Raw genomic sequence first — 144,179 nt, forward strand, 5'->3', positions numbered from 1 at the left:
CTTCTCTTTCCTTCTTCCGTTTCTACTTCTGATTCCCCCTCTTCCCCTGCCCTTGGGCTAAATGGAGTGTGTCTTTCTTTGTGGCATCCTTCCAGAAGGGAAATGCACTAAAATGGGAGGCAGGAAGGAATTTCCTCAAGGAGGAAGGGAGAGAGGAATATTTCCCCCCAAATGAGGGAAGGTGTAGAAATACCCCAAATGTTGGGGAAAGAGAAAACACAGTCGCTCTAAGTTGTGGGAGGCACTAGTTACAGGAATATGTGTTGTGTGGGTGGGGTGGGAGGGGAAAGGGAATGCATGGAGGGTGTTGTATAAATGCATTTACTTCTAAGGAGGAGTGAAACAGCATCCTGTCCCAAAGGAAGCAGGAGTGTCAGGGCTTCTGCTGCCTGGAGCTGGTGAGGTGTGTGTAACATTAAATGGGTGAATTGGCGTGGCTAAGACAGTGCATTTTTCACGATGGAGTCTGGGCTCAGGTATTTAGCGTCAATTTGTATTTATGCTTCAGTTGTTTTAGGACCTAAATGTCCAGAACATTGTCCACTGGCTGTAAGAGCAAACCAATCACTTTTCCTCTTCCTGTGGTGAGAACTGAAAGTAGAAGTGGAAAATAAAAGCAACTGATTTTGCTAATGACAAGCTAATGATGAGAATGTATTACCTCAGCTGCACATACAAATGAAGGGCTTACATGGCTTGCATAAAATAGCCAGCTTTCTGGACCTTTAGCCTGAAGAGGGGTTGTGACAGCACGACAATGTCCCAGGGCATGCTGAGGCAGTGTGAAAATCACAAAATCCATGTACTGCAAAGATCTGGGGGACCACAGACTGTATGGAGGACAGAGGGCTGTGAAGAGCAGGGGTCCAGGGTCCAGTCTGTGTCTCTATCTGGTTATATTCACAGCCACTGCCCTTTAGAGGCTGCCTCCAAGGGAAACCTTGCTTTTGGAAAGGCAGTTTGCCTGCCTAAGACAAGGAACTATTTCTGGTGCACTGATGTAGTGGTAGACGCTGGAGAAGGAATGGAGTCTTAGTCATAGATAGGAAGTTGTTGTTGCTGCTTAGTCACTAGAGGCCTAAGCTTCATCTGCTGCAAGGCCAATCAGAACTCAAGAGCAATGACACCCATTAAAACCGCATGACTAGGGTGCCCGTATTTAAGGTGACTAGATGTCCCAATTTTATAGGGACCGTCCTGATATTCAGGGCCTTTTCTTATATAGGTGCCTATTACCTCCTCACCCCCATCCCGATTTTTCACACTTGCTGTCTGGTCACCTTAACTGTATTTCCCTATGCTGAATACGGGACACCTGGTAAAATTGCTCATATTCAAGTGAGTTCAATGGCAATCATAGGATCATAGAATATCAGGGTTGGAAGGGACCTCAGAAGGTCATCTAGTCCAACCCCCTGCTCAAAGCAGGACCTATCCCCAACTAAATCATCCCAGCCAGGGCTTTGTCAAGCCTGACCTTAAAAACTTCTAAGGAAGGAGAGTCCATCACCTCCCTAGGTAATGCATTCCAGTGTTTCACCACCCTCCTAGTGAAAAAGTTTTTCCTAATATCCAACCTAAACCTCCCCCCTGCAACTTGAGACCATTACTCCTTGTTCTGTCATCTGCTACCACTGAGAACAGTCTAGACCCTCTCTCCCACCCTCTCCCACTGTGGCTCAAAGCAGCTTGTCCCTTCCTGCCTGCACAGTGTCAAAAGGCAGCTAAAACTTCCAGGCTGCTGCTGACCACCAACATAACCCAGCCACCTCCTGTTTCCCGGTTCCAGCGCAGAGAGGAAGGAGTTAAGTCTTAAGGATGTCTTATGCATCATGGCGCAGGGAACCTGACTGCAGGGGCTTCAGCGAACCTGGCTAGAGAGGTGGCTTAGCCGACCTGCGCTCCCTGGGGGAAGGTCCCAGGGCACAGAGGGGGAAGACAGGTGAAGAGGGTGCGAAGCCCCTGTCTGGGGGTGGAGGGGCATTTGTGGGGCCTGAAGGTTTGGGGTGGGAACAGGTTGGAAATCGCTTCTCCCCACCCCCAACCCCTCCACTCCAAAGCTTAGCTGAGGGGCAAAGAGGCTTCCCCGTTCCAGTGCTGTGTGGGGTTTTGGCACATGCAGGGCTCGCTCCAGAAGGTCTTGGGCTTTCCAGAGGCAGTGGGGGAAGGAAGGAGCCTGCTGGCCAGGCTGCTGGTGAGCTGAGCTCGCTGATCAGAGGCTGGGTCTCCGCACAGCACTGGGAGTGGGACACGCCCTGCCAAGGAGAATATGGAGGAGCAGCTGGGCTGGCAGGTGGGTGGGTGAAGGGGCAGAGCAGAGAGAGGACAACGAGCGGGGGCACAGGTAAAGGGCCAATAGGTGGGCAGCAGAGGCAACAAGTAACTGGCTGCTGCCTGGCGTCTGCCGGCACATACCAACCTCCACAACTAGCCGTGCACACCCAGGGCCGGCTGGAAGTGGGATGCGGGGGCAGGGCCCTGCTGATCGAGAGCTGGCACGCAGTGGGGGCTGGGCTGATGGACACCCCACACTGCAACTTCGCTCTGCCACCAGCCTTGCACACCCATCCCCATTGTTGGTCACTGGACTCCCCCACTCACCACTGGTGGGCGGGCAGCTGGGGAGCAGGGATCCAGCCAGAGTCAGGACCTGCCACTCATGATGCAGGGTGGGGGGACACAGAAAATACAGGACAATTTGCCCGGTTTTAAGAAAAAGTTGGGACAACTGCAGAGGGCTTAAATACAAGACTGTCCCTTTAAAAAGGGGACAGCTGGTCACCCTACACATGACAGGACTATTGCACTATGGCTAGTGCCAAACTATCACAGTTGCAACTGGGTAACTAATTTGACTCTGGCTGCATAATCACATATGTTTATCACGTTTAGAGATGTGTAAATAATTCTGATTACAACTGACACGTGCTCGCTTCCCATATGCTCAGCTCATGGAATGAAAATGGAGTGTTAGCAGAACACCAGGAATGGGTGCCAGATAGCTGGTCTGGAAAGTGACCACTTGCTTGAGCCTGTACAACATGTAATGGAGGAAAGCGTTGCTTGCACTGGACGTATACAACTATATGGCCCATTACGTGTCCAGTGCTAATGGAAAGGCAAAGGAAGCTGGGCTGCAAAGACAACAGGAGATGGAAGTGGTGAGAGGCGAAATAGCATTTCCCAGAGTGGGAAGGGGAGCGAGCAAGCAAAAGAGTTAAAGAACTTCTGGTGTCGTTTTGTGCTGGCTTGGAAGCACTTTGCGGCTGGGACTTGTTTGTTTGGCTCATTTCACCTCTGTACATTGCGGCATGTGCTGAGGGTGCTACCCAGATAATAAGAGAACATAAAGTAGAAAGAAGACTAAAGGTATGAGAGATGAAAAAAAACATGAGCGTAGTAGCATTTTGGTAACTAGTAGTGGCATTATCACCTGCATGACTAGCCAGCAGGCAAAATATTAAAATCATTCCCTTACCAAAGTGCACGTTCTTCAATAACCGGCCAAGCTGGAATTATATATGATTTTTCTTCATTATATGGGCGGGGGGGCCACAAAGTCTTCTATAGAAAGGTTCAGCAATGCCCTAGGTTATGCCAAGGGACTCGTCCTTTCACAGTGGCAGAAGTTATTGCAGAGGGCATCTTATTTACAGCATTAATGACCACACTGGAAAATGTAGTGTGATGTGGGAGGCGTTTATCACGTACATGAATGACACGAGCTCTGCAGGTGAGAGGTACATGAGCTCATTGGGAGGTGGCAAAGCAGGCCCAGACTTTACTTTGGGTGTGGGTGTTGTGTGGCCGGAGTTTGTTACTTTTATGTAAAGTGTGTGTTTTAGTATCAATAAGGAACGTCTAAGAAATTGGGTCAAAAAAATCTCTGCTGGTGTAATCACAGTGGAGGGAAATTGGTAGATTGGCTTTGCTAGTGTTTACCTCCTAATACTGTAGTGTTGGTTCAGGGTGGATTTTTTCAGTTGCTTTCTGTTACTATCCTTTGCTGGTATTTTTCAGGGACGTTATGTACATGTAGCTGCATGTGATACAAACAGCTACAGGCTTGTTCTCTTCAGTAATATGCACAAGACTGTACCTGATTTACTTCTGTTGTCAATTATTTGCAATTACAGGATGTCTGTCTTCTGTCAGTGCAGTAACTGGGTGCCATCTAGTGGTGTTAAGTCACTATGCACTTATTGCAAATATTTGCTCCTCACTTCAGGAGATGACTTGAGTTTAAATTTTGATTTCCATAAGTAGGGGTGATGTAAATCAGAATCTGAAAATACAGACTCTCCAGTGGGCAGGGCTGGTTCTAACAGATCTAGGGCCATCTGCAAAGCCATTCAATGGGGGCACTCAGTTACAGTGCCCAAGATTCAGTGATGAGCCATCTGCCCCAAACTGCTCTGCCATGCTTGCTGAGGGGAGTGTATTCCTGTGGGGAGCAGAGAGCCATGTGGCCTAGGCAGGGTTGAGACAGAAGATGAGACGTCCTGATTTCCACAGATGACTCAGATTACTAAAACCCCAAAGCTCTCATTCAGCGCAAAGAAGTCTGTATGCCACACTATGTACCCCTAGAGCATGAGTAGGACACAATGTGAACATTTCAAACTGCTGCCTGTGTCAGACAGGTATCCCTATGGTCAGGGGGCTGCAGATTTGGCAGCATTCCTTGAACCAGTCCAAGCAAAGGTTGACAATTTGCTCATGTTACAAAACCAGCACGGCAGGATTCTGCTTTTGAGATGTTCTGGCTTAAACCAGCAGGCGTATAGGTGGCCTGCTCCCATTGAAATCAATAGCAAAACTTCCATTGGCTACCATGGTGCAGGACTGAGATGAGTATCAGTCAAGCTTTATTTTTCTTACGTCAGCCTTTACCACTGGTTACACTACTGAGATACTGCAGGTATTGTAAAGAGAGGAATTGGATCATCATGGCACTGGATAGTGCTTCATTTGTGATAAGGCCTAATTCCATTTTCATAAACTGAACTGGCAGTGCTGGGAACCTTCCCAGCAGCTGGGTTTTCCACATTAATTACAAAATAAAACTATAGAAACTCAGGCAAAGAGGGACATTCAGCACATACACCAGTGGAAACAACTTTTTGCAAACTCCACTTCATTTGGCCATGTCATCTCAAATCATAATATTTTGCCCTATCTTGCCTGCCAGAAAACTCTGCTAGAGCACTGAGCTTTCTCAAAGGAATATAAAATAATAATGTTTAAAAGCGAAACTTTCAAAGGAAACCATCTAGTTAATAAAAAAATCCCAATTGCGTGAGGCCCTAATCCTATGCTCCAGCAGTTTTCTGCTAGGGACGTCACAATGGAGCAGAGTTGGCCAGTGAGATTTTCAGGCTAGAAATAGTGTTAAAAGGGCAAGCTTTTTGATGGTTTATGCGTTGAAGGCCTGTCTTAACCTGGTTTATCTGTGGCATTTAGCACATCATAATGCTTCAGTCAGCAGAACTTCCATGTTTGTATGGTGGCCCGCTCATTTGAAAGATCGTCCTAATCTCTGAATAGCTATGCACTTCTCTACTGACCTGGGCTAGCTTGAGTGGATTATTTTCCTGACATTGTTCTCTCAACTGATAGAACTATGGGTGGTATGTTGCCCCTCTTCTAGCTATGCATGCAATAAGAGTACATTTCCTTTACCTTCTTTTCGACCGGTCTTCAGAGGGCTCTAGGAACGCTCCCTTAGCGTTCTTACAGGACCCCAAGAAAAGGCACTACAGGCAGCAGATAAGCACATGTCACGCTCCTATGGTCTTGGCAGGATCTGTCAGGGATACTGTCTTAAGGAGGCGGTTGAGAGGCCATTTGCGGATCTGGGGCAAAAATTGGGGGTTGGCCCTGCTTTGAGCACAGGTGGTTGGACTAGATGACCTCCTGAGGTCCCTTCCAACCCTGGTATTCTATGATTCTATGAGATACTTTTTGACCTTTTGCATCAATATTTCGGTGCATCTTTCTTTTAGGAGAACGTTAAGCTTCTTGGCTGCAGGACAAAACGTTGAGTGTTTCTCTGGTGATAAATGGCAACACTAGGAAAACTATTGAGCAGACCCCTTCTGAGTGCCAGGGCACACAGAGAAAAACTCTCCCACATGCCAATAGTCATTGCAATCCACAAGTTTAAAGGTAGAAAACTTTCCTTTCAAATTTCAGTCTGACATAAAGTGTTATCTGGGAGGCATAATTTGGCTTCGTCTGAAAGATAAAGCCCTGACAATGTAGCTCTGTATGGTTTGTAGATCTAATTTTACTTTTCATTAAAACTTTGGCTTAAATGATTAAAATTTAGTTGGCAATACTTGCTGAGCAGTACCAATGTAAAATATTGGTCAATGGGGGTTAATAATACTTTCCTACTTCAAACGAGGGGAGTAAGGATGAATTCATTTAATGTTGGTGAGGTGCTCAGGTGATAAGGGCCCTTTAAGTAGATATAGATACTGTCCTCTAACATTCCATTACTCCCAGAGAGTTTAAACTTCATCTGTGGTCCAAACACCTTCTATGAATAATTAACCAAGGAATCAGTTATTTCAATTGCTTCACAACCAGGATATTTCATAGCTTCACTTTGGGCTTTGTTTACTCAAGATAATAGATTCTTAAAAAAATAAAAAATAAAGAGAGGTACTGATTAAATACTATGTCACAGGTAAATTATGGGGATTATAAAAGGCCAAGAGAGCACACTGCACAAGAATATATCTATTTCTCAGCTACTTTTTCAAAATCATACACTGTCTATTGTCATCCTATCAGTTGTATGAATAAGCTGTCTCTTGTAAGTTTCAAGCAACATATATATTTTAAAATGAGATCATTGATTTTAAGGGTAATAAAATTATACTACCAATTTGTTCCAATAATTAAAGGAAAAATGCTAAAACAACTAGGACTATATGTATACACAAAGCAAAATGCCATCTTGCTGAGCTTCACTAACTGGACTGTAGATCAAGAGATAACCGTTCAAAAATCCTGCATGACATATATTGAACACCAACACAGTTAGCAAATATGTATACTTATACACCCCCTCACCCTCTGCCATCACTAGAGTACCTTACTCTCAAGATGTGTGTAGCACTTTAATGGTGAGGACAAGGGATCAAATCCCAGCCGTATTCAAGGCAATGGCAGTTTTGCCATTGACTTCAGTGGGGCCCAGATTTCACTGAAGGAGTCCAAATTTAATGAGGGTAACACAGTCAGAGAAGGTACTTGAAGAGGCGCAGAATATGATGATCTTCCAGTCATAGAAGCAGGTGAAGCAGCTGATTTTTGCAGCTGTATTTTGAATGGCTTGAAGAAGGAAGGCAATAAGGTCAGAGTGAGTAGGTTGTAGTAGCCAACAAGAGAAATAAACAGGGCCTGGATCTGGGTTTTTGCAATGGAAACAGAAAGAGGGATAGATTGTGGAGATGTTGGACAGGGATAACCAGCAGGATTTAGTGACACTGTCAGTACTGTGGAAGAAAAAGACAGCAGCATGGATAAGAGAGCTATTGAGGATTACACCAAAGTTGTGAATCTAAAAAACGAGGAGAATAGACATCCCCCTATTGATAAATAAAGGACAATTGAGGAGGAAAGATGTCAGTTCCTGACATGTTAAGTGTGAGCTCTCTTCGAACATGTGGTAGTAAATACACAAAGTATTTACTTAAAGATGTCTGCCAGCTGAACACAGTGTATTCAAGCTTCTTGTGTTGCTAAGCACACACTGCTAATTTGCAGTATTAGAGTAGATTTCCTGTTACATTTGTGAAATAATATGTGCTTGGGCAATACTGGCCAGAAAACTAAATCATTGAACAGTAATTTGGATTATAGCTCCTGCCACTGATATTTCATCAACATAAATGTGTTCTGAATACTATCTGGTTAGTTTTAGATAACGAAACTAGACATCTTGTATTATCTTTTAAAGACAGAATGCGGCATCTTGAATGAAGATACGTGTATATGTGGTCCCAGATACAGAGTTAACAAGTGGCTGAACACTGACCATATGTTTCTATTAATCTAGACCTGTAAATTCTTCCCATAGTATAATCAGATACACAAAGATCTATCAAAATCAAAATATCAAATCTAGATGTTCTGCTTGCTTTAGTTTGCAGAAATTATATAAAACATTGGTTAAAATGTCTCTTTCAAAGAGTAGCAGAAGTGGTAGGCTGTACCGAAGGTAATTACTGGAAAAACTCATTGAACTTATTTGTGAATGAGAGATCCTTGGATGAAATGCAATATAGAAGTGGCAAATATCTTAATTATTTGATTATACAGAACTTTGATTTAATTTGTGAGCCACCAGTCTTTTAATACTGATTAGCTCTGAATATCTGCTTTTCTGCACTTCAGACATGTGTGTATTTGTTATGTAAGGTCAATAAACTTTAATAGAAAATGGAGTAAGTTAATAATTACCCATAGAACTCTGGGGAAAAAAAAACAACTAAAGATAGAATTTTGGCTAGATGTTGTGATTGTGAACTGGAAACTAGCTATATAAGCAGTCCTTTTTAAATCCCTAATTTCTGATTGCCTAAACCAATGTGAGAAACAAGTTAATTTTGAAATTAAAAGTAAACGAGCTATTCATAGCATTTGTCACAAGATCCTGTACAATTATTGATGACAAACTGATGACTAGCTGCAATTCAGAATAATATATGTATATACTGGGTATCAGGATCTTCTGTTATCATCCTGTTATGTCAAGTCTTTGTGCCTTAATTTCCCTAGCTGTAAAGTGGGAGATAATGCCTAGTTCAGCAGGTGTTGTGATGAAAAGTTAATGTTTGTAAAGTGTGCTAAAGATGTAAAACTGCTATATGGCTATGAGACAAAGCCCATGAAAGTCAATATGCAGCATTCTGGTGCCGTCAGCAGGCTCTGGATCAATGCTAAGTAATATTAACAACAACTAGGTAGAGAGAGATTTTTCAAAAGCATTTAAGTGAGTAGGACACACAGCTCCTATTGAGTTTCACTGAGACTTGGGCACTGGCTACCCTTCACCTCCCTTGAAAAGCCCACCACTCATTACTACAAATGGAAGGAATGAAAAAAAAACAGGTTAATAAAAAGTCACTATTTTTGTTCTAAATGGCTGTATTTTAAACTAAATAAATAATGAAAAAGACAATATCAGTATTTTCCTTTATTTGAAGTTCCATAAAAATATAGAAATCACGGCAAAAAAGGTCATGTATAAAATCAGCATAAATCCATTTCCTCTACATGCAGGAAAAAAGAGCAGTTATCCATTCAAAATTCATGCTTGGGAATGAAATACAAGTCTATGCCATATACATTAAAAATTAAAACCAGAGATATAGACCCCAGTTCAGCAAGGTACTCAAGCATGTGCCAAATTTAAGCACATGAGTATTTTCACTGACTTACCTGGAACTACTCATGTACTTAAATTAGGCACATGCTTACATACCCTGTGCTGAACAAAGACCATAGTTCTCATTTTCATATTTTTCCCTATTTAAATATAATACAAGTTTCTCTTGAAATTGCTTTCTACACACTTCTTGGTACTTTCCCCCCCTGTTTCAAATATATCTTTATTTAAAAAATTTTCAGGTAGAAAATAACATGGTAACACACACCAATGCAATTGGATGAAAATATTGATTAGAAATGGAGTGAAACTGAAAGTAATAATCAGAACCCCCACTGAAGTCCTGTCTCTGCAATCAAAGGCCCCAGTCCTTCACATACTTATTCATGTGCTTCACTTAACCACTGTGAGCAGTCCCATATCTGTCACGTGCATAAGTGTATGCAAGCTCGGGGCCTTAATACATAGGCACTAAATGGTAATTAACAACACTCGTAATATTTTTACTGTGTCATAACTGTTCCAAAAAGCATTAAGGTGACTTCTCCTATTCATAACACCTTCCAGCTTTGATTTTGAACAAAATTTACTTGGGTTTTCCCAAATTTCATAAAAATAAATATTTACATTCAGATATACATTACTTTCCCCTCCTTCTGAGTAAATGTGTTTCCCTTTTGCCAACATTTAAATATCAAGAAAAAAATGAACTGACTAATGGACAATTCTGTAAAAAAGTGAGCTCCCTCATTTCTCACCAAATAGTGTATAAGCAAGGCCCCAGTCAGCAGCAGTAAAGTCAGCAGAAATTTTAGCATCAACTTCAGTGGAAGTGGGATCTGGCTCTTGATGTCAAATTTTAACCTGCACCTCCAGTTTTGAGTCTGCAATTTTACAACATGATTTAGGTCATTTACCTGATAGACATCTATAGGACCTGATTTGCAGGTGCTAAGTGATCTCAATTATGCCTGAATCTCTGGCCCTACATTTCTGCTCACAGTGGTGGAAAGAAGAGGGAGAGCTATGTTTGCTTCATGTGTTATTTCATGACCAATAAAAGTAAGTAAAAATATGGACAATTAAAATGCTTGTGTGCATTACATCAAAGCTGGTGCAATATGTCAAAAAGTAACTGACTTCAGTATTCAGTGGTCTGCAGACAGCTCAGCTGTCTTGCTACTTACACTCCAAACTATGTGCCAAGGTGCAAGCATTGCTTTGAATGACAGGAAATGCTGATTTCACAGCTTCTGGCTATCACTCTTGTGAATTCCATAAGCAGCATTTCTGGGAACATAACAGGTTTGGCTGCTTGGCTTCTCAGCAGGACTGTGCCCCTCTATTTTACTTTTATTTTGGCTTACATTGTGGCACATTTATTTTGGCACAGTGTGAAAAGAAAATCTTTACAGACAAGATCTGCAAATTATTTAGGAGTCTTGAGGAAATATTGCAACAGAAATTCTCATATTTTTCTCGGTGCCTGGACTGGAATCAGTACAGGGAAAATTTCCTTTTAATTTTATTATGTAAGCATTAAACCATAACTATAACCAAAATTCACAAAGAAGAGAGAAGAATGGCCATATTGGGTCAGACAAAAGGTCCATCTAGCTCAGTATCCTGTCTTCCAATAGTGGCCAATTCCAGGTGCTTCAGAGGGAATGAACAGAACAGGTAATCATCAAGTGATCCATCCCCTGTTGCCCATTCCCAGCTTCTGGCAAACAGAGGCTATGGACACCATCCCTGCCCAATTGAAATTACTTTTTCAAGGTAACATGTTAAATAGTTTTATCTTTTTCAAGTTTATTTTCAAGGCTACGGTATTAAAATGTTTCTTAAAAAGGTAAATATGTAACAGAAAGATGGGGAAGAAATCAAAATTCAGATTAGATGTTGAAAGATCTCGTCTCCTATGTGACGTCAACATATGCCAAACACTGATAAACCTACTATTCTTTGGGGTGCATTCACAGGAACAGGTTTTCCTAGCTCTGAGGTAGTGTGCACCTCACAGCTAGAGATCATTATCTGACTCAAATTATTTCTGAAATTCTGACAAATTCTTCCATTTGTAAATCTGCTAGAGCCTGGGATATTGCATATACAGCCCCCATCTCTGTGGAGAAAAGTTGTTTCTGGTCCTTTTAGATGAGAGGGAATGAAACTGATGAGTAAGGTCCAGAGCTCCTGCAAGACACTTTAGAACAAAGGAGACAAACGGGTCATAGAAATTTAGTTTAACAACATTTTTGGTTGGTCATTACAGTGTTTTTCAAGACTTTTCTGGCTTTCTAATTATATCATCTCTGCATGTGGGTGATGGGTTTCGCCTTCATCAGCAATATCTTATTTATGATGAATTATACAGTAGGAGAAGGAAAAAACAAGGAAACATTATTTCTATTAATTGTCCACCATGAAAGCATTGCTATAAAACACTCTAAAGTCAGCTGCTTTTTTTCCCTTGGTCATATTTCTTATTTACAGAAACGACTAAGAAAATTCATGCCATTTTTACAAGCACAAGAAAATTGAGATCTTGAGATATTAAAAAGTTGCCAGTGTTGCTGGTAGAGATATAAATGATGCCTAGCAGAGCTGTCTGAGGGATATGTATTTTATGACCGAGTATACTGTACAGTGCTGTATTTTGTGACCTTTGAAGACTTACTCAGGGTAGAAGAATCCTCCAAACCTAAGCCTGTTTGGTTAAATGGCGGGTCTGTGATTAGTATACGCTCCTGCCTTCCAGGTCCAGAAATGGTGGTCTGCCCTCTTACGCTTTGCATCCCTGAAACCTCAGCTGGAGTTGTGTAACTAGCCTGCAGCCCTGAGGTGGGTGTAACCACTCTTTCAGTTATCACCACATTCTGCCCCTCTGATAAATCGGAAATGCTTAGCGAGGCCTTTAGATCTGAACTAGGTACAAGCAGCCTCTCCCTCTCCCTCACAACAATGTACTGTGAATCAGGGAAGTCGTGAACTTTTAAGAGTTCAGGCATAGTGTCATCTGACCTAATCAGCCTTTCTGTTACCCGAACATTATGTCCATTTGGCAAGTCAGGAATTTCTAACATGTCCTGCAAACCAGAAGCCGGGGCGAGCACTCTTTCTGTTACAAGAATGCTCTCCTTAAACTGAGGATCAAGAACACCTGTGGTGGGTCGCTCCGTGGGGTCAGCAGCATAGGATGTTTCTGTCACTATAACATTGCTATTAGCCAAGGGATCAACAATAGGCCTAGCTTGTTGCAGGCCAGGCCTAGAGGCATAGGATGTTTCAGTGACCACCTCCCGTGTCACAGTTTCTGAACCTATGCTATTTACTCTACGCACAGGCTCAGGTGGTTGGAAGCTGGTGCCTAAAGAATAGGTATGTTCTGAACTGAAAGCATTTTGCTGATCTAAGAACAGTGGCAATGCATCATTAAGACACAAACCTGACTCATTCATGGCTGGACTAGCATTCTTGTCTTTCAACACATGTGAACTACGCTGGCTGACTTCCAGTTCTGCATGTTTGCCCAGACAGATATCTGCTAGGGTCTTAAATTTATCTCCTAAATCATCCAGAAAACGGTCATCCAAGTCATCTTCAATAAAGCTGCAGCAGCCAATGGAACCATGTGAGGAGTCTGCTTCTTCCTGACAGTAAAGCAAGAGACAGTCTTTCGCTAGTTGAGCTTCATCTTCACTAGCAAAAGCATCAGCTTTCTAAAATAAAGGAAACAAAAGCAAACAAAAACTGTTTAACAAATGTTGTTTCAAAACTTTAAAGGGACATTACCAACTTTTAAAAAACAACTGCATTTTTGTTGGAATATTTTTTACTTAATATTGTTATAACAACATCTAAGGCCACATCTAAACTATGAGCTAGGGATGTGATTGCCCTGCTAACATACACATATTTGCACTAGCTCTCATTGTTCTAGGATGAGTATAATTCACAGTGTAGCCACGGTAACACAGGTAGCGACAGCAGAGTCACAAGCTGTACTGATTACAAACCCACCTGAAACTGGTGGGTTTGTACTTGGCACAGCTAAACCATGCCTCCATTGCTGCTACCCATGCAACCCTGTCTACACTGCTATTTATTTTCATCCTACCTCAGGGAGAGCTAGTACAAGTATGTATGCACGAGCAGGGGAATCATAGCCCTATCTTGTAGTACAGACTTACCCTCAACATACTATAACTAAAAGCCAACAGAAGAAAAGAAGATTTCGGTCTTTTTGCGTAGATGGCAGCAGTTGGTGTCAGTCAGTTTGCGGATTCCTCTTTGTAAGTGGATATTTCACAAAGCAATTGATGGTGCGGAGAAAAAAATGTAAACCAAATAGGAAAATTTGACTAAATCCCCCAAAATTATCAGCAGGATTCAGAGACAGTAGCTAAAACCAGTTTGTACTCACTAGAGAGTGATTTAAAATTGATAGGGACCTTAAAAATATTTCACTTTTTTGGAGCAAATCAACTATTATTACACTGGTGTCCATTTATGCTCTTCCTTCCCTCACCTCCCCAAAAATGTATCCCTTCATTCTTTTGGAGATGCACTAGAAAATTTAATTGGTGCTTTTCATCACTAATTTCTATGATGTATTCAAATCATTCAGTTCATACAAGGTGTAATAGCTGGAAGTGGAAAACAGTGCATTCTGGTTTAAATGTGCAGCATTTGTGTAACACTAAAACCCTGATCCTGCAAAGACTTAATGTGTGTAACTTTACTCGTGGCAATCATCCTATTGAAGCCAAAATAAAGGCACATGGTTATGTCTTTTGCCAGATTGGGCCTAAGGAAAACATGGCAGATTGTGATGACAACATTTATTTTAAAACAAAATTTATATCATATAAACAATCCTGATAATTCTATTTCAAACCTAAAAATATTTTAATGGCCTTTAACAACTTGTTTCCACAAGATTTACTTATTTTAAAAAAATAACATCAATATATTGATGTTCTCAAGCAGGACTCTTACCTCACTGAAGTATTCTCTGAAAAATGCTTCATTTATGCCCACTTCAGGTCCTGTCATCATGGCCCCGCCAGCTCCCATTGCCATGGCCCCGCCAGCTCCCATTGCCATGGCCCCGGCCCCGCCAGCTGCCATGGCTCCATATTTTGCACCAGAAAGAAGTTGTCTTTGCTCTTCCCATCTCCCACTGCTCATGTTAGCATTACCATAGCGTCCATCAATATGAGATCGAGAACTGCCTTCTCCTGTAGCAGCTGCCTCTGCACCCATCACTGCTGCTGCTCCACTGCGCACATTTGCTGCTGAGTTGTCCAACGCAGTGGGAGCAATGAGGGTTAGCATTGCCTAAAAGAATAATTAAAATACAACATGAAACATGCTCTGTGCTGCTCATGGAATTCTCTAAGCAGTTTGGCTGAGGATCCAGGAGTGAGGTGGTTGGCATGATTGTTTGGTTTGGCATTAGACACTTTGTTACAACGGGCAAAGTGCCCCCTGAAAAAGGGTGCAGCCTTTATGACGGTGTAGTCAAGGAAGCTCACAAAACCCATTTTAGGGCTACATTATATCATTCCCTACTAAAACCAATAAGGGGTAAGTAAGAAAATCAGGTTTCAGAGTGGTAGCCCATGTTAGTCTGTATCAGCAAAAACGAGGAATCCTTATGGCACCTTAGAGACAAACACATTTATTTGGCATAAGCTTTTGTGGGCTAAAACCCACTTCATCAGATGCATGGAGTGGAAAATACAGCATATATATACACACACACACACACGCCGAACATGAAAAGATGGGGGTTGCCATACCAACTCTAACGAGAAAAATCGATTAAGGTGGGCTATTATCAGCAGGAAAAAAAAACTTTTGTAGTGATAATAAGGATGGCCCATTTCAACCAGTTGACAAGAAGGTGAGAGTAACAGTAGGGGGAAAAATTAAAGCATGTGGAAATAGTTTTTTGTTTGTGTAATGACCCATCCACTCCCTATTCAAGCCTAATTTGATGGTGTCCAGTTTGCAATTCCAGTTCTGCAGTTTCACATAGGAGTCTGTTTTAGAAGTTTTCTTTGTTGAAGAACTGCCACTTTTAGGTCTGTTATTGAGTGATCAGAGAGAATCAGGAAACTCCAGCGAGCTTACTTGGCGAAATTTTTCAAAATGCTCCTTTCAGTGAAAAAGGCATGTGATCTCATGCCGCACCCTAAACCCTCAGATCCTAGAGCCTCTGCAGGTTCTGCCGGCCCTTCTATGATGCTGCCTGGCCTTCTTCTCTCTCATGGCAGCTTGGCCATATTGCCACTTTCTCTTTCACCAGCAACTTTTCCAAGGGGGATGCAGGCTCGAAGGAAAAGCTAACGCCCCACAAATTCCACCTGGATATTTACCAGAGTCAGGAGGGATGATGCCAATGTTAGTAATTACTCATCGGTTCTGCACAGACCCCACCTGAGCCTCAGCCTTATGCAGTTGACACACTGGGGCTTTGTGGGGCAGCCAGCATGCCAAGTATTCACTTTTTCCCTCAGTTTCTCCTCCATGCAGCCATTTCTGATCCAGTTAAATCATATTTTCTCTCCTCCATACCTCACTGAAAGGGAACACTGGGCACTTAAGTTTGGATACCGCCCACAGACTTTAAATTAAGAGGCTATGAAGCTTCCCATTCCACCATTTTTCTGGTGCATTAATACACCCACCGACTGGAATTGACACTTCTTCCCTTGTGAATGGAAATACTTCTCTCTTTTGTGGTTCAGGTACTGGACGCACCCCAGTATTTCTCCCACACTCCCACTCCTCACTTTCCACTCAGAAAAACAGTATCATCATGGCAGATGTGACAATTTCCTGCAATACATAAATTTAAATTGCCCAAAGGTGTTATTGTGGGCTCGGGATTGTATGTAATTCCATGGGGTAGGATGACCAGAGTTCTTCCAGGAATTAAGAACAGTGAGGAATGATTAGGCAAATTCACCCAGGTTGTAACACCTCCCTAGAAGTACCAACATCTGCAAAGGCTCACATATACTGATTCAAACTGGATTCTCCAAAGGCCAACAAAGAAAGGGCTTTTGAATAAATACCCTGAGTTTACACTGACTCTCAGGGCCTTCTTTCTGATCCAGAAAACAGACAGGATCTTTTATCCAAGGTGGTCAGGTAGGAGGGAGAGGGTGCCCAGTCATTGTGGAAGGGTTTGAAGGAGTGACTTTTACCAGAGCTACTACTGGAGCTGTTGGGGATAGGGGGTGGTGAACTCTGGTAGACTTATTAGTAAAAACAATAAAAACCTATACATGTGCTATGTTTTCTCTGGAATGCTTTCACCTTAAGAATATACGTGTATACTTTGGAAAAGCTTGTGGTAACTTGTAACTGTGAGCAACTGCAACTGTCATAGCCTTTGGGAAGAAAGCAAAGGATAGACGCAATCCTGTTAGGCAGTCTGGCTTGCTGGAGAACTCACGGTGTAGATAGAACTATGCAGCTTGGAAAAAACCCTGTTCGGTCTCCACCCAGGAGAGGTGATGGATGGGGAGCCAGAAGGCAAAAGCAAGTGCCATTGATGGACCACGAGGAGGAAATACAGGTGCAGTTGTCATGAACTGTGAGAATCACTATTTGCTTGATTATTTCACTCTTCTTTTCCTTTGCAATTTAAACACTTTGGTTGATATATCTAGAGTGACGTATGGAATTTAGCCACACATTTTTTAATTAATTAATGTTAACATGTGGCTAAATCTCCTGCACTGCTTTGAAATCTCAACCCACAATCTAAAACTGACACCAAGTGAGAAATTGAAATACTTAGGTTAAAAGAAAACAAAGATGATATTGGGCTAAGGTATACTTGCCTTGTCTTCAGGTGCTGCCCCTTCACTGTTCCATTTACGTAACATCTCTTCACTACTGTCAGGTATTGCTGTGAATCCTTTAGCACCTGATCCACAATGGCAAAACAGCAGTAAGAGTGGCACAACTGTAGGGGAACACAATGTATCATTAAATGTCCAATAACTAGAGCTCAAATCATGTTTAGGTAACTGTCTGTAGTTAGGTAATAAACATCTGGTCTGTCTGCGCATGCACACAGGGTAGATGCAAGTTTTCCAGAAATTTAGCGATTTAATGCAGAGTTTATTTAGTTATGGTCAATAGATAACGAATGTGTACTATGGCTCCGATTCTGCAAATACTCATGCATGTGCTTAACTATGTACATATAAAGTAGTCCCACTAAAGTCACCACCTTGCCGAACCGAGCCCTAAATACCATTAAGTCCACCTCCTCCAGTTTTTGGTTTTTTTTTTTTTTTTTGCTATAAATAGCTGACTCAATATACACAACATCTTGCCACTGCCTAAGTAGAGGATTCCACCCCAGTCTGCTTGTGTTTTCAGCTGGGTTACTGGAGTAAGGAAACAGAGTTGACACTTTGAAGAGGGGCCTTTGAAGAGGGGAGGCGGCAGCCATGGTGACATTATTTGAAGGGAATGGGAAGGCTCTGGTGGTGATTTAGTGGACCATAAGAGGAGCCCTAAGAAAAACCAAAAGGATTTCTCAATGCTTTATTGTCTGTCCTTTAGCATATCATAAGCAAATGTTAATTGTTTGTTTAAAAGCCACTGGAAAGACTGAAACAGTTTCCTATTGCCGCATCCTAGTTCTAATACTTCCAGGGTGAAATCCTGGCGCTACTGAAAGTCAATGGGAACGGTGCCATTGACTCCAGTGGGCTCATGATTTCACCCACAGAGTATACTTAGATTATAAACCCCTTGGGGTAGGGACCATTGCTTCTTTGGTGTCTTGTATTCATTAGAACATGCAGTCAGTGCTTAAGAAATAATATAAAACAGTTACTTACGTAGCAATAATAAAATTGCCAAGATAATTAGTGCAATTGCTCCAGCTCCCAGCCCAACTGAAGAGTTGATTAGTCTGTCTTGACAGGAACCCCCATTCACACAGGTACAAACTGTCAGTGTAAGGATCTGCTTTTCAGCACAGCTTAAACCTTGCATATCTTTCACTAAAATTTGAACTTTATTTGTGCTGGGCTTTACATCTTGTGGTAGTAACAGCTGCATGGTTGTTGCTTTGTGGGGACAGGACCGGGGTAAAGGAAAAACATAAATCAGTGAAACAAGAACCGGGTGGAGAGAAAGTTAGTAATCACTCTCTAACTAAAGAAAAACAAAAAATTCTACCAGTGCAATAGAATTGACTTTAATTCACAACCAATTGCTATTTTCATCATATAATTCACACTCTGGCAAAAAAGAACCAATGTTTATTTCTAATTTCTATTGACTGTGGAAAAGCCTTGTTAAAATTTGAATTGTCCGTATGAACCCCCCCAAAATACTATTTGTCTTTGTAACAAGTTAGTTGTCTAGTCCTCTCCCACTTTCAGAAGGTAAGAAGGGCCCTGACATAATGGAAACACTGCAATTGTGCTGAGAAGGTGGGAGCAGGTTCCTAGGAGTATCCCTATAGGTATAATGAAGAACAGCTCTGCAACATGTCTGTGTGCATTGATTTTTTGGGGTGGGTATGGGAATCAAAGTATTCTCCCTCATTCCCTGATTAGATGTGAGCACAAGTGCTTGGGAGGATTTCTCCCCAGCCATGCCCTCATGGAGATTGTGTATTATTTGGGTTGGGCACTGCGGGACTGATTCTGGATAATACGGACATGTTTAACTTACCATCCAAAACAATGTAGCTGCAACTATGTGGGCTGCAGCAAATGTGAAGGCTGTAAATGCTAGTTAGGCAGCAAGCAAGCTAATCTGTTCTGGAGAGGTGTTACTCTGCTGTGGCAGCCCTCTGGCAAAGCTCTGCAGTGGTGAATTGTAGAGCTGCCTAGGAAGTGGAGGATCAGCAGTTGAGCAAAAGAGCTCTTTGATTTACCTGGAGCACTTCTTCTAAAGTACCTGCACAGGTATTTGGGTGTGGCAGTGTGCAATGGGAGGCTGCGGGAAGTGGCGCAGGCCGAGGGACTTACTGGCTGCCACTTCCCGCAGCCCCCATTGGCCAGGCACCGCGAACCGCGGCCAGTGGGAGCCGCGATCGGCCGAACCTGCGGACGCGGCAGGTAAACAAACTGGCCAGGCCCGCCAGGGGCTTTCCCTGCACAAGCGGCATCCCAAGTTTAGGAAACACTGATCTAGCTCATGTGCAGGGTGCATGGCAGTTTCCTATTTCTCCATAGCTCAACTGTTGAACTGAACTGCCATTCAGGAATGTGAGCCCTGCAGCTGACTGCAGTTATATGGCTGCAAACTCAGTCACGCAGAGAGGAACATCTGTCACCTAAATGCTGTGGGGACACGGGGAGGGAAGGGGTCTTAGTTCCAACATCATTCTCAAGAGCCCAATTATAATACACAAGTGATCAGGTTACACAGAACCACTTCAACTCCAAAACACATAATTCTGTATTCCATGGCCATTAGAAATGAACAAGGGAGGAGACAAACTTCAAACTCTTGATGCGTCTCCTAGTGTGGCACAGCAGATGTGCATGTCCTTTTTGGCTGGATCAAGCCCTAAGTTTCTGATCTGACCAGAGTTAACAAAATGTGATATAAATGCAGAACTACAAAGAACTGAAAATTATTTTACTAAAATGTTTATTATAAATCAAATTGATACTTTCTTACCATTTATGTCTCCAATTACCCATTTATTTGCCATCCCTTCAGGCTCATCAATGACAGTAAAAGAGAAGGGAGCACTATTTGGATAAGCATCTCGATCCTCAGCTGTAAAACTGAAGAATTTTGCATCTGAACACACAGTCTGTGCTGGAGTCACAATGGTTGGACAATTATCATTGGCATCCACAACCTGAATTACAATGGTACCCGTGGCTGTTTTCTTAGAATAATCTGAAAATATAAACGTGAAAGCTTAAATTCTTGTGTGTGTGCAAAAAATTTTGCTTTTAAAAATATTTCATACCTTTTCCAGGATTATAAAAAGCAGTAATAGGAATTTAGGATCTAATCCTGCTTCCATTGAAGTCAATGGTAGTTTTACCTTTGATTTTAATGGGGTCAGGATTTAACTCTTAATATTTACAGAAATATCTGCAAGGTTATACTAAATCTACATCTATTTCTAAATCTAATACATTTTAAAAACTAAGTAAAACAGAACTATAGTTCAAAAGTACCATTACAAACAACAAATGAGATACAAAAAAGAGAACACGAACCACATACTTCAAAAGACAAAGACCATGTATTTGAGAGTTCTTTTTGCATTGTATTCAAACAGCATAGGACTGCTGAGACTTTTCAAATTTTCTACTCATAATACTGAGAGATTTCAACACTTCCACTTTGACAAGCGGTATTTCAATTAAGCCTGTTCTGGACACAAACATTTCTTGCAATGTAGTCCTATCAATAAATAGGTAATAGCCCCTAAGCAAAAAGGGTTTAGGATCAAATGACAGATTTAAAAAAAAGCAACCAACCAACCAACCAAATTCAAAACCAAATTTTACACTGTCAACAAAGCCTTTAGGTCAGATTCTGAGATGCATCTCTTTGGATATATCTATATTGCAAATGAAGGTGGGAATGCAGCCCGGTAGAATCATAGAATCAAAGAATATCAGGGTTGGAAGGGACCTCAGGAGGTCATCTAGTCCAACCCCCTGCTCAAAGCAGGACCAATCCCCAGCTAAATCATCCCAGCCAAGGCTTTGTCAAGCCTGACCTTAAAAACCTCTAAGGAAGGAGATTCCACCATCTCCCTAGGTAACCCATTCCAGTGCTTCACCACCTTCCTAGTGAAAAAGTTTTTCCTAATATCCAACCTAAACCTCCCCCACTGCAACTTGAGACCATTACTCCTTGTTTGGTCATCTGCTACCACTGAGAACAGTCTAGATCCATCCTCTTTGGAACCCCCTTTCAGTTAGTTGAAAGCAGCTATCAAATCCGCCCTCATTCTTCTCTTCTGCAGACTAAACAATCCCAGTTCCCTCAGCCGCTCCTTATAAGTCATGTGCTCCATCCTTCTCGTACTGTGGGGCCCAAAACTGGACACAGTACTCCAGATGAGGCCTCACCAGTGTTGAATAGAGGAGAATTATATTCCACTACCCTCATTAACTTACACCTAGCAAAATTAATTATACAGCAGACAAACAATTAGAGAACCAGACGGATTAACAATAGAAAAGTAGGGGCCATAAAGATAAAATGTACAGAAATGAGGGTTTCACAACCACAACTATTGAGAAGTGATTTCTTGCCAGACAGGATGCTATCAAACTAAGTTTTCTTTAATAACTTTCTCTGGAGGTGATGAGCATTATCAGGACAGGATGGTATTCCGAACAGCCCAGTAGCACCTTATTTCAATCTGACCGTTCGCTTCCCAGCTTATGGCTGCCTCTGCTGCTTAGCCAAAGGCCTTAGCTGAAGAACAGGGCCTCAGACTGTCACAGTGAGAGAAGGCCCTTACACTGGCAGACAGTGATTTTGATTCTTTCTTTTGTACCTCTATAACTAGCTAAAGGATAAACATATACCTAAATTCTTAAAGTATCGGCCTTTACAGACAGGCCTGAAAAGCCCCAGCTCCTGGAAGCGTGTGATGAGGTGAGACTCTCGGCTTTCATTTTCTATGCAGTGGAAAATTCTAGCCCTCTCGGCTGCAGAGAAAATCTAGAAAAAGTGACCCAAGTGCCACCTACAGGTCTGAGCAACCAAAACCCAAATAGAAACAATCTAATATTTATTATTATTACATTTCATAGAGTCATAGAAGATTAGAAAAAGACTTCAGGAGGGTCATCCAGTCCAATCCCCTGCTCAAAGCAGGACCAACACTAACTTCATGATTTTGAGGAGCCTGACTTGTGCTTTGTAAATGCAGGGGGTTGGCAATACTGTGCCACACTTCTAGTTTCCCCTGGAGGTGCTCCACTCCTTTGCCCCCTAGGGCACATCACAGAATATCAGGGTTGGAAGGGACCTCAGGAGGTCATCTAGTCCAACCCCCAACATCACTTAGGGCAGGCCAGGGGGTGGTCACTTAAGGAGAGGAGGAAGAGCAGGGGTGTGGCCACTGAGAGGGATCGGGCGGGTGCAGGTAACAGTGATAGAGAGGATGCGGTGGCATGAGCTAGTCTCCCAAAAAGAAGCCTGCCTGGTTATGTGCTTGTGTTGCTGGCCTGAGCCAGGGTGCATACTGCCATATCTTCACTGCTGTTGTTATCTGTGCTAGCTAGATTAAAAACTGGTGCAGGTATGGCTACCTGTGCGACAATCATGCTATCATTTGCGGTTAGCCACACCTTTCAGAGGCACAGCACATAATTTGCAGACCAGTGGGAGGAAGTGCTATTTGGCTTTAAGCCACTTCTATACTTCCTGGATTCTGGACTGCTCTGGGGGGCCAGAACAGCCCCCAGCATAATTTAGACAGTCTTGGGGAACTGTCCATGTTATGGCAACCTGTCCCTGGCTTTCTACAGGTGTAGAATCTTCACAGTGGTATGTGCTGTGGCCCCACCCCCACTTCAGGCCAGTACTTGCAAGGTCTCCCACAGTTTTTGTGCCAGGAAAATTCTCCCCAGTTGGAACTGTGGCTTTCAGAACCCCTTTTTGCTGCTCCTACCCTTTTACCTAGCATACAGGGGTCAGAGTGGGGTGGGAATCTCACACTTTAATCATCTTGCAAAACAGCTACAAAAAGGAAACAAATCAAAATGTTGAAATAAAACAATGTACAGAATTTAGAAACCTTTTTATATTTATATGTGGTGTTAAAAATGACAGCAAAAACTTCTTCCAGACACATTTCCAGAATGCATAAGGACTTCAGACTGAACAAGGAAGTGACCATAATATACATAAACATTGCAGCCAAAGGAGCCCTGCCTGCTTATGCCAGAGAACCTGACCTTTACACTATTAAGGATTAGACTATACAGCCCTTGCATGTTGGTGAGCATTTGCTTTCATTTTCATGGGAGTGCTCATCAAGAGAAGGCTGTAATATTTAGCCCAGGGATCGGCAACCTTTGGCATGCGGCCCTTAGGGTAAGCCCCCTGGCGGGTTGGGCTGGTTTGTTTACCTGCAGGTTCGGCTGATCGCAGCTCCCACTGGCCATGGTTCGCCACTCCAGGCCAATGGGGGCTGCGGGACGCGGCAGCCAGCACATCCCTGGGCCTGCGCCACTTCCTGTGGCCCCCATTGGCCTGGGGCGGCGAACCGAGACCAGTGGGAGCTGCGATCGGCCAAACCTGCAGACGTGGCAGGTAAACAAACTGGCCCGGCCCAGCAGAGGGCTTACCCTGGCGGGCCGCATGCCAAAAAATTGCCGATCACTGATTTAGCCCGAAATGGGTACTGATCAGATGGTAAGACTACTCTCTTGCTGTGCAACAACAACTATTAGGGTCAGGCCTCAGCAATACAAAAAGTTTGTAAAGAAAGGTTTATGAATACACAGGACATGACATCTAATGCCTCACAACTTACCATTAGGTATGGCCAGAATGTTGACGGTGTAGGTACCATTAATTAAATAAGATGACTCATAATCAGGTATTTTTATTAGCTTGATTTCAGCTGTAGTAGAATCTATCATGATCCAATTATCTTCATCATTTCTTTTGACATATCTGTTAGAATTTTTTTTTAAAAAAAAATCAAATTATAATGAGCAAGACAACCATGGGGGCTGAAGCTGCTTTGCACGCACACACACACACACATCAAATATTTGCTTTACACCACTGTATCTGCATGTTCATGGGATTTCTATAGGTTTCATCCTAAATTTAAGTCCACAGTCTGAAACCAAAAGTGTCATTGGTATACTTGTAGATTTACTAAATGGATACATCAATACAGACTGTTTCTGTAGGGAGATGCACTTCTCATCATATGAACTAACACAAAACCAAATTATTTAAAAATTAAAAAGTCCATACTTTTATATTACAGTATAAATGAGATGGGTATTCTACATAAAACCCTGTAGAATACCCATCTCATTTATACTGTAATAATTATTAGACACATCTATCAAACAGCATGACTATGAAATAATTTCAGCCTAGTGATTGTTTGATACAAAGATTTAATATTACATTCTATAAATGGCAACGTTTCTAATTAATAAAAATATGATGCTTACGTGATATGTTCTGCTACTTTTGAAGTGTCTTCATCATAGGCTTGATATTTCCCAATAATCTGGTTTATAGTCATAGTCTCATGTGTCTCAATCACCATTGCGTGGGGTTTGAATACAAGGCCCTCTGGAACATTTTTTACCTTAATCGTTACTGGAATTGGTTTTACTTTGTAGCTACTACTAATTGATTTGTGAAATGCTGCTTTATTTGTAACGACAACGCTCAAGTTCATGCTTTGCATTTCCTCATAATTGATCTCCTGCAACAAGCGCACACACACACAGACACAAAAACAAACTTCACTCAAAAAGTAAACACAGAATTTGACATTGAAATAATGTTTAAAAGTTCAATCTTTAAAAACATTTTCTTTGTCAAAAAAAATGAATGGATTAAGGCTAGCTAAAGGTGCCCGATTGACGGCACCCGAAAAAATAAGTATTATTTAAACTTGTCAAGTCTCTTTTCAATATATGTCAGGTATATCAAATAGTATACAGAATAAGGATACAATATCTTGTTATTTGTATGGATAAACTAAAAGTAATAGCTTCAGGTTGCTGACTTTGGAGAGAACACTATCTTCTGGCCTTGGGGATGGATTCTCGCTCCGTGCGTCACAATTGGAAAAAGGAAGTAGAATGCACCAGTTTCAGACTAGCTGTCATATATTCTAGCTTTTGCCCTCTAATCATTATCATATTTAGCACTCAAAGTGCTTTTCATCTGTAGGTCTTAAATCACTTTATAAAAACATAGTTAAGCATTGTTACCCACAAATTAAAGAAAGGGAAACCAACCACAGAGATATAAGACCTGATATTCTGAGAGTTGCTGAGCATCCTCAACTCGTGTGGACTTTTGGGGAAACTGAGGATGCTCAACAGCCATAAAATCAGGCTCTAAAATGATTTACCTGATGTCACACAGAGAATCAATGACAGAGTTAAGAATGGGACCCAGGTCTCCTAAACTGAAGGGAAACATGCTTTCCTTTGTTTTTATACTCTGTACATACAATTACTCAGTACATCAACATAAAATATAGAAATGGAGGAGTGTTCCACCAGTACATTATTTGCCATTCACATGCTGGTAGAATGTAAATCATTTTCGTTAAAATTAATATCCAGTGTAATTTATTCTAATATTTAAAAAATTCTCGTTATGATTTAAAAAAAGAAAGAAAGAAAAAAAAGACACTTTACAGTATACACTTACCTTCACAAGAGTCAAAACTCCTTCATTTGTTTGAGCATCTGTCTCTATATGGAAATAATCTCCTTCATTCCCAGAGGCAATTGTGAAGTTTGCCAGCCAATTATCAGAGAATTTTTCATCTTTGTCAAATACTTTCAGTCGCATAATTTCCACATTTGCTCTGTTTTCCTCGACACTGCCTTCATACTGCAATCATACAACATGGCTTTTAAAAAATGTTAAATCTACTCTAGTTCACTGTGGCAAAATGAGTCCTTTGTGTGCCATGTGATAGTAAATTACCTGTTACTATCAGACATAGGAACATACAGAAGCTGTTAAACAAACATATACTTACTGTCTGCCTTTCAAGAACAGGAATATTGTCATTGACATCCAAAATCTTGATTTTTACAGTACAGTTTGTAGCTAGCCCAATTTGTTCTCCATCTCTGTCTCTTGCTTCTACAGTCAAAGTGTAGCTACTTTGTTCCTGTGTCACATTCAAAAATAAGTGTTTAAATCTATACAGAAACCAATTACAAAATATTTTTTGCTCCAGTACATTATCTCTATTATTTCATTGATACGGAATGGCTGACTATGGCAGTATGTTTAATTAATATTAAATTTCATTCATCATAACCATCCTGATAACTGAATTGTTCCACCAGAGTCCTGAGCTCAGGAATGCACTTAGCATTTTCCCAAATAATTGAGTAAATGGAGGGTGGAAAGAATTTGAGAAAGATAAAAGAAACAAGAACAACCACCCCAGCACAAAGGGCTTTGGGAATTTTATGATTGTCCTTTAATTGGGATTAGGAAATGGTCACTCCATAACTGGAGGAAAGGGAAAGTTAATGAATATTATATATGATAAAATAATTATTGTTAAATTATTACACACAGATTACAGAAATTAGTAAAGGTTTAGACTAATAGTTTAGTTATTTCCCTTCAGTTTTTAGTGAACTTCATGATTATGGTACCCATGAAAATGTCAGACTGATAGTACTGGCTAGAGCTAGGCCTGCTATAAAGGTAGAATGTACAAAGGGGCTTAGGTGCCTACATCCCCTTTTTAGGTGCCACCGTAAGCCACAAAACTCCTGCTCAGCTGCTGCCTAATGCTATAGGCACCTTAAGTCTATTGGCATTTAAGTTTTTGGTGCAAAAGTTCCCTACGTGCCTACGTTTCCGCCTCTGGGCATGTACACTGCTGCCTCACTCTAGGCACCCAGGCGCCTGTTTCCCCACTATGCCCCAGAGTGATCCACAGATGAGGGAAAATACATATGTTCTTCCACCTAAATTGTATGAGGGGCCCAATCCAGTAAGCGTGCCGAAAGCCCACTTAACTCCACACAAAACAGATGGGGGAAGGAAAAGAGGAGGACCTCCTTTATAACCGTTAGCCCAGTGGTTAGGGTACTCATCCAGGATGTGGGAGGCCCTCCATTCAAGCCCCTTTCTGCCTGATGAGGTGAAGGGAATTGAACAGGGGACACTGGGCCAATACTCCCCTCCCCTGTGCAGTTGAGGACAACTGGGTAAGCAGAGCCTTAACTCTTAACCCCCCAAAATGCACCAGCCAGCACAGCTGAGCAGACACAAAGGGAGAAAGCTGATGTAGGAAAAGGGCTAGACCTTCAGTTCCAGGAGGGCCATGGAGATGGAGGTTGGGGGTCAGAAGATCTATGTATCCAATCCTCACCTAGTGGGCAGGATGAAGCAGCAATGAGGGAAGAGAGTTGAAAGAGTGTTGTTAAAACTCTGGGAAAGAGCCAATATAAGACAGTAGTTTACCTCTCTGTCAAGGTATAACATTGCTGTTACAACCTCACCGGTGGTTTTCTTAATACTGAATGCAGGTGGCAGAGAAGAATCTTGAAGAATCTTGAAAGCAATTTTGGAATTTAGATTATTCGGCTCATCTGCATCGGTTGCTTTTATCCTCATCACAAGTGTACCTGAGAATTAAAAAAATTATATATAGAGAGAGATTTATATTGCCCTTGTTCATGTATTGGCAAGTATCATTTATAGAATACAAAATGGAGAGTTTTCAGACCCATTTAACTGTTTTGTGTTGTACTTCTAATTACTGTTTTTATTAAGAGATGGAGAAATGTCTTCTTTTTATTTTTTAACACTTTATGTCATTAGATAGTATGTACAACCAAACAAATGCACATCATGGATATACATACTACAACCTCAGTATGACAAATGGCCTAATATGGGTGGTCTTTACCTAAAAGTTTTTAAAAAATGATAGAAACTTCATGGGTATAATTTAATACGAACAGAAAACAGACAAAAAAGTCCTTTTAAATTATCTGCCCTACCTCCCATGCCTGACTCTCTAAAACTGGTTGCTTGATGAAAACAGTCCTTTGACCATCATGTACGTTTGCCACTACCCTCTGTTGGCTACGGTCAGAACTACTCATTTATATATCATAGGATTTATAGTGCTAGCATATAATGGAAAGTCTCTTAGCTCAAGTGACAGGAGTCTGTCCTTTTGAAGAAGGCGGATCTTAGTTCAAACTGGGGTCTCTAGTTAGACACTTAAATCTATATTTAATTTTGCCTGAATCCTACCTGATTTTCAAAGCTGATCACTAAAGAGCTCCCATTTGAATTGAGGGAGCTCAGCACCTCACAAGAGCAGACCCTCAATAACCTCTTCCGTATGATCACCATCAGGCTGAAATGGATACAGTATAAAAGATTTATCAAGCTGTTTTCCCAAAACACTCCTTTCTTAACTACTGACAACAGACGTTTTCACCTCCCAGAGGCCTGATTTGAAACCACTGAAGTCAACAGACAGACTGTAATTGACTTCAATGGGCTTTGGATGAGGCCAGCATTTGGTAGGGGTGAAATATTCCTCTCTAAACCACAGTTAAACATGCAAGTGAATATGCTTTGCTTGATGAACTGAAATGGGAATGAGGGTATGTGATCCACTCCTGAAAGCTGAACCGGAATGGGGCTGCAATCCCACACACTCCTTATAGGGTTTTGTGGTCACTGGATACGGGTAATCTCAGACGCAGTGACCATTTACCTACTTGCCTAGCTGTATATGCTGGGCTAGGCAATGCTCATGAGGAGTCCAGCTGCAGCATCACAGGGGTGCGTGGAGTTCCCCTGCCTACTTGCTCTTCAGCCACCCTCCCAAATCGCCACTTGAATGTCCTGACGCCTTTCCACAGCCCACATTATCATGTGTCAGTTTGATTTACTATAGGATCAGCTACAAGCATTGTCTTTGGGGTGAGATCTGAGGTACAAATTGATCTGGAGTAAGTGACTGGTCTCTTAGGACTGGAAGCAACCTGAATCTTTTGTGATCTTTGGTGTACAGCAACGAACTATCACCAGTCTATCTTGCCACCCAGGCAAGCTGGATGGAAAGATAGACTGGAGTGTCTGTAACTCTATGGTAAGACTGTTACAGTGTTTCAGGAGCTCACATTTGTTATGGAGTTGTGAAATCTAATTTCAATCCAATCCGTTTGCGGTGTCTGCCCTGCTTTTTGACAGTCTGCTCTGAGGTTGGCACTCACAGTTGTGAACCACTCCAGACAGAATGACAGTGCTATCTGCTGATACAAAAGTGTCTGTGGTCACGGGAAAGGTTTTGTGCTACACTGCAGGCTTAATGAAGCAAGAGTCCCTATTGCTTTTCAGTATCTGTTGGACATGGACATGAAAGCCTTATGTAGTGTTAAGAGTGCTATGGGCTATATGAAGTGATAAGGAATGCAGGAGACTTTTCCTTTAAATTATTTCCATGCTTTTCAGGTTTTGAGTTGGTAGGGTGTGTCCCGATGCAACCTTAACTGTCACTAAAAAAGTTTGTGTCTGTTTACTTTCAAGAGTCTTTTTCCTGAGAGAATAAGTAAAATCAAATATACTGCTCTAGGTAGGAAGTGATGAAAAGCATACCATACAGGACTGTTATAAAAAAGTAACGACAGGAGAGGTTAAGTGACCACATAGCACCATTATTTAATATGTTAATACAATTAGAAAAATAGTATTTTACCTGATTCACTTAACTCTTCAACAGAGCCAATAAAAACTTCCTCTGAAAACACTGGGTAATTGTCATTTATATCCTTAACTTTAATTCTCAGGTCTATTGGCTCTTCCGCTTCTTTCCCATTCTGATCATGTGCATGACCTTTAAGCTGAAATAGACAAATAAATAACGGGAAAATAGGAATATCCATGTTGATAGAAATTGTTAATTATCACTTTGCATTGGAGAAAAAGTCAAGAGACATTAAAACAAAAAGATGGTAATTAATTTGAAAAGTTAAAGAGAGAGCACATATAGAAAAAAGAAAGTTATAGCCCACTAATTCAACTTACACTGAACATTGGAGTTTTTTCTCGGTCAACTCTTCTTGTTATGTTCAGTTCTCCAGTTTTTCCATTGATAACAAACAAACCATCGGTCACTCCTTGGCCAGAAATTGAGTAAGTAATTACCACTCCTGGATCGTCTGCATGATCAGAACTTATCTAACAGGAACACAACAGAGTTAATTGCACTCAGTAAATGGAAGTTCTTTAAAAAAACATATAGAAACATACTATGGACAACAAGCAAGATATATATTTGTATGTAGTAGTACATGCCCTTACTATGTAGAGGAAGCTACGCTGCATTCGCTTTAATTTTCAGGAAAAATGTTTAAAAAAGGACAAGAAAAGATGTTACTCATATTTTTACAATAACTAACTAACTACAAAATTAAGGGCTAGCTTTTGCCTGTCCCTTCTTTAGGTGCAAAGAGGTAGTGAAGGATGCAAGGAGCTCAAACCTCACATGTCTTGTGCAAAGACAGAGTGCAGATACTATTCCTTCCTACCATACCTGAGAAGCACAAACCACACCAAAGGGGGTGTGGAAGAGGAAAATCACGGCGTCCCCCACCACTCTGTAGTGATTCTCAGTACCAATTGGGTATGCCACAGTGAACGTACTGTACCATCATTAGGATTGTAGCAATTTTGTGCACTTTGCTGTGTATCTGGGAGCCTCCTGAGGGCATGTCTACCCTTACCTCTGGAGCGATCGATCCAGCAGGGGTCGATTTATCACATGTAGTGAAGACGCGATAAATCGACCGCCGAGCGCTCTTCCGTCTACTCTGGTACTCCACCGGAGCAAGACGCGCAGGCGGAGTCGATGGGGAAGCGTCAGCAGTCAAGACACCATGGTAAGCAGCTCTAAGTACGTTGACTTCAGCTATGCTATTTTCATAGCTGAAGCTGCGTAACTCAGACCGACTTAGCTCGCTCGCCCCCCCACTGTAGACCAGGCCTGAGACATAATTCCTCTCAGAGCTGCACCTACAATGCAAATTATACAATCTGGTCCTAAAACATTTGCTTTATGTCATTATAGGCAGGGCTGACAGCACCGTCTATTATTAAGATTGCCCAACACTTCCTATTATAAGATCCTCTTTTCAATTGCTATAGCTTTGCCAAAACTTAAACCATTTGGCTAAAATTCTTCATGCTGGGTGTTTTCATCAGGCTGAATTTTTTTTGAAAGTTTCCGCCAAAACAGTTCAGCCATTTCTGAGAACATGGTTGGGAAAAGTATTTTGCAATATTTAAAATGTTCTAAGGATGCATTTTTGAATAGATCTAGTGCCCTCATGGTATGGACCAGGGGCATAAAATTTGATATGAAGGGTTGTTTTTATGTCAAGAATATGCCTTTTGCAGTTCTTATGAAAATCTGTCTAAATTTGGCCAAGTGAAAAGCCTTTGAAAAACATCAGTTCATGCCTATGCTCAGTAGACACTTCTTAGAGTTTAGTAGCTGAATCTTCTGAAGATTCCAGACTTAATGTGCATGTTTCATCCTCTCATGGTTCCTATGTATGGTGGAGTATTACCATGTGCCATCACCACAGAATGACTGAGCATGTTCTGATAGCCCAGCGCTAAAAGAGCAAAGTCAGACTTCCCTTGTAATTTATACTCCGGGCTGGGATCATGCTGGGCACTGTAACAGAGAAGAGAGCCTGGCTTTCCTGTGCTTTCAATGACCATTCCCTGCTGGCACTGGCAAGGCAGGGAGCCTGGGTGTGGGGGGAGGAGGCAGGAAGATTGGGACTTCTTGGTCAAGAAGACTCAGAGCTGGTGAGGGGATGACTGGAAGCCAGTTGGTGGGCGTGGGAAAACACTAAGATCAGATGAAAAAACTGGGAAACAGGGGAAGATCTGGAACTGGCTGGGCAAGAAGACAGACTGGGAGGAGAGGTGGAGACTGGGACTCGGATGGGGAGCCTGGAGTGGGAGACAATAGTGACTGAGCAAAGGGCTTGGGATGCGAAACCTGATAAGTGGAGACTGGGATAAGGACATGGTTGGGGTGGGAAAGAGAAAAGTTTGACTAGACAGGACACCAGTGGGGAGGGAAGGAAACAAGAAGAAGGGTCTACATTTACCACAGCACACCTCCCTCCAGAGACCGAAATGGAATCCAAGATTGATGAATCTTACCAGTCCTCTGCTGTTAGCAGATATCTGTGAATGCCACTGTCAAATGTGCATTTCATTCCCTTGTTGTTCTGATCCACACACAGGATGAAAAACTATTATTGCTATCAGTTACTCCTTTAGCTCAAGTGCCTGAGAACTGTGCAAGTGGATCTAAAGATTCCAATCCTGCTGTTGCCATTATACCACATGATGGAATTTCTGTTTTGGATGTTTGCTTTTTTAAAAACCTAAGAAATTACATGCTAAGGCTGCAAAGTCAAGCACTCAGAAGTCAGAAAATGCTCCCCGAGTGTACGCATTATGACAGTATTTAATTACATTATCATATTTTTTCCATAGGACCACTGCCTCATTCAATGAATAAGACAGACCTGCTCTAAGGATGACTCAGGGTAGAGAAGTAGGCTGTAGAACTGCTTCCTCATTTGTTGTGGAAGTTGAAAAGTGCGTAGTGAATGAGGCAGGGAACTGCAGGAAAAGAATTGAGGATCTCATGGATAAGGCAGTTGGATGTTGCCCTGGAGAACTGGATTCTGCTCTTCCTTCTGCCACAGACTTCCTATGTGATGCTAAGCAAGTCACCTAAAACAAGTTTTTCACTCGTGGCCACTAACTGTGCATTCCTCATTTTCTGGAGTGCCCAACTTGACACTGTGAATTCTGATTTGCAGCAGTGCTGAGCACTGACAGCTGTAACTGAAGTCAGTATTATATAGCAATCAACTCCTATTAAGTACTTTGAAAAATTAGGTCTTACGCATCTTAAGTGGAGCACCCAAAACATGAATACTTTTGATTTTAATCTCTCTGTGCCTCTGCAGCCCATCTGTAAAATGGGGATATCACCCCTCCACACAAACACCTCACAGAGGGTTATGAAGATAGATTAATCAATCTGTTTGTGAAGCACTCAGATACTCCAGTGATGAGCACCATATAAAAGTCCAAAGGAAAATTAAAAATTCCTTCTTCAGATCAGAGTTTGAACAGTGTGCAGTAAATAAGACCTGAGGCCACATATTTAATAATGAGTAGGGACACACACACACACAGTTCATTAATAAAGCACCAACCTTCCTATGCACTGAATGAGGCTGGGTCATGTGCAAAAAATACTATTTGATCAGATAATTAAACACTGTATCATAATGCATACACAGAAGGCAGGAGGGGCAAATTAAGGTTGCACAAGCAACCTTACTTCTGGCATTTCCTAACTTGCAGTGATTGACTTTGTAATGTTAACATTCTTTTAACAGAGTTTTTTTTTACAGGTAATGTGAGTATAAACCTTGTGAACTAAGAAGAAAAAAAATTAGGTAAAAATTGAGGCCAACCAACATTAAACAGTGTCCACAGACACCATTTTTTTTTTAAAAGAAAAAAAACACTCTTAAAGAAACACTGTAAAATAAAGGAACTTGATACATATATTAAGTACTGCACAGATAAAGTTGTTCAGATGTTGTGTAGAACCTACAGCAACGGTTACATTTGTTTGATTTTTAGTTATTTATTACGTATTATTCATTGTTGAACAGATACATTGGTGAAGAAAACCCCAATTTTGTAAGGCATAAGAGTAACAGTTACTGTTGGCCTAATCCTGCAAAGCATTCATGCTCAAAATTCCATTTTGGGGATCATTGCCAAGGTAACATTTTCTTTAAATTGCTGGATTAAAGAATTGGAGGGTGGTTTTAACAGTGTGTGTGTGTTTAGAGTAGGCCCCAGCTATATTTTACATGCAACAATGTACTTTCAATAATGTTTCCCCATCTTACTGTGTTTCAGCTGTTCTCTGACTTACTTTAGCAATTGGATTAATCTTCAAATTGTCATCCTCTTCTGAAATCATAGCAGGTGGAACAACCCATTCCCGCTTTTCTCTGATTTTACTATTCTGATTAGACAGATTATCATTTTTGGCAGCTTGATTAAAAACCTAAGAAAAAAGCAGGTTTAAATTCCAACATTACATTTTAGCCATTAAACACTAACACTCTTCTCAATTGACCACTGCTGTGCCTAGAACTTCTGGATGCCATTTTTCACATGTAATTTTAATTAAACGAGCTGATTGTTTAAATTTACACTCTGATTTTACTGTAGATTTTTTTTCCTAATAAGTATGCTTTATTTTAATGGTAAGGGTCAGACTCTTCCCTGAAAACCCACGTAAGAAGGAAATGTGTCTGTTTCTTTTAAACACTCACTTAAAAAGGCCAGGTTTAAAATAAACAAACATAAATTATGTGACAACTGGGAATTAGTCAAATCTCTCAGAATGGGTGTGAATTAAAGTGGTAGCTATCAGATCAGAGGAGAAAGTTATCTATGCAGTCCATTTTAAAGAGCTGAGGCCTCTCACATTTCCTTGTTTGCCTTCCCCTCAAACCTCCCTCACCCCCATCAAATGACCTCCATCTTCTCTCTTTACTGCTCCTTCCACCCTGTCCATAGAGCCTCACATCCATCCTCCCACTGGCTCTTTGTCATCCACCCTTATGTTATAACCTTGTCAACCCCAGAGACTTGCGAACTACTTGCTTCCACTACCTTATCCTCTTTCCCATGGAAACCCACCTGTTCTCTCCAACTGCCTGGCTTACTCAGTGCAGCGGCTCTCAGTATCCAGATTCAGATTTGGGATGGGATTCATGACAGAGTCTTAGGTGCCTAAAATGGCAGCTAGATGCCTAAATCCAACATACAGGCACCACTGGCATTCACAAAACCACTGCTTAGCTGCTGCCTATTCCTGGAGGTGCTTAAACTCCTTAGGTACCTACGTTTCCTCCATTAAAGTCCCAGAGGTTCCTAAATTTTGGTTGCTGAGCATGAAGACAGCTCCCTAACTCGACACTGCTGAGAAGTTTGGTTCCTTACTCGTGCCTAAGCCCCACTGGGACTCTCAGACTAGGTGTTCCTCCACTGTCTTGCTTTCAGGGCCTGGTGCAGTAGGAATGCTCTGTGCATACCTAAAACTGCATAAAAGATGGTGGTGGTGCAGTGCCTAAGTCCCCCTTGTGACTCTTACCTTGATACCAGCCAGAAACTAACAGTCACTACCATTAACTCAGAGAATCTCAAAGTTGATTCATCACAATCATAATATTCTAGGGAACTTTTCTCCCAATGGAAAATAGCATTAATGTTGATGGGTTTAGGACTAGGCCTATTCAATTATATTTCTGCAGTAAGCAGTAGATATGACTTTTGTGTTGTGTCTACATCAAAGCAACTCAAGCTATTTACCAGTTATAAGTAAAGTGGTCTTTTCTTGTTTACTGTTTGCTCAGAAAACCTTTTCTGCACATGGACATTGTAGTTATTTCTCAACCATTGCCTACCTCTAGGTGAAGTCCATTTCCAAAGTTCAAACAGATCTGTCAAATAAATGATATAGTTAATATTATTCATTCTGCATCTGTTTAGTAGCATTAAGGTACAGTTTATACAACCACACCCAAAACAAACTTCAAAATATAAAAAACAAGTAACAGTCTGATATTGCAAGGCAGGGTGGATTTGATCTAAATCACTAGTCAGGAAGACTCAATTTAATCATATATTTTTACATAAAAGTGCATTCTTTTTGGTTGTTATAACCTTAATACATATTCTTCAGAACTCAGAGATAGATGTAGACTTCATTTTTAGAAGGTACACACTACAAATTTTTTAAGTGATTTATTTTGAAAACTTTTCAGATTAGTTTTACAGCTATATCAGAAAATGGTAAATGAAATAACCAAACAATCATTCAAAGGTAATTGAAGCAGATATTTATGAAGTCATTGGGTGAACTACTTCCAATTCAACAGGTTAATCATTACTATTTGGAGGATTTTCTTGCCATGATGTATGAGGAGGAGAACATCATCAGACAGACATTTAAATAGTTTTATTTAACAAACAAACAAACAAACACACACACACACACACACACACGTTATGTTTTCTGGCTTTTTTCTTCAACAGCAAACATATAATATTTTAACAAAACAAGCATATGAATTTTTGAATTTAGTTAAACATTCAAGGTTTTTTTAAATCAGGTTTGTTTTTATTAAAATTGTTTTTAACTAAAATAGTTAAATGAATTTAAAAAATAACAAAACAAAAATTAAATCGACTGTGTCAGCCAAATCAACATGAAAAACTTAAAATATTGGCTTCTGCAGCTAACTCAGTCGTCTTCACCTTCATTTTCCTGTTTGTTCATAATCTGCAAAAGGAAAAACAAGTTTTTCTGCTTTTTCAGGTCCCAAACCATTTCTTGATTTGGAATGAATTAGTCCAAAGGAAGAAAATAGTCTTTCTACAATGACTGAAGAAGCTACTGCTGTTAAAAGTGAGATTATCACTTCAACAGTCTCTGAATCCAAGTGCTTAAGTGACTTCCACCAGTTCACAGGTGTGACTTTCTTTAAAACATCATCAGCAAACATATATTTCTTGAATGGTTCACCCTTAGCTCTGAAGTTTATTAGAGTTGACATTATGGAGGGATGATTGCTGGATGTCCATGTCATAACCAACTCCTCTTCTTCAGCAGTTAAGGTTTGACCCTGGTACCAAGTACTGAGAATATCTGCAAGAAAATGAGCTGCAGATAGGGCTTGTCCCATTTGTTTTTTTAATGCTTGTAATTTAACTCTGTCATTGCAGATTTCTCTTTTTAAGATCTCACCCAGTTCCTTCCAAATTTCAACAGCATAAGCAATAAAACAGCTATTTCCCTGCATTTTGTTCAAGGCTACAGAAATAGGCTTCAGGGTACTCAGCATGTGTTCAACACTTCTCTTCAGCCCAACGTTGAGAACTTTGGTTGTGAAAGTGTCATCTATTTTTTCATGATTTTGTTCACAAACTGCCATCAGATTAGGCCAGTTCTTGATATAGTGCTCAAAACATTCCACTACTGAGTTCCATCGCATGTCTTGTGGGAGAGTTAGCTTGGTTCCTCCCACTTTTTTAAGAGCAGCTGATGCAAAGTGGTTGTTATGGAAGTATTTTGCAATTTCAACAACATTAGCCTTTATTTCTGGAACACTGAAGTCTTTGGCTAGGAGGTGTATCAAATGAACACTGCAACTGTAGGTTATTAGCTTTGGACTCTCTTCTAAATAATTTCTTCTCATCTTGGATACATTTGGAGCATTGTCTGTGACCAAGCTGCATACTACACATTTGAATTTTTTTCCATAGTTTGTTATAGTTTTTACTGCAACTTCTTGTAAGTATTCTGCTGTGTGAGCATTTCCTGATGTATCAATTGTTTCTGTAAGGAAGACATTCCCTTCTTCTGTCGTCACACAAGCACATAAAACAGGATCATTGTGGACATTGCTCCACCCATCAAGACTCAGGTTAATAATTTCACTCTCTAGACATTTTGCACACTGCTCAATTTCTCTTTCATACACTTTATCCAGCAATTTGGCCTATGACATCTGCTCTCTTGGGTGGACTGTATCCTGGTCTTAATGACTGAACCATGTTAATGAAGTGTGGGTTCTCCATCATATGGAAAGGAAAATTTGTTGCATAAACAAACCGGGCAATTTTTTCATCAATTGCCTCTTTTTGTAATCTGCTGGTTCTTATCACAAACTTATCTATGGTTGTTTCTAGATAATGGAGATCTTTTCTTTTTGCTACAGGTGATATGCTGTGGCTATGTGACATACATGATGTGACTGAAACACTATCATTGGCATATAACTCTGAAACTATAGAAAATGATGCTGATCTTGAAGGTTTATAGTCTTCAGAATCCTGTTTGTTGAGGATGGATTCTCCTAAACAAAATAAGTCAATGCAGTTATTTAATTATTATTACCATACTGCTCATTTAGTATTACTCATTGTAATCACTGACACTCAGTACTACTTTAAAGGTGAAATTGTAAAAGGAAGATCTGCCTATTTCAGCTATTTATTTTTTATCACAACTGCATCTAAAATGATAGTACCATAGAGTAACAACTACATTTTTTACTCAAACATGAGAATTCAAGAATAGTCCAGAAGGAAGACAGGCAGTCCTTAAGAAAGAGGTATGAAATAAAAAAGTTTACCAACCTGAAGATCCTGCATGTTCAGACATGTTCCTTTCATCTTCAGCGCAGCTTCCTCCTGAGACGGAACGCTTCTCACGATGTTGTTTCATTTGGGCAAGCAGGCCTTGCATTTCTTTGTTGCACTGTTTGCATTTTGCACGCATGCCTGTCTTACCCACAGGTAGAGGAACTTCATTAAAATATTCCCAAACTGGGTCTCTTTTACGGACTGCTGCCATTATAGCTTTTCCCTTCTAGTGAGAGAATGGTATGGTAGATCACAGATCAGTGAAGGCTACACTCAGAAAGACCTCAAGACTTCTGGAATATGCTGCTCAAACACTTTCACTTTTGTTTCTACTGCCTGTTCCTCTCTTCTCACATTTATCTCCAGACTTCTCCTTGTCCAGATCTATTCCACCCCCAACAATCTTCTATTCATTGAACTTTTTGAAACTTTTCATTTTTAGAGAGAGGTAAGGGATTTACTCTGTGTACACAAATTTGCATAGAGATAATAGGGTTGAGGTCTATTATTTCTCACCTCTATACATTATTTATTTATTTAAAAACATTTTTGCTGTTAACTAGCATGTTATCTCTGGAGACAAAAACCCACAGTTTGAGAACTGCAAAACTAAGCATCTGTGATGGTATCTTCTAGACGGAGTACTGAGTCCCGCTGGGTAGATAGAAAGATTAACCTAACTAATCTATACAGAAGCCCCCAGAGCCCCATAAGATTGGGTCCCTAATCCATAAACTATTGGAACTCATTTACAAAACTTTTCTTAAACATTACATGAATATATTGTCTCATACTATAGAATTAGAATTTATAATTCCTACTCCATGATGAGATATCTTTGAGCTATAGTGTATCTTAATTAAAACTATCTTTAGATAAGTTTTTTCCTCAAAAAGCATTTTATCAAAAAAATCACTTTTTATCCACCCTCATTGCAAGTCATTTAGGTGCTTTTGAAAATTTTACCCACAGTCTATAAGGTATACAAATATTTTATAATTAGAAAATTAAATAAGGTTAGGATCTTTGCAAACCTTTATTTTAAGAAAGCAAGGAAGCAAGCAAGAATTCTCTTTTTCTTATGCATAAGTGATCACCTCTTGGTTCAACAATAAGTCAATGGGAGCCTTCTATTGACTCAGACGGGTATAGGATCAGGCCAATAATGCTGAAACCAGCAGTATTAGGGTGAAACTTTGTCTCTCCTGGAGTACCTCTGCTCTGTTAGGCCTCAGATCATGTAGGAGCATCAAAAAGGTTTCAGGTAATGTCTTAAAGCAAGGATATATCAAAATAACGCCATTTATATTTATAAAGTGAAAGAGGTAATTCTGTGCCTAGAAACCTTTACAGTAATAGCCTTCAGCTCCATGTCCTATACTCTAAAATGTATTAGATATCTTTTCCAAACACACATGTCTACAGTGTGTGCACAGTTCAGTGGAACTGCACCTGTATTCCCCCTCTGTGATCCCTTAAGCGCACCACTGTAGACTCCCAGCGCCTCTCTTGGGCTAAGGCCTTAGGAGAAGCTTAGCTCCCCTAGAACAAACCATGATATTTCCAGGGCCTCAGACAGATCAGTCGAGATTCACAACATTGGTGAGGCTGCTCACCTGGTATATTTGTTATACCTCACCTGGAGCTGGACTCCATCTTGGGATGTCAATATTTTAAAGAATCCTTATTGAGGTTACAGGGACAAACCATCCCGATGTGTAGAAAGAATATTAAATATGGCAGGCGACCAGCTTGGCTTAACAGTGAAATCCTTGCTGATCTTAAACACAAAAAAGAAGCTTACAAGAAGTGGAAGACTGGACAAATGACTAGGGAAGAGTATAAAAATATTGCTCAGGCATTCAGGAGTGAAATCAGGAAGGCCAAAACACACGTGGAGTTGCAGCTAGCAAGAGATGTTAAGAACAAGAAGGATTTCTTCAGGTATGTTAGCAACAAGACAAGAGTCAAGGAAAGTGTGGGCCCCTTGCTGAATGAGGGAGGCAACCTAGTGACAGAGGATGTGGAAAAAGCTAATGTACTCAATGCTTTTTTTGCCTCTGTCTTCACAAACAAGGTCAGCTCCCAGACTACTGCACTGGGCAGCACAGCATGGGGAGGAGGTGACCAGCCCTCTGTGGCGAAAGAAGTGGTTCGGGACTATTTAGAAAAGCTGGACGAGCACAAGTCCATGGATCTGGATGCTTTGCATCTGAGAGTGCTAAAGGAGATGGCGGATATGATTGCAGAGCCATTGGCCATTATCTTTGAAAACTCATGGTGATTGGGAGAGGTCCCGGACGACTGGAAAAAAGCTAATGTAGTGCCCATCTTTAAAAAAGGGAAGGAGGAGGCTCCACGGAACTACAAGCCAGTCAGCCTGACCTCAGTCCCTGGAAAAATCATGGAGCAGGTCCTCAAGAAATCAAGTTTGAAGCACTTGGAGAGGAAAGTGATCAGGAACAGTCAGCATGGATTCACCAAGGGCAAGTCATGCCTGACTAATCTAATTGACTTCTATGAAGAGAAAACTCTGTGGATGACGGGAAAGCAGTGAACATGTTATTCCTTGACTTTAGCAAGGCTTTTGACACGGTCTCCCACAGTATTCTTGCCAGCAAGTTAAAGAAGTATGGGCTGGATGAATGGACTATAAGGTGGACAGAAAGCTGGCTAGATAGTCGGGCTCAATCGCTCCATGTCTAGTTGGCAGCTGGTATCAAGCGGAGTGTCCCAAGGATCAGTCCTGGGGGCGGTTTTGTTCAATATTTTCATTAATGATCTGGAGGGTGGCGTGGATTGCACCCTCAGCAAGTTTGCAGATGACACTAAACTGGGAGGAGAGGTAGATATGCTGGAGGATAAGGATAGGATACAGAGGGACCTAGACAAATTAGACGATTGGGCCAAAAGAAATCTGATGAGGTTAAACAAGGACAAGTGCAGAGTCCTGCACTTAGGACGGAAGAACCCCATGCACTGCTACAGACTAGGGACCGAACGGCTAGGCAGCAGTTCTGCAGAAAAGGACCTAGGGGTTATAGTGGATGAGAAGCTGCATATGAGTCAACAGTGTGCCCTTGTTGCCAAGAAGGCCAATGGCATTTTGGGATGTATAAGTAGGGGCACTGCCAGCAGATCGAGGGACATGATTGTTCCCCTCTATTCTGCATTGGTGAGGCCTCATCTGGTGTACTGTGTCCAGTTTTGGGCCCCATACTACGAGGAGAACGTGGAAAAATTGGAAAGCATCCAGCGGAGGGCAACAAAAATGATTAGGGGACTGGAACACATGACTTATGAGGAGAGGCTGAGGGAACTGGGATTGTTTAGTCTGAGGAAGAGAAGAATGAGGGGGGATTTGATAGTTGCTTTTAACTACCTGAAAGGGGGTTCCAAAGAGGATGGATCTAGACTGTTCTCAGTGGTAGCAGATGACAGAACAAGGAGTAATGGTCTCAAGTTGCAGTGGGAAAGGTTTAGGTTGGATATTAGGAAAAACTTTTTCACTAGGAGGGTGGTGAAGAACTGGAATGCGTTACCCAGGGAGGTGGTGGAATCTCCTTCCTTAGAAGTTTTTAAGGTCAGGTTTGACAAAGCCTTGGCTGGGATGATTTAGTTGGGGATTGGTCCTGCTTTGAGCAGGGGGTTGGACTAGATGAACTCCTGAGGTCCCTTCCAACCTTGATATTCTATGATTCCCCGGGGAGGGGAGACCCAGTGTGTGGGGGCAGAACTCCAAAGGCACTGGAGCCCAGGAGGGATATGGGAGCCATGAGGCAGGCGAGCCACCAACCAGCAGAGGGTGCTCTGGAGGCTGGAGAGCTAATTCCCAAGACGACCAGCAGGAGGCGCCACAGTGGTGAGTCTTCATTTCACTACAAGGTGCAACAATATTAGATATTTAGAAATTAAAAGGAGTTAAATTGTTGGAGACAGTGAGATTGTTTTGATTTTGGAACCTGAAAATTTGAGTTTTTTAGAAGGAGATTAGAGTAGTTTAACTCTCTTTTCCTCTAGCCCCCTAGATTTTGCACCCTGGAATAATTTTTGGCTTTGTTAGTACGCATCACATGACAATCTCTGGTGTGATTTCAGATTCAAGTCATTCAGTGAGTAATTCTTTATCTTCTCTTCAACTGGGATCTAGACTGTGACTAAGCTCTGCAAGTTAATTTCTCCTCTGATTCAGAATTAGTTGCTCTCAGTTTCTCTACAACTATTCTTTCAACTTCTGCAGGAGGCTTTATTTCTTTTCGCACACTATTTCGTGGGTGCTGTTGGGAGATTAGACTGAATGTTGTCTCAGCCTGAGAACCAAAAAACTGTTCCTGAAGAGGTCTTTCCTAGCATATGTATCCTGAAGGATAATTCTGCCAAGTAAAATCTGGTTTAATTTGTGCTAACTGGAACTGGATGCAGAAACATAAATTGGGTATAAATTCAGGGTGGCCACCCCGAGAAAGAACCTGAAGTCTGATATCGGGAGAGGCGTAACAACCAATGCATTTACTAAAGGGTAACACAAGATGCAATCGCAATAGCTGAACAGTGACAAAAATGCTGGCAGGAGCTACAGAGAGAGCTGAACATCTCCCTACACTTTAAAATGCCACAAAAACTTTAAATACAAGGAACAAAAGACTGAAAGTGAATAAAAGTTGGGAACTATGCATGTGTTGAGCTGAGTCAGGAAATGGCATTCTCCCCCAGGATTGGGAGGCAGTGCCCATAGCGCTGAAGTAGCCTACAAAGGCCTGCTGTAACTCACCCTACATATTGTCTAGCATATCCAACCCTCTGGTGGACACACTGGCCATATTACTACCATCCCAACTAATCCCCTACTGCAACAGAGAGATTGGTGTGGACCCTCAGCTCTGTGAGAGGGACGGAGATGCAGAGTTCCCCTTTCTGAAACTTCTTTGCTCCCTGGTAACTACACACAGCATTCTGGTTATGTAGAGGGCTGCTGATTGGAGTCAGAAGGCCCTGATCTGGTTATTCTTAAGTCTTTCCAATGTGTTCAATGGGAGCTGGATTAGTGACCACGTGATCGTTCCCCTCTATTCGACATTGGTGAGGCCTCATCTGGAGTACTGTGTCCAGTTTTGGGCCCCACACTACAAGAAGGATGTGGATAAATTGGAGAGAGTCCAGCGAAGGGCAACAAAAATGATTAGGGGTCTAGAACACATGACTTATGAGGAGAGGCTGAGGGAGCTGGGATTGTTTAGCCTGCAGAAGAGAAGAATGAGGGGGGATTTGATAGCTGCTTTCAACTACCTGAAAGGGGGTTCCAAAGAGGATGGCTCTAGACTGTTCTCAATGGTAGCAGATGACAGAACGAGGAGTAATGGTCTCAAGTTGCAGTGGGGGAGGTTTAGATTGGATATTAGGAAAAACTTTTTCACTAAGAGGGTGGTGAAACACTGGAATGCGTTACCTAGGGAGGTGGTAGAATCTCCTTCCTTAGAGGTTTTTAAGGTCAGGCTTGACAAAGCCCTGGCTGGGATGATTTATTTATTTATGGGAATTGGTCCTGCTTCGAGCAGGGGGTTGGACTAGATGACCTTCTGGGGTCCCTTCCAACCCTGATATTCTATGATTCTATGACCCAAGACAATGGTTAGTAGAGCAGAATGTTTTACTAATGCTAATTTCAGTTTAGTTTGCAAACAAAAAGAATCTGCTGCAGCACACGAGAATGCAGCCCACAGAAATCACACTTCACTGACAGAATATGAAACATACATACAAACTTGATAGATGAAATCCTAGCCTCAGTGAAATCAATGAGAGTTTTTCCATGGGTTTCAGTAAGCTCACAATTTCACCCAATGAGTAGAAAATGTACACGTGCAAGGATTCATGGGTAGGCTGTTACAAAGTAAAATTAAATATGCCTCAGTCGTGACTGTATTTTCTTTTATTAAAAAGGCATACAAAGCTTCCGAAAATCCGTCTCATATGTTTAGATTGTAAAATTTTTGAGTTAGAAACTGTATTCTTACTTTATGTATGTAGAGTGCCTAGCACCGTGGGATCTTGATCCTCAACTGGAGCCTTTAGACACTACCCCCAGTATAAATAGCTTCCATTATCAAAAGCCATATCACTGGCTTTTTGTCAAGGAAGCAGTTTGAAGGGAAGAATATGACTGCTTTATGGGGGAGAACCTGGTCCCATTGATGTCAATGGCAAAAATTCTTATTGAGTTTTATCAAACTAAGATTTAGTCCTATATGCTTTCCTAAAATAATTAAATCTAGAAATCCAGCATTTCTAAAACTTAGATGATATTTCATATTTGCTTTGTGTTACAAGTATCACTGAGAAAAAATTAAGCTTGTGACATAATGAAATAGTCTTATTGTGATTACAGAACTTTCCAAACACACAAAGTGTCTTTCACAGGTGCGTCAAAATTTTTGACTATAATGCTAAAAACACATACATGTTCTTAACTTTCTGCATGGAGGGCTTGATTTCGCTGGGCTTTGGCTCAGGATCAGCATCAGAGGGACTACTTAGCTGTGTAAAGATAGTCATATGCATAAGCGTTTATAGGATTTTACATAGTGCTGTGAAATCTGTGTTCCACGTGTCAGCGTATTAGATGGTGCCAAGAGGGGGCTGATAAAGAGATTATCCAAGAACTAAAATGAGAAATTTAATCTTCTTGTCCATTGCATAATAAACAGTCTTTTGGATCCACTTTTTATTAGGAGGCTCGAGGTCCATGTATAAGATTTTGCAGGCATTTCCTACAACCAGCTGCCTAGCTAGCCATTTGCTGATGCTTTCATCCTATCACAACAATAGTGAAATTGACAAATACAACTTATGGCAAGTGGCAGGCCTTCTAAAATCTAACCCCCCTCTTAAGGGCTGAATGAGAACTCCTCAGGTTGAGGGCATCTCCTACACCCTGTTGCCAGAGTCTCTGCATTAGCTATAATGGGGATGAACAAGGGAGGTGAGCTTGCAGTGTTCCAGTAGCCCCAGTACCCTGCAAAACTGATACAGAGGAATAGCTGCCACATCAGCAGCAGATCATCCACACTGTGCTCTTCATGTGTTTTTTTTTTTTTCCCTCCCTAACTGCTTTATATTCTATTTCCATAGAGCCTGAACGCTTGGGCTTTGTGCAAGTAAAATGAAACTCAACCTAAGTATATAACCATAGGTTTGCCTCAGACATCTTATTTTTTTAAGTTTGGCCTTTATGTTTTTGGAATGGGGGAAGGGTTGACAATATCCCCACCACAGGATGTTTTTGATCAATACATTTTAAATTTTAAAAAAATAAATGCAATGTGCTTAACTTCTCATACCAATGAGCACTGATTGTTTTAAAACTGCATTTAAGTCAATGTGAAGTTTATATCTACCCACATGTGTGAAAGGATGGATTCTGAGAATTGTTGAATACTCAATTTTCACTGAAACCAGTAGAAGAGTTGAAGCCACTAGGTGAATCAAGCCAATAATGATTAAGAATCTTAACTCATTTATGTATTTCTTCATTACTAAACCTTTTAAAGCATACACCTTTTCATTTTTGTTACTATTTTAAATGTTTCTGGGATGTTTTCTGAGTGTAGAGAGGTTCAGTTCTCCCTATGAATCTGATGGTTTACACAAGCCCTTTTTTGGTACTATTGGGTGACAGAGATCACAACCTGTTACCTTTGAGTAAGTGCATACATTGTTATGCTACTCCTGACCCAGGGCTGATCTACACTAAAAAATTAGACCGACCCAACTACATTGCTCAGAGATGTGAAAAATCCACAACCCTGAGCGATATAGTAAAGCTGACCTATGCCCCCATATAGATACGCTAGGTCAACAGAAGAACTCTTTTATCAACCTAGCTACTGCCTCTCAGGGAGATGGATTATCTATGCCGGTGGGAGAACCCCTCCTATTGGCATAGGTAACGTTCATATTGTAGATATATAGACTACAATATAGACATTTGGCACTTCAAATGTAGACAAGCCTTCAGCCTCCCTGGTAGTCAGACTTCACGTTCTATCTCTGAGGTGCTCCACCTGGCACGGTCTTGAATTTGTCACCACACCCAATTCCAGTCATTACAAATTAGATCAGGTTTTATTGATAGCATAGGGAAAAAAAGACACAAGAAAATCAAAGCTAGTTAAATAAACATTTTTATTAAATTAGAAATAAAATAAAATCTGGCAGGCCACTACAAAAAAGGCTCCTATGGGTAGGTCTACCCTGTATTTGGGAGTGAGCCTCCCAGCCCACGTCCACAGACTTGTTCTAGCAGGGCTTCAGCTAACATGCTAAAAGTAGGTGTGTAGACATTGCAGATTGGGCTCTGAAGACTGGGTGGGGGAGGCCTTGCCAATGCCAAAGGGTCATCTACTCAGCTATTTCTAGCACACTAGTGAGAGCTTCACTAGCATGAGTCTGCGGACATGCAGGGTATATATACCCTAAGTGGCCAAGACTTAGTTACAGGCAGTTGTTTAAGGAAACTGACACATTATCTAAAAGTACTTTCCGTTGTTGTCTCCCTGCGCTTAGCGCCATGGTCAGTGTGTCCATAGACCCATTGACTCTCTCAAGCCCCAGCATGCTTGAAGAAAGATGAATATCCACCCCAAGGTACGTGTCCGTTCCAGGATGGATCTTTGTTTTACAAGAAACAATCCTCCACAGACACCATTTGCCTATTTCACAATCACAAACAACGTTTCAAGTAACACTAATATTAAGAACAACAAGGAGTCTGGTGGCACCTTTAAAGACTAACAGATTTATTTGAGCATAAGCTTTTGTGGGTAAAAACCCCACTTCTTCAGATGCATGGAGTGAAAATGCATCTGAAGAAGTGGGGTTTTTACCCACAAAAGCTTATGCTCAAATAAATCTATTAGTCTTTAAAGGTGCCACCGGACTCCTTGCTGTTTTTGTGGATACCGACTAACCCGGCCACCCCCGATACTAATATTAAGCCAACTTTTATCAAAAATAATGAAACCAGATTCCACATTTGAAATTCATCTCCAGAACTCTCAATATTCTTGTATTGCTACAATTACAATTTGTAATCAACATACTGACCATTCTAAGTCCCAATCCTGAAGTTTGTTCTATACAAATGGAGTCCTATGCCTGTGGACATCCCTTTGAAATTAATTGGAATCTGCATAGGTTCAGGAGGTCTGCCTGACATTATCTCTCATATCAGATTAAAATACCTGTGTTATTATTTCCATTGAGTTAGTGATACAACAATATTTTAGTGTAGGACTCCCACAAAATTTCCCTGTGATTAACCCTATTTCCCAGAGGTGCAGGACTGAAGATACTATTAATTTCCATGTAAACAGTATCACTTTCTCAGAACCACACCTAAGTAAGAGGGCAACATCTATGGCAGGAGTAATTTTGCCATAAAATCACCACTAAAGACAAGGTGAATGAACTTCATTAAAGGTAGGGAACTCACCCAAAGAATCTCTTCCATTTGGTGGCAAACTTTTAACAAAGACCCCCAGTGGCTCCTCCAGAGAATCACTGCTTTGAGTTCACAAATTAACTAAAAAGAAAAGGAGTACTTGTGGCACCTTAGAGACTAACCAATTTATTTGAGCATGAGCTTTCGTGAGCTACAGCTCACTTCATCGGATGCATACCGTGGAAACTGCAGCAGACTTTATAATACACACAGAGAATATGAAACAATACCTCCTCCCACCCCACTGTCCTGCTGGTAATAGCTTATCTAAAGTGATCATCAAGTTGGGCCATTTCCAGCACAAATCCAGGTTTTCTCACCCTCCACCTGCAGGAGAGTGAATTTGTGTGGGGGGGTGGAGGGTGAGAAAACCTGGATTTGTGCTGGAAATGGCCCAACTTGATGATCACTTTAGATAAGCTATTACCAGCAGGACAGTGGGGTGGGAGGAGGTATTGTTTCATATTCTCTGTGTGTATATAAAGTCTGCTGCAGTTTCCACGGTATGCATCCGATGAAGTGAGCTGTAGCTCACGAAAGCTCATGCTCAAATAAATTGGTTAGTCTCTAAGGTGCCACAAGGACTCCTTTTCTTTTTGCGAATACAGACTAACACGGCTGTTACTCTGAAACCTGTCACAAATGAACTAGTCAATCTGATTTCAGGTGCATTGTCATGGTTCATGTATATTAACATATATTAAAAGAGTATATTCTGAAATTTGACAAGCCAGCGTAACTACCATTCATGCCAATGGCGTTAGGCACAGTGAGAGAACAAGTTCTATAAAGGATGCATATTATGGAAGCTACGGAATCTTAAAAACTGTATGACAATTTGCTTCCTTAAACTTTTTGCATCTTCGCTGAACAAGTTTATTTATAAATCAGTGACACTGAATGGATGTCACTGAGAACAGAATCTGGCCATTGGTCCCCCCCCGGAGGTTGCAACTTACCAGGGAAATCACAAATAGGTGTCAAGAGGGAAATTAACCTGCTCTTACCCATACTTTTAAGTGGGAGGTGAGATGAGTCCTGTGTAGATTTTGACTAGATTGGAGTGCTCAGGACAGGCTGTGCCCCGATAGGGAACCTTTGCAAATGATTGTATTATATAAAATCTCTGAAGTGCATGAATAACCATGTGCCCTCTCTTGATACTTTTAAAGCAATGGATAGCAAGTAAAATAGAAACAAAACATTAGACAGTTAAATATGGTAAGTGGGATTGACATCTTTTCATTTAAAGAGCCCAAACCACAGATTTGATCTGATTGACTGATACTTCGGTTTTTGTGTTTGTTTTTTTATTAGTAGAAAATTTTAAAGGGCTGTTGGTTTAATATTGGCACTTCCTTTGTCTACAACTCTTCCAAGTGTTAGTGAAGAGTGATGTTTCCAAATAGGTATTGACTTCTGACTTTTTGTTTTCACATCAAAGTATTGCTTTGCATTAAAGGCTTTCAGAGGATTAGGAAAACTGTATACATCACAAGGTCGAGAGTAAAGATTTCTCAGTAGTAAAAAATGTAACGTACTGCTCTGATTTCACATAAATATCTAAAATTAAAATCAAAGTACACAGGCCTCTTCAGTGTTAATTTAAGATTTCTTTAACAGAAGCATATTTTCTAGGGAAATCCCTGAAGGCCTTTCACTTAACCACCTGCCATTGGTGGTTCTCAAGCTTCATTGGTGGACTCAGAAGCTCAGAATTATTTGCTGGGGAATTGCTAACAGAAAAATTATCTATTCAGGAGGATGAGAATGAGTATACTCCAGCCTTGTAACAAAGCCCTCTATTTAAACACCATGAGTCAGAGTCTGATCTCATTTAAGGTATGTCTGGAGCTGGAAGTGCGATTTCTAGCTTGGGTGGAAGTACGCACACTAGCTTTGATCCAGCTAGTACACTTAAAGCAGAAGTGTGGCCACAGCAGCGCAGGTGATAGGATGGACTAGCTGCCCTGAGTACAATCCTGCATGGAACCCTAGGTACTTACTTGTGTGGCTAGCCCATCTCTTTGCCCACACCTCTGCATCTACACTTCTAGTTTTAGCATGCTAGTACAATCAAAGCTAGCGTGCATATATCTACCTGAGCTGGAAATTACACCTCTAGCTCAAGTGTAGAGGTACACTTACACTGGTGTTAATACAGACTTACTCCTCCAAAGTTACTTGGGTGGCAGAGCCAATATACTTAACTGTGGTGAAGTTACTCCCCATTCACACTGATGTTTCTGAGATCAGAATCTAGCCCCAACTTTAACATACAAAGGGCCATCTAGGTGCATCCCTTTATTGGGGATAAGATGATGCACAGCAAACTGGAACAAGCTCTATGCCGTATAAGGGGAATGTTCTCTCTGCTATATTCTTACGTGGGTTTAGAGAACTCATCTGTCTGCTGCATGGCTAGCACGCTCTGCTGACTGGTGTGTGAAGCTTTGGTTCTGTTTACATGCCACTTCTCCCCATCCTTTGGGGCACTGCATAGCCAGGGAAACTGAATCATAGAAACATAGGGCTGGAAGGGATGGTCATCTCCACCCCACTGTGCTGAGGCAGAATTAAGTACACCTAGACCATACCTGACAGATGTTTATCTAACCTGTTCAAGATAGTTATTGCAGGGACTGCTGGTAAGAAGAGACAGGGCTGTTCAAGGGCACAGAGGAGGACTGATGCACATCATCTTCCATCCAGCCCTACAGAAGATGCCCAAAAAGTTAATATAGCTCCAATCACTTATAGTAGCCAAATTCTGAAATCTTTATTTGGGGCCAAATTTTACTATTGTTAACACCTTGTTGACTGACATGGGGTATGCAGGACTGTATTAACTTTTCTGCAGGCTGCCAGGGACCAGAGATCCTGAAGAGGTTCAGGGCCTCCAAGCAGACAGTCCTGGCCCCCCACGTCGCCCTACAACTGTGAAAAACTTGGGGAAATCCATCAGGCTGCATGATACTTTTCTATGGGTTTGGGGAGAAAACACTGCTCCTGACAGGATGCTGTGGGAAAAATCTCCACAAGGATTTCTTTGCAAATAGTTTCTTCCCATGGCTTTCATCACAGAAGGGGACAACCTAATCACCACGTTTTATTTCCACTACAAGTCAGTGTGACAAAAACTAATATTATTTAAGAGACAGCATGAGACCAAACTTAAAATTTGTAAAAACTATCTTTTACAAAACTAACTTTGCCCTGCAAAGTTAAAAACAAAACAAAAGGCAGGGAAGGAAAGAGCCCATATTTGCTTCCTTGGGATGTATAAAGAAGGCCTGAAAGTTTGCCCCAACAAATGTTTTTCACATTGGAGAGTCACATCTTGTCATTCTGCTTTTTGTAAACAAACAAAACCCTCTGTGGATACCTGGCCTTCTCTCACTTCCTTGATACCTGTGATGTCATGATTGTGAAACTTGAACAAATGTTTTGGGAACATAATTTAGCCACTCCTTAAACTCTTGTTTTTGTTTAGTCCTCACTGACTCAGATGAGACACAAAATGTTGAAAGAAAAGATTTCTTTGTTACAGATTCAACACACCAGCCCCTTTAACTAAGAGCTAAGAAATCTCCCATTATTTCCAGTTCTCCAAAGATACCTTCAGCAAACCAGGGAAGAGAAGAGAGAACATTCCTGATATTTCTAAGGTAGAGGACATGTAGAATTTAAACCTTTCAATACCTTCTTTATACATAATAAATTTAAAATATTATAAAATGACCCTGATCTTCCAATCGGATTTGCTCAGATGGACCACTAGGAAAAAAGGTGCTTTTTTCAATTGAACTAGCTTTATCTGATGGAATATCCCATCTGACACTAATGTAGACACAATTTAGCACCATTAGCTTGATTTCTAACAAGTTGGGTTATAGCCTATGGTCCTGCCTAGGCTTGAGCTAACTCAACTGAGAAAAAGCACCCTTTTCCTAGTTTAGCAAAGGCCAATGGTCTGTGCATCAGAGCACGGGGCCACACATGTGTATCCCCTGCACAATCGGGAATACTGGTACAACTAGTGAAAACTTCAAACCAGTTAAAATTTGTAAGTTCACCCATTGTAACTCTTACAACAGCGAATAAAATATTTTCCAACAAAGGTGACTGTTTAAAGTTGACTGTGTCCCTATAGTTGTCTGAAGCTTAGGAAACTATAAATGGCATGGGTCAAAAACATTTCAGCTGAACAGTTTTCCATTTGAAAATGGAGATTTCAGTGGAAGCAAAATCTTTCATAGGAATGTACCAATTGCATCAAAACTTTTAATGGAAGGCTGGCAGGGAGGCCAGTTGACCCAGTTCCTAACCTGATGGGCTGCGCAGTCCCATGGCTGTTCCATGACATTTTTTGAAATTTTGACTTTTCATCCCAACGCAGGATTATTTTCCCTCCTCACACCACAACCCCAAAAGTTTCCATAGGATGGCAATTATGTTTCCAACCAGCTGGACTATAAACAGCCAGCAAAACCACTGAAAAGTACATTATCTTATTAAGAGAATTTTTTAAAAAATCTAAGATATTAATAATGTCAGTAAAAGGAGTTCTTTATTTGGAAAGTTTTGTTTAACTTAGCAGTATCCATTCAAGACAGGTGAAAACAAAACCAATAGAACTGGCAAGGTTATGGAAGCCTCACTGGGTTAAAACAAGGAGTAGTCCTTGTGGCACCTTAGAAACTAACAAATTTATCTGGCCATAAGCTTTGACGGGCTAACACCCACCTCATCAGATGCATGGAGTGAAAAATAAACCAACAAATAAATCGGTTAGTCTCCAAGGTGCCACAAGGACTCCTTGTTTTCGCTCATACAGACTAACAGGGCTACCCCCTCTGAGACCTGGCACTGAGTTAAGAGTCCTGTCAAGCACTCAAGGCAGACCCGCCAGGGTGAGGGGTGGGAATGGTCACATTTAACAGCTGGAAGACGGAGTAAAAGAACCGCGCCCGCCGCCAGGCACATTCCTAGACGCACCCCAGGCTACTCAGCAACTATTTAAAAAAAAAAAAACACCACACCCCAAACATCTCGGTACAGGTGCAAAACCCGACAGTAACGAAGCGCTGAGAATGCCCCCCCCCCCCAGCAGGGCTCCCGCCTGGGGGCTCCCCGCCCGCCATTACCGCCGCTGCTGTCTGAAGGCAAGAACAGCCCGGCGGGGCGAGGCGCGGCTGCGGGGCGAGGCGCGGCTGCGGGCCGGGCCGGGCCGGGCCGGGCGTGGCGGGAGGGAAAAGGTGCAAGTCGCCCTCGGCCCCGTGCAACCCTGTGAGGCGCTTCTCGCGCGGCAGCTACGCCCCGCTCGCCCCCCACCGCCCCTCCGGCCGGGCTGCGTGGCCGCCCAGCCGCCTCCCGGCCCACGCCGCCCCGCGGGGCTAGGGACTCACCGTGACGAGAAGCAGCAGCAGCGCCTCCAGCCCTCCGGCTCCCGGGACCCGCGCCATGGCCGAGTCAGTCGCCCGCCCGCCCGCTTTCCCCCGGCGCCCGCTGCCCTGTGCCCAAAGCGGCGGCCGCCCGGGACGGGACTCAGTCCGGGGCGGGATTCCTTCCCCCGCCCGCTGAGGCAGCCGGCACGCGGGAGCCGCGGAGGGGTGGAGTGCGGCGCGCGGGGCGGCTGGCCTGACATTTGTACACCTGGGGGGAGGGGGCAGGTGAATCCCGCCTTCCTCCGAGGCAGGGCTGGGAGGGGGGAGCGGGGAGGTGACGTCTCCCAGGCCCCTTCGGGACAGGGGGAGGGGCAGCGGCCGCCCTGCTTCCCTCCGGGCTGCGGACTAACCGGAGCCGGGGGCTGGAAGCTGCCGGGCCCCTCAGCCGCCGCCGCCTCTGCTTGCAGAGACCGCAGCGTCCCGGTGGGAACGAGTTTCCCTTCGCCGCGCGGCGCGGCCGAGCCCGCTGGGAACCGCTCCTCGGGCTTCTGTCCGGGGAAGACACAATAAGGCCGGGAGGAGACAACGTCCAAGCGGCCGGCGATACGCCTGTGAACTCAAGCGCTGGCTGCGCCACAGCCGCCCCTTGCGCCCGACGGCGAGCGCCGGGGCGGGGTGGGGACGCGGAGCGGGGAACGAACGGGGGTGTTTTGTGGAAGCGCCAGCCACAGACGACGCAGCTGCTTACCTGGGAAAGGCCCCGCTGTCCCAGCGAGCCCTGGCCCGTTTCCCGGGGCGCTCCTCGGGTTCTTGCCACGCACACCGCAGCGCTCCTGGAAGGGAACAGCATGGGCCAGCCCTGGACGCTGACCGGCTCTGTTCCTTCACTCATCAGCTACAGCCTTGGCAGGCGCAATACTTCCCTCCCGTCCTGGAGGGACCACTGACCGGGATCGGGGGGTTGTTTATCCTCTAGGCCTGGTCGCTCCTTGGATTTTTTCTAGGGCGAGAACTTTTATTAAAACTTTTGTTTTGTTTTTATGTTGCAGCTACTCTTTTTCCGATGGGGATCTGGGCATATCTATCTATCTATCTATCTCCCCACCCTTGTCAGTACCGAGTTTCTCTAATAAACAGACTTGTTTTCTATGTTGATCTTTGATTGTTACGTGCCTCTGCTTCTCACGCCACAAGGCTTATCCCCACTCGCTGCGGGGTAGCTTTCCCAAAGGATTCTTCACACATAGCATGCTTTTGTCTCTGGGCAGGTTTGGGCTGAACAGGTGTTTGTATGAGGGTTTCAAATATAGGGAAGGCTCTTTCCATTCCACCCCGCCCGCAAGAACACCACAAGTCATAGCAAGCGGAGTATGCTTCACAGCCAATCCTTTCACAAAGAGGCAGCCTTCATTAATGAGGAATGCGGCTTCCCAGGGAAAACATGGACTCATGGAAAAGTGGTAAGAAGAATTGCTCCAACACAGCCTGCCAATGTTGATGATGCTCCTAATCTGTGTTCCATACCCTGCAAGCCGTTTCCTTTGTATCCCTTTCTGATACTGCTCTCTGCTCAACACCACCTGATTAATTAGCACCGAGCAGTCCAGAATCTAATGATTTCCAAGGGGGGAGGGACGGGACAATTAAGGTAAGCATGCTTCTTACTTTTACAAGGATTGGACGCCTTTATGCGAATAGATGCTGATTAATTAGCATTGATTAGGTCAGATTCAACTGTGGTAAATACCTTTTCACATCATTTCTGAATTAACCAATTCTAATATCATGAACAGAATTCGGACTCTTTCAGAGGAATAGCCACCCAGGAGCATTTTGCATCATACATGCAGCATCTCCATAAATAACTCCATCTGAAACAACTGCAATAGTTAGACACAAAATGGTAAGTTGAGGCCAGAGAACCAGCATTACCTCAGAATGTATTCACTTTTGTTGATTTAGGAAATAGTGATATAGAAATTGCTGCTGCCTTTCTATGCACATCATATTGCTGCTTAGAAAAAAATCAGTGATACCGCATGTCCAAGTGCAGTGGCTGCAGTGTTATATTCCTAGCTCTGCCCCGCGTTACAGTCTCACTGGTCAAGGAACATAACTTCTCTATGCCGAAGTGTAGCTACTTGTGAATGGGTGCATTAATGGTTTTGTTCCTCACAAACATGCTTTGAGGCTTACCTAATGTTAGTAGAAGTGCTGCGATCCTATTTTAAAGTTTTGTAATTCTTGAATGAAAGAAGCAATATAAGTGGAAATTATTATAATTTTAAGGTGTGCAGTGGAGAATAGGACTGAAGCCCTTAATATGATCTATATACAGTATTTTTAATTGGGTGAGCTATACCAAGGTTCAAAGCTCTGGGTATATTATGACTGATGGCCTAAGAGTTCCAGAATCATTATAATGTAAATGAACGTGTCTCATGTCAAAGATCTGTAAGGAAAGCTCATTCATTTGCAGATTAATAGACTACTACAAAATTTTTTGGTAATTTTTTGTGCTCTCCAATGTAGCCAAGTGGAACCTTGATGCAAGTGCTAATTATTTGTTAGGGCCATTTGTTAGTGGAATACATTTCTACAACTAATCAAAATAATTTCTGCGTTAAAATAAAGTGAAACCTTCTTATTTCCATTTAAAATCAATTAAAAATAATAGACCCATGTCAAGTATTGAGGCCCCAGTCCTGCAAACACTTAGTCAAGTGTGCAACTTTATTCGTTTGTGTAATCTCACTGATTTCACATGCATAAGCCTTTGTAGGAGTAGTGCCAGATGCAGGAATAGTGAGCTGCCAGGAAGCAGCAGTAACTCTTGTCCCCCAGAGTCCAGCCAGAGAAAGATCAGCCACGAGAGCCAGGGAGTATGTGGAAGCTGTGCTCCCAGAAACTTCCTTCTGCCAGACCTGCTCTTGTGATGCTGATAACATTCACATAAGTCAGTCAAAGCTCCTGCAAATACTTTCAATTACCACTAATGCTGAGCTTCCTGATTTCTTGTTTATCATTTTTATAGCACTCATTATTGACATACCTAAACATTTTTATGAATTTATCTGTATATCAGCTTCCTTTTAAGATAGGAAAATATTATTCCTATTGTATGGAGGTAACTTTCCCAAGTTCACATTTGACATCTGGCAGATCCAGGAGCTAAATTCACATCTATCTGTTTCCAGCCTAGTCCCTTCACCACATGACCATCCATTCAATTTCACGGATATATGCTATAAACTAGCCTCCCAGCTTTCCTTACGGATCTTTGATATAATGAGACACTTTCATTTACATTGTAATGATGCTGGTGCTCTTAGGCTGTCAATCATAATATACCCAGAGCTTTGAATCTATCTTTAACTCACACAATTAAAAATATAGATAATATTAAGGGCTTCAGTCCTGTTCTCCAAGACATGGTATACACCTTAAAAATTACAATAATTTGCACTTATTTTGCTTCTTTCATTCAAGAATTACAAATGTTTAAAATAGAATCTCAGTACTTTTACTAACGTTAGCTCTAAAACTGGTCTGCAATTATGGCCCAGGAAATCAGTTTATACATGATACAGGTAAACAATACAAGGATACAGGTGCTTGTATCCTTCTGCTAGCTGGTATAGGTTCAAAGTTCAAACATGCTGAAAAACAATACGGAAGTGCTCCAAAGCTGAGCTCAGCTCAGGCTGAGTTTCTTTGCATAACACCCTGTTCGTTATTGAAATCTACAAATGACCAAGCCCCATCCACAGTCCATGGAAGACAGTGTAAGTCTTTCCAATTACAGGAGAAGTGCGGAGTAACAAACACACCAGTCAATCACATACCTCATTTGGAACCGTAAGTACACAATCAGGCAGCAGCTGAGACAAAAAAAAAAAATAAAATAAGGAAATACCATACAGTACTGTGTTAAACATAAACTACTAAAAAGATAAAGGGAAAGTTGAAAAAAAAAGATTTGCAGGATAAGGAAATTATTTCTGTGCTTGTTCCATTTAAATTAAGATGGTTAAAAGCAGCATTTTTCATCTGCATAGTAGAGTTTCAAAGCTGTATTAAGTCAGTGTTCAGTTGTAAACTTTTGAAAAAACAACCATAATTTTGTTCAGGGTTATGAACATTTCAAAGTTACGAACAGCCTCCATTTCCAAGGTGTTCGTAACTCTGAGGTTCTACTGTACTTTGATGAGTATTGGAGCAGGCCCTAAATTGCTATTCCTTTCTAAAAGTTTAAACATCCATATAATTTTCTTCATATAGATTGAACAACAAATACACAATTTCATAAAAATATTATTTTTGTAATAAGTCACAGTATTACAGTATTTATTATGAGCACATCCAGCGCCATCTTCTGAGTGACAGTAATGAGACCTGTGTACTTCCAGTGAAACATTCTCATGTGATCACTCATGAGTGCCAGTCTCATTTCATGCTGAGTAAAGCTAGAGTAACAATTTTAGCATATGATTAATTTCTTTTTTTGGGGTGGGGAAGAAGGGAGTGGGTGGGAGGTTAGATTAAAACATCCAGGGTCCAACCTACTTCCTTATGAAATCAATGAAAATCTGATATAATGCCTTTAAAAGTGTTGAAACCAAAGACTTGACAATCATCTATAATTTTTAAAATCAAGTTGTTGAATTAAATGGAACAGGTACAGTATTTAACAAGTTTCAGAGTAGCAGCCGTGTTAGTCTGTATTTGCAAAAAGAAAAGGAGGACTTGTGGCACCTTAGAGACTAACCAATTTATTTGAGTATAAGCTTTCGTCAGCTACAGCTCACTTCATCTACAGCAGGAAATCCAGAGTCTAGCTGTGATGAAATGCTCCGAGCTCATTGTATGTCATATTAAGGTAATATGAGAATATTTTTCATTGTCTTAAAAATCACACTCCACCCTGGTCCATTGTTTTAAAATTCTTACCACACAGTTCTTGTGACTATTGTCAATGATCTGTTCAAGTATTTGCAATTAAAGGGCGTTGCCCAGATTTCACAGAGTTGCACAAGAATTCGCTTCTAACTACTATTAATTTTAACACCTATTGAGTTTAAATATTACACCTCTGTGTCTCAGATTCCCCAGCTGTAAAATGGGATAATGATACTGATTTCCTTTGTAAAGTGATTTGTGAGTTACTGATAGAAAATGGTATCATAAGTAAAAATTTTAAGTAAAAAATTTATTATTATTTATTTATTTATAAATTTATTATTATTATTAATAGGATTAAGAAAAAAACTTTTTGTATTAAGGCCCTGATCCATTAAGCATGTTTAACTTTAAGCAGGCGTAACCCCATTAATTACAAAGTTATGCCTGTGCTTAAGAGCTTACGGGGTTTGGGCCTATGTGAGAATATTGGTTGAAAAGTATAAAGTACAGACAGGGAAGAGTGGTTCAGTGTCATTACTTTCTACTAAACAGATTATAGTTGGACACATACAAAAATGCTTCTGATTCTTCTGTGTTCATAAACTGTATTTGGTTGATCCTTTCTGTGTCTCCTCTATTCAGATCTTTTTAATAAATTCAGGGTGTTTATTTCCCTTTCACTGGCTGGAATAATTTCCCTCCTCCTTCTGTTCTACCTCTTCTCAAACTCAATCTCTGTCTCCTTTCTTTCCCACTTAACTTTCTTCCCGTCCCTATTCTGTGTTCTCTCTGTCATAATTACTGTCCGTTTCCTCCTCCTTTTCTTTGTCAACCTTGTATTTTGTGGTACCAATGGATAGTAGCTAGATGTCAGCAGCTGTGCCATACTCTGATCCTTTGGGCTCCGTGATTATGGCAGGCTGCAAAGGGAATGCTGTTGATAATTCTAGAAAATTTTACCTGTAATTCAGGGAGACGCTGTAGGGAGATACTACAGAACAGGGTGCCAAATGCAGAACTTGGCTTTCATGGCATGATCCAAAGCCCACTGAAACCACTGGAAAGATTCCCATTGATTTCAATGAATTTTGAATCAGGCTTTTGCTTGGGCAGCATGGATATAGGAAAGGAAGTGTGCAGTCCCTGTGCAGGAGTGTTACTAGAAAACTGATTGTTCCCTTGTATAGCAAAGTTGCTTAACTATAATTCATTTAAATTATGTGAGTTCTAATTACACATTTCAGTTGGCATGTTGAACAAGTGACCTGTTTGCTTGGCAAAGCTGTTACAACCTGACAAAATTCTTTTCTTTAACACAGGTTTCTGACATTGTACCAAAGTCCGAAAAAGAAAGGCCCTTCCACTGCACAGAAAAGAGAGTGGCAGAACAATTCATTTGTTGTTTCAATCCACTCTACAACACAGCTCATTTGATATGGATTTGTATGTTATCTAAAACGTCTTTCATTAAAATACACAGTGATGCTCTTTATGGGTAAGCTCAGGTAGGGTAGCCAGACATTGGAGGGAGTAAGCTAAATTAAAGCTATTGATAGACATATATGTTGTGAATCAATCCCTTTTTTCTGTTTGTGAATCATTCACAAACAGACTTTGATATTTACAGATCATCTTTGTAGTTATTCAATAAACAGCTTCTGCAAACAAATTGCAGCCTGAATAGGGGAGGAAATTACTACTGCTCGCATTGAAGACAATAAGAATTTTGCTGTTGACTCCAGTTGAAGCAGGATTTCCCCCTTAGTGTTAAAGGCCATGTCTATGCTAGAAACTTTTTCCAGTATAGCAATGTTGGTTGGAGGAGGGGTGATTATTTTGTGACATTTCTACACTGGCTAACACCCTAGTTTAGGCACAATTATACTGATACAAAAATCTTTTTGCTGGTATACCTTATTACAGGTTTGGTGACCGTATAAGATATACTACCTACCTCACTTTTTACCAGTATAAACTGCTTTAGCCTAAGAGTGTTCGCTGGTATAGTTATACCAGTATAGATTTATCAGAAATCCTTTTCTAGTATGTACCTGGCCAAAGGCACGGGACTTGAAAAAAATGTACCTAGAGATCAGGAAAAAATGCCTAAGGCTTGGAAACAAGCAATAATATTTTCATTGTATAGTAAGTATGGAAAAGGGGACGAGAGACCGACAAAAGTATTAGTAATCAAGAGGTTAGAGAGTTGGTGTTCTTGCAATAGAGCTGAGGAAAAAGGGAAAGACAGCTGAGTGAAAGACTACATGAAAATCAAGTCTACTTCTGAATGAGACATAGAAGTGCTGATCACTTCTTCACTCTGAGACAACTCTCTTTGGAACTATCAAATGCAAATTGAATGCAACAGAATGCTTTGTTCAAGGAGGAGATCTGTGCAAGTGTTGTATAGATTTTGAGAGGGCATATCACATAGTGTCAAGTGAATTAGCCTGGGAATTGCTTGAACTCTTAGGATATGTCTTCACTGCAGTTAGCCTGGGTTCTTACACTGGTGTTGCTCTTATTTCCCCTCTGTTCCACACACAAAAATGTCTCACTCAAGGTAAGTGGTGCTTTCAACACCGGCTAACTTACGTGGCTGAGGATGAAGGCAAGAACTTGGGTTCCACTTTCAGTTGGGCTGGTAACCTGTCCATTTGGCAGTAAAGATGCACACTAAACCACTCAGGTGCTGATAGTCTTCTAGTACTTTCTCAAAATTCCTTCCTGTGTGCCCCAAAAGTCAGATAAGTTCTCCCACAATTCACTGGGAAAAAATGATAGAGTGACTCAGCTTACTGCAGCACAAAAGAAACACAGGATATGCCCCCCAAAATCCTAGTGACACACATGGTTGAATGCAGCACCAGTGAGGACACAGTAACTCAGGTAGGACTTTGCAGTGTGGCTGCTCACACCTGGGCTAAGCTAACTCAGGTGCTCAGACCTGAGTGGCAATTACCTGAGTTAACTACAGGGAAGCTATTCCTTAGGGAACACAGCTATCTATAGGAAATGAAGGTGGTCTGAAGGGAAGACAGGAGCACAGTGTTGATCATCCTTTTCCTCTGCAGTACATAATAGCTGGCATTTAGTTGAAGCAAAAATCCCTGTAATGTCCCATGCCAAAGCAATTAAATACTGATACTTGCATGGCAAGCTTTTCATTCACATAACTTCACATATCCCAGTAGCTCCACATCAGAACGGACTACAGAAACCAACCTGTCCATTCCAAAAGGCATATTTGAATAGTAGGCAAAGAACAGTGTCTGAAGGCAGATAGCATTGGAAGTTGTGCAGTTAGTCTGAAATTCTTTCTCCTAACTCCTATCTCCTTTTAAGGATTGGAGAGTACAAATTGGAGGACAGAGAGATCCATTATAGTAATGGTCTCAAGTTGCACTGGGGGAGGTTTAGGTTGGATATTAGGCAAAACTTTTTCACTAGGAGGCTGGTGAAGCACTGGAATGTGTTACCTAGGGAGGTGGTGGAATCTCCTTCCCTTGAAGTTTTTAAGGTCAGGCTTGACAAAGCCCTGACTGGGATGATTTAGTTGGGGATTGGTCCTGCTTTGAGCAGGGGGTTGGACTAGATGACCTCCTGAGGTCGCTTCCAACCCTGATATTCTATGATTCTATGATTATCTTTCAATCAGGTAGAATGTAGTCATATCAAGATTTTTCTAGAGACTATTGTGAGCTGCAAAATCACCCCAAATTATCCTCTTGCCTAGATTCTGTGGTGAAAATTTTAGGGTAGAATTTGGACCTTTATCTGAATATTTTCTGGGAGAACAGGAAATTTGTACTCCTTGTGGTAATCTGAATTTATGATTTTTTCTTACCCAAATCCCTCATAATGGCCTGGATTGCCCCCATACGTGGTCTATTTTTTTTCCAAGCAAAAGGAGGAATTAATCTATCTCCAGGGCAACTTTCCACCCACTCTTTGGATCATACAGAATGTCCTCTGTGGGTCTGAGTCCACTCTCGGGGAAAGGGAGGGAGAACAGAGGGGCTGGAGGACCACACACATTGTCCTCTCTTCAAACCTGTAGAGATTTATAGGGAAAGTAAATACAGCTCAGGTTTGTTTTATCTTTTCTATATACCCCACCCCAATGGGGCAGCTGTGGCTGGAAGGGGTCCCTGATAGTGTGGTTTCAATGAGAGCCACGGGGAGGCCAGAATCCTTGCAGATCTTTGGGGATCAGCCAGGTTTGCCAGCAGACTCCATGGCTTTTTCTAGTGGGATCTCTTCCCAGTGCCCTGACAGAGTGACATGGTGGATCTTCATGATGTGATCCAGTAAGAGATTTCCTTCTGCACTTTTAACCATGGGATGATTTGCCCCATTAGTTCATCTGAAAGAACTTGATTACACTGCAATTTGAATAAGAAATACAATTTGACCAATTTGTTTGCTTAAACTCCTAGGAAATACCAGATACAATGAAAACTGAATATATGAAGGCACAACAGGGGCTTCAAGTTTTGGAGTCCTACTAGAGAATGAAGGGAAAAGATACTGTCATTATCTAGAAAGGAGAGAGAAAAACTGTTATTGCAGGGAGGTTCTTATTCCTGTACTTATCAAAGGGTATTTGCCATCAGACAGATTTTCTGTACAGGAGATGCTCTCTAATAAAAATCTTCATAAACCTCAGCATTTCATTCTATCAGTTGTTAAAGTTGGAATTTTACTTTTAAACATTGTTGTTTTTCACATTTTACATAAGTTCAGCCTTTGAAATTAAATGTTAACTTACATCCGGTGATGTCTGAAACCACAGAGTCCACCATTATTCCTTTGTTGTCATCTGTCCAACATACTTTTCTTTCTTTCCTTATTTATAACACAAACTGATCTGTTTTCTCTATTTGGGCAAATACTGAATGGAAATGAACTAGAAAAGATATAACATCAAGGATAAAATATGTTAAGAAGAAAAAACTGTAAGAGTGGTATAGAATAGCCAAGACTTCCTAGGTAAATGATTCACTGAATACCCAGTTACACTGTCTTTTTCAGTAATCTTTCTCACCCTCGGTATTCCTGTGAATTTTGATGGGATTACGCATGTGAGTAACACCCTACTCAGTGGTTGGGCTTTTCAAGAGTCTAAGTTACTTTGGAGCACATGTTCCATTAATTTTCAATGGGAGTTATGCTCCTAAATCACTTAAGTGCTTTTGAAAAATCTTACCCAGTGCGAGTAAGGGTGGCATTTTGGATTCTGATGAACATTAGAATAATGAAAGGAAAAGGAGTACTTGTGGCACTTTAGAGACTAACAAATTTATTTGCGCATAAGCTTTCATGAGCTACAGCTCACTTCATCAGATGCATCCAGCATCCGATGAAGTGGGCTGTAGCTCACGAAAGCTTATGCGCAAATAAATTTGTTAGTCTCTAAGGTGCCACAAGTACTCCTTTTCCTTTTGCAAATACAGACTAACACGGCTGCTACTCTGAAACCTGTCATTAGAATAATGAGTTCATGACTACCGGTAGATTTCAAAGAAATTGTAAAGACAGCATGATGTTTGGCTCTGTAATGTCTAATGGTCAGTTAAAAATAAATATAAAATATCCAGACTCCTTACTTGCTAAGTTTTTCTGTTTTTTCTACAAAATAACTTTAAACTACAGGTATTGGTAAACCACAATATTGTTGTTACGCTAGGGTCAAATTTCTTTACTCTTGTTAAGTAGCATCTTTCTCCTTAAGAAAACTCATTTACTTCACTGGGGCTACCCATACAGTAAGGTGCTACTCATTCTGTCCCCTAGAAAGTATTACTTTATGTGCAGTGAAATTTTGCTTGAGCCTACCCATACAAGATGCTGGGCTGCAGTCGAGAGGACCGCAGGGTGCTCCGCACTTCTTAGGATCAGGCCCCAGGTTTCTCTCTCTCTCCGTGGAGTTAAAACCTAAAACAAAAGACAGACAGTTGCAGAAAGAATAGTCACCTACATCTTTGTGCTTCCCTGTTAGTTCTTTACCACATTGTTGATGGGTTTCAGAATGATTTGGTGATTGGTGGATTTCAGCTTTATTGCACATTCCTCATGCTGGCAGTAGTTGGGAGCTTCATGTAGCTGACTCTGCACTCCAGAAACAGGGATTTAGATCAGAGAAATAGTAGACTGAGGAGGAGGAAAATAGCACTCTGAAAAGAGCCTTAACTCTTATTGTGTAGAATGAGAATACCATGATGCTACAGAAGCCTTTAAGGGTATTGGAGAGAGGGGTCAGTGTTGTGCCCTTTGTAGCAGAACTTATTCTTAGTTGAATTGGATTAAATACAAGAACAAATAAATCCTTTTAAGGATACATAAGGGTAAACCTAAATCACTCTGTATAGGGCCTGAAATCCATTATGTCTGGTTCATCTACACTTCAATCTCACCAAAAAGGCCCAGTTGTTGAGAAGGAAAACTGGTGAGACGCTCAACAGCAGCTGTATGGTTTGGAGATGCCATGCATTGGGGGAAAAGAGCCTTGCCCCATAAATAATCAACATTGCTACAGATTACAACATTATGCAACAAAATTTTGTTTTATTATGTAATGCATGACAGGAAAGCGAGAGGCCTGTCACACCCATGCATTTTGCTGAACCTGTTGACGGTGGTGCAATCCTTCGTGAATAGAATGCCTAATGAAGTCAAGGGGACTTTCAAGCTTGAAGGATTTACTGGGTCTTTACCATGATACTGCTAGTCTGTGGTATGGCATAGCCTGTGTCATATCACAGCTGAAAAGCATGTGTGTAGAAGACAATATGCCATAAAATGCTGCAACCCCCATCTCACACTGAGCCTGCTATTTTTGGTTACACATGGCTTTATCAAACTAGTAAAAAAAACCAACCTCATCCCAGTTACTTTTCTCAGAGGTATGACATTTTAAAAGTTGATGCCAAATTGATTGTATGTATGTGTATAAATTCATATGTATACTTAGAAGTGTCATTTCCTTTTGAAATGTCACATTACCGTACTGATGAAAATGGTTAGTTTTCTTTTACATACCATGAACAGTTTGAAGCAAGATAGTATCTGTCGCAAGATGACAGTTCTGCCAGACATAACATGCCATGTATTTTTATGCCAGATTCCCTGTGTGGAATGATTACAGGATACATACTCTCACAATCTATTTATTGGTTTATGTAAATGCACAATAAATTCTGGTTTAAATGGCAAATATAAAGAAAATAACACAACCCAAAACCAAACAAACCAAAATGGCTCCCACTCTGTTCCCACTGAAGTTAGTGGCAAAGCTTTCAGTGTCTTCAGTGGGAACAGGATCAGAACCATGGATCCATAGTCACTAGACTCTCAGGATTTCACAGCTTTGTATGCTGTAGAGTGCAAGCTATTCTGGTTAATATCAGTGATAACATATACTTTGTTGCATATTTGATGTTTTATGATGTTTAAATATTTTTGACAGTTTAGGTCCATAACTTCACTGGGAATTTTATCTAATTAAAGATGTTGGGGCTGGACTTTTTGTTCATATTTCAAGTTTCAATAAGTCATATTAGCAATGATAGTAACACATGTGGAGTAATATATTAAATGAGTAAAATAAATGTACTAAAATATATACCCCAAATAATGATATTGGCAGAACATTAATATCCAGTAATTTCTGGCACCATTATATATCAATTAGTTCTGATTTTGCTTCATAAAAATACCGAGGGTTCTTTTGTCTTACATCAGAACTGTAGTATTGGAATGTTAACTGAACAATATGAGGCAAACTTTCAACTCCACAGAAATAATTTAGAAGCTAGCTCAATACTGTATTTCTGAGCTTGAAGTAGTGGAACTATCAAATACAAATTGAATGCAACAGAATTATTACAAAATGTGCTGGCAGCCCTCAACTTCCACTGGTTTTAATGGGCGCTGAAGGTAGATTCTCAGCATTGAAGGTTGCAGCAGGTGTTCAGTAGCCTACAGTATCAGATGGTGAAAGATACATGGTTGGAAAATCTATCTAGGTACTTATATGATGCCCAGCACCATAGTACCTGAATACCATACAAACATTAATACATTTATCCTCACAACACCTTAAGGGTATGTCTATACTGCAAAGAAAATCCATAGTGCTGAGTCTCAGAGCCCAGGTCAATTGACTCAGGCTTTCGGGGCTCAGGCTGCTGGGCTATAAATAGCAACATAGACATTTGGGCTTGGGCTTCAGCCCAGGCTTTGAGACCTTCCCTCCTTGCCGGGCTTCAGCCTGAGCCCAAATGTCTACACTGCTATTTTTTAGCCTTGCAGCCTGAGCACCACAAGCCTGAGTCAAGTGCTCTGGGCCTCAGTGCCACAGGTCTTTTATTGCAGTGTAGACATAACCTAAGAGGCAGGGAATTAATTATCATCCCCATTTTACAGACGAGGTACTGAGAGTTCTGACAAATTTAGTGATTTGCCAAGGTCCCACAAGAAGTCTATTGCATAGCCAAGTCTCTTGAGTCCCAGTCCAGGGTCACAAGACCTCCCTTTCTTCCTAAAGCACTGATCTAGCCATGAACTCCACGCAGACAGATCCATGCACCTGTGCGGAGCGCCACTGAAACCAAGAGGGCTCCATACACAAGGACTCATTGTGGGATTGTGAACTATGGGAGTAAAATTACCATCTGTTACGCCTAGAGTTTGAATGACTTTAAATAAACCTTTAATGAACAAGCTGAAAAGAACTCTGCAACAAAAACAGTGTATTTAATATCACTTTATTAGGGCTTTTGAGAAAGTATAAAAATATAGCCAATCAATAGACAATACATATAAAATCAGCGAAACAAACTTATTTGCAAATAAATCTGCTAATGCATAATCAATATCAAAAGTCAGTCTACATGGTAAATGTCAGTTAAACAGCTTCAGAGTACTTATCGCTTTTTAGATAAAATACTTCATTTTATACTTTATTTAACTACATCTTGATTTACATGTTCCTTTTCAAAGAATACCTCTGATGGCCTTTTAAATATCAACGGCAACAAGAAAGTGACTTTTTTATGGTCAGATGATTGTTTTTTGAAAATATCACAAGTATATTTTTGTCATTGTTTCCTTTAACATAAGTTTTCAGTGCAATTGGAATATGGTGTTATTATTTAGGGCTATAGGCTATCTATAACTCCCATAGATTTCCATGGGGGTTGCTTGTGCAGAGAAGGGGCATAGCTGATCCTTTATTATGCCTTTGTTTTGCTTCCACACTGAAAAGTAATGGGAGCTTCTCAGTACACTGAAAATGAAGGGGAAATGTTGCCAGTTCCAGTACCTCTCTTTGTATTATATTGCAGTCTTCCCAGGGAAGTCACTATATTATCAATATATATTTGAAAATGATCAGTGACTAATAAAAGATAGAACTTGTTGCTCAGATATTTAAATCAATTGTTTGCAATGTTGTATAAAATACTGAAGGAAAGACTGTCGAGATTTAACAACAAAATATAGTGCTAAATTAGATTTTTAAAAATTAAGAAATGTACTTTTCTAAAAAAAAAACCCTATACTACTTTCAGATAGAACATTTTAAAAGTAGTGCTAGTTGAAATTCAGAATTTGTGTCCCATGGGAAATTCCAATGTTTCAAAATTTGTTTTTGTCACAAATTGAGTAGAAAAGTTGAAATATAAACATTTTTCATAGAATGGAAATTTCAGAAAATGATTGATTCAGAAATGTCAGAATGTTTTGTTTCCATTTGTCGAACTGAATTGTTTTATTTTATTTTGACTTGATTCAACACTAAACTGTGTCTTTCTGAGTTGCTGCAGTGTCTCATGGGAGTTGTAGTGTAGGTGCCTCATGCCCCTATTCTTTTGTATGGGCTGGCCTACGTGGCTGGCCTATATTTCCCAAGATGCACTCCAATAGTTCCCCTAGAAGGGAGACTGTGGGGTATCATAGGAAATATCATCCAGAAAGGGAGCTTGGCTCATAAAGGCAAATGAGGGCATGTGAGGCACTGTATCAACACAGACATACACAGATTAATGTTGAACTGACACAAACCAAAATGTTTTGATTCAGGTTGATCTGACCGCAAATAAAATATGTCATTTCAATTTTTCCGACTGAAAATCCAAACATTTTGGCATAATTGAAATTTTCTTGCAGAAAATTTTGCAGATACTGTGTTTTTTGTCAAAAGACATTTTGGCCAAAAATTCCTGACCAGCACGTCTTAAAAAAGCATGACATATTGTAAATAGATATTTGTCTCTATCTTATTATTTCTGTGCCATTAACTGACTATTAACAAGTAAAATTTAGTTTAAACATATAAAAGAAATTATGCTGTTTGGGAATTCATTAGCAGAAAGTATTTCAAGGGTATGGTTATACTATCTCAGACAAAACAGGAAGACTCTCTAATGATATGCTTCATTTTTAAACTGTAAGCATGAGTCTTCTTGAGTTACAAATAATGGGCCCGATTCTACTCCCAATATTAAAAATTCTATTTATTCCAAAAGAAGCAGGAATGAGACCAAAGAGTTAAATCCTGCAGTTCCAAGGCAGGTAGTGCTCCAATCGAAGTAACCAGGCCAGATCCTCTGGTGTAAATTTGCATACCTCCAGTGACTTTAATGGCATTATATTGTTTATACCAGTTGAGGATTTAGCTCATCCTGTGTAAAATTGCAGGATCAGGCTCAAATATAAAAGCTGTGGACCTGCTTCTCCAAGCCCTTCACACTTTAGCAGGAATACTTTGTGGGAAAGGCTTGCAGCAGGATTGAAATCTACATATTCGCATTCAGTTTCGCCCTTCTAACTTGAACAGCCCTTACCTTGCATTATAAAACAACATTATTAAACAACCGAGGCAGAAACCACACTTTTATACAATAATTGAAGGAAAGCAAAATTAAACTAAATATCTCTTAATGAGGATTAAACTATATGCCATTTCCAGCAATAACAAGTCTAGCAAAAGTGTTTGTACAGAATTTTTAATAAACTGAATAATTTCTCACATTTCCAAATACATTTTTGTTCAACAATTTGTAGTAAGCTAAAAACTTCCGTATCTTACTAACAAAACTTTTTTTAAAAGCTGAAATTACACAGCAAGAGAAATTAATATTCAGAAATGCATTGGTAGTGCAGTTTGAAAGGGAATAATGTTGTTGCTGCTTGATCCATGGGAAATCAAGTGTTAAAAAACTACACTAGCATATTCTTTCATGACACTTCACTAAACATCAAACTACTGTTCTTTAAAAAGAGTTGGCAGAAATTATTACTAACAAAGAAAGGCAACTACTGTATAATCAAACAGATCCAGGTTTTTTAACATTTTTTCCTTTTTTTAAAACCATTTCTATTCCTAGACATGCAAGAGACTATAGCTAGTTCAAACACTGATACATCATACAACATTCCTGTTCAACAGGGTAAAGAAAGAATGCAGCAAGTGTTTCTGAAGCCTAATTTTACAACTAGTGAATATCATGGGGGGAAGAATATTTTTGATTTGCATAACATGATTAGAGAAATACTTAGACAACACTGATATTTTGGAAAAAATCCTTTTTTACATCAAAGTCATTTTTGTTAATAATAGCTTTTTGGTTAGTGAAAAAGGCAACATTTGATTTTTGTACTGAACTTTATAGTTTGCAATACTCAGTCATGAAACCATAAGCCTGTGTACAGTAGCAACCTGTTTTCCTTCTTCAATGAACAATCCTGCAATCCTTACTCACACTACATAGGACTTACTGGGGAGAAAATTTTCATTTAAGTCAATAAAACCAAAGTGATACCCAACTTGAGTGAGGATTGCAGAATCAGGTCCTAAGAGACTTACACCAGCATTAATGTGTAGAATATGTAGCACAACAAGTGGCTTTATAAGAGGTTTGAAGCTGGATACAATACCATGGGAGAACCCTTTTGTGAGGCAGCCTTGGGCTTTATGATAAACTTCAGGAAGCCACTGGAATCTGTGGCTGTAATGTCACTGCAGAAGGCACTTCACACTGTCTTTGACAGTGGGCCAATTTGCATTTCAGCAAGCATAATTTAGAAAAGCCTTTAAACGACATCAGGCTCAGAAACTCTTTGTCCAGATCTTATGAGATAAATCAATCTAGGTAGGTGACTAAGTCTCCTTCTCCCTTTTAACCCATGGGAAGTGATGTCAGAGAGCAAGTGATTATCCTAATACAACTCTCGTAAACTCCTCAATAACTTACCCATCAGCATTGAAGGAGCAAAGCAAGAGGGAAAAGAAATACAGATTTTATAGTTTAGTGACAAAACAAGCCCCATGAATAATTTTATTGTATTTACACTAAAGTATTGTTGTGTACACTAGTTACTATACTTTACATATGGTACAGAATTGAAACAAGGTAGTTACTATATTTCAGTATTTTGTTCATTCAGCTTCATGTATTCTATGATGTATATATGCAATTAGTAAGCTATCCACAGAGGCACTAAGGAATGGATAAAAGATTTCCAACTTTTTGTTAGTATCAGCTGAAATCTGAGGCCAGATTTTTACTGTTTGTATTTATTTAGTTTCAAGCAAATTGAGATTTTGGCTGAGCTGGCGTCTTGTGGAAAAATAGGAACTAAACACCCAATTTAATTTAGATGATAAAATCCATAAGGACTTCCATGTAGTTTTCCCATTTAACATATTCAAATTCACTTTCGAAATACAATGCAAAGTACAGACATGATATGAAATATCTAGTCTCTGTACTGTGCGCTAGCAAAGCTATGTTTTCTCAAGTAGTTTTTTCTTCTCCTGAAAGACTTCTACTGCCAAAATCAGAATTATAACACTTTGACTAAACTGCAGTTGTACCCACAGAACATGAAGCTAAGATGATATTTCCTTGTGATTTGTTAGTGCAGAGAACTAGTAAGATATAATATAATACTCAGAATATACCCAGAAATTGGAGATTATCTTCTGGTTAGTAGATGGCAGCAAGCCTGACTAAGAACCTCTGAGTCACTGAGGATAGCAGTCATGGCTGATTAGCCTATGGAAGTAAGTTTAGTGGAGACACAGACATGACTAATAGTTTCATACCCTTACCAGATCAGATGGACTAGTTGTGGTGTGTTTTGCGTCAAACCCTTCAGGATGGAAGTCCTGGTATTTACTGAGAGGAGTGGTGAGTAATGAGAATATACTGTATTTATATGCTTGTAACTATTTCTATACATTCTATTAGGTTAGTGGCAAGGGAATAACTTAGGATAAGTAACTTTCTGTAAAACGTATAGTGACAACATGCAATGTAAACCCCAAGCAAATGGAAGTGATTAGTTAAACACTGTGTTGAAAAGTCACAACGATGACCCTTTCCCGAGACAGCACTGCACTACTGCCACACCACATCTGGGAGGGGGCAGTTAATCAGTCACAGGGCCATTAATCCTAATTTAAATAAAGGCCAAAGATATCATGACAGGCCATAAATATGATAAAATATCTCAGCATGGGCGCCATATGAAATTCATGCGTGTCAGTACGATACACATACAGTGATTCCGTCTCACTGACACATTCTGATACTAAGCTCTTTCTCCTGGACCAATTTTAAGCTCATTTTAAGCTTAGCTGAGTAAGTATTGGAAATGGATATCCAATATGAAATTTTTGCTCTGGATAGACTCTGCATAAATCGGTTGCTCCTGAACCAAATTAACTGTTCAAATTGGTCCTAAATATTTCAGCACAGCTCCAGTGCTGTTCCATTTTCATATTGCCTGAGAAATATGGCAGGGAAATAGAGAGCACGCTGACTAATGTATATTAGGAGGGTGATGTTTTGAATGAATGATATTCTCACTCTTAACACTGACAATATGCAAAAGCCATGCTATGGAAGAGGAAGCACCATCTGTTTTTAGCACTGCATTTGTAATAATAAAAGAAAATATTTAAAGTTGCTTACCTGAACTTTCCCCCATTGACAATGTTTCTGTGTTTCCCTTTGAAACTGGATAGCTTAACGAGATTCTTACTCAGACAAGAATCACAGGAATTTTAGTACTATTTGCTAGTTATAAATAATAAAAATATACTTAGGTATATTTAGTAAGTGTTAAAAATTTCAATGTAAATCATGATCTCTGCAGAAAAATATACTAATAGAAGCCTTACTGATTAGCATACTGTACCGTGCTGTATTTTGTTACCCTTCTTCGAGATGTACCAGGGGAAACGGATCCAACTGTCTGGCTAAGATGAGTGTCAGCACTAAGCATTTGACCAGTCATGCTGCTCATGCCCCCCGTTCCACTGATGCCCACCATACCGCTCACGCCCCCCATGCTGCCCATGCCAGGGCCAGATACTACTCTCTCTGTAACAACCACATTATGTGCATTTGATAGCTCAGAAGGAATAGTTAAACTGCCTGGCAGACCAGAGGCAGGTCTAATCACCCGTTCTGTCACCACTACATTTGATGCATCTGCTAAATCAGGGATACTCAAAGAAGGGGGTAACCTTGAGCCAGGTGCAATTACCCTTTCTGTGACTACAACATTTGCCCCATCTGTTAGATCAGGAATATCTAGAATGCCGCGCAAATCAGAGGCGGCGGCAGGAGCAAGCACCCTTTCTGTTACAACAACATTTGATGCACGGACAGGATCGACACTAAGTGTGGGTGGTTGAAAAGTTGAGCCGGATGTGTAGGTCTCAGTCACCATTACATTACCATGGAGCGAAGGATCAGGTATAGGCCTTGCAGGCTGTAGCGTAGAACCAGATGTGTAAGTGTTTTCGGTAACAATTGTTGTACTACCAACTGTGGGAGGCATAGATGAAGATTCATTAACGATGATCGTAGTTCCAGGTGGTGGCAGCTTTAGATCACTTTCAATATTCGGAAAGGTAGCACTAACACCTGGAATGGGTTCGATGACTTTGCCTAAACAGATTTCTGCCAAGGTCTTAAATTTTGGTCCTAATGTATCTAAATAGGTGTCATCGATATCTTCTCCAATAAAACTGCAGCAGCCAATGGAACCAACAGGAGTACCTATTCCTTCATGATCATATATTAGTAGACAATCATTTGCTGGTCGGCCTTCATCTTCATCTGCATAGGCAAATGCTTTCTGAAGGAGAAAAAGGGAAAACAGAATTAGACTGACTTTTTTCTGTAGATCAGATGAGATCAAATATTAGCAATCTTTATACTGGTGCCTTTCACAAAGAATTTAATGGCTTAGGGCTTGTCTACCCTGCCAATTGAACGACAAAACTTTTGTCATTCACAGCCCCTCCCCCCCCCCAAAAGACAAAAGTTTTGCAGTGGCAAGTGGCAGTGTAAACGGCTCGTCAGCAGCAGCACTCTCCTGTCAACAATGTGAACTCCGCTGGTAGGGGGTGGAAGTATTTGTCTGCAAAAGTGCCAACTTTTAGCATCATGGCCATGTGGACACGGCCATGTTGCTAAAAGCTGTGTAGTGTAGACGAAGCCTTAGTGTCAAAAACAGGAGGAAGAGATGTTGAATATCTGAGGCATAATGGGAGGGATCATTGTGATTTGCCTGTTAACAAGTAGGCCCTTGAACCTTTGTTCATGGTGCATTATCTTCCAGATATTGTGCCTCTTGCAGAAGAGCTGCAGAGCTATGCCTCTGTAATGTTTCAAGTGGGACCAGAACTGAAGCAGCTGATTTGTGCCCTGTAGGTCATCTACCAATTGTAGATTTCTGGCATGCATGAACTCCCAGGCAGAATGTGACCTACTGTAATAATACCGCAGAACACAGATGACTACAACTACAAGTGGATAAAAGCAGTGAGAAAATTTAGCCATTAATATTTGTGTGAATTTTTAATAAAATGTCTACTTCTCAGTATTTGTCACCCTTTTATGCTTGCTTTCTGACCTTTAACATTTAACCTCTCAAGCTTTTGCTAGGGCAAGTACTTATGAAGAATGAAATTTGAGTTCAAATATCCACCAGAAACAAATTTTGATAGTATATTTAGTTATAACATTTGAGACGCAAGGGTCATGTTGTTAGCTAACAACATAGTCCCATGATATTGTTTCTGTTCCACATTTAAATGACTCGTGTAACTAATCAACATTGTGCAAATTGAATTTTACATTTGCATATACAATTTGCATTTCACACCATGTTGGTTAGTTACCTTAGTCATCCATTCTGGGAACAGAGATAATAAGAAAAGAACAAGCCAGTGGGAAGTGATAATATTTACAGTTAATGAACTATGCCCTAACCAAGCATTATTTGATGAAGAAATTCATGAACAATTTTGAATAAAAAATATATTCAAGAATTTCATGATCTAGTCATAGATAATTCACAAACAGAAAAAAGATGACATTCATCAAATACATGAGTTGCTACGAATTATCTGCCAGCTCTAATCCTAACCAAGGCAATGATAAATCACATTAATAACCAGTTTGACAATTAATGAAAATGTTCACTGTATCCCTCAACTGGGGATGCTATTGAGCATTCAGATTATTATATCAACAACACATAAAGCAATTTCATTTATCATTACCTTTTTTTCTTATCAATGTACACAATGGGCTTGATTGTCCTCTCAGTTACGCCATTTACACTATGTAACTCTTTTGATTTCATTGAAGTTACTTGTCAGTTACACAGGTGTAAATCCAATTAGAATCTGACATTACCTAGACAAATATATTAAAAATCAGGTAGATAAATTACCTCCGAGAAGTAGCTGTCTAAGAAAGCCATATTCACTCCTCCTTCTCTATACTCTCTTAATGTCCCTCCAATTGACTCTTTTTTCCCCATTGTTCCATAGGCAGTTGCTGCCCCATAGCTGTTAGTTGTTCCATAAGCTACAGCTGTTCCGAGCCCTGTAGTTTCTTCAAGTCCTGAAGTTACCACTGCTCCTCCTCCATATGTATTTGTATAAATGTCTGAAAATAGAAAAAAATATTATCCTAGAATACACTGTGAGGAAAACTTTCACTGAAATTACTTGCTCACCATTTGATTACTACAAACATTAAAAAAAACCTAGTAAGCCATCAATTAAGGGCAGTTTGGGCTAGTGTCAATTACAGATTCGGACAGGCATGTGCTATAGTGCTAAATAGTGGAATTGCAATAAAAATTAAATGCATGCAAATATACACTTACAATCTTCCTGATTTTCTGTAAGATTCTGGGCCTATATTTGCATACACAATACAGAATGTGCTTGAAAAAATCCTTAATTTGCATATGCACATGATAGGTGCCTACGTAGTCGTGTGTGCATATATCAGGGACTTGCATGAGTATGTCTGATTTTGTACTTTAATATATGGAATGCATAAGTGTGCACCTATAATCTTACTGAAAATCAGTCCCTATGTTTACTGGATGTTAAGAACAGAAAGACCCGTCTGCCTTTGCTGTGCATAATTGTTCAAAAGTAGTGTTTCTGGGGGGAAAATAAAAGGCAATAGCTAAAGTATATAAATATAGTATTCCTAATACAGAATGAAAAATTCCTTTTTTAAAGTTCTGTATGTTGTGTGGAATTTTCTTTTCTCCAGAAGTCTTTATATGAGATCAATCAATGAATTGATTGATCGGGGGGGGGGGGGGGGAGGGATAGCTCAGTGGTTTGAGCATTGGCCTGCTAAACCCAGGGTTGTGAGTTCAATCCTTGAGGGGGCCATTTGGGATCTGGGGCAAAAACTGGGGGGATTGGTCCTGCTTTGAGCAGGGGGTTGGACAAGATGACCTCCTGAGGTCCCTTCCAACCCTGGTATTCTATGATTCTATGAATTGGTCTCAAATGTCAGCTTGTACTAAAACAATTAGTTGTTCAGTCACTATTGTCTTGACTATGCCGGTGGTAAGTTATACCCATAAACCAAATTTTGCTTTCATTTATACCCAGTCACCTTTGTTGATTTTAACTGATGTTAGAGTTTGGCCCATAGGCTCTTGCAAGAGGACTGAAGAGAAGGATGGGAAAGAAGTTGCAAAAGTCTTAATCCTGTAGTCATTATTCCGGCAAAGCTCCCCATGACATCAATGAATAAAAGTTCCCATTCTCAGAACCATAAGATTTCATCTTTTGATTTATCTCGAGGGTAACACATTTTTTGTCTATAAATGGCCATCACAGAATATGATTTGTGGAAGGGAATTCCTTGCTGGCATCAACCTAGTGGAGGTGGCTGCTGTGTCCACCATCCTCACCTCATGCTTTGGCATAGGGGGCGTACTGGGGGAAGGAAGAGCCATGGTTAAACTGATTCTCCACTGGCATAAGATCTCTAAGGGACCTTATAGCAGGGGTATAAATTAGAGCATCACAAAGGCTGCTCTAGCGGATGTTGTGTCTGGGCTGACAAAGGATCAGGGAGCAGAAACTAGCTCCCTGGCAGTCCCCGCCCTCCTCAGTGCCAAACTTTGCTTAAAGTCAGGGAAGAACTGAACTCTCTAGCTATTACTGAGAATTACATTATTCCAATACTGAAAATGATTTTTGCTTATATTTCTTACACTGTATCTGAAATAGTTAATTTTGATAAGAAAAAATAATTTGCTAACTGGAATGTTAAAGCAAGATGTATTTTGGCTTGAAAGAACCGGCAAATATTTCAAAACAATTTCTTAAACACATAGCTAAGGCCCAAATCTACCTGTACCTAAGGCTCAAACCTTACTCACATGAGTTGCCCTTTACTCACATGACAAATCCCACTGACTTCAATGAGACTATTTGTATGAGTAAATGTTGTGGGATTGGGCCCTCGCTTGGAAAATGAAACCTTTTAAATCAGATAATGGCCTTTTATATCAAAAGGACATTCCATGCTGAAAGATGCCTCTCTGCATTACAAAATTTAGAGAAGTTCAGAGTCTACTTACCAGAGGAGTCAGCAAAGTCACCTGCAGTGGCAGCTGCTTTTGATGCACTGATGCCTTTGATATCCTGGAAAATAATATTTCAGCTGTTTAAATACGCACTAAGATCACCATTTGGTTACCTGGCTCTTTTTTAAAATTTGTGATTTACATAGAAGGAAAGGTCAGCTGTAACACTTTACAAAGTCTGAGCCTGATCCTGCACCTTTACTCAGGTATTTACTCAGGCTCTTAAAGCCTATGTAAGTCAATGAACAAACTTGCATGCGTAATAGTTTGCACTATCAATTCCTTTATTTAAAAAAAGATGCAGCACCGTAATCAGTGTCCCAATTCTAGGCATTATGATAGAATTAATTCTATGTACAAACAACTGTGTTTTACAAACTATGAACTGACCTTGTCTTCAGGATGTGCTCCTTCAATTCCCCATGAATGAATTGCTCCTTCTGTGCATTCAGGTACAGGCTCAAATCCGGCCCCAACGCCACCTACAGGTCTAGCTCCATAACCACAACAGTCACTCATTGCCATCAAAATTGGAAACACTAATGGAGAAAGAAACACAAAAGTAAATCAATTATATTTTTAAAACGTATTTCCATCTCTGAGTATATATCTACATCTAGATCTAGTTCTTCAGATTTCTTTTTCCTCAGAGGGCTGATGATCGGCACTTTCTGAAAATCTGACTCGCTTAAGATGTTTCAAGTTGGGAACTCAAAAACTGGGACACTGAGAATCACTAGTGACTTTTTGAAAATGCACATATTATTTTGTCATCAGGAGAACTTCTGCTTCCACTTGCAATGGAGTAAATCTGGAGCAGAGTGGAGTTACTAATCCAGATTTACTCCAGTATAACTGGGAACAGATTTTGGTCCATTCAGCTATACAGGTAACACTTTAAAACCAAACAGACTCAGGTTCAGGGAAACGTGAATCTACATGTATGAGCAGACATTTTCCTCAGAAGTCATTGTCAGAGTCTAAGCAAAAAGCCCTCTTATGTATATGCATTATGAGACAATCTTTAATTACATGATCACATGCTATAGTTTCCAAAGGACCATGCCTCATTCACAGAACGGGCAGTTATCCAAAATTTGTTTTTATCCTTCTCTTTCAATATGTGGTCCAAAGTCTTATTTGCTGTACACCTGCAAACCCTGTACCAAATACCAAATAATTAATTTTCTCATGTGCGCTTCTATGGTGCTCTTACTATAGTATCTGAATACACCACAAAGATTATGGAGAGGTGAAGCGGAAGTATTATCACCACTTTACAACTGGAAATACTAAGGCAGAGAGAATAAGGTCAAAATGTCCACTGTTTTTGGGTGCTCAATTTGAAGACCCCTCACGCCTGATTTTTCAGAGTACTTAAAAATTGTATATGTTCAAAGAATAGCTCCAATTGACCAGGATATAATCCACTTCTCCAGGGCAGCATTCAGCCATGAGGCCCTCTTTTCTCTTCTTGCAAGCTCCTGCGTCCTTCACTATATACCTTCCAACTTTTACAATGCAAGAGCTCTACAGATAAGAGACTCATTCATGATAGAACCCTGACAATTCTGTGCACTGAATAAGGCAGAAGTCCTGTTGATAAAATAGTATGTGAACACGTAATTAAAGATTGTATCATAATGCATATGGACAAGAGGGCCAAATTAAATGTTCACAGGCAAACTTACTTCTGGCATTTCCTAAAGTCTGAGTTTGACTTTGCAACCTTAACGTTCTTTTAAAGCAGTTTTTAAAATGTTATTGCCTAGGTTTTTAAAAAAGCAAACTGAAAAATTCCATCATGTGGAACCATATGTATCCCCACATGAGATACCAATAGGGTAGAGACCTCTACCACTTTAGACCACAGCACATACCTCTACCACTTGAGATAACAAAGTCAGTGGTTGCAGTGGTAGGTTATCCTCTATGTGGACCAGCCACTAGAAGGGGATGACACATACTTGCCAGTGGGTTTCACAGCTACTTGCTAGACACCATCTCGAGACTCAGGAATAATGGGTTCAGTTCCAGGTTCTGGAGGGGAGTGTGCTCTAGTAGTTATAAACCCTTCTGCCCCTATGGCTCCAACCTGTCCCCCCTCTTGCTCCAATTCACTTGGCACATCTCTGTCAATCTCTGCTCCTATATACTCCTGCCTCTCTCCTACTCTGTTCCTCTCCAGCTCCCTGGCTGCTGCCCCCTCCCTCTCTGTCATCCCTGCCTCCACGCCTCCTTCCGTCAGCCCCTTCTGAACATATCCATCTCCACCCCTCAGCTCCTACTCCCATCTACTCCAGCTCCTTCCCCTCCCACTTTTCTCTTTCCCACTGCTCCTACTCTTCTTTTCTCCCCTCCACTGCACCTCACCCCTCTACATTCCAGTCAGGTTGATTCCTCCTTTTCCTCTTTGTGGCCTGAGCACTAGCATGGGATCATTGAGAGCAGAGGAGAATTCCCGTGAAGCTGAACACAGTGGACTTCAGCTGCCAAGAAGTGCAACTGCAGGAAAAGTTCTGCTATAGCCTCTGCAGTCCTGGACTGAAACATGCCCCACAGAGATGGAATCTGAAGAATTTAGCCACCAAACTCTACTCTACAAGTCTCTACGGAGCATGTGAGAACTGTGATTTGGTCTGATTTTCATAGGGACAACAAAGCATGGAAATGCTAGAGCTTCTCAATCAAATAGTTATAAGAATATTTTAACATCTGCACAACAGTGTATTTCCCTTAACCTAATCCTCAGAAACAGCTGAATTGTTTTAGCTGAAACTTTCAACGACAACAAAAACAAATCAGCCTGAGGCAGAAACCTGGCATGGAAAATTTCAGCCTGAACAGATTAAGTTTGGCAAAATTATAAGCATGGTCTTAAAATGGAAAGTGTCAGACTACCTTAACTATAGGTGTTTCTGTGGTGCTTCTTAAAATTATAAATATCCTCTTCAGTGATTTGTATGTGAAATTTAGGCATTTGGGAAGACACATGAAAATTTCAAAACCTGGGGACCAAGATACATAAGACATACTAGTCTATTTGGACCCACACTTATGACCTTCTCTTCCATTTTGGTTCCCATTGATTTGTCCTGGTGGCCTGATGTTTGAATAGGGTGGTTTTCAACATGTTTTTATTGTGCTTTACTGAATTACTGTACCCCAAGAATCTTGGTGAGAGAACATTTTATAAATAAATTGATTATGCTGAAAACCACAAAAAGGAAAATACATTTCCTGGTTGGGAAATTGAATGTTTAGAGCCAAGGAACAGACAAGTTAGGGATGGGGGATTTCTTTGGCCATGACCTACAAATAAATAACCTGTCATTTCTGCTGACTTTAAGAGGAGTAGTAAAATGCAAGGGAGTGGGCTGTGGATTATACAAAGTGCCTTACAACAATGGGCCAATGCAGCAAGGTTATGCATGCAGATCTGCCCACACATATCACATTACAGGATTAAGGCCATGGTTTACCCTAGCAGCTATTGATTATAGAGGTGGTTTTCAAAGGCAAAAATGGGGCAGCTAGGTGCATAACTTTCACTGAAAGTCAATGGGTGCCTAACAGCTACTTGTATCTTTGAAAACCTTCACCTATTTTTATTTGCCCAATTGTAATCAAAGATTTAAAAATAAAGTACTAAAATGGGAAACAAATTAGATTCCTACAGTAGATGTAACCAATATTTGTGAATCAGGTCATTTCAAAATGTTGTCAGAAGGACATTCAGAATACTAGAAAGTTTTTATGTGGTGAGAACAATTTCTTACATGACTCTGAAATACACTAGAACAAAGAGTTTTTTTATGGTTAAAGCTCTTCATTTCTGACCAGCATGTTAAGAGCGGTCATACTGCTGAAAATTGTCACCATATGTGATTCTGGCATTATGGGAGGTCATTTCTAAAGTTCATATACCATATTTACTGCTGAAACACGACAGTGTGGATGGATTCATTCTTTTCCTCCCCAGACCACAACTTCCATTGTTTGAAAAATGAGGACATATTTAAATAAGTGATGTATTCTAATTGTTCTCACAGAAAATATTAATTTTCATCAACATAATGGTCACCAGCTCAGAAATTGACTTCAACATTAGGGCCTTCATCTTGCTACCATTGAACTTCATGACATTTTTTGTTCTGCCTTTACTGAAACCAGGATTGGGTTCGTATTTATTATTTTTTGGTTTATTTTCAGCTTAGCATGGACCACTCTTTTTAGAAATGTTTTGAAATAAGGAGGCTCATTTATGTTACTGAGATAAATGCAAGTTGTGGTAAAGTTTGAGAGCCTGCTTTTGCCCAGATTTTACTTACTCTTGATCCTAACCTCTACACTTCTTTCCGATCCTGCCTAAACTCCCATTGACTTCAATGGGGGCAGCATAAGATCCTTATTATGATAAGGATAGTGATCTAGGAAAAAGCGATATATAAAAGGAGAGAAATAATAATTTCTGAATAAACTACATGCAAAAATTCATATTATTTACAGGATGCTTCTTTTTGTCCACAGAGATCCTCTGTGCCTCTATATTTTAATAAAAAAATAAAAAATGATTTTGGAAGAGTAAAACAGTACTCTTTGCATCGAGAGATCATTAAATAGCATACCTTATTGAATACTTACACACAAATATTAAGCCTCCAAGAAACATCAGAGCAATAGCAGGACCACCAAGTGTAGTCGTTCCACGCACCACAGGCAGGAATGTTGTAACAGGATTAGTAACCGTAACAACAGTAGCAGATGTAACAGTACTACCAATAGTGGCCTGGCGATCATCAATCGTCACAACGTCTTTACCTTTTTCGACAACAATTCTTTTTGTAGCACCAGTAATACATACTAGGAGGGTATCACAAAGACAGGCTTGCAAAGGAATTCTCTGTGGTCGTTCACATCTTCTGCCTTGGCTGTCTATCATATGGATATAGATGTCATAAATGAAAAACTCGATATTTTGAGTTCTCAGCTCTGCAGAGTAACCTTTTGAAAAAAAAAGAAGAATAATTTAAATTAAGAATTCTGCTTTAAATTTACTCTTTTCTAGACCTTTTGTGGCAATTCATTATTATGGTGTTTACAGTACAGAATATAAAGATTGAGAATAAGATGATACTCTCATGCTGAACCCGCCTGTTGCTGTTGCCTAGCTCTGTTGCTGATCTGCTCTGTGATATTGGGCAAGTCACTTCACTTGTCTGTGTTTAAATGGACAAGACAGACAAAGGGTAGAAGTGAAAGTAGACTAAGTTCTTTGGGACAATGATTACTCTTACTATGTATTTGTGTAATTCCTATTACATTGAGCCCTAGATCCCAGTTGGGGTTCTGGGTGCTATTGTAATATAAATAAAATAATGTATATTCAATTCAAAATTTACACTGTGCTGTTTGGTGTAACATGGTGGCAGGTTCTCCTATGGACCCACCTTCTCGGCAGGTTTTGACTCTTTGGGAGATACTTAGTGAACCTTCTTGACTATGTTGCGAGTGTGGTTTATTAACTCCACCCTGGATATAAAGGTGGTGGAGTTAATAACTCCACTGAATGAGAAATCTAGGGAGTTGGGGTGAGACATTCTATGAGAAGAAAAGCCAAGCCTGGAGAGTAAGCTTGGTGTGGAGATTATTTTGAAGTGACTTGTTTATAACACCCCCCCCCCCAAAAAAAAAAAAAAAAAGGAGGTGATTTGACCCTATTCAAAATATGTGGACTTGTATTTACAGCATGGTTGGAACACCACTTGCTCACAGTCATTCTTTAAGTCATGTGATATTGTTTCCAGTCCCTGGTTGGATGTCTTACATAGCTAACTGAAAGAGTAATCTGTTACTATTACAATTTAAAATAGAATCTGAAAACCACACTATAATTTATGTAACTAATGTATTAAACTAATGTAGGGGACACTGCTTCCATTAAAGTCAGTGGCAAAAAACTTCAGGATTGTAGATTGTAATACAAATTGTATTTGCAATTCTAATATACTCATTTCATAAATCAAGTATTCTGTTGAGCAAGAAATTCATGGATAACATCATATAATTAATACATTTGGGATTTTCATGACATGTTCAGAACTCTTTGGGCAATTCACAAAACAAAATAATTACTAGATTAGCTTTAGACCCTCTTCAGCTATACACCCTATACACCATAATTGCAGTGCAGCAAAATAAAATCAAAAGCATAGCTGTCCCATGGAATCTTCATATAGGTTTATATTTTAAAGCTAATAATTTTAAATAAAATGCTAATAATGAGCCTCTTTCTCATCTTACACAGTTGAAAATCAGGAGCAACTCCAGTTAGTCAATGAACTATACCAATATAAAAACTAATCAAGTGAGTTCAGAATGAGGCCCAATAACTGTATTGTCCATCTTAATTTCTATTAGTTGCTTGATTATCATTGTCATCAATCTTACAAATAAACAAGCAAGCAAGAAAACCTTAAATGAGTTTTTATTTCTATGACTTACTATGTTATAAAAATTTAACTTTACTCACCATCTATTGGGCTAATACTCCATGAACTTCTTGCAGGCTGATTAACTATGATAAATGTAAAGGGAGGACTATATAGACCACCGTCCAGATCTTTTGCTGTGATAATAACTGTTGGAGAACTCATACATACTTTTCTCATTTCAGTATGAAGAATTGGACAGTTATAGTAGGAATCGTCAACTGTAAGCACAATGGTACCAGTGGAAGTTTTTGCAGGAACATCTGTCAACAATAATTGGTGTTAAAGAAGTATTCAAGGGGTTGTACATTTTCTTAAAATTTCTTACAGTTACAATTCAAGAATCAAATTTCTAACTGAACCCAAGCCTAACTTTATTTGTTCACACATTGATTGTGTGCTAATTAAAGTGACGGGGTTCAAATTTGCTCTCAGGTTACTCAGGTGTAAATCCAGAGTAACTCCATTGACTTCAACTGATTTAGCACCCATTAAAGTCTCTATGAAATCAATGGTTTCAGGGTAACAGCCGTGTTAGTCTGTATTTGCAAAAAGAAAAGGAGTCTGACTGATGAAGTGAGCTGTAGCTCACGAAAGCTCATGCTCAAATAAATTGGTTAGTCTCTAAGGTGCCACAAGGACTCCTTTTCTTTATGAAATCAATGGGGCTAGTTGCATGAATAAGTAAAGATTTGAAGGAATGGACGTCACTTTGGACTTCCATGGATGTAAGTGAAAACAGAATTTGGCTTCACAACTAAAGGTGGTTGAATAATGGAGAAAAAATTATGTGCATTTGTTTCTGATTATTTTTTTAATTATGGGAAATTTTCAAAATTTTTCCAACTCATTGTTCACAACTGAGAAACACAGGCCACATTAATATCCCAAATCAAACTTATTTTGCAACTATTTGCTCCAGAAGCTAGAGCTTTGGACTGTTCAGCAGTATATTTGGAAGACATATCCCCATTTTTGATGGCAATGCTTTGTAATTAGAATCCTTGCTGGTTCTAAATCTTAAAATGATGGTGATTATCATTTATTATTTCAGAGCTATCAAAACACTCAAATCCTCCATGTCTTCAAAGGTGGCAGCCATAAGAATAAATAGCACTCTACTCTTTGGGTGCAGTACTAGCTGAGTTTAGAAGGCCTGAGCTCAGGACTACCTAAGGTTGATTGATTCATATGTGTTAGTCACACCTGATCTCAACTAACACTGGAGGGAAGGAAACTAGTTACATAATTTTTAGAACATCCTACACCTGCTAATCTTACTCATGTGTGATCCCATTGAAGATACTCCAGTGAATAACGGTTTGCAGAATCAGACCTATATTAGGGCTAGTCAAAAATTTTCCATCTAAACTGATTTTCAGTGGCTAATTTGGTTTTCATCTAAAGAGTGGCTGCTTTCTGTGCAAAAATCTCAATTTTTCATTAAATATTTCAGCCAAAAACTGAAAACTTTTGGCTGAAAATGAGAGTTGCAGTGCCCTGGGGGAGTTGTAGTTTGCTCCTCATGCCCCATTCTTCTCTATGGGAGGGAATACCGAGCTGGATGACATCTCCCACAATGCATCAGAGCCAGAGACTCCATGATGGTCAGCTTCTCATCAACAAGGAAAGTATGATGCATTTTGGGAGATGAAGTCCAGCTGGGGATCCCAGCCCATACAGGGGAATAAAGGACATAAGGAACAAACCTCAATTACCATCAAATATGAAACCTCCCATTTTTGGCTGAATTATTTTGGCTTTCCAGTTTCTGTTGAAAAATCAACATTTTTCTTGAAAATTTTTGATAAAAATTACAGTTCTTTTCATTTTTTGTTGAAGATTTCCATGTGAAAACACTTGACTTTGGGCCAGCTCCATCTTATACTTTTTGTTCAGAGAAATAGCCACTTTAATAGGATAGGAGACCAATATTATTAGGGCAAGGACAGTTCTATAAACAAATACAAAATGACAAAGGGTAAATCTATTTTCTTACCTCTTGTAATAGCCAGCAACTCTGCTCTGTACAACCCATTGACTACATAGGATGACTCTCGATCAATAATTTTCTTCAAAGTGATTTCAGCAGTTCTGGAGTTGACGCTGAACCAGGCAGCTGGATCACGTCCCATTATATATCTGTTTTTGGTTTACAAAAACTGCTCAGGATTCTGTTTAATGTAAAGTACTACAAACATGAAAGTACCAGATACTCAGCTTGTATAAATTAGCGTAGTTTCATTGGCTTCAATGGACATACATACATCCTCAGCAATTTCCATCAGCTGAGGATGTGGCCTCAAATTTTGTTTTTATGAGAAAATTATTAATTTAACAGTTATACTGAAATAAAGTTTAATGTGTTGGAGAAATACAAATATACTAACAGGTTTTATAAACTATGATGTTGCATAAGAGTACAATGTTCATTACAGCTTTAAAATATATCTTACAGCAGCCTTCACACTACCTTTCCTTTATCCAGTATAATTAGCATGATAGAAAATCGGCCATATAATACAAGGATAATTCTATTCAGGAGATCTGGTGATATTTTAAACCTTTTAAGCAGACCTCATAAAATTTGTCTCCAGAATCCCCTAGTATAAACTCATTACACTGTAATATACTGCTACGTATTTGTTAATTTTAAAATAATATTTGTCACTTTAAGATACTTCCATGTACGCTAAAGTCCGAGTTCTATAGTCCTTAATTAGGTAAATATACCATTGGCTTCAAAAGGAGATTTGCCCGAATAATACCTGAGTATGGATTGAAGGATTTGGCCTTATATTTCCCCAGATCCATGCTGTTGTTAACATGATATCCCAGTCTAATAGTAACGTAGGGCCTAATTCTGCAAACCCTTCCTAACACCAGTGAGTACCACTGAAATCCCATTGAACAGGCCTCTAGTAGTATGATATGACATCATATAGTTATATGACTTCGTATGTTATTGTCTGTTCTATGGAAAATTTCCAAACTCTCTCTCTCTTTCTTCCTATATATGTAATTTTCTATGTATTTAGGTAAATATATAGGCACTAGGAACTAATCCTGCTCCTATGGAAATCATCTGCAAATTATCCTGTTGATAATCTCTATGTACAGACAGACACAAAGTGAAATAAATTGCAAAATTACCACTGATTTCAACAGGAATAAATTATAGGTAGGGTGACCAGATGTCCCAATTTTAAAGGGACAGTCCTGTTTTAGGGGACTTTTCTTATATAGGCACCTATTACCCCCCATCCCCTGCCCCATTTTTTCACAGTTGCTATCTGGTCACCCTAATTATAGGATGAGCTGGTAGTGACTTCTATATTTAAGGTTTCAGAGTAGCAGCCGTGTTAGTCTGTATTTGCAAAAAGGAGTACTTGTGGTACCTTAGAGACTAACAAATTTATTTGAGCATAAGCTTTCGTGAGCTACAGCTCACTTCATCGGATGCATTCCTTTTCTATATTTAAGCTACTCTTACTTTCTATTATAAAAAATGATTGTGATTTAAAAAAAATGTCGTCTTCTTATTGAGAAACGAACACCTAGATTGTTTGCAGCAGACCTTTCAAATTTGGCAGGGAGAAACCCCCCCCCCAGGCTAGATGAGAGAATTTCATTGTCTAATTAATTTCTATTCAAGTTCAGCTAAGTTATAAACTGTTAGGTGCTAGCATTTCCCCCCTCTTGCATTTAAGTCTCAGGAAAATTTGGGCAGCTTCGCAAAATAACATGTAACTAAACATGAATGTTCTAAAGAGCTGGGCCCTTGCTGCCACCAAAGCAGTGCCCTGAGAATGCCTGGCAGCCGCCAAAGAACAGGGAAGTAGGGAGAACACCTGGCATGGGCTCCCCTCTACCAAATTCCCCACTTCATGCTCCAGACCCAGCACATGTCCTAGCCGCCCTTCTCGTGGCACAGAAAGGGGAAGGTGCCCCTCACTTCCCAGGAAGTGTGAGAAAAATTTGGGCTGGGCTTCCCATTACCACTCCTCGGACCCAGGGCATATAATCAATAGTACATTCTTGGGACAAGTCTTTTCCTTCTGTAGTTTAAGTAGTAGAAATCTGTGCTGCAGAGATAAAAATCCAAGGTTCACCTGCTGATGATACTTGAGGGGACGTGGACAGTTGCAATTGTACACGGAATAGAATTTATTTTTATATTTTTCTAAAAAGGAAATTACAAAAAAGCCTCTTTTTTAAAAGAGAGTTATTTAGATTGCAAAATCAAACACTCAAAAGTTAGGAGATGCCAGATTCATGGTTGCCTGTGCAAACTTATTTGACCCCATTTGTGCATATGTGTTATGATATAGTTTTTGAAGACATGATCTCATACTATTTTTTCCCAAAGGCTCCAGCCTCCTTCAGTGAATAGACTGGATGCACCAGGTACTAGAATTAAGGATTCCTGCGTGATCATAACACCTACATTTTCTAACTTTCGAGTGCTTGACTTCGCAGAATGTATGTTCTTTTAATGTAGTTTTTTGAATGTAATATATTATGAATCCTCAAAGGACAAACAATTGGATCAGAACAGATAATCTCATGTGACTAAAACCGATTTAGCACCATTGCTTTCCTAGCAGCTAATATTCATTAGGACCAGCCAGCTAGACATTGGCTGGGCAAGGTCCCATACTCATGAAACTATTTGAATTGTCTTTGGCAATACAGGGATGTGATGAATACTAAACTGTCTCTTTGGAATATACATTGCTGTGTAATGTCTTTTAGAAATGAAGAGACAATACTGTTGCTGACTTTCCTATATGCTTCATTTAAAATGTATCTGTTACCCTTTAGGATGAAACATTTTCAAATTATTTAAATGGTTATTTATTGCTTTATTGAGTTAGTTTTTGAAATCTTTCTTGTTTTGAAATGTGCATCCATGCCAGGCTCTGATTCTGTTCCATGGTCTGGAATAGAGGATTCCTTCCTCTCCCTGGGTATTCAGGTGCTCACATTATTATTCAGGCTGGATGCTGGGAGAGGATGTTGCTCACAGAGAGTAAAGACAGTCTTACCTGACATTTGATGCAATTTTTCCAGTTTCCTCATCAGTGGCTGTATATACTCCAACAACGTAATTAGTCATGGCAGCTGTTGATAAGCTTCTTGGCAGAAAAAAGCTCATTGAAGATGGACTAAAGCTTGGTGGTTCAATCACATTGTTTACATTTATTATTAGGGGTGTTCCACTAACTTGATACTGAGAAACAACTGAATGATGGAATGCAGCTTTGTTTCTAACACCAAAACTCAGTGGATAACTTTGCAAGTATTCATAATTCAGTGGCTAAAAATGTTAGAAACAAAGAAATAGGAACTTAGTCAAATCCATAAACACTCAGTTCATTCATTAATTTTAGATGAATGAACACCCCTCTAATCCCAGTGGATACTCTCTTACTGCCGTTAGAAAGGGATGTCCTTTGACTGGACAGCAGGGAACAAGAAAAGTCCAAAACACATGCATGACAAGGATGGGGGCTGCCCCCACCTTTCGTTCTTTGCAAAGGTGGTTGGGGCCAGCTGATTCACTGCTGTGTGGCCCCTTTTGTCTATTGAAGCAAGCCCATGATTTTTGAAAGCCACTTACTCTCCAGCTGGGAAGGTATTTTGAGTCAGGGCTGTCTGGGGGAGATCTGCAAAAGGGACTACAGCGAGGAAGCCATTAAAGTTAAAGCTGAGCAGGATCCCAGGACCAGATGCCTGTCCTGCTGAACTCAAACTACACCAGAACACAACTCCTAGTAAAGCTTAGGAATCCAACAGGGTAGACACAATCCCAGCTGCAGCACTCCAAAGATGTCAACAGCAGCCGCCAGGCTGCTTGCCTCATCGCTACCAGCTTGCCCCAGCTCCACTACAGTGGAACTCTTACACTGTGAAGGAGGGAGTTAGAGTATACCTGTCCTGTACAGCTCCTAAATGTTATGAGACTGGGGGCTCTGACCCAGCAGACTTAGCAGGGGCAGAAACTCCTCTTCAAGTCTCTTTCTGCAGCTGATATTTTTCTTTGGCCTCCTTGCTATTCTAGTTCTTTCTATACTACTCCTCCAAGCCTCTGTCGGGTCTTTTATGTGCCACAGAAAAGAGATTTATGTAGCTGCCTTACAAAAGGGGAGGATTATGTGAGTATTTGCATAGTCACATAATCACATAGTACATGGGGCTTTGCTCAGAAAACTGTTATTCTATGTATCACTCTAAATTTAGTTTTCTAATTCTAAAACCAAAATATTTATGCTCCTATAGAGCATAGATAAGTCATATGCTTTAAGACAAAGCACGTATAACTATTAATAGGGGGAACCTAAAGAAAAAAATCCATATGCTATGCTTAAACAAAGTTATATTAAGCTGAAAAAAGCCAAGAAATATAAAGTTAAAATTGACATCCCTTTTTTACTCTTTGTTTTTGCCACAGTGGAAGGAAAGAATGTTAGTCTTAACTTTTATTTTCTTTGCTCTTGCCAATGTGTATTGCTATATGAATAGCATATAGTGGCTATGTAAACCACAGCTCTGGTAAGGAACATGAATAGGGGCATCAAAAGCAAACTACCTGCACAGTGTAAAGACAAGGAGAATACAGTCATTGGCACTATAGGGAGTGTCCTGATGAGAGGCTCTCTCATGGAGGCATAACATGCACATCCCTTGCCCAGTGTTGCCAGTCAGTGTGAGATAGTTGTGGGACCATAGCCCCTTCCCCAGTTAGGCTCTTTGAGGAAAATATCCAGCTCCACTCTCAGCATGGGATTCTCTTGCATCTTATACACAGGGAGTGCATGATTTGGGGTTCCCTTGCATTTATACACCCCAGCATCTGGCCCTTAATGATATAGAAATGTCATTTTAAAATCTGTGAATTATAATACTTATACATCCTTACCTTAATAACCCTCAGAATACCCTCATTAGTTGCTGGATCTGTTACGAATTCAAAGCAGTTGTCTTCATTGCCAGATATAAAGAAAAATTCTGCCAACCAGTTGTCCGAATACTGTTCATCAGCATCTATAGCTTGTATCCGTAGCAGTTCTGAACTGAGTGAATTTTCCACGATATTTGCTGAATACTAGAATGACAAATGCACACAAGCACTGAAAAGATATTTTGTAATGAAGAAGCACTATAGAGAAGCATATGTTGGTTTTACATTTCTGAAATATGTTATCTTCACAATCAATACTAGTTGTGAAAATATCATGTGCCCCACATAGGGTGTGGTTCTGATTGCTGATTCAAATGTGTGTATTGCCTCAGATGTCTGTGAAATCATCCTGGGTGAAATCAATGGGTGTTTTCCATGAGTAAGGACTGAAACAATCCTGCAGATGGACCTAATTTGTCCCCCACTTCATATGTATAAACAACCACTGTAGCTGGTTTCATGAGATGCAAAAGGAACCTGTGTATTTGTCATCAGAATTGTGTGTGTAGACCAGAGGCACTGACTTTTGTTTTTGCCAGTGGGTGCTTTTGAAGACGTGTGTTGGGGGGGGCACTCTGCAAATTTTGGAGGTGAGGCTATTTTCAGAATATTTATACGCTTCTTTCATATTCTAGTTATTTAATGACAGGTTTCAGAGTAGCAGCCGTGTTAGTCTGTATTCGCAAAAAGAACAGGAGTACTTGTGTCACCTTAGCGACTAACAAATTTATTTGAGCATAAGCTTTCGTGAGCTACAGCTCACTTCATCGGATGCATTTAATTATTAGTTATTTAATGTACCTTTACATGTATTGGTATCTTTACTATTTTAATAATGATTCAATTGTTACGAACTACATAATTACATTATCATGAATTACAGTGTATTAAGATCATTGCAATCACCTATAAGCTGTCTTCACTAACAGTTTAAAGACATTAGGTCTCACTGTAGCTTTCTGGATGAAACTGTCAGCAGTCTTATTTACATCTAGGTTCCCTGGTATTATTTTGATACAAGTTAAGGACAGCTACATTATTCGGTTGCGTCTGTCCCATTGATGACTGGAGATCATTTTTAAGTCTTCTGAAGCAGGAGAATGAGTATTCCACAGTTCAGGATGATACAAGCACAGTGAGAAGGATTCTTATGAATTTGCAGTACTCTGGAAACACATGGCTGCTACTCTGAAACAAGTGCTTCCAGAGTACTGCAAATGACCCGAAGATGCTTATGCCCAAATAAATTTCAGGTTTCAGAGTAACAGCCGTGTTCGTCTGTATTCGCAAAAAGAAAAGGAGTACTTGTGGCACCTTAGAGACTAACCAATTTATTTGAGCATGAGCTTTCGTGAGCTACAGCTCACTTCATCGGATGCAAATAAATTTGTTAGTCTCTAAGGTGCCATTAGTCCCCCTCATACAGACTAACACGGCTACCATCTGAAACCTTTCTTGATGGGTAACAGCTAAATTAGACACCATCCTTTTGTAGGTATAGTTGGGATTATATTTTGCCATGTGTATTACTTTGCATCTATCATTGAATTTCATCTGCCATTTTGTTGCCAAGTCACCCAGTTTTGTGAGATTCCTTTGTAACTCTTTGCAGTCTGTTTTGGACTTAACTATTTTGAATAATTTTGTATCATCTGCAAACTTTGCCACCTCACTGTTTACCCCTTTTTGAAGATCATTTATGAATATGTTGAACAGCACTGATCCCAGACCAGTACAAGACCCTGGGTGGGGGGGGAGTGGAGGGAAGTACCTATATTTACTTCTCTCCATTCTGAAAATGGACCATTTATTCCTACCCTTTATTTCCTATCTTTTAACTGGAGTGCCTGGGAATGCTTTCAGGATCATCTAACGATCCTTAATGTAATTTAATGACAAGCCTTTTGTTATCTTAATCACTCTGCCTTTGTTTATAAACAAACTCTCTTGCTGCAAGGACAGAAGTTGTTAGCAGCACAGAACTCACCACATTCCATACTCAAGCTCTGACTCCTGGGTGCTGAGCACCCACTATTTTTTCCCCTTGGGTGCTCGACCCAGGAGCACCCATGGAGTCGGTGCCTATGCTGTAGACCATGGGCCAGGTTGTGGAATGTTTACCTATGTTCGTGAACACTTGGTCATGTGAATAGTACCTTTTTGATAGGACTATTCACAGGAGCAAGTTCTCCCCAGAAGGAGTAAGGGCTTCACTGGTCATCTCTGTGATGTTAGGGCACAGAAATGTTAGTGATGCTACTTTTGATGGGAAAAAAAAACTTACTGAAGTCTGTGAAAGAGTTGGGAAATTATCGTTGACATCAATAACTTTAATAGCACAATTACAAAGGGAAGAGATTCCATCTGCAGCTCCATCGCGGTCTGAGGCTTTCACAACAAGAGAGTAGCTGCTATGTTGCTAAATTGGAAAGAAAAATGAACACATTATTTACAAGTAAAAACATAAAAACATAATGAAGAGTAATTTCTTGCTGCTCTTTTCAAATACACCAATTTGTTATAGATACAAATATTTGCTATAATACAGTAAAAAACCCATAATGTATCTATGTATTATAAAAAATAAAGCCTTTTCAATCTTCTATTTCACTTTTGTAACACTAAATACATTACTCTCTCTCTCTTTCTCTCTCTCTCCCTCACACACACACACACTTTCTTTCAGACTGAATATTAATATACTGAAGTTTTTACCTCTCTGTCAAGGAAATTTGCTATATGAACTTCTCCAGTATGTTTATTTAGAATAAACATTGATGCACCTGCAGGTTCCTGACTCTCTATCTTGTAGGCAATTTTGGAATTCAAGTGATTTGGTTCATCTGCATCCGTGGCAATTATTTTCATCACCAGAGTAGCTAGGAATTAAGACAATATCACTTAAATTGGCATAAGAGCCCTATTTTGTTAATTTAAACTACTTAGCAAGACAAGCAGGCATACAAACAAGAATAAAAAAGGAATAAAAACAACATAAAAAAAAGAATTATATTACCTATAAGGAGCTATGTTTAGTTTCATTTACTAAGAAAATAATAGAAAGTACTTAATTTAGTAAAAGGGTGGCTGTACTTATTCCAAGTGAAATCTATAGTTTTGTGATCATTAACATTATTTACGCTCCATGGAAGTGGTTATCATGATGTGATAAGCAGGGGTTTGGAAACTTATATCATCAGTGAATTTTTAAAAAGGTAAAATCAGGATTGTAAACGATTTATGATTTTTCCCATATTAAGTGATTTTTATTTAAAGATGAAGAGATATGTTAGCAACCCTAGTATTTTGACATGCCAGCAAATAATCTCACAATAAATTATTGTGTTGTTTGTTGCAGATGATATACTGCACATATAATCACACTATATTTTTAAAATTGCATTCTGATCTCACATATACATGTAGGCTGCATAAACATTGATGTAAGTTTAGAATAACAAAGTAACAACAAATTCAAAGTTTGTTTTAATGAAATCATGAAAATCAGACTTCACCCTGGGGTTTTTTGGAGAACATCTTCATATTCAGTAGTTTATGTTGATGCCTCCTGGAATTTTGTATATGCATTTTACTTTGTCGTATTAATTACACCAAAATATGCTTCCATATTTGAGTCTATCAAATGAGTTAATTTTATTCACAAGGCTTTAAACTGGACAGCTGGGTTTTAAGTTTCCTTAGGATAAAATTTTGCCTTTACTTTCAATGGTTAAAGTAGATGAACTTTGGAATTCTACGACCTGAGTTATGCAGGAAGTCAGACTAAATGATCACAATGGTTCATTCGGGCCTTTAAAAAAATTATGAATACATGACAGGAAGTAGGGGGAGTTCACTGATTTTGTGGCTGTATGTTATCATGGTTGTTGATATCATATGGTTAAACAAATTGCATCATTTTGTGCAATGGGACATGGTAGGAGGAAAAGAATGGGGGCATTTGAAAGGAATCCATGTCCCTAAGCAGGCCTATAGCACATAGTGTGGAGCTGTGAAGGGGAACAACCACTTTGCTCTCAACCATCCTCTCCACCCACTCAAGGATTGCCAGGAGGGGAAACGGAACTGACAGAGCCATTAAGTGTCCCTTAGTTTCCTGCTTGGTGCATGGTACAGATATGGCAATATGTCCCTTTTTCATAAGAGGGAAGAGAATGCCGGAAGAAGCAGACTCTCCCCCTTTCATTTATTGACTTCCAGGGCTTGACTTCACTGCCTTGTGTTAGAATATGACTTGTGAAGAGTTGAGCTAAGTAAATGATGTTTCCCATAACATTGGGATCAATATAGACAAGGACAAGTTGTGGTCAGCATTGAATCAGCTACTTATGCTAAACCAGGTCACAGTAATCAATTACTTTTAAAAAAATGTTTTCTTAAAAAAGCATTACAAATTAAGACCACGTGGAGTAACTTGCAGAATTAGGGCCTAACAGAAAAAAGTTTCTGAATTCTTCTAATATAAAAGTTGGATATATAATATAAGTGTCCATAATTTAAAAAGCAGTAAGTGGTTTTCATCAGATTGGTTTTAAGACACAGTATGGGCTATCACAAAGTAAGGGCTTTGAACTTTCACATGTATAGTCATGTGAGTAATCTTTATAGTCCCATTCAGTTCAATGATACTAATGATGTGTGCAAAGATTATTCATGTAAGTAAGGTCAGTAGGAATTCTCTTGGTAGTAAGCCCTGTGCTTAGGAGGAAGGGTTTGCTGTATTAGGACTTTACTTTGCAGTTGCCAATGTCAGCCACATTTTTAGTTATACAAACACATTTTCAGATTAAGATGTATGAGGAAAAGGGTATTATATTTACCCTCAGAAACAAGTAATCAAACTTAAAAAGAAAAAAAAGAACCCATTTCCCTAAAAATTTCTAAATGTGAAAAGAATTACTTTAAGAACATTATGAGCAGATGAAAAAAAGCACGGTAATTGTCTTGCAGTCGCCTCTATTGGAATGGCGACTGACAATTGCTGTAATATGTACACAGAATAGTTACTTACTCTCCATAGAGCTTTCTTCAATAGATCCCATAAACGTAGCTTGTGAAAATATCGGAGCATTGTCATTTATATCCAGAACTCTGACTCGAAGTTCAAGAGGCGGTTCTAAATCGATACCAGTAAGTGCATGTTTAGCAAAGCAGCGAATCTGGATAAAGAGGGTTACAAATATATAATAATTGAAAAGAAGAAGAAACAAACTCAAATTCTGAAAATAATTATGAATTGAAACTTCCCTTCCCTCTCTGTCAGCATTCATCAAAAGAAGGCATCAAATAAAAAAGAAAGGAGAATATACTGTGGTAATAAATGGATTGTACAACACTTACAACAAATACTGGGGTCAACTCTCGATCAACTATTGATGTTATATTAATTTCTCCAGTTCTTGAATTAATAATAAAGATCCCATAAGGTGGCTGATCAATTCCTATTCCAGAGATGCTGTATACAATTGGCTGGTTTTCTTCACAATCTGATCGAATCTACAATAATAGACAAATGGAAAATATTATGTTTATTACAGTTTACTGAGAACACAAGTGATGGCTTCTCCCCTCAAAAAATCATACAGAATTCTCAGTTACTCTCCTCTTACTCTCCTCTCGGGCCCCGCAGACTGCTTTTTGCCAGTCTTCTCTTTAACATGGTTGGCTGGATATAGCCCCTGAGAGAGCTTTCCAGTGCTGCTCTTTCAGGATATGTCTACACTGCAATTAAACACCCATGGCTGGTCTGTGTAAGCTGACTCAGACTTGTGGGGATTGGGCTGCAGGGCTATAAAAGTGCAGTGTGAACGTTTGGGCTTGGGCTGGAGCCTGGGCTCTGGGACCCTCCTGCTCTTCTGTCCCATTGCCTCCCTGCACACTAGTCAGACACCATCCCAATCCTTGATCTCAGGGATTCCTCAAAGTGGGTCGGGAAAGAGAGCGCCATTAAAATGTGATAGTGTAGCTGGCATCAGACAGAATCTGTGCTGCACCTCCCAAAAAATGGAGCAGCATTCATGCTCCACTTGTGCTCTAGGAGGCCTCCGTACTGCCCCAAGAACACTCAGTACCACAATCTAGCCCACAGCTTTCTGATCTTATGTGGGTATGGTTATTGCAGTAGAACCAGCAGCTCTAGAGCTCCTTCCCTCTCTTATTCTGCCTTTTTTCTTTTGGACATTCTAGGCAAAATCTATATTTGAAGGTCTCCACCAATTAGCTCAGTTAGGTCTCTAGCTTTATCAGTTTTTCTTTGCAACATACTTTCTAATCACTAAACAACACTTACTTTGGCAATTGGATTCCTCCTTGAATTATCTTCTCCTTCCCTACAAGCTGCAGCAAATTTAACCCATTCCCGTTTTTGTCTTCTGAAGGTTTTCCATTGCGCCACACCATTTTCATTCCATTCTTTCACCTTATGTAGAAAGAGTTCCAGTGTGACTACGACAAGCAGTCTGAATACAGTTATAACGAATATAGACTGGTAGGATTTTAACAGTGTAAGGTACGGAAGACAGTAGATGGTAAACAGTATGAACATTAGTATAGACTAATGGTCTGTTTATAAAGCTTCTAGTCCCAGAGCCTAAGCCTGCACATCCTTACTCTTGCAAGTTCTAGCTCATGTGAGTAGTCCGCTGACTTCAATAAGACTAGGAGTTTGCAGGACCAGATCTCTTTCCTTAGCAGGTCACATTTAAGTATTTTTTTCAAGTTGTATGGTCCAAAAATATCTTCGCTTACAAAAAACTTTCAATTCTTTATTTCATTTTTAATGACAGTTACATTTTTCATTGTTCAGAAAATCTGCTCTTTAATAATAACTATTTTAATAAATATATTACCTCTACGTGAAATCCAGTACTGAAATCCAAGAATACCTGCAAATACAGTAATACAGTTAGTCGAATACAAAGGTTGGGTATCTTTCACTGACAAATCTAAGAAAAATGTACTGAGCCATATTCAGCACTCAATCTGTGTGTTCCATACGAGGAGTTCTGCGTGTGACACGAGTAGATATACCCTGAAAGGAGCTGCACAGATGATGAAATTCTTCTTGTCGATAAAAAGCCTGAGTAATCTGGCTTTAAGTGGGTAAAATGTGGGCTTGAGAGAGCAAAACCCAGTCCCTACATGCCATTAGGGCCCGGGGCTGCAGCAATGCCCCCTCCCTCATGTGCTACCCTAGCACATCCATGACACTTTGTGAGGAGGCTGTAGAATTGCTATCAATGCTTGGGCATTCCCCTGACACGTGCCCCCTCTCCAGCCTGCTACCACCACTGCTTTCTGTGCCTCTTCTGTACAGCTTCTATGTGGGGCTTAAATGGTACGGAGGGCTTTGAGTTAGCCCTCACATCAGTGTGACTTTACCCAGATTTCTTTTCAAGTTTGGATTAAAGGAGCAATTTCACAATAGATAACTTATGAGCATGTGTTAAATGGTTTGATCACAACTAGTAATAATTTCAGAATGTAAACACTCCAGTTAAGAACTGTGATGTAGCCACAGAAGCTATATAACCAATGGTGTAACACTGCTCCCATTTCAGTCAATGGGAGATTTGCCATTTACTTCAGCTGGAACAGGCACTTCAGTGGGGCTATTTGCCTGGATAAGGTGAGCAGAATTTTGTCCTAATGCTACAAACAATGTTCTGGGTTTAGTTTTTTGTTGAAAAAAGTAATCAAAGGAACCACAAAGCAAAGAGGAACAAAGAAATTAAATTGATCAGAAGAAGGGGTGCTAGGGCCATCATTTCTTATCAGAGAATAATAAGAAAAAGCAAAAGCTAGTTTATTCCACCCTTCAAGAGGGAACTCCTCGGCAAAGGCTCTTTCTGTAAAATTAAAAATTAAGAGCCAAGTATGGCTTATTTGCTGTATGGGAAATAAGTCACTTCAATAAATCATGGTGATTTTGGGGGGGAACAGGAGGAAGATAGTTCTGATAAAAGCAAGCAAGATGTTCTGATAGAATCAAAAGCAAAGGTCAAGCATTTCACTGATTTACACCCTGTATAAAATCATTGACCTCTCTGGGTCATATGGGGGTAAATCATTATGGGACTTGCCTGATGCACTAAGACTCCCTCTTCCTGATGCATCAATTTGCATTCCCCAGCCTTAAATCCACCACACATATAAAACATACAACACAACGGTTAACCTTTTCCATTTCTTTACATCTTTATTTCAGTCCTCTACCTAACTTAATTACTCACCAATGTTTATATATTAAAATAATTTGGGGTTATATATATGTTTATATATCAAAACAATGACTGTTCTGTCAAATACTAATCATGTCAAATATATAGCAAAATACTTTTTACACATTGTGTAGGTTAGACATAACATTTCTTCTAGAAATAGGACAATACCAGCTTTTTAGTATCTAAAATAAGAAGAGTTTTCAACATTGTAATAACTGACTTATAAATAGGCACAAATGGAGCTGCCCAGTGATCTAGACTTGGTAAAATGGGCTACTAAGAAATATGATACATAAACTTTAGTTTACAATAAAAACAAGGAGCTGACAATCTTAATGTTCTCAATAATTCATCACATAACAGGGACAGTGTGAACTATTTGTAAAAAACACAGGACTGAGTAATGGAGACCTGTGTTCCAGTCCTGACATTACTACGGTCTTGTATGACTTTGAACAAGTCACTTACGGCTCCATCTTGCATAGGTCGACATTAAGGTTGTGAGAAAGAGGTGCTGAGACATCATGAGAGCTGCTAAGGATACTGGCCTGATTGCTATTGAAGTTAGCTGGGCAAGTAGTATAGAACTGGGCTGTTAGGGCCAGATCCTACCTCCACTGAAGTCAAAGACATTCACTGATTTCACTGGAAGTGAAAGTGAATCCTTTAAAGGCTGCCAACAATTTTATATTTAGAAAAAAATATGAAAATCTGTTCTTCCTCTACTTACCTTCTAAGACCCTGAGACCAGGGATCTGTGTTTTCCTTGCAAGAACTGATCACAACACAAACATCTAAAACTGAGTATTGTGTTCTGCTTTAGCATTGCTGATGTCTTCAACTCCTGATGCTGTGGCACAGACTCCTAAGCTTTATCCCTGGCAGGTAAGTGAAGGATAAACTATTTTTCAAACACTTTTTTAGAAAATGTAATTTATATTTCATAATTGTCTGTTCATAATTTAGAATCCTAATGTATTTTTTAAATTAAACAATTGAAACTTCTTCTTTAAATGTGCATAAACAAAATTAAATAAAAAATGATCTGGCCTGATCTGATTCTGTGAGAGTGGGTTTCTTAAAGAAAGGATTACAAGACAAGGTCCCATATTTTTTTTTAGAGAGATTTATTGGTGTAAAGGCTGCAATTGTTCTTAGTAGATTCATTCCAAAGTTCACACCTAGACCAATATACTGGCTTGGTTTAAGTATAGGGGGATAGACTCTGCACCACTCTTCATGTGAGAAGTTCTTACTTATATGGATGTTTCCATTAAGTCAAAGACATTAAGTACTGGATGCAAAGCCCAGGGAAGTAAATGGAAAGATTCCCATGGAGTTTAGTGGGCTTTGGATCAAGCCCTAACTGAGTAAGGAAATTACTCATGTCAGTAAAGATTGCAGGATCAGATCCAATATGAAGTTGCTTTGAGATGAGAAAAAGCTCAGGAGGAAAGAGCCATTTTTTAAAATGCAACTTAGTTTAGTTAACTATACTCTTAAATATAGTATACAGGTGCAATTTGTACAGTAAAATTATCAGTTCACAGTATCAGTTATGGATTTATGCCCTGATCTTTCATCTCTTTCATGAGAAAGGAATTCTAATGCGAGTGTTACAGGATCAGGCCTGATTTCCATTTGGTATTGAAAAGGCACACCAATGGTGAGTGGCTCAATGGGGTTTTGAACTTTCTCTTTTCTCACCATCCTTGGCTATCTTTTATAGCCTTCTCTTCCCTGAAGCCCTGCTACTAAGCCCATTTCTCAGTGTACATATGTACTACTGTGCAGTAAGCCACCACAGTTTCATTTGCTCTGCATTTTAAACAAATGAATATTATTCCAAGTGTTGTGGAAGATAAATAATAGTAGTTGTCACAGAAGTTACTATGTAGCCCATGGTAATTTTAACTCATGCATCCTTCCTGTAAACATTTTTCTTCAATGATTTCCTGAATGAGTATATTGTCAGAAGCTAGTCACTTAATACCGCTTGCTTTATTTATTTTTTTTTAAAATCACTTATTTCCAATGGCAATGAGGTTCACAAATGGCAGTTTTGCCCCCTGGGCTCTAATTAGCCATATTGTGAACTGTTTATGGACGTTGGTGACCAGTTACAAAAGTAGTAGGACTGCAAGTAATCCCACTGAAATCAGTGGGACTGCCTGTGTGACCGCATACCACTGAGCAAGGTTGTACAGTCTGGCTCCAGTTTATTAGTGCAAGATGAAGAGAATTGATTATTGGTCAGATTTTGCCACCTGAATTTAAGCTGAGTAGCACCTTGAAATCAAGGAGACTACTCACAGAATAAGGTACTATTCACTTTGAGGTAGGGGGGCAGAATCTGGACCTAAATAGGCAAGAAGAATATTCCTTCTGAAAGGATAACTATAAATGTGGATTGGCTCTTTAGAAAGAAAGAGCTGTGGGTATGTTGGGCTAGTAGCTTTAGCCTCACTTTTAATCTAAAAATGTACATACAGGTGACAATTTAAACATTCAGCTACGGAATGGGATTTGAGTTCAGGCACAATTATTACCCACTTAGAGAGAGAAGGAGAGGATACTCTACCTACAAAGGGCTGCAGTCAGCCTGACAGGTACAAGCCTGCTTTGATGTCAATGCAGAGCTGACCCAACTCAGGGAGAGCATGAAGCAAATTACACCCACCACCGGGAAGGGGGCATGAGGAAAAACCCTGCCAAACATTACACTGATTCAGTGCCTTTTAGCATTTGCTTCCTTTGGCAGAGCTCCTGTGCATCGTCTTTGGGAATTAAAATGGAACCCTAAGAGACAGTGCTGGTAGCCTCACTGCTTCCTCTTTCTTAGGATGAAATCCGCTCTGGCACGCAAGCAACCTTTTTGGCCCAGGAACATGTACAAGAATTAGAGAATCTTGCCCAGTGTCTGTATTAATTGGTGTATATTATAAGACGCAACATTGTAACTTATGTTCCATATGTTGACATACTCTAAGATATTCATTAGAATTCCTGTCTTGAAAATGTATAATCACAAAGTTGTGTTAAGGATATAATATTACCACTGCACAATAGTTGTGCTAGTAAAGAACCCTTAAGTACTAATCTTTAAGGTTATGAATATTCATAAAATCTTTATTTTCAGCCTTGCCTGACCTGAAGATAACACAGCTGGCAAGCCATGAGAGATACAAGTTTTATACTTGAGATTTTTCCTTTGCTCTTGGGCCCCCACTCGCTGGGAATGTTCTGAACGTGCACCTCAGAACTGTCGGGGGAAGAGAAGGATTTCACGCAACTACACTCCATATTTCCTGTTTGTGAATGGGAAGATTAGCTTCACCACTGTCCTCTAGTGGCTGCTCTACAGAAAAAAAAGCCCTGACACTACTTGTGGCTAATGGAGGATCTCTTACTTAGGGGACACATTTGTTTTGAGTCAAGAGCCCTCATGCTACAAGTACACAATGGGCTGATGAATGTGAAGTCTGTATACAGTATAATAATAATGATGCTCTTTTATGTAGCGTTTTTCATCAGTGATCTCAAAGCGCTTCACAGTCTTTAGTATATTAATCCTCACAGTATATTTATCTTTTAGTATATTTATCCTGGGAGGTAGGGAAGTGCTATTATTACCATTTTACAGATGGGGACCTCAGGCACAGGGAGGCTAAATGACTTGCTCAAGGTCACATGGGAAGTCTGTGGTGATATATCAATATTAAGTATGTCTATGACACCAAACACCTACATAGTTAAGTGCTGTACTATCTATGCAGCCATTGATTTGTTACATGTACAGCAATAGATGCCATTGAAAAGGTACAAGGTGTGGGGTACACTATTGGAATTTTGGGGCAGGTAGGAAGTTGATTAAAGGGGGAAACTTGATAGTTTTGCTGGAAGCTTAGGGGTTGAGCCTTGGTTCTCTTCAGTGTGCCATCAAGATTTTTGTCCTTTCACAGATCATTAGCCTGTGTGAGGCTTCCTGCTGAAGGGAAGTCCGTAGAAGAGCAAGTAGGCACTTGAGGGAGGTATTTGCTAGGTTGGGGTGGGGGATGAGAGGCTGAAAAAAACCCATCTTTGTTGGGACAATCTTAAACATTTTTATCTTTAGTCTGTCTCAAAGCTTTGCAATTCAGTTGAATAATATGAAAGACTTGTGCCACTGGCACTGGAGAAAAATCTGCAATAACACCATTAAAGTCACTGGAGCTACTCCAGATTTATACTGCCGTAACTGGGAGCAGAATTTGGCCCTTAGCATTTACATAGTGCTTTGCATCTTCAAAGCAATGTATAGACATTAACTAATCACTAGCTGACTGCCAAGCAATATTATAATATGCAATTATGGAATCCTCCCTGCTCCACCTGCTCACATCCAAATGACTGAACATGCCCATAACTCCTTTTTTGCTCTGTTTCCCAACATCATTCCTAAAGGGCCTGATGCTATTCTCTTTGAAGTCAAGGGGAGTATTTGTTGATCTCGCTGGGAGGAGTATTGGGCACTCACACTCAATATATTAGTCATCCTTGTGCCACTGTGGTTATGTTTGTGTCAGCATTTTAGGTCACAGACTGCACGCCTTACTCAGCCAAAACTCTCACTGAGTAAAGGCCTGTGCGAACAAACCCTTCCTTTCATGAACGTCTATTTCCAGAGTTCTGTAACTCAACCATAAAAAAACCCAAACCAAACCAAGCCACTGTATGCTAAATACTGAGATATAAGGTTGAAGCTAAAGGACTGAACTTTCCCCCTACATATTTAAACAACCCGCATAGTATCTTCTAAATAAAAACAGAAAAGCATATTTCTTATTGCTGTTAGCTTACTGGTTGTCCTTTAATTAACAAATAGTTTCATTTTTAAGGGGAAACTTTGTACGATGGCTTTTCTGGTTGTTGTTGTAGATGATGTTAACTTTAAAAAGGCCAGATGCTTTCTGTGATATATTGGAGGCTGAAGGCGACACTTATACATGCTATGTTTTCCCAGTCCTGCTCCCACTGGTCTAATGGAAGTTACATTCCCCATGGTAATGAGAGAAGAATAAGGCCCAAAGATTCATTCACTTTTAAATATTTGTATTCATGAAACTAAACACCTTAACAAATTTGTCATCAGGATTTGTTCTCCTCTATCTGATAAATAATACAGGCCAAATCCTGTAGAAATTCTGTGGAGTTCCATTTCTTAACTGACATTAACAGTCCGAAAAATGAAAGGAGAACTAACCTGAGTAAAGACTCTAAGGACAATTTTTTTTCAAACTTGAATTTCATAAGTTAGGTACTTAAATCCATATTTAGGCTCCTAAATAAAAATTTCCAGATTTCCAGTGGTGCTTACAACCCACAGTTTCCATTCAGCATCTTTGAAAATCAGTCCACTTTTATTTAGGAGACTAAATATAGATTTAAGTACTTAACTTTAGACACTTTGAAAAATTTGGTATAAGTTCCTAAAACCAAAGTCTTCCCTTAGATACATGTTGCAACTTCCATTGGCTTCAGTGGGTATTCTACATGCATATCCAAGGGGAGGGTTTGGCCCCCTGCAGCATACTGTAATTATCCCACCAAGTTATGAGTGGACAATGCAACCCATATCTTTGCAATTAGAAGAGAAAGTGAAGAAAATATATGGAAAAAAAGTGGCCACGCAAGAGAGGTGGTGAATTTAAGATTGTTATAAACTAACCATCACATGGTAGCTGGAAGGAAAACAGTCATACTAAATCAAACATACAATTTCCACAAAACATGCCCGTGCAAATACAACAAACAAAATCCAGTTTTACACCCTCTACTCATGCAAGTAATGCCTTTGAAGTCATATGAGTAAGGGTTGCAGAATCAGGCCCACGAATGGGGAAACGTGTACTAAAAATTTAATAATTGTAGAGCACAGTCTATTTCTGGTAAATTAAGGTTTTCATTTCAGAAATGAATTGAACCCTGCATTCAGAATATTACAGGGTGTACATTTCTATAGCAATTTTATATAGCTTAATTTGTTAATAATATGTTAACCCATCATCAAATATACCACTCACATAGGTGTCTTTCATTAAAAAAAGAAAAAAGAGATGGAAAACCTAACCTCTAAATCAATGTGAGTTTGGGGTGAGTTGGGAGTACAAGGTTAGGCCTTGTGTCATTTTTTAAAAACTGAATTCTTTCATAATTTATTTAATCTCTCTACTTCTATATGTACAAAAAAGCCTCTTTTTCTTATCCATTTGGACTGAGACTGAATTAAAATAAGATCCCTGTAAATTCCAGCTATGAACATTTGACCAGTCCTTCTGTGACAAGAGAAAGACATATTCCAATGGCAGTACTTGATATCTCTGCATAATGACCATTCATACAGCCAAAATGTGGTTAATGTTTACATAAGCTTTCACTTCTCCTGGTTGAAACTGAAATCCTGACTCAGTCACAAAACTATGGTAAAAAAAAAAATTTTTTTTTTAAATTAAACTGTTGCAGTGTTGAAAGAGATTATTTTTCTACAGTAAAATGTGCACTCGAATGGATGGTAATTTATAGTACAGTTATAGTTTATTTTCACTGAAGTTCCAAACATGAAGAATACCTATTACCATGTGATTTAATAATCCTCATCTTACCTAATGCTGATAATGTTGAATAAAAGGCTAAAATTGTTATTATGACACACAGTATTTCAGACCTGGAAGAGACCTGTATGTTGCATTAAACAAGCAGAAAATAATCTGAATCATAACCTTGTTTGTTTTTTGCCAAACCTTAACATTATTTACTTGGCTGCTGCCCATGTTGATTAGTTCTACTTTACTGAATGCAAATCTAAGAACTAAGGTTTGCTTAATCTGTCCAAAATAAGCCCTAGTATTTTTTATTCTATGTCAATAATCCTTTGGATAATTTTAGTAGTATTATTAAAAAAGGTTAATATATGTGTACACTTCATTGTATAGATTGTGTGAAACAAACTCCACAAAACAAACCATTGTACAGGGAATCTACTCTTGTTAGTTTTTAGGGCCTTATAATTGTCCTTAATTCTAGTAAAGCAAGATAAACTATGAAAAACAAATCCAAAACTTTAACAGAATATGATGCCAGAACAGAGCACCACCGAATCCTCTGTAATCCTCTTTTATATCTCTCTGGTTTTAGTTAATTTCAGCTTCCTGATGCCTACACCTTACACAACTATTCTGCCTTACGACAAGCACCATTTTCTTTTTTTGCAATAATATAAACAAACACAAACACCCCCAATGTAAGGATTTCTTTATTCTCTACCTTTAGAAACTAATGTTACTATGTTAATGTACCAAGCAGTGATGGTTTCTTGCAATATTAACTAATGGGCCAAATCCTGCAATTGTTACTCAGTCAAAACCTCCACTGAATTTAATGAAATGGGAGGTGGGGAACGGTTGCCTGAATAAAGACTATAGGTTTGATCTATTGTGAAGTAGTCCTAGCCATTATTTTTTAAAGAATGCTGGATTGTTACCCTTGATAAACTGGACAAATGAAGACAAACATACAACCAAATAATAATAATAATTAATAATAATAAATTAATAAAGAAAGAAGCTTGTTAAGAAGTATTTATTATAAATATGTCATGCATTAATAATCAGAATGGTACAATGGGTAGAGTTATACTCAAAAGAAATAATTCTGATAACATTAAAATTAAAGACGGGCTGTTCTTGTGGAAGCTTTTTAAAAGATTCCATTGAAAATGAGCAATGGTTAGTTTCTAAGGCACAATGTTTAAAATTGCCTTATTGATTAATATGAGTTTCAATGTAGTTAAAAGTGGAGGCAGCAGTAAATGTAATCATCTTCAGAAAAGGACTTTGACAGACTTTAAAAGAGAGCTTACAAATATTGTTTTAAAATTCTACTTACCATTAAAATGAATAGAACAACAGTTGTTCTGAAGGGGAGCCAATCCATTGCATCTGATTACTCTTAGATACAAGTCCAAGTGAGTTGTGGTTACCCTGCTGTTCCCTTTCCCCCCTCACTTTGGTGTCAATGTAAAAAGACACTCACTCGATGTTCTTACACCCTAGCTCTGGAGGCGTTCTGCTTCCCTCTGAAGGAATCACTGAAGATGGTGTATAACAGTGTCTGTTTCCCCACCCAAAAATCCTGGGCTGGTCTCAACTGAAACACTTGACAACATCATTATTGCTCATAGGTAAAAGCTCAGAGACACACCTTAATTCTTATTGCAACAAAACCCTTTGCTGGATACTAAAGAGACCATTTTAAAGAGAGAAGAAAAGCTTTACGGGGAAGATACCAAGTGCATTATAAGTTACAGCACGATGAACAATTAAAATGTTAACTGATCACCTTCAAATGCAGTTAGGAGACTTCTCCTTACTGCCAGTAGACTAAAGGCACATAATGAAATTTAGGAATATTATTGTAAAGAGTATGAACTTTAACAAATGACTAGTTCATCTGAAAATACATATCCATTTCCTAGAGAAGAGTAAAACCAGTATCTGTCTTCTGGGCCAGACGTAGCCCAGGTCCATCTACACTGTATGTGCAATTAGGAAGAATAAACTAACTTGTCGCAAGAAAGATCATACAATATTTTGATAAAAAAAGCTTTATTTATTGGGTTATAAAAACATCAGAAGTATCTAGGTTAAGAAACCAAGCCCTTATGATCCTATTAACTGCTGTGCTTTGACACGATCTTTTTTCCTGCCATCAGTCAACTCCTCCCTTGTGCTACCAACTGGAAACAGAGATGCTGCAGAGTACATCCTCCGAAGCAGGAATCCTGCTGGCCATGATTAGAGCTCTCATGGCAGGCCAAGGAGATGTTATATGGAACTCAGTTGGGGCCAAATTCTCAATGGTCCTTGAACAAGTGTATGAGAGAAGAAGGCCTCAAGGAGCTTTCCTCTCTTTACAACCAACTTAGAGGTGGGCCAAAATTGCACTTGAGAATACAGAGAATGAAGAGACATCACCCCCAGGTGCACAAGCCACCCCAAAATGGACAGGAAGAAGGTGGGGTAATAGCCTCACCTTCTCCCCAAACCAGCCAGTTTCCTAAAGGGTGGTGTAATGGGTGTGCCCCTGTGCACTTGGGGAATTCTAGGAGCAGTCTGCCTCCCTGAGGCACAATGGGCTTGCAACGTACTAAGAATCTCTTGAGATGAGTTCAGTGGGACCTGAGAGTGCTCAGCACTCAGGAATTGCTCAGCACCAGTAGAAGTCATTCTCAGTGCCACTGAATGCTCTTGATTGTAGCCCATAGGGCTAGCTTGCCTTTATTATATTCACTGTCTTGCCTTCATTATATTTTGCCTTTATTATATTCAGCAGTAATGCAAGGAACCTACAGGCCTGTACCCTGTAAGACATTAGCTTCAGCAGCCAGCATAAGGCTTGAAGCCTGTGAACTTTGGCACAGATAAACAGCTCAACAAAAACTTCCATGTTTTGGGGAACTGAGAATAGAAGTATAAGGGGGATTTTTGTTGGAATTTACCATAACGACACCAGCCAACCCCAGGAACATGAATCAACACCTGCAGATATCGGACTACAAGAGTGCTATGGCAATGAACTGATGTATATGATAATAAGCTGAGAATTCACATACTAATTCATATCGGAAAAAGGCACCCCGACATTAGTAGGGTGAGGAAATACAAATAAGGAAGGGGGGAGGGAGAGAAACCTCTACTGAATATGCATTAGACATAGCAGCATCAGTGTAACATTATAAAAGTTGCATCCCAGCCTGGCTGTGGGAGTAGAGAGATGTAGTCCCCGGCAGGTGCCAGAATGATGGCCAGTGGTGATGAGGAAGAAGGTGATGGTGATGAGGAAGACAGTGGCTAACATTTCAGGTTGTTCTGGAAGGGATGGTGTGAGTATATAGATATTCAGATGTACATTCTGTATTATCTCTATCTACCTTACTGAGTTAAAGTGTTTGTGACTTTGCTAAATGTATTAATAAACTATTGTAATATAGAAGGGTTCCTATAGTGTGAGTGTTGCACATAATACTGGGCCTAATCTTGGGACAAGAACCTGTCAACACTCAAAGTGATAACTGGGAATTCTTAAGTAATGAATATAATTACTACATAATCTATAGCAGGGGTGGACAAACTTTTTGGCCTGAGAGTCGCATCGGGTTTCCAAAATTGTATGGAGGGTCAGTTAGGGGAGGCTATGCCTCCCCAAACAGCCAGGCATGGCCTGGCCCCCGCCCCCATCCGACCCCTCCCCCGCTTCTCGCCCCCTGAGGCCCCCCCAGAACTCCTGCCTCATCCAACCCCCCCTGTTCCCTGATGGCCCCCGGGGACCCCTGCCCCATCCACACACCCCCCCGGCTCTCTGTCCCCTGACTGCCCCCGGACTCCCAGCTGCCCCCCTCCTCCCCATCCAACCCCTGCTCTCATTCCTGACTGCCCCCACAGGACCCCTACTCCATCCACCCCTCCTGCTCCCTGTCCCCTGACCGCCCCAGGAACCCCCGCCCCTGACTGCCGCCCGCTGCCCCATCCAACCCCTCCTTTCCTTCCTGGCTGCCTCCCCAGGACCCCTGCCCCCATTCAACCCCTCTGTTCCCTGCCCTCTGACCGCCCCGACCCCTATCCATACCCCCGGTCCCGACCACCCCCGAACTCCCCTGCCCTCTATCCAAACCCCCCGTCCCCTTACCGCGCTGCCTGGAGCACCAGTGGCTGGCGGTGCAGCTGCACTAGGACAGGCAGCCGCGTAGCACAGAGCACCGGGTCAGGCCGGGCTCTGCAGCTGCGCTGCCTAGGAGCTCAGAGTCCTGCTGCTCCTACTTGCTGTCAACCAGCATTTGCTATTGACTGCAGCATAGCTGCTAGCCACTGAGGGATAGGGGCTGGGATAGACATACCCCTAATTCACTGCCCACTACCCCCCTGGGGACATGTTGCACAGGCTGATATACTTAGTCAGGCTCATCTCTTAGTGCTCTTGTTTATGCAGCCCGCAGGCCGCTACCCGCAGCTCCCATTGGCCAGAAACGGTGAGCCGAGGCCACTGGGAGCTGTGGGCAGCCATGCCTGTGGATGGTCAATGTAAACACTGTCTCGCAGTCCACCAGCAGATTACCCTGACGGGCCATGTGCAGCCCGCAGGCCCCAGATTGCCCACCACTGCTATAGAGGGATTTAATCCTGTCCAATGCATAGGGAATAAAGGCTTCGTATGCTTTCTGCCTCAGTCATTTGTGCACCAGCACAGGAATGGCCCCAATATAACACTATACAAATACTTTTGTATAAACTAACTTGCTGTTAAAAAAAAAAAAAAAGTCCTTCTTTTCTCTTTGTGGAGTGTTTTCACTAAAGAGAAACCTGAATGGGGTTCCTTGTTGGGTATATTTCTAATTGAAGAAAACATTAATCAATCCATTGTTTTACTAGCCATATATATTTTTATACCAATAGCACCTCAGCATATTTGCTGATGAGTGAATTATATCCATTGGTTCAAATTTTAATAGTGTCTTAGAAGCCTAAGTCTCATTTTAAAAGTGACTTAGGGCCAGATTTATAAAGATATTCAGGTGTCTAAAAAAGCAGATAGGCACCTAGTGAGCTTTACAAGGAAGTACTGAAGAAAGGGATCTGCGGGTCATAGTTGATCACAAGCTAAATATGAGTCAACAGTGTAACACTGCAAAAAAAAGCGAGCATAATTCTGGGATATATGAGCAGGAGTGTTGTAAGCAAGACACGAGCAGTAATTCTTTCACTGTACTCCACACTGATTAGGCCTCAGCTGGAGTATTGTGTCCATTTCTGGACATCACATTTCAAGAAAGTTGTGGACAAATTGTAGAAAGTCCAGAGAAGAACAACAAAAATGATTAAACGTCTGAGAAAACATGACCTCTGATAATAGAATAAGAAGCAATAGACATAAATTGCAGCAAGGGCAGTTTAGGTTGGACAGTAGGAAAAACTTCCTAACTGTCGGGTTGGTTAAGCAGTAGAATAAATTGCCTAAGGAGGCTGTGGAATCTGCATCATTGGAGATTTTAAAGAACAGATTAGACAAACACCTGTCAGGGATGGTCTAGATAATACTTATTCCTGCCATGAGTTCAGGGGACTGGCCTAGACAATCTCTCGAGGTCCCTTCCAGTCCTATGATTCTATGCAGCCTAAGTCCTATTGATTTCAAGGAGAGTTTGATGCCTAACCTGCTCAGGTGCTTTTTAAAGTCCCAATAGGTATCTATCTGCCTCTTTAGGTGCCTTAATCTGGTCTAAATCACTTTTGAAAATGAAATTTCGTGTCCTCAGCCACTTAGATGCTTTTGAAAATTTTACCTATTATACTCACTTTAAAGATAACAACTAATTTCATACAGCAAGAAGTTGGGAGAAGTACCAAATGTCATGAACAACTAACCTATCTCTAGGAGTGGCTAGTTTTCACATTTCAGCAATCTTTTTTTTTTTTAAAGGACTTGTTCCAACTAAGAGCCAATTTAGTGCTTACGAAAATTTTTTTGGCATTCAAAGTAAAGGAGCTGGTTCTGTAGATGGAAGAGGAAATTAACTCATAGATTTTCTTTCAAATCCAAACATGATTTATTATAATACTTAAAGAGATAGAAGAATATATTCTTTTTCAGATCTCTATGTTATATACCAGTGTATAGTACCATACTTGTAGGACAACAAAGTGCTACAAAGGGACCCAAAATGCTAGAAATATGAGCAAGGAATATCAAAATTAGATTATATTCAACATGGAAAAGTTAGTGACTACATTTCAATTTTGGGGAAAATAGTGAAACATTGGGTCAAGTCAGCCCTGGTCTAAGGAGGTACAACTCTACTGGAGCAGAATCTATGGTACAGAAATGCAATGACAGGAAGACACTTGGAAAACATTAATGCTGAAAGACACATATGGCTGTTAATAATAATACTATAATAAAACATTGCACTTATGTGGCTCTTTTCAAGTTCTGAAAGCACTTTATAGGTGGGTAAGTGTAATTGTCCATATCTCACATGGAAGGGAAAAGGAGATGCAGATTAAGGGGCCAGTTGTGGGTAAGGACTGGTCTTCCTAGCTGTGGCATCCCCAAAGTTTGTGCCTGCATATTTGTTGCAGCACATTGCAGGCAGAAATCTGAGTGCTTGACCTTCTCACTACCCGATTTGTACCATCAATCATGTAATTAGAGGCCCAGATACTCAGATTTGCATCTTCATGTCAATAGCAGGTGCAAAACTTCAGGCAAAATTTTGTGGCCAATTGCACCTGCAAAACAGAGGCTGGCCCTTTGAAAATGCAATCCGAAGCAAATTGACCCAAATCACAAGGGTACTTTGTGACAGAAATGTGATAAGCCCGTCCTTCTCCTTACAGATTGGACAGCAAACTCAAAAATTACCCTGTAATAGGATATATGACTTTAAAAAAAGGCAGAAGTGTGATTTTTGTTCAAACACACAGTGGCATCACAACACAGACCAGGAAGACAGTCACTGTTTGGGGAGAGCTGACTGAATAGTATTAGACTATTGCCACTAGCAATCCTACCCTAGCATCCACTGTTGTGCTTAGGGGGCTGATAAGTACAGGGAGGCCCCGCTGCTGCAAAAGGAATAAGCAGGTTACAAGGACTCCCTTAACCCAGGCTAATTGACTGGGCAGGGAAGAAACAGAAGGCCGAGTGGGAGCCAGGAGTAGAGGGCCAGAATGAGGTGGAAGAAAGATGCTAAATTTCCATTTCAAAGCAGGAAACTCCTGCTTCTGCCAAGGAGTGAAGATAACCAGATGGCAGCTCTTTTCAAGTCACACCTTCATCTGTCTGCCTGCTGAGCCCCGTGTCTCAGTAGCATCCAGATGTGAGAGGCGTGGGGAGAAAGCCACCTGCTCAGCAAGGACAGTAGTGGGCAGCAGCTGCCTCGTTTTCCAGCCACCATCTGATGCAGTAACTGGGGGACTCAGTAACGGTGTTTGTACTTGTGGGTTTACCCAAATATTCTTGTGCCCTTAAATACAGTTGTGGTTAGACTCATTTAAGAGGAGAAATTAAAGGAACTAAATATGAATAAATGATGAAGATGGGGGTGGGGTATGAAAACCATCTGCCAGGAGGTAGAGGAATTGTGTAAGGTGTTCCAAGAGGAACAGCATAACCAGAAGTAATGGACTAAACTTAGGAACAGGAAGATGTGTGCTGAATATCAGGAGACAATTCCTAATCATGAGGACTATTAAAAACTGCAGTGAGGCTCCAAGGGAGATTATGGAATTCCCCCAACACCAGAGAAATTTAACACTAGACTGGAAAAAGCACTAGAGAAAAAAATGTAGGGAAGCCCAGTTGAGGTTGGCAGACTGGGTAACCTGCTACTGTGGTTCAGTGAATCTCTGTGTTTCTTTGTTTTGCAGAGCATTTAATAAGGAAAGGCTGTACAGTTCTCAGGGAGCACATCTCTTCCAAACCCCACCCTGGAATCTCAAAATATGTATTTCTGTTTATCACCAGAAAGGGCTATGCAGACCACTGGTGGTTTATGGCCCACACTTTGAGAACCCGTGCTGTAGGTCTTTCCCATCACTAAGGTTAATGTTTCGATGTTCCTAAGTCATGTTGACTTCCAATAAGATTTTAAACTCTTAAATTTTTAGGCTTGGATTACATTTTAAAATTATATTGGCATAGCTACATCAATCAAGGGTGTGAAAGAACCCATTCCTCAGATTGACATAGCCATGCCAAACTCACCCCCCACTGCAGACTGAAGAGTGCTTCTGCTGACATAGCTAGCACCATTCGGGAAGGTGGTGTTCCTATCCTATCAGAGAAACTCCTTCTATTGGTGTAGGCTGTGTCTATACTAGGGAGCTATGCCAGCATAGGCTCTGTAGTATAGACATAAAATTTTTGAAAGCACCAAAGGCTATCTGCTAGCACAATATAAATTAGCATTATATAATCTGTTTAATATAATTGGATTTTAGAATGAGACCCAATTCACAGCCTTCTGAAACTAAATATTCTGAACACTTGTACTTAAAGAGTCTTGATGTCCAGATTTGCAGACTGGATTCAGCCTGGCACAATTTTGCACTCACAATTCTTTGCATCCACAATTTAGGCTCTGTAGACATCTAAATACCAGATTTGTGAGTACAGTGAGGCACTTAGACATCTAAATGATCTAACTCACTCTGAAAATGTTAGGTAGGAAAAAACGAGTTCAGTGTTTGAAAAACTAGCCCAGTATATCACCATATCACTTTCAGGCTTTATTTTAGGTTAGTATTTTTATTGCTATCAGAGATAAATATGGTCTCATCTTTAATTATTCTAGTAGGCTATAGATGTAGTGAACTCTGTGACTCCCTTCAGTGGTGACTTATTCCTCTGGCCAGCTGGACATACTATGAATTCTTCAGCCTTAGGGCTATCACCTTGCAAGAAATCTTCTGAGTGGGTGTGATTAGAGCAGCAGACTTATTGTGATTGCAATGCAGAATCATGGTTTCTCCATGGGCTTCGGTCTCCAGATGGGCAATTCTGTAATCTGTGTAACAATCCAAATGCCCCCAATGTGTCTCTAGGAAGGGCATATGGGATGGATGAAGAGGCGCATCTGTAGCTCAACGCAAAATGAATACATTACAAGATCTCCAAATTTGTAAAAATGACTCCCAGGTCTTATTGAAAACAAATTATTCATACTTTAGCTGGATTAACTGTTCTCAGAAAGCTCAGGGGATGTAGACATACTAGGAAGTTGATTGGCCATATCTACAGCCTGCTCATGTATTTTTCTATCATTGTAAAGGTCAAACCAACAGTACTGATGAAAAATTTCAAACAGATTGTGGGTCCTCCATGGAGGACATGTCTTATATGACACCATAAAATCAGGTTTCAGAGTAACAGCCGTGTTAGTCTGTATTCGCAAAAAGAAAAGGAGTACTTGTGGCACCTTAGAGACTAACCAATTTATTTGAGCATGAGCTTTCGTGAGCTACAGCTCACTTCATCAGATGCATACCATGGAAACTGCAGCAGACTTGTGAAAGATGTATATCAGCTCACATGTCTCATTCTAGATGACAGGAAATGTCTCATACCAGCACTTAGGGCCTGGTTCTCCTCTCACTCACTCAAGTCAATGGGAATGCTTAATGGTGCAAGATCCCACTCTTAGAAATTCCTAAAGCATCATCTTTCAGCAGGGAGGTACCCAGAAACACAGATGAAAGTAACTTAATCACTGCTTGATGAGAGTACCTCAGAGGGAAGTGTCTGTACCCATGGTGAATGCCATGTCTCAGGGAACCCTACATATGGTAAATGACAAATACCATAACTATATGACAGTTTAATAATAACAGTAATGCCACCTAGCTCTTAGAAAGCACTTTTCATCAGTAGTTCTCAAAGCACTTTACAAAGATCAGCATCTGTATTCCCACTTTGCAGATGGGGAAACTGAGGCACAGGGAGCTGACGTGACTTGCCTAAGGGCACCAAGCAAACCAGTGGCAGAGCTAGGGAATAGAACCCAGCCTCTTGAGTCCCAATCCCATGCTCTAACTACTAGGCAATACCACCACACCATAGTTTTCTGTTGCATTTAAGGATATGGCAAGTATCACATCTGCCATTAAAGTGGCCTCTGCTACACACTCTTTTACATCTATGGAGTTAGAGGTCTATTCAGTATTACTTAACCTTTATGGCATATGACGTTTGCAGTGCTTGAGGTGCATGGTTCATGGTATGTTTTGCCTTGTTGTTGTGAATCTCACTTTTGTTTCAATAAAGCGGTTGCTGTGCCCAATAATCTCTCTCTTTGGTGAACACTTAGCCCAACTGACAATAGTTCAGGCTGTCAAGTGCCCATTGAGTTGTCAGTCTTTTCAACCATAGCACAATTTACTGCCCACCAAAACAGCTTCAAGCAAAAGAAGGTTTTTCTTCATAACCCCTGGGGTTAAAAACACCTTATAACCTACTGTTGATGGAGTTCTTCGAGACTGGACCATCACACAGGCAGTTTTTCAATTTCTAGACATTCTTTACAAGCCTCATTACATTTCAGCTGATTATTATTATTATTACTAATAATTTTTCAGCTCCTAAAGGTGTGTTAGGAGTTTCTGAGTAGACAATGAAAGGCACAGTCTCCGTCCCAAAGAGCTTGCAGAAATCAAACATGACATAATATGTGGGAGGTGATGAACAAAAGGGAGGGGTGAGGCATTAGAAGGGTTACAGCAATATGATCGCACAGTTACTCACTTTAGGACGCCTACTTCACTGTCAGATCTCTGAAGTAAGCTGTGATGGAGGAAAAATAAGTAAGACATGTTTGATATCAGCTCACAAGTCCCCAGGAAGCTATGGCCTGCTACTTCTTCCTCTGGGGCAGTGTCTCCTGAATGTCCTTGACCTTTTCTACACACATTATAACTTTCCCTTTCCCTATTTATAGTTAAGGTACTTTACCCTTTGGGGAAGCCTCACTTGCTAACTCAAGGCTTTACCATCTAGCCAGCTGTTCAGATTTTCTCCAGTTTAGGGTACAGATATATTAGATTCTCCTGCCATGACTCACTGTAGATAAAGTCCAGGTGTGAAATCCTGGCCCTACTGAAGTAAATGACAAAGCTCTCATTAACTTCCATAGCCAGGACTTCTTCCATATCCACAGCTACAAAACAGCTGCTGCTAACACATGTGGGGAAGCCCTTGGAACTCCCCCATGGTGGCAGCAGCAGGGGAGTGGCATCAGAGGGCAGATCAAGTGCTGAAATGCTGAAGTTCTGCAAAAAGCAGCAAGATCTGTAGGGGAGAGACAGCTGGAGCCCCAAATTCTAACAGCAGGTGAAGCTGGGATTTGAACCATGATCCCCATAACAAGAGATGGACATAGAAAGAGTGGTTGTGTCCCCCTTAAATCCAGTGGCACAGGGTGCTTGAGACATACTCCCCAAAATAACTGTCAAGGGTTGGTCAGTTTATGAGTGGGGCAGGTGGGGGGGTAGGGGAGGAACCTAGGCAGATTTGCAGGCACTGTCATTATCTATTAAACCAGGCATCTGAACTCAGATCTCCTCAATTCAGAATGGCCTGTCTGTTTCCACTCTGTCTGGTTGGTATCCAGGAATGACATTCCTGACTCACATCCACTCATAAAAACTTGGAGTTTGGGAATCTTGATCCTGGGCATCCCCAGCTATCTGGGGGCTATAGGTGTTTGTCTGCACTCCTCTTTAATCCTATTGCTTTTGCAGCGGGTGAAAGAACTTTTGTCTTTAGCAAGATGGACTGTCTCTTGTTAGGTTTCAGAGGGGTAGCCGTGTTAGTCTGTATCAGTAAAAACAACTAGGAGTCCTTGTGGCACCTTAGAGAGTAACAAATTTATTTGGGCATAAGCTTTCGTGGGCTATAACCCACTTCATCAGATGCATGGAGTGAAAAATACAGTAAGCAGGTTTAAATATATAGCTTATGAAAAAAGTTGCCACACAATGGAGTTGCCTTACCAAGTGGTGGGGTTAGTGCTAACGAGGCCAATTCAATCAGGGTGGATGTGGCCCATTTCCAACAGTTGACAAGAAGGTGTGAGTATCAACAGAGGGAAAAATATTTTTTGTAGTGACCCAGCCCCTCCCAGTCTTTATTCAGGCCTGATTTGATGGTGTCAAGTTTGCAAATTAATTCCAGTTCTGCAGTTTTTGAAGTTTTTTTGTTGAAGAATGGCCACTTTTAAATCTGTTATTGAGTGTCCAGGGAGATTGAAGTGCTCTTCTACTGGATTTTGAATGTTACCATTCTTGATGTCTGATTTGTGTCCATTTATTCTTTTGCATGGAGACTGTCCGGTTTGGCCAATGTATATGGCAGAGGGGCACTGCTTGCACATGATGGCATATATCACATTGGTAGATGTGCAGGTGAACAAGCCCCTGATGGAGTGGCAGATGTGGTTAGCTCCTTTGATGGTGTCCCTTGAATAGATATGTGGACAGAGTTGGCAACAGAGTTTGTTGCAGGGATTGGTTCCTGGGTTAGTGTTTCTGTTGTGTGGTGTGTAGCTACAGTCCATTGGTGTTCTTCCAGAAAACACCATCTTAGCCAGTATGGATGAAGTGTTTGCCGTGACATTATCGGGGATACTGTTCCTGATGGCTTGTAGTCCATCTTTGTGTGGAATGTTGGTGTAGAGGGCTTCTACATCCATCGCTGGGGAATAGCTGGCAGAACTAGTATGCCTATTAGTGAGTGCGGAGCGAAGAAGTGGATGTGGGGCAGATGAGAGTTGGGCCAGTGGGAGGAGCTACAGAGGCAGGTGAAGAGAGCCAGCTTTATGAAAACATGCCTTCTGAAATATGCCTTTGATCTCTAGAGTGGCGCTTTGCCTCTAAAAAGTTAACTATGCAAGAGTGGGACGCACACACAATTTAGAGCACAAAGGAGCTCTTGGGATGATTGGCCCTGGATACAACTTTAATTTCTAGCCCTAATGGATCCCAATACAAATTGGCCTTTACAATTGTTACTTGTACAGGATTAAATATAACAAAACCCAGAGCACAGTTCCTGTTTCATTCCATGCTGTTACGGATCTAGGCTGCTGCGCATGAGAGGAAAATAACTGGTTTTTGTGGTTTTCCTTTCTATTAAAAAAAGAGTAGCTGTTCTGATGGAATCTGAAAAACAGACATGGTACGTTTAGTCTAGTGGCCAGAAGACATATGAGTGCAAAATAAATGCAGGTTTTTTTCATGGTTTTGCAGTGTATACCCTGGTTATTCAGATAATATATGTTAGCCAGCTACACCGATTCCAGTATTATGCTGCAGGATCAAGACATTTGATAAACTGTCATAACTTACCTGACCGGTTCTGGGGTGTGGTGAGGTAGGTATGTTGTATTATCTCAGCAGCCTCTGTCAGTACTTTGAAATCTTCTGGATGTGATCCAGCCAGGGCTACTACTCTTATCTGTAGCTGGAGACAAAGGGCCAAATCAATCCCTGCCATATGTAAGGGGACTGTTGCCCCTTACTAACATTCAGTGGGGGTGTTTGAGTGGCTAACTCCCAGTACTAAAAGGGGAAGGGTCTATGGGAAATCAGGACCCTGAGACTGACAGTCCCCAGGAACAATAGGGAGAGGCCAATGCTCCAGGTCAGCCTGAATGACAGGGCGGGCAGGCTAATCAGGGAGTCAGGAGGCCAGGGAGGTCCCGTCCTCCCTGTGAGCTGGAATTGCCTGGGTCAGACAGAGTGGGGCCGAGCTAAGGAGAAAGAAGGGGCCCAAGCTAAGCTGGGGAGCAGAGCTGTGCCAGATCCAGAGAGAGCAGACCCTGTCCTGGGAGCAGAGCTGCATCCCCAAAGCTAGAGGCCCAGCCCAGAGAGAGCAGACTTGCCCTGAGAGCAGAGCTGCAGCAACGAGAGCCAGAGGGGCCAGAAAAGCAGCCCAGGAAGCAGGTCAGTGCTGGGAGCAGAATCACAGAAGCAGCCTGCAGAGCAGACCTGCCCTGGGAGCAGAGCTGTAGCAACCAGAGACAGAGGGGCCAAAGAAGCAGCCCAGGGAGCTGGAGGCAGAGCAGCAGCAGCAGTGCAGAGACAGAGTGGTGGAGCTGGGGCTGGAGCAGTCCGGAGCTGGGTGCGGTGAGCAGCTGGGGAGAGCGAGGGGAACCCTGGGCAGTGGGCCTAGCACAGGGAGATGCCTCAGCCAAGAGGCTCTGTAGGCCAGGCTTGGATCGTAACCCCGACAGAGCGGGGGCGACACTGGAAAGAAGGGTCCTACCACTTAGACCCTGAGAGCATGTGGCCACCACCAGAGCGAGTGTCCAACCAACTCACAGCATCTCTGCAGCACAGTCAGGGCCTGAGAAGGAGGCCTGGGACTTAAAAGGAACAGACTGTGAACTGCCCTGAGACACTGTTTGTGTCCATTCCAGAGACACTGTTTGTGATAGGTTTCAGAGTAACAAATTGGGGGGGTGGAGGGTGAGAAAACCTGGATTTGTGCTGGAAATGGCTTTTAGATAAGCTATTACCAGCAGGACAGTGGGGTGGGAGGAGGTATTGTTTCATATTCTCTGTGTATATATAAAGTCTGCTGCAGTTTCCACGATATGCATCTGATGAAGTGAGCTGTAGCTCACGAAAGCTCATGCTCAAATAAATTCGTTAGTCTCTAAGGTGCCACAAGTACTCCTTTACTGTTTGTGATGTTTCCTGCCACAGAGTGGGGTGATGTGTTTCCTTTAACCTTCCCATTTTCCCTTATTCTTTTTAAAATTAATTGTTGATTAAATAACTTGCATTTGCTTTAACTTGTATGTAATGGTCAGTGGGTCAGAGAAGTGCCCAGTGCAGAGAGAGTACCCCGGAGCAGGGACACCCTAGCCCCTGTCCTAGGTGACCACAGCAGGGTTGGGGGTTGAGCCTCCCAGGAATCCTGGGCCTAGCCTTGTTGGGGTTACGAGGACTCTGCCAGACAGGAGAGTAGAAGGGGAGTCCTCAAGGGCAGGGAGGCCACTAGGTAAAGGAAGTGGGAGCGAGGACTCAGATCCTTTCGCTAGCCCACTTCACCGGGGTAGTGCAGAAGCCAGGAAAGTTCCCCACAATAGCAGGACTATTCCCCCGCTTACACATAAACCCCTCAAAAGACAGAGTCATACCAGGGATGCAGTTGAGCCATTATATTGCATACTAGTGAGTAGGTTTGTGGTTTAAGGACCTGTCCCATTTGTCTAACTTCAACAGGAGTTGAGAAAACTCAGCATCTCATAAGATTAGACCCTAAAATTTGAGTAAAGATGGAAAGGAGTTTATGTGAAAATACAGACAATGGTATTAGAAGAACTAGTCACCCTTGACAGTATTGTATGAACGATTGCTTTTAGCAGAGGCTTTCAGAGAGTTAGTCTTTGTAATGTTTATGCCCAATATATAAGAGCTAAGGTGCAGATTAATAGTGACAGGATTACCTAGGCAAAATTGTCAGTGGGAGCATCAGGAGCTCTGAAAGCTGCTTTGTAATAAATACTTCTATTGTTTTAGTATTATAATAAATTATATTATTCTTTTAATATTATAATGAGCATCAAAAGCAAATTGCAGTTGTTGTTATTATTATTCATACACATTTACATTGTAATAGCACCTGGAGGCCACCATCAGAATCAGGCCCATTATGCTGAAAAATCATGTATTAACAAACAGTCCCTGCCCTGAGGAGTTTACAGTGGAGAAAAGGAATTTACAGTTTTAGAAAGGCTTTTACAATCTAAAGTCAACATTTTTTCATGCAAAATAAAGCCAAAGAAACAAAAAACAAAATAAAACAAACAAACAAACAGAGAGTTTCCAAACATGTCTTCCCTTTTTGCTCCCACAGTTTGTGGACACACTTTATGTCATCTGTATATCTCTGGATAATACCGCTATGTGCCTAGAAATCAGGTACACAGATATATTAATAATCTAAACCATATCCACAATTACTTGGTCAAGATTATGGTTGTGAAATCTCCATCAGTGGAGATTTTTAAGAGTAGATTAGGCAAACACCTGTCAGGGATGATCTAGATAATATTTAGTCCTGCCATGAGTACAGGGGACTGTACTAGATGATTTCCCAAGGTCCCTTCCAGTCCTACGATTCTATGATTATGTCCCAGGGATTTAATCCATACTTAGGAACTGTGTATCAGGAAGCCATAACTCCTTTCCTGCTACCACTGCTGCAGGGCGATAATATATTACCCAAGGCTTTTAAAAGTGATTTGACCTATCTCTAAAATGAAGTTCCTTCCATCTAGCACATAGAAGAGAAACACACACACACACACACGCACAAACACACACGTATATTACACTGTCTAGGCAGAACAATGTCCTAACACAGGAGACAATGGTGAATCCCTCTCCACGAGCAGGAACCCCAGCTATGCGCAAAGCTATCTAGTTCCCTTCCATTTCTGGACCATTGCCTCCCTCAACTCACTCTCTAAGCTTTGCAAATGGAGAAAACTCTTTCTAGGCTTCTGGAAAGAGGTTACTGCCTTTCTGTTTTCTTCAGACTTTTGTGGCAGCTGTAGAAGCTTTGGAGCTCTGTTTAAAATATAAATTAAAAAAAAAAATTCAACAAAAAACCCAAAAGCTTCAAGCCTACAATGCTTACGGCAACAACAGTAACCTCTGTGGACCAAAGAATATACATTTTCCTTCCAACATCAATTATAACTTAAATTCACTATACTGGCTCAAACCAAATTCTACCTCTTTCCGTGGTAATGTATGATTATCTTAAGGTTTTGCTACTTCACACACCCCTCTGGAGTTCTGCCACAATAGGCAGAGGACAAGCAGACATATATACTGCCCTAGGTCTATACATGTAAGCAGCAAGATCTAGGGCAGGATCTGTCTTGCAGATCTGAACATTCACAACTTTATGAGAATAGCAAAGTATATTATTGGATCATTTCTTTTACATGGGAGCCCATAATAAATCTCAAATGTTTAACTTGCTGGACTTTCCACAGATCTTAAAGGGAAAATGTGGCCAGCGAATGCATGTCTAAACTCACAGAAGTTCAAGGGAACAACTTCACTGTATTTGCATGACTATAGATTTTTAATTGAAATGATTGCAGTGCCTAAATATGCAGGTGTGGTAGGTGATCACAGTTGTTAGCCAGACTTATTAAATTCACTGCACAAATGTATATAAGCATTCAGAGCATGGGACACAAATCCCCATTTGTTTTAAAACAATTTTCTGCTCCTTTTGAAAAGAATGCAGTTAAAAGCCCCGAGAGAGCCAGTTAACCTGCACTCTGTGAACAAGGATGGGTGGATGGGCAGGTGTTCAGTGCAGGAATGGTAATCAGCTGCATTTTCAGAAGGCACCTGATCTGAGAAGGGTTGCACCTTCGATGTGGCACTGATTCCAGGCAGCCAGGATGGCTGACTTACTCCATGCTTTGGACAATAGCTGAGGGAAGATGTCATCTCCCTTTATGTTGATGATTTAAAGAAGCAAGGCACTTTTGCGATTGGGTTCTGTTTACATACGCTCTGCCCATTAGCACATATGTACTGTATCAGTAATAAATGTAAGTGTTACTATGGTACTTCATACATGTGCACTGAGCCATTTGTGAGATTACCAGTAAGCAATTAGCAAGGCTGGTTTCTATGATATGTCCCCCTCCTCCACCTGTCTGTACATCTGTTTTGGAGGAGACTGCCTAGCCCCTCCTCTGAGCCCGACTGGCTCTCTGGCTTCCCACCTCTCACTGCCTGTCTGGTGAAAGAGGGGCACACCTTTTTCCTAACTGTCTCTGTGGGATTGGGCAGAACTCTAACTACAGGTTTAGTCCAGAAGAGGACATGTCTCCACAAATGCCTCCTGAGTTGGTGGGAAAGGTTGCTAGTCCCCTAACTGCCTCTCTTGTTTTGGGGAGAAAGAAAGAAACACCCAGCTCATTCCATTTGAATCCACTGTTCTGCAGCACCAAGATGGCTCCTACGGCTCAGTCTATGTCATTGCTTGGAGGGGGTTAGTATTAGAGCACTGGCGCAAACAGTTGTGTTAATCTGTTATCCTCACCGCGGCTCAGTGAGCACGAGTAGAGTACCATGGCGGCAGCAATGAGCCTTGATGTCCATGTACTACCAGCAATAAAATCCCTTCTTTTAAATGTAGTGCCTGCTAGGTAGTTGGACAGCAACCAAGGCATTGCATGCAGTTTCTTGCCTAATCTGGCGGTGCTCGCTCAGTTACTGTTGTGTGAATTGTTGGACTAAAACCACAAAAATATTCTAAATTTTTATAGAAGGCCTCTCCCAATCTAATTTCTTTTGTGCCATCAAACTGAAGCCACAAAGAAAGAGTGTGAAAGTAGTTTCAAAGCACTACATATTTTACCATCTTCAGACAGACTCTTCCCATCTCTCTCTCTTTCTCTCTCACACACACACACCTTTTCATTTCTCTATGATATTTAGCACTCTTTATATATCAAACCCACCCATCAGGTAGTAGGTGGGTGACAGGGACTCTGTTTTGCTTTAAGTTCCCAGTAGATTAATATGACATATTATAGGCTAATCCTCCAGGGATAACTGCTTTCAAATGCCCCCACCCCGCAACCCTCACATCTGGAGAATAGCCAAGGACAGGTTTCCTGTGCTATGCATCTACGAGAGAAGAAAAGTAAATGCTTTTCTTTAGTTTTGTCTGTTTCTGTGCTCTCTTTTTTAAATGAAGAGTATGCTGTTTAAATGCAGCTATAACCAATATCTGTCTGTTGATCTGAGGATAAAAGCTGCTGCTTACATACTCCTAGGATTGAATAACCCACCCTTAGGAAGTATGATGAGACAGGCCGGGATAACTGGCATTCAGAGAACCAAAGTCAGTAGAAACATACTCAAGTGGAGCTGCATTCTCTATCCAGAAGAATGAGCTGCCATAAAGTGAACCCTCCAAACTTAGGGATGTCAAGGCACAGTGACCCCACTTGCTGCAGGGGCAAGTGAAAGAATCCATGCTAAACAGAGGCGTTAGGAGTAGACACCAAGATAAGACCGCAGAAGCTACTGTAAACCAACACTGATGCTTTGGAGGATCAGCAAAACCCTGCCCACAAATTCTCAGATGACCAGTCTGATTACCTGCTGGCAGAAATGTTATTGTAATGAAAAGTTTCTAAAACCAGAGAGCTCAAAAATCTTTTCATTTATATTTTTATTTACTTTCCTACTGCTGGCCAATTAGTTGAGCTTGTCTAACACTTGTTCTGTCAGTGATAGATATGTTATGTCATTCAATTGGATAGTCAATACTCATATTTCAATTTACATGTGTATTATTTGACCAGGTAAAATGAATAGTCTAAAATGAGACTAAAATGAAGCGGAATATTTTACATTGATGAAGTCTGACAAAACACAATTGTCTCTTCTATAATGCAGGCTGCTGAAGATCACATTGGCCTCCCACAGAATGGTGGTGTCTGCTCACTGACTTACACAGCAAGATGGAGCAGCTGCCTGGTATGGATGGCTACTGTGCATCTCTTTTGTCCAAGACTCCACCTTCCTCTGGAAGGACAGTTCCATGATGGATAAATATGGAGTACTACTAGAGGCAGAGATTACTGCTGCTTCATAGGATATCTGACCTTCTTCCATTCCCTCTGGGTCCAGTTGGTTTTCCTCCATTCCCTTGGGTATGAGTACTTTTTCTAGTCTATCCTCCTAGGCTTTCTCAGATCTACCTGAACATCCTGCCAGCATCCCAGAAGGAATCATCCTTTCAGAGACTTCCAGACTCCCTGATGCAGCTGAAGTTCTTTTCACTGAATAATTGACTGTGGGATTTCTTACACTCCTAAATGTACCAGGCAAATATTGGTCACTTAACCACTGGCTGGAGTAGTTACAGGGTTACAGTGGTCTTTTGGAATGATGCACCCTGTCCTCCCTCCTGCAGAAGGGCCCCTCTGTGGGCCAGTATGAAGATGAGATGGGGCTCACCTCTTCCTTGTTCTGCTCCATTCCATTTGGTGTATGGTGCACTGTTGCGGTGCCCTGAGGAAGCAGACGGTAAGTTCCCAGGTGTGCATGGACTGCAAATGTGATAGGTCCTTGCATTGGTCGCAAAGAGGAGGAGGCTCACCATGTGTTGCCCCAGTGCACCTGTGTAAGCATCTGCCACAGTCTGGCCCAGAGACATCAGAGACAAGCTCTTGGAGAACACTTAGATTGGGTTGGGTGCTTATTTCAAGCCTATTTAGTAGGAAGCAATTACTGGGACTACATATGGAAACCAAGAATTTGTGCAAGCAAATGGCCATTTTAGGTATTTAATTACACTTCTACAAACATACAATTTGTACTTACAATTGTTCACACATCATTATGCACATAATTGTGTTCACATTATTTATGTATGATCATAACCTTTTGAAAATCAGGCCATTTGTGTTTGGGTCTTTGTACTTTGAATTTTCAAGATTCTAATAATCTTCTAATTACACTTGATTGTGGTGGAGAGAAACTTATCTTCTCCCTGCAAAGTTTCTATTTCTATTACTATTCATTTTATTTAAAGCTTCTTCTGACATCTGTCTTAAAATCTTTGTTCCTTGTGGTGTATATGAAAATATATTTATATTTTATAGGGACTTAAGTCCTTTTCATCATTACATCTGGATCAAAGTTGGTTGGACATCTTCAAAGGTCTTGAGATAAGACCTTTTTTATAGACAAGAGACCTGGGAACTTTTTGGAATAAAGACCTTAGTGACATTACCTCATGTCAATTTACAAAGACTGTTGATTATTCACAAAACAATTGTCACTATTCCTTTCAAATAAAATATTTCATATTTAATTATTATATAATGTATTGCTAATTTATTAATTAATTGAAAAATTACCTGTCCTTAAAATAAAAGATAACCATATGTATTCTCTCTTGCCACTTCTTTTCCATCCCAGGAGTTGAATAAATTTACTAGTATAGTGGAGACACTTCAACATAACAGTTTGATTAATGGGTCTTTTTCTGTTATGGGTTGTCCCATGTAACACTGAATCACAGAAGAAAAATAGAGATAGAAAAGACACATTGCGGCATCTAGGCCATTCCCTACCAGAAAAGGCTGGTTCTAAATGCTATGGCAAGATCCTCAGCAAGTGTAAAATGTCATAGCTCTACAGAAGTCAATGGAACTACAAAAATGTATGCCAGATGAGTGGCTTGTCCTGTATATTTTAATCAAGAAGAAATGTTCTAAAAACAGTGTACTGCATTTAATGTACATTATGTATTATACTATTTCTGTAATTTATTTGCATGTCATATGACAAGTATAAAAATCTAAAGTAATTTTCACTTTATTCAAAGTATATATTATTCCATTTATTATGCTCTCACTTATTGTTCTTGTTCTTGATGTATTTTAACTAAGGAAACTGCCTTTGGGAAAACGTTTTCTTAAACCACTAGTCTCATATTATTTTCTTTATGTTTGTATGATATTTTGGACAAAATAGCTTCACTCCTCAGCCAGAAGAAAGCTAAAAATGAGCCCTTTCCTGTCACCTATGTGCCTTTAATATACTGGACAAAGTAGGGGCAACACAGAGTGAGAAGGTGCCAGCAGAAGCTTAGGAAGGCACAATCCCTCCCTAGTTGCCTTCCGCATGTCTCCCCTCTCATTTGGTGCAATGTGTGTATCACAAACCCACACTCTCACAAGCTATTGTTGTGTCTGGTGGCTAGACACTAAGACTTAGACAACTAGCAGTTACCCACCAATTGACTGAATTTACATGATATTTGGGCTTGGCAGAATTTAATTTTTTTTTATAATTTTGACAGATTATATCAACGTTTATTTTTAAGCTTTTTTCTATTTTTATCTATTAAAATTGTCATAGTTTTGGGAAATTATGAGGGGATTAGACAATAATAATTTAATGACAGACATTGAGATTCAAAAACTTAAAGCTTTATAACCATTAAGGTAGAAAATGTTAACATCAAAAGTCAAAAATATACAAATTAAATATCCCCAAATCCAACTTTAAAGTTATCAAGGAGCCATTTTTAAAAAACGTTGCCTATCTATAAATTTCAATTGTTATTGATGGAAATATTTTAGTCTGTTTCTGTTTATATGGTGAAATCAACATTTACTAATAAAAATCTAATCCTTCCCAGCCTAATTATATTCATCTCCCTCTCTTTCTCATGCTTCCCAATTCCCATTGCTGTCAAACATTGAAATTGGACTTTGAGAATGAGTTGGTTGCTTTTCTGCTAATAATAAACAGAAAAAACTGGCACCGGCCCAAATATCCACCTTCCAATGTGTGTGAAACAAACCCAAACATTTTGAAAGGTCAAGGTAAGTTCAGACAGAGATGGGGATAAATGCCCAAATTTTATTATCAAAATTTATTGGTAATTTAGAAAATCCTCACCTAGACTCCCTTTGACTCAGTGACTATAATATACACAATGAAGCTGTATAAAAACAAACAAAGACTAGAAAACAGAAAATGTCCTTTTTATTGTTAAATATAAATGGATGAATCAAGAGAAAGAATTGTCAGTTCATTAGTTAGTTACCAGCTGCCAATTTCTCAAGGATATGATAGCATGCATACAATTATTCTGCAAACAGCATAAATGAATGAAAGCAATGAGAACTCAGAGGTGTAGCTTTACAGTACACTGAGTATTGAGTCACACCCAAGAAAACATGCAGCCGCCTTGGAAACCGATAAACAGTTTCTGTACTTCACACACACAAAGTGATAACCCAGGGTAGCCGCCAGGACGCTTCTCTGACTATTGCAGTAGCATGCGTGGAAACTGAAAATCTGACAAAGTGATTTCAAAATTACCTTGTACAAACCATAAGAACATTTCTGTCAAGCACTAAGATTCGTTTGGTAGTTCAGTAAAATTACACATCTAGTTAGGAACCCATCCCCATTGGTCCTCCATGCAGTCCCCCATGAAGTCTAAGAATACGCAGATCAATAATCGCTTTACCCTAACTCCTCTGAACTGTGGTTCTGTGCGTAATATTGTGCTTATCTTTCATTAGTCAGAGGAAAGCTGTTGGGGCAGAGAACCTCTCATTATATAGACTTCATAGATTTATAGATTCTATGGCCAGAAGGGACCATTGTGATCATCTACGCTGACCTCTTGCATAATACAGGCCATAGAACTTCCCTCAACTAATTCCTCCTTGACGTTCTTGATAAACATCTCATCTTGATTTAAAAATTGCCAGTGGAAGAGAATCCTGCCTTTGATGCTGACATTTCCTAGGTGATAGCACTCACTTGGTACCAGTTGACTGCTCAGAGCATAGATTGTAAAGCACTGTGTAAAGAATAATGACGAACAACATATAATAAAACTTTCAGGGGAAGCATTACTAAAGGGTGTCCCAGAAGAGAATACATCTGTTTTCTTCAAGTGAGACACTTTTCTGCCATAAAATTAATGCAGGCGCAACTGGCAAAAATAGAGGTTGAATTATTCTGATGGTCAAGAAGTGTTCAAAGAAAAAATAAAGAAGATGCTGAATATAGTTAGGGGTCAAGCCTGGGAATGAGGGTATTTTGAAATAAGATTAAAAGACAGATGTGAACTACCATTGCTAGTAATATTATTGCTTCTTGTGTAGAACAGAAGTTCTCAAGCTGGGGGGGCGTGGAATACCTTCTGGGGGAGAGCATGAGAAGCAGCTGCCCAGCTCTGAAGGCAGAGTGGCAACTGCTGGCCAGGTGCCCAGCTCTAAAGGCAGTGCTGTCACCACCACCAGCGTAGAAGTAAGGGTGACACGGTATGATACAGCCACCCTTATTTCTGCGCTGCTGATGGTGCTGCTTTCAGAGCTGGGCACTCGGCCAGCAGCTGCTGTTCTCCAACCACCCAGCTTTGAAGGCAAAGTGGTATACATACCGGTTATATGTACTTGGATGGCAGAATGAGAGGGGGTTTAAACTACTTCTATTCAAAGAAGGAGGGTGTGATCAAATAAGTTTGAGAACCACTAGTAGAGAAAACATACAGTTTATAAAATAATCAAATCTCCCTTTTCTAAACAGCTGCCAGAAAAGCTAAAAGAAAGGTAGTGTCTCAAACTGACACTACTGGTATAACAGGATTTAGGAAACAGCCGAGGGAGAAAGTGACATATCTATATGGTAGTAGTGAGCATAGTTCTCCTCCCTGTATGGAGAGAGTTAAGAAAGCAAAAGGAAGCCAGTCAACTTTTCAAATACCTACATTTGCAATCATATTTCTCTTAGCTGTATTAAGCATATTCCAAACACATGGATTTACAGTTGAAGTAGCTCTTTTATTTGTCCTCATCAGCTGGGAAGATGGATATATTGTGTACAAAGGATCAGTTTCCTTTTTTAAAAAAACACCTGAAAAAGGAAACCATTTCCATCCCATCCCACTGAATACAAAGGGGCGGGGATGGAGGGCTCCTGACCTAGTCTTTAGAAATGATGGAGGAGCATCTTACCCTCATAAAATGTATATAGGTGAGAGCATGTGCACAGCAAGTGCTTGTAAGGCCATTTTGAAAGCTTTCCACAATTTGGAAGGGGAGGAGGAAAGAGTTTTGGGCAGAGGAACAAGAAGAACTAAAAACCATCCAAACAACCAAAAAAAGAAAACAAAATCATCATCAGGAACGAGGACATGGATAGCTGCACAGCAGCAACAGTGAGTGTCCAGCCACCACCATGAGTGGTTCCTGAAGCGTGGTATGTTCTTGGTCATTCAGCTGTGTGCTTGGAACTCCATCAGGCAGTGAGAAGGGGAATGAATGATCAGTTCAAGCAGATGCATACTGCTACCCAAAGGTCAGGTGGCACCCAAAGGTATACACTGTTAAAGAGAGGGTATCTTGGGTCACCAGAGAATGGCAACACAAAGTGAAGGGGGGCAAGCAGTAATTGTGGCAACAGAGGAGGAATGAGGGGGGTCACAGTAGAAGGTAGATGGAGTGGATGAGGACCTATATCCTGCCTTTGATGCCAACATCTCCCATGTGACAGCAGTCACTTGGCTCTAATAGATTGCTCAGACCATAAGGGAGCAGGAATTTGAGCATAGAGAGAAGGTAACTGAGGAGGACATATGGGTGTTGGTGGTGTAGAAACAAATGCTAGAAGTAGGCCAGAATGTGCTGTGACAGCATTGGGACACCATGCAGGAGGACACTGCAGTGGCTGTGGTGAGGATACGTTGATCCTGCAACCTTCTTCTGCACTTGTTGCTTTGCTGGATCCAACTGGTGCTCTTGCCTCAGCACAGGCATATCAGGTAAGTTACACAGGGTTGATCAGTGGTATCCTGAAAAATTCTCTCAAATCCCATGATTTCATTCTCACCTTCTATTTACCACATGCTGTACCCTGGTCTTCCACTGCTCGTGGTTGTTTGCATGCACCAGTACAGGCAGCAATATGGATATGTCCAGTATTCGTATTAGTCACTGCCACCTTTTATTAATCTAATAGTACCAACTTCTTCCCCTCAATCCGCTTTTCTTTGCAATGCTCTGGGAGTCTGATGTCAGCAACATACTATGGTAAACACCTCTTCTCTGCTCACTATCACCACTGCCCTAGGTTGCTATACAGGACTTTAAAGCCACAAGGGACCATTATAATCATCTAGTCTGACTTCCTGCATAAAACAGGCCATAGCTTCTGTTTCAGCTACAGTTATCTTTTAGAAAGACATCCAGTCTTGATGTAAAAGACTTCAACTGATGTCAGCTTGAACACATCCTCTGGTAAGTTGTTTAATATGAGTTACCCTCCCTGTTTAAAATTTGCATCATGATTCCCATTTGAATTTGTCTAGCTTCCTCTTCCAATCATTGCCTCTTGTTATGTCTTCATCTGCGAGATTAAAGAGCCTGTAATATCAAATACTTTCTATTTGTGTGTCATACATATAAAGGGAAGGGTAAACACCTTTAAAATCCCTCCTGGCCAAAGGAAAAACCCTTTCACCTGTAAAGGGTTAAGAAGCTAGGATAACCTCGCTGGCACCTGACCAAAATGACCAATGAGGAGACAAGATACTTTCAAAGCTGGAGGGGGGGAGAAACAAAGGTTCTCTCTGTCTGTGTGATGCTTTTGCTGGGAACAGAAAAGGAATGGAGTCTTAGAACTTAGTAAGCAATCTAGTTAGATATGCGTTAGATTCTGTTTTGTTTAAATGGCTGATAAAATAAGTTGTGCTGAATGGAATGTATATTCCTGTTTTTGTGTCTTTTTGTAACTTAAGGTTTTGTCTAGAGAGATTCTCTATGTTTTGAATTTGATTACCCGGTAAGGTATTTACCATCCTGATTTTACAGAGGTGATTCTTTTACTTTTTCTTCAATTAAAATTCTTCTTTTAAGAACCTGATTGCTTTTTCATTGTTCTTAAGATCCAAGGGTTTCGGTCTTTGTTCACCTATACAAATTGGTGAGGATTTTTATCAAGCCTTCCCCAGAAAAGGGGGTGTAGGGTTTGGGAGGATTTTGCGGTGGGTGAGGGGAAGACGTTTCCAAGCGGACTCTTTCCCTGTTATATATTTGTTAGATGCTTGGTGGTGGCAGCAATAAAGTCCAAGGGCAAAAGGTAAAATAGTTTGTACCTTGGGGAAGTTTTAACCTAAGCTGGTAAAAATAAGCTTAGGGGGTCTTTCATGCAGGTCCCCACATCTGTACCCTAGAGTTCAGAGTGGGGAAGGAACCTTGACATGGTGGCAAAGCGGTAGGATTAACTTGAAATCATTTTGAGATCAAGTTGAGATTTTTTGAACAAGAAGCACAGATTTTAAAAAGGAAATTTTTTTCCTTTGGGCTGCTGGAAAGCCGGTTTTCAGCTGAAAGCAGTTAGAGGTTTTTTTGTCTCTGCTTGGGGGCCAGAGCAGAGACAAAAGGGAATTGTCTTTTGTGAGCTGGAGTTTTCTCTACCTAAAGGCAGGGTAGTTAACCTCCTGCAGGGAAATTCACAAGTCTTCACAGACCTGAAGAAGTTTTTTTTTTTTTTAACCTAAGAGCAACTAGATGGGTTTTCTGTCTATTTGCCTGGAGACAAAGGTGTTAGCGTTTTTTTTAAGGATTTTTCTGTAGGCTGACAATCACTATCAGAGAACATAGGCATCCGGTTACAGCACAGCAAAATTTTACAAGCCAAGTTCTTTGTTTGTTTTATTTCTAACTCTCAGGTGTAAAGTTAATTAAAAACAGAGAGGCAAACATGACAGAGCCCAAAGCAGAAACAGCCAAAGAGGCTGCCCACAGGAGAACTATGGACGCAAAGGAAAAAGAAATGGAGGAAAAGGAAAAACCCAAGAGGCTGCCCACAGGACAGCTATGGAGACAAAGGAAAAAGAATGGAAGCATGCTGAGGAAGAAAGGGAGGCTGCCCACAGGAGAGCTATGGTGGAAAGGGAAAAAGAAATGAAGCATACACTGGAGATGGAGAAGGCAAAGGCTCAGCAGAATAGCAATCCTTCTCCAGGTACCGCTTCACATCCCAGGAAGTTCCCCACCTACAAGGCAGGCGATGATACCGAGGCCTTCTTAGAAAACTTCGAAAGGGCCTGCCTTGGGTACAGCATCTCTACAAACCAATACATGGAAGAGCTGAGGCCGCAGCTCAGTGGACCCTTAGCTGAGGTGGTGGCTGAAATGCCTAAGGAACACATGAACAAGTATGAACTGTTTAAAACCAAGGCAAGAGTCAGAATGGGGCTAACACCCGAGCATTCCCGTCTGTGGTTCAGAGCCCTAAAGTGGAAACCAGACATGTCATTTACCTGACATGCCTACCACATTGTGAAACTTTGGGATGCCCGGATATCAGGAGCAAGTGTTAAATCTCCAGAAGATTTGCCCTTCCTAATGCAAATGGAGCAGTTCTTAGAGAGTGTTCCTGAGGAAATAGAAAGATACATCCTAGATGGGAAGCCCAAAACTGTAATTGAGGTGGGGGAGATTGGAGCCAAATGGGTGGAGGTGGCAGAAAAGAAAAAAACTGGTCGCAGTTGGAGCGGATACCAGAAGGGATAACCTCAGACCACACCCTACTACCAGGGGCAGCCCAAGGCCCCAACTACCCCCCAAGGAACCCTCCAGACACCATTGTCCCGCCACACCATTCTCCAGCAACCCACCTCGCCCCAGTGACCCGTCAGCTGGATGATGTTTTAAATGTAACAAGCCGGAGCATGTAAACGCCAATTGCCCCAAGAACCCCAACAGATTACAGTTCATTGCACTGGAATCACACCAGAGGTCCTCAGGCCCAGATGCCTCCCAGATACCCTCGAAGCGGAGGGAAACTGTGAGTGTGGGCAGGAAGAAGGTCCCTGCGTGGAGGGACACCGGAGCACAAGTGTCGGCTATCCATGCTTCCTTATTGGACCCAAATTTAATCGACCCAGAGATCAAAGTGACAATTCAACCCTTCAAGTCCAACTCTTTCAATTTGCCTACAGCCAAGTTGCCTGTCCAGTACAAGGGCTAGTCAGGAACGTGGACTTTTGCAGTCTATGATGATTATCCTATTCCCATGCTGTTGGGGGAAGACTTGGCCAATCACGTGAAGCTAGCCAAGAGGGTGGGAAGGGTCACCCACAGTCAGGCTAAACAAGCTGTCACGCCTAGCTCTGTTCCAGAAACTTCTACAAGGACCTGGTCAGAGGTGATGGACCCGGACCCCAGACCAATGTCTGCAACAGCAGTAGTGGATCCAGTCCCAGAGACCCAGACAGAGCCAGTCCCAGAACTGGAACCGGCAGAACAACCAGCACCAGACCCATTGCCAGCACTGAATCCAGTACTTGCAACCCCAACACCAGAGGGCCCCACCAAACCTGAACTGGCAGCAGCCAATTACCCTACACCAGAGTCTCAGCCGGAGCCTGAACCCCAACATAGTGCACCAGCGGAGAGCGGTTCACAGTCAACAGAAACAGACCCATCCCCTACATCGCTCCCAGAGGGACCAAGCCTCGGTCCACAATCCAATGAGGAACTGATGTCTCCAGCATCAAGGGAACAGTTCCAGACCGAACAGGAAGCAGATGAAAGCCTCCAGAAAGCTTGGACGGCAGCACAGAGCAACCCACCGCCTCTCAGCTCTTCTAATCGATCCAGGTTTGTTGTAGAAAGAGGACTTTTATACAAGGAAACTCTTTCTGGTGGACACCAGAAAGACTGGCATCCTCAGAGACAGTTGGCAGTTCCAACTAAGTACCGGGCCAAGCTCTTGAGCTTAGCCCATGATCATCCTAGTGTCCATGCTGGGGTGAACAGGACCAAAGACTGTTTGGGGAGGTCATTCCACTGTGAGGGAATGGGCAAGGATATTTCTACCTATGTCCGGTCTTGTGAGGTATGCCAAAAAGTGGGAAAACCCCAAGACCAGGTCAAAGCCCCTCTCCAGTCACTCCCCATCACTGAAGTTCCATTTCAGTGAGTAGCTGTGGATATACTGGGTCCTCTTCCGAAAAAGACACCCAGAGGAAAGCAGTACAAACTGACTTTCATGGATTTTGCCACCCGATGGCTGGAAGCAGTAGCTCTAAGCAACACCAGGGCTAAAAGTATGTGCCAGGCACTAGCAGACATTTTTGCCAGGGTAGGTTGGCCCTCTGACATCCTCACAGATGCAGGAACTAATTTCCTGGCAGGAACTATGGAAAGCCTTTGGGAAGCTCATGGGGTGAATCACTTGGTTGCCACCCCTTACCATCATCAAACAAATGGCCTGGTGGAGAAATTTAATGGGACTTTGGGGGCCATGATATGCAAATTCATTAATGAGCACTCCAATGACTGGGACCTAGTGTTGCAGCGGTTGTTCTTTGCCTACAGAGCTGTACCACATCCCAGTTTAGGGTTTTCACCATTTGAACTTGTATATGACCGTGAGGTTAAGGGGCCATTACAGTTGGTGAAGCAGCAATGGGAGGGGTTTACACCTTGACCAGGAACTAACATTCTGGACTTTGTAACCAACCTACAAAACACCCTCCGAACCTCTTTAGCCCTTGCTAAAGAAAACCTAAAAGATGCTCAAAAAGAGCAAAAAGCCTGGTATGACAAACATGCCAGAGAGTGTTCCTTCAAAGTAGGAGACCAGGTCATAGTCTTAAAGGCGCTCCAGGCCCATAAAATGGAAACGTCATTGGAAGGGCCATTCACGGTTCAGGAGCACCTGTGAGCTACTACTTATTACTTATTGTTTTTGTGTCTTTTTGTAACTTAAGGTTTTGCCTAGAGAGATTCTCTATGTTTTGAATTTGATTACCCGGTAAGGTATTTACCATCCTGATTTTACAGAGGTGATTCTTTTACTTTTTCTTCAATTAAAATTCTTCTTTTAAGAACCTGATTGCTTTTTCATTGTTCTTAAGATCCAAGGGTTTCAGTCTGTGTTCACCTATGTAAATTGGTGAGGATTTTTATCAAGCCTTCCCCAGAAAAGGGGGTGTAGGGTTTGGGAGGATTTTGCGGTGGGTGAGGGGAAGACGTTTCCAAGCGGACTCTTTTCCTGTTATATATTTGTTAGATGCTTGGTGGTGGCAGCAATAAAGTCCAAGGGCAAAAGGTAAATTAGTTTGTACCTTGGGGAAGTTTTAACCTAAGCTGGTAAAAATAAGCTTAGGGGGTTTTTCATGCAGGTCCCCACATCTGTACCCTAGAGTTCAGAGTGGGGAAGGAACCTTGACATCGTGTAACTTACAGACTATGAAAAATACTGAGGCTCTCCTGCTCTTCAGGAACAACTGTCACCAGGGCAACACCATCACTAATCAATCATCAAGATTTCTCTCAGAAGAAGAAAACCCCCAGCCACAAATCCTCTGCAAATGAATCCTTTTTTGCTACCAATGACCTTCATAGTCTAGTGAACAGACAAGAGTGGTCACTGTCCCTCATAATCAAAAGATCCCTCGCTAAGTAACAATGTTTCTTCTTTTCACATAAACTGAGTGCTAGACTGAAATTTCTGCAGAGCTGATCACTATGTACGCATAGCAGGAGTGAAAGACTGTGTAATGATTAACTGTGCTGGTGGCACTCATGTTAGAAGGGTTCCTGTTCCCCTAGCATCAGCTGGAGCCTAAGCATGACTTGCTGGTAGGCGCTAACCTCTGTAAAGCTCCACTTCCTGTGACTACGTTGGCTATTCACTATGTGTGCTGCTGATACTCATCAGATCAGAGTGATTAATGTTGGCACAACAGGGGGATCTGTTAATCCATTAATCAAAGCATTAATCAAAGAGGAGACAAAGATAGGTGCCCACAAGTACATGCAACTACAATTACTTTTTGTGACTGTGACATGAAAAAGGGAGACCAGATTGTGAGAGGTCCTAAGAGGAGAGGAGGGGGCCGGAAGCCATGCAAAATGCCCTTATCCCCACAAAAGTAGTTGTTGCGAATGCTCACTCTTATTCCCCTTAGAAGGAAGTAACCAAAAAGGGAGCAAGGACAGGTGGGGAGGAGGTAGGGCCTTGACCCCACCACCCCTCTGTTCTGGTGCATGGATTGAGGCTGGCACCCTGGGAAGAGCAATCTGTTCTGACTATCTATGCAGTGAGCAGAATGAGGAAAGATACCACCTACTGAGACACAATCTGTCTGGTGTTTCTCATGGGGCAGTGTGGTTGTGCACCAGCCCCTATGAAGGGCAGATAATAAATCTGGTGTGAAATCCTGGCCTTGTTGAAATGAATAGCAAAACTCCCATTGACTTCAATGGGACCAAGATTTCATCCCTAGTTCATAGCTTTCTCTCTTCCTCTGATTCAGGAAGCAACTCAGGTATTTTAAATACAGGTCCCTACACACAACCCAATACAACGTACTTTCTAGGGAGAAAGAAGAAAATATTCTAAAATTTCCTTGGTATAGTTATCACTTGAGGAACCTTCAGCCCTGAATTGCTCCCCACCATCTCCCTGAGGGAATCAAAGATCCAATGATTTTTTTTAGCTGTGCTTCCCATTTATAAAAGTTAGGTTATCTAATCAGAGACCAAAAACAATGCCCTGTGACTCAGGCCCAAAGGCCACAGCACTCCAAAACTGCTTGAATGAGTCTGCAAGCAATCCATAGGCTGAAATCTATTCCCAGGGAATGTTTGTCAAACAGTTATGCATAGTGGAAAAAAACCTAAATCATAGCTCCTGAATAATGTGTGAACATCAACGAGTTTTAAATTCACCAAAACAAATGATTCACTGCAAATTGCTCACTCAGGTCTCCTTTCCCAGTCATTTTAAAACATAGCTAAAGCTGATTCCTAAACAGAGAGGAAGAATGGTCTGGTGGCTTGAGGAGGGCGGAATTCAATTGCCTACTCTGAAACTGACTTACTGTGTGATGTTGGGCACACCCAGATCCTCAAACTCTCATTGGGCATGTGGCACCTAAATACCATTGAGGGTCTGGGTCTTAGTCAGACTCTGGGTCTCTGAATCAGTTATTCATCTGTAAAATGGGGATATTAGTACTTTCCTACCTCAAATAGACACTGTGAAGGTAAATACATTAAAGAGTGTAAGGTGCTCAGATATTATGGTAGCAGGGGCCATTTCAGTACTGAAGATACACAGGACAAATTGTTCATGAAGTCACCCTCACTGTGAATATTGTCTCTACTGAATTATTGCTAAGGCCAATGAGAACTCAGTTTATCTGGTACATTTATAAATTCACATAAATTACTTATTTTCAAAGGTTCTTAGGCCCAGATCCATAAAGTATTTAGGTTCCTTACTCCTTTTCTGCTTCTTTCATCCTCATGCTGGACTCCACTGTAACATGCATGTGTCAAAAAGCACATATAAACTTCCAGACGTCTGAATACCACACATGCCATCAGGACCTTCTTACACAATATTTTCAGTGAGATGAAAATGGCATTTTTTGAGACTTGACACCCGGGTGGAGAAAAATCCTCAAACCGAACCCTACACTTAGATATGCTACCAGCCCATCCTTGTGCAGCTTGTAAAACCAGCTAAGGTGCCTGTGCTTCCACCGATTTTATGAGAAAACCCATGCAGAGATATGAGATGGCAAAGCAAAGAACAGGATCTAGTCTATCATTTGTAGATTATGAATTCAGCCAAGCAAGAGACATTCCTGCTTATCAAACTTGGAAATGAATTGCACAACCCCCCCACCCCCACCACCATCCTCACCCTGTTTTAATCTGTGTTAGCACAGACAGGACTTTCAAGCATATCTGCTTCTTCTGATAAAATTCATTGGTTTTGTACATACATGGAGAAAAAGGGGAGCTATGGGTGAATTAGTTACGGGAGTTTGCATTGGGAGGCTAAAATTGCACCTACGTATGCCAGTGAAGGGCACCAAGTCCACAAGGGGAAGACAGCTTTATGTTTTATCAAGCCAGGAGAGGCTCTGGGGGACATCTCCAGCCACCATGGTAATGCCATTTTGGGGGGTTGGGCTGTTTGTCTGCAGATACCTGGTGGAGGAGAGTGCTGTAGGCATCGTGTGCAACGGCAGTCCTCCTCTAGGCTAGGGTGACCAGATATCCCAATATTCAGGCTTGGTTTTATATAGGCACCTATTACCCCTCTCCCCCTCCCACCCCCTGCAGATTTTTCACCCTTTCTATCTGGTCACCCTACTCTAAGCAGAATTACCATTGCTGGCAGCCAGCAGACACAGTGAAATTACTGCATCTATCTTGTATTTTAGTCCTTTATTTGGTTTTCAAGAGTTCACAACAAGTTCCTTTGCAAGACTAAATCTTGTTCATCCTTCTCACTAGAGCAGCCCCATTGAATTCAAGGAAGATGAGGGGCTGCAGATTAAGTTGTAGTCAAACTGTGGACTAAATTCTACCCTTTGTTACATCAGTGTGAAAGTGGAGTAACTCCTTGACTTTAATGGATATTCCAGATTTACACAGGTGTATGTGTGAACATTATTTGTCTCTATGCCTTTTTTTATTCATTTAAAAATATAGACAGTACTGTATTCTTCTATTATACCTGCACATGGTGAAGAGAAATATGATTTATTTTGTAACCATTCATCCTTGCTTGAAACCAAGCAAGTACACACAGATAGGAATTTCGGGCCACACCTCTATATGAATATATGGATTATTCTCACACTGAGCTACAGCGATGACTAATTCTAAAACTTTCTGTTCACAAGCCTGAGGAAGCCTACAAAGTTTTTCCTTTATTGATGGTTATGCTCCAGGAGTATTTTATAGAAAGCAGCAGAAATTGTATCTCCAAGAGAGAGATGCTGCACATTCCAATGCAAAGAAATACAAAAGAACACACACAAGATATATCAATGTGGAACAGAAATATACAGTGAACGTATCTGTTCTCTCTGAGGGAAAAATAGAGCAAGGTGTTTTAGAATAATTTCTGAAATAAATATTTATAAAAATATTTAATAGATGTACATAAAAATAGCCATTTTAGATAGAAGAGAGTTGCATATTCAAAAGCAATAGTACTTGCAGAAGTTTAGCTTTCAGTAAAATCATGCTTTGCCCTACCATAATTTCTAAGTATCTGGAAGAGCTTGTTATCTTCCACAAAGAACAAACAAAGCTAAAATTGCTAACGCAATGACTCTGTTCAGCAAGTGACTAATACCTACAGCCTGTTTCTAACAGGGTGTGGAGTGTAATTTGCTCCTTTAGCTCTCTCTAGGCCTGGACAGCAGCCAAAGTGAACTCCCATCTCAAGTCAACATAATTTAAAAAAACGTTTATTCAAAACTCTTGGTTCCCATGAATGAGCTTCCATTGATTAAGCACTTTGAAACTCATATGGAATTGAGCATTAATTAAAATATAAAAGTGTGTGGGATCTTCAGAAGTGAAATCCACAGAAAGAAAGAAAAATCAAAAGTGTTCTAGAATTTGTGAGTCCTTAAGCAACATGGATTATTTTTCTGATGATGATTAACTAAATGTTTAAAAGTTGGAGATGTAAAGACACAATGTGTTGTAATCACAAGCACAGACATGCTGTGCATTAAAAGGATTTTCAATTAAAAAAAGCTACATTATAGCTCTTATTTTCTTTTAGATTGCAAGAAGATATCACTGGAAGTGGTCTTCTTGTGCAAGACTTGATTATATTTTTAAGTGGAGAAAATCCCTGAGTTATGAATTCCAGCTGTTTTCATGTTACAGAATCTGACAAAGGTTATGAATATTTTCAGAAGTTCACCATCCAGGCATATGAGCAAACATTTCTCCATAGCTAACAACTCTTGGGTTTTTGTTTTGTTTTGTTTTAAACACCACCACCTTTGGACATCTCCAGCCTACAAAACTTTGGGAATGTTCCAAAGATTTCAACATGCAGTTGCCTTTAATGTGCATTGACTTCTTGTTCTTCTGAGTAACAGATCCATTCCCAACTATCATTATAGTTAAGCATACTTCCAGTCAGGCATGTAAAAAAGGTACCACACAAGAACTGCAACCTAAGCTGTTCAATACATGAATTCAGTCACTGGGAAAACTTTCAGTGCAGCATGCAGAGGAATAAGGTGAACAACGTCTATTATTGAGCTAGATTGTTGTTAGGTCTAGCACAGCAGGGGAGTAAGGTCCGTTCGCACACCTGTGCATAGACATATTAAACTGGCCTGGCCTGAGGGTGAAAATGGGGAGAAGAGGATTTGCATGTTACTCCCCCTTGTGAGCAAGGGGGCAGGGACTGGGCAGGGAAAGGCAAAGAGCCTTGACACCACCTTCTCCATGTGTTGGCCCCCAGAGATGATTGAATATGACAGGTGAGGAGGGAGGAGCACCAAAGAAAATGTGTTTCAGAGGGGTGTCTCTGAGGCACAGTACCTCATGCCTGGAATGGTAGTTTATAGCCTCTCCCTGACTCAGGGCTGGTCCCAAGGGCACAATCTACCCCGATAGCAGTCGTGATCACAAGCCTAATTCCCCACCCACAGTGCTGAAAGGCGAACACCAGTATGTCTATTACATTTTTTCTTTTCTGTCATTTTGATTGCTTTTTTTCTTGATTTTTTTCTGATGTACATAATGTTGATTGCTTGTGACTACGTTTTAATATTTAACACTCAGCCATTTTAGCTTCATTGAGAAAAAAAAAGCCTGCAAGTTTGTCTGGTTTTTTTTAATAGGAAAAAGTGGTGTTTTCTGCTCACCTAAATCAAATAAGACTGAGTGGATCTTGATTTATTTTTTTTAAATTTCAGCACATCAAGTGTGTGATGTTTTCGAAACACTGTTAAGAAAATTAAGAATCACTCAAAACAGATTAGAATGCTTGGCCTTCTCAAGTTAAACTATAGCATTGCTATCTGCAGTGTTATAATAAAAGCGTTTGAGAAATGGCTAGAACATTTTATATTGTAGTCCTGTAGTTAGCTGGCAGTTACAATCGGTAACCGCTCCCAGCTGGGGCCCCTGCCTCTGTCTCCTTACCCCTGTCCGTGTCCCCCCTCCCGGAGCTGCGGTCCTGCTCCTGGCCCCGGATCGGGGGCCAAGGGGGGGGACAGGAGTAAGGGGGGATGTGAGGTAAAACATTTGGGGATCACTGGTATATATTAAGGGTTGGAGCAAAGATGCCCTGTCGCAAGGAAAGCACTGGGAGGCATTTGTGCCTGTTACTACACCGATTCGTGGAAAGCAGCTTACTTCATCTTGTATGGCTAGCTAGCACCTCTGGTTGGGGAGGAGAGGGGGGGAATGAAGGGAGGGTGCTACCCTCTTTGCAGTTCTGGGTGCACCCAAGGGAATAAGAATGGAGCAGCCCTACAGTTTCCTGAGGGCAGGGTCTAGAATTCTGCCTGGCCTTGTCCATGGGCTTGGGAGGGAAGGTCCCTATGTCTCTCCCACTTCCAGCCCTGCACTTTTGGGTAAGGGCCAAGCAGAATCTGGCCCTAAATAAGGGGCCCATCCCATTCTTGTTGAATGTAATGGGTCCTTTTCCTCTGACTTCAGTGTGAGCTGAAGTGGTCCCTAACTTTGTACAAATTTGAGGTCAGCTTTTTTACTTTGCTTGTGTAGAGCTCCAGAGAGAGCTCGGGAAGGGACCAAGCCTCAGATGTGGCCTGCTGCTTCTATGCAGGGTTGTACGCCTGTGGAGTCACAAGGTATGTGAACCAGTAGCCCTGCCCATCTCCCCCTTTCTGCAGAACATCCAGACAAATGCAGCTGGAAGCCATAATAAATAAACATATCCAAGCATGTGGGGACAAAATTTGGGATCATCTACATTTTGGGGACATGAGAGGGCTGAATTCTCATTTATACTAAGGCCTCTTTACTTGGGAAAGAGGCTTTAAAGTGAGCATAAATTAGAGTTACATCCACTTTACGGCCCCTTTACACTGCCAGCATGGTGTAAGGGATCTTTGTGAAAACACAAATCAGGAGCAATACGTGTCAATTTTACCAAAATGTTGCAGTATGTAACACTAATACAGTTAATGTTTACAGGTTTCAGAGTAGCAGCTGTGTTAGTCTGTATTTGCAAAAAGAAAAGAAGTACTTGTGGCACCTTAGAGACTAACACATTTATTTGAGCATAAGCTTTCGTGAGCTACAGCTCACTTCATCGGATGCTGTAGCTCACGAAAGCTTATGCTCAAATAAATGTGTTAGTCTCCAAGGTGCCACAAGTACTCCTTTTCTTTTTGCTAATGTTTACAGTGATTCATAATAGTTATTGGTTCGGAGCATTAAAAGGAATCTAAAGTGAAGGACTTTTAAAGCTGTTTTACAATTGTTTAACAAAGCATTACACATTCTCATTAATTACGTAAATAATTCTGCCTAACTAAAAATGTGTTGCAGTGCTAAGCTGGGCTTTTAATATCATAGTATTCAAATTCTAAGGTTAAAAATATGTACCTAATTTGTTTTAAAAAATGCTGAAATACTCAATGAAGCAAGATATTTACATGTGTACATGTGTATTTAGTAGCGTGACTTTTCAATATTTTATATACTACCAACAAACTTTAAGCAAACATAATGTTAACACAAGCCGTACTCTTGGCTATACTGTATTCATACTTCATATAGGGCTCTGTTGTTAAGAAAGTGCATATAATTATGTGGTAATATTCTGGGATTTTTTTTACATATGTTGAAGGTTATGTATGGATTTGCTTATAATGCTGCCACCTTCAGGAATTACGCTCCATGTAACAGTCACTGTAGTTTGTTTCTAAATTGCAATTTTAGAGACCACAGAGTGAAATTCAGATGTGTGTTTAAATAACTCTAGAGGCAATCTAAATTTACCATGCATGTTAAACCAACTTAGACTCGCACTTGATTCCCAGTGCACCTTACTAATCATCTATGAATTTAGCCTACATAATCTGAGGCTAAGAAACCCTGAGGCAGTCTGCCAGAAGGTGGTTTAACTAATGTGCTAAGGGACTAAAAAACAGGAGTGCACCATGTCAGGCAACTAACAGAAAGTTATACAAATGTAGGTCACCATGTACATGTTCTTTCAGCTGCTCTGGGAATACATTCTACCAACTTGGTGCAAGAGAGTCTATGGGCTCAACTGTGCCTTATAGGCACAGCCCATAACAAGGAGATAAGTGGAGCTGTATCTCTCCAGGTGTCTTCTGCTACATCTGTTTATAGAATGAAGTCTACTTCCCCAATGTAG

The 144,179-nt window shown here is 40.7% G+C and overlaps 2 protein-coding genes across 2 annotated transcripts; both read right to left on the reverse strand.

The window, feature by feature from the left end:
* Positions 1-12,030: 12,030 nt before the first annotated feature.
* DSG2 (desmoglein 2) lies at positions 12,031-53,395 on the reverse strand. Its single transcript, XM_077808688.1, has 16 exons — positions 53,339-53,395; positions 39,601-39,702; positions 35,689-35,724; positions 34,146-34,280; positions 30,182-30,334; positions 29,853-29,997; positions 27,596-27,759; positions 26,145-26,279; positions 25,808-25,993; positions 24,586-24,845; positions 23,925-24,067; positions 20,081-20,308; positions 18,280-18,510; positions 17,266-17,390; positions 14,405-14,746; positions 12,031-13,125 (listed from the first exon to the last, which is right to left on the reverse strand). The coding sequence occupies exons 1-16, from the start codon at positions 53,393-53,395 to the stop codon at positions 12,031-12,033; spliced, it is 3,537 nt and encodes a 1,178-aa protein (XP_077664814.1).
* Positions 53,396-72,406: 19,011 nt separating this feature from the next.
* Positions 72,407-106,827, reverse strand: LOC144260412 (desmoglein-4-like). Its single transcript, XM_077809035.1, has 16 exons — positions 106,780-106,827; positions 97,483-97,518; positions 96,924-97,052; positions 95,975-96,130; positions 95,646-95,793; positions 93,329-93,492; positions 92,898-93,032; positions 90,572-90,757; positions 88,698-88,969; positions 85,649-85,791; positions 83,691-83,912; positions 81,803-82,162; positions 77,549-77,697; positions 77,153-77,216; positions 74,981-75,198; positions 72,407-73,375 (listed from the first exon to the last, which is right to left on the reverse strand). Exons 1-16 carry the CDS (start codon positions 106,825-106,827, stop codon positions 72,407-72,409), a joined length of 3,399 nt encoding a protein of 1,132 aa, XP_077665161.1.
* Between the last annotated feature and the right edge of the window lie 37,352 nt (positions 106,828-144,179).

This window comes from Eretmochelys imbricata, chromosome 2 (genome assembly GCF_965152235.1).
Source record: "Eretmochelys imbricata isolate rEreImb1 chromosome 2, rEreImb1.hap1, whole genome shotgun sequence".
NCBI lineage: Eukaryota > Metazoa > Chordata > Testudines > Cheloniidae > Eretmochelys > Eretmochelys imbricata.

What these genes read in the sequence shown, in the direction of transcription:
- LOC144260412 (XM_077809035.1), bottom strand. Translation starts at nt 106,827, where the DNA reads ATGGATTGGCTCCCCTTCAGAACAACTGTTGTTCTATTCATTTTAATG. An exon ending in GAGCACATCCTGAAGACAAG is followed by an intron (nt 77,217 to 77,548) that starts GTCAGTTCATAG and finishes ATTATTTTCCAG; the next exon opens with GATATCAAAGGCATCAGTGC. An exon ending in TGACTTTGCTGACTCCTCTG is followed by an intron (nt 75,199 to 77,152) that starts GTAAGTAGACTC and finishes TTCTATTTTCAG; the next exon opens with ACATTTATACAAATACATAT.
- DSG2 (XM_077808688.1), bottom strand. Translation starts at nt 53,395, where the DNA reads ATGGCGCGGGTCCCGGGAGCCGGAGGGCTGGAGGCGCTGCTGCTGCTT. An exon ending in TGCTGCTGCTTCTCGTCACG is followed by an intron (nt 39,703 to 53,338) that starts GTGAGTCCCTAG and finishes CCTTGCTTTAAG; the next exon opens with ACATTACCTGAAACCTTTTT. An exon ending in AAAAAACTCCAATGTTCAGT is followed by an intron (nt 29,998 to 30,181) that starts GTAAGTTGAATT and finishes TGTCTATTTCAG; the next exon opens with CTTAAAGGTCATGCACATGA.